General features: G+C 40.0%; 4 protein-coding genes across 9 annotated transcripts in view; 2 read left to right on the top strand and 2 right to left on the bottom strand.

The window, feature by feature from the left end:
* LOC121322465 (putative methyltransferase DDB_G0268948) overlaps positions 1-3,910 on the top strand; it is a 6,687-nt gene extending 2,777 nt beyond the window's left edge. For all 4 annotated transcript variants that reach the window (XM_041262503.1, XM_041262502.1, XM_041262500.1 and 1 more), the window contains 6 exons: positions 374-515; positions 1,106-1,266; positions 1,813-2,029; positions 2,375-2,475; positions 3,107-3,244; positions 3,564-3,910. In XM_041262503.1, the coding sequence (XP_041118437.1) occupies positions 405-515; positions 1,106-1,266; positions 1,813-2,029; positions 2,375-2,475; positions 3,107-3,244; positions 3,564-3,651 (816 nt within the window). In that variant the 5' untranslated portion in view covers positions 374-404 and the 3' untranslated portion in view covers positions 3,652-3,910. The remainder of the gene's footprint in view (positions 1-373; positions 516-1,105; positions 1,267-1,812; positions 2,030-2,374; positions 2,476-3,106; positions 3,245-3,563) is intronic.
* A 32,453-nt stretch (positions 3,911-36,363) lies between these two features.
* On the top strand, positions 36,364-87,264 carry LOC121322463 (NEDD8-conjugating enzyme UBE2F-like). Of its 3 annotated transcripts, none has more exons than XM_041262496.1 (10): positions 36,366-36,605; positions 42,136-42,286; positions 53,456-53,485; positions 56,613-56,678; positions 62,840-62,907; positions 68,008-68,078; positions 68,874-68,931; positions 76,301-76,333; positions 78,271-78,333; positions 87,178-87,262. In XM_041262496.1, the coding sequence occupies exons 2-10, from the start codon at positions 42,157-42,159 to the stop codon at positions 87,226-87,228; spliced, it is 570 nt and encodes a 189-aa protein (XP_041118430.1). In that variant the 5' UTR covers positions 36,366-36,605; positions 42,136-42,156; the 3' UTR covers positions 87,229-87,262. The 3 variants fall into 3 exon arrangements, with proteins under 3 accessions (XP_041118432.1, XP_041118430.1, XP_041118431.1); XM_041262497.1 differs by having other exon boundaries at positions 36,368-36,605; positions 42,136-42,274; positions 87,178-87,259; XM_041262498.1 differs by lacking the exon at positions 76,301-76,333 and having other exon boundaries at positions 36,364-36,605; positions 87,178-87,264.
* Positions 87,265-95,665: 8,401 nt separating this feature from the next.
* LOC121321516 (receptor activity-modifying protein 1-like) lies at positions 95,666-125,649 on the bottom strand. The gene is made up of 3 exons (XM_041260500.1): positions 125,170-125,649; positions 113,106-113,244; positions 95,666-96,202 (listed from the first exon to the last, which is right to left on the bottom strand). The coding sequence occupies exons 1-3, from the start codon at positions 125,225-125,227 to the stop codon at positions 95,947-95,949; spliced, it is 453 nt and encodes a 150-aa protein (XP_041116434.1). The 5' UTR covers positions 125,228-125,649; the 3' UTR covers positions 95,666-95,946.
* A 6,054-nt stretch (positions 125,650-131,703) lies between these two features.
* LOC121322462 (GDP-fucose protein O-fucosyltransferase 2-like) lies at positions 131,704-137,613 on the bottom strand. Its single transcript, XM_041262495.1, has 9 exons — positions 137,409-137,613; positions 136,816-137,066; positions 136,286-136,430; positions 135,830-135,940; positions 135,612-135,678; positions 135,265-135,390; positions 134,539-134,719; positions 134,105-134,228; positions 131,704-133,751 (listed from the first exon to the last, which is right to left on the bottom strand). The coding sequence occupies exons 1-9, from the start codon at positions 137,597-137,599 to the stop codon at positions 133,592-133,594; spliced, it is 1,356 nt and encodes a 451-aa protein (XP_041118429.1). The 5' UTR covers positions 137,600-137,613; the 3' UTR covers positions 131,704-133,591.
* Between the last annotated feature and the right edge of the window lie 6,566 nt (positions 137,614-144,179).

Below are 144,179 nucleotides of genomic sequence, written 5' to 3'. Positions count from 1 at the left end.
AGGCATCGTATTAAAAAGCAGTTCATACATATATTCTAACAGCCCCGCCAATTACATTGAGTCAGGGGTTCTTTATTCAATTATTACTAAGAGTGGAAGGGGTGCTACATCATGATAATAATAATAATAATAATAATAATAATAATAATAATAATAATAATAATAATAATAATAATGTTAGATTGTGTTGCAAGTCTGCAGTGTGCATGGGTATGCAACCTCTAATTTCAATTTACAGCAGTAGAACATTAACTCGCTGGTAACTTTTAGCAATATAGCTGTCTAACTAGGTAGAGTTTTGAAAGCGTTCTCGTTACAGAAGACAATGATTAACACAGAAATGTTGAAAGCAGCTTTGCTTGCTTTTTTGCAGTCACTTTATCTAACAAAGACAGCGAGGAGAGATGTCTTTCCGGCTATTCGAAGGGAAGGAGCACGCCGACATCTATCAGAAGTACCGCTTTGATCCCCCTGATGAAGTCAAGAGTGTAATCCTTAATTATCTGGATAAAAAAGTGAGGAAAAACAATGTATTGCTGTGAATTTATCAAAACTTTCAGACAAGGCAGTGTTACTGAACGGCTAGCGCGGTTCTCAAATTGGAAATTATAACGGCTGCAGTCTAAATTATGTCTTAAGTAAATTCTGGGGGGGATGCATGGGATTTTAATTATTTAGCTGTATGTAGTCAGAGTACATGTTTAGGCATGAAAAAAGATAACCTGATGGTAATTCGTTTATACAGCAGGTTTTGATTTAAAAATAAATAAATACATTTACATTATGTTTACAAATACATTTTAGCAAAAGGTGGTATGGGGGGGACTTTTGATCTCCTAGGTTAATGTTACTATGGTGTGATTCTCAACTCGGAGCCGACCGACCACATCTTATGGGGTAGATTTCTGCAACTAATGCTGTCGTTTCATTGACATATATGACGCTCTGTGGTCCTTTTGTCGTTACTCTGTTAGCTAAAACTTGACTTGGTTGTAGAGAGGTGGTTTTAAATATTACCGAATGTTTGAAACTACCCGCTAAAATTGGCTTTGATACTAGTCAGCTAGTACTGTAGCTTTTTCTTGTGTATGTCTCTGAATTTTAGAAAGGCAGGCCTCATGTCCTGGCTGTGGATCTGGGCTGTGGGACGGGTCAGAACACCCGAGTTTTAGCCCCTCATTTCCAGAAGGTGGTGGGGATTGACGTCAGCGAGGCCCAGTTAGCAGTGGCAACGAGAGTGGCCGGGTTTCCCAATATCTCTTACCGGTCAGTGGAGAGTCTGTGATAACACCTGTTACTGTGGGTATTATATCAAAGTTGTACAGAAATCCATTCAGCTTTTGCCGTCACTTAGCCCTCCTTTCACAGTTATGTTGTCTTTCCATTAGATTTAGCTTTTTCATGTAATGTGGAGATGGAAATAAGACTCCCATTGCATAGCATTTTGATCCTATTTCTGGTTTTACTGTGAGTTTAATAAGACACAACCAAGCTGGTTACCTATATATACACTGTGGCTAATCAAGCTTGTAGTAAAACCAGGAATGGGTGAAACTGCTATGCAATAGGAGTGTTATTTCCAGCCCTGAAATTCCGTCACGGGTGGTGAATCTTTAAGAGCAATTTTAAGAGTTTGTATTAAAATATTTTACTGATGAAAAACATATAACTTTATTAATAGTGGTTTTGAATGCTGGAGCTGCAGGGCTATTTGAAATACATATTTAACTGAACAATGGAGCTATTAAAGCAATCTAAGTTGACTGTAAGCAGGGCTTCAGTCCTCTCAGCCTCCCCCTCCTCTCTGTGCAGGGCCGGTCCTGCGGAGGACCTCCCGTTCGAGGACGGCTCAGTGGATCTGGTCACGGCTGCCTCGGCGGCTCACTGGTTCAATGCCGACGCCTTTCTGAAGGAGGCTGAGAGAGTCCTGAAGCCCAGGGGCTGCATTGCCCTGCTGGGCTACTCCACGACCACTTGTGAGCTCCACTGTAAGGATGGCACTGGTGACCTGACTGAAATCCTCACTGAGGTGAGCGGTGTTGTGTAGCGGGGCTGCTCTGTGAAAATGCAATGTTACATTAGATAAGTCTGTATCACCTGCAAGCATAAGACTCTTTGATCAAACTTCAGTGTATGGGCTGGCGGTTGTATAAATTGCTTATTCGTGTTACATATTCAATAAGTTTACAGTATATTTTATGTATAACATATATAAAGAAGTTGTTTAGCTTTTAATTGAATTCAAATGCAGTATAGTGCCCTGCTGGTCACTGAATGTCACCATTGAACAGGGGGAGCCCTCTGTATTTTTGGGTTGAATCCTCCTTATGGGGAGACTATTTTAAGTTTGTTCTCTTGTGTTTATGTCACACAGTTGTGGGATTGCCTGAAGCCTTATGGAACCAAGCAGTGGGACATTTCAAACTCAATGTTGCAGGAGATATTTGAGGCCATCAGATTCCCAGAGAAGGAAAGGTAAAGTGGGGACTAAATGTCACAGAGGTGATATCAGTGAAACCAATAGCTGTAAGAAGCACACTGCTGGGTTCAGCTGATGCCATGCTGGGTTCAGCTGATGAAAGCCAGTGAAACGCCCCTGCTGGATTCTTGTGATTTGGTTTCCATTAGACTATGCAAACGTGCAGTCTGTACTCAAGTAATCAAGGACATGAATAGGGGAACTTCTTCATTAAACTAGTTTGTTTGTTCAGATGTTTGGTATTGAAAATGTCAGTGCATCTGATCTAGCAGTTCTTCACAACAGGGATAGCACACACTGGCCATTCAATCTTTGGCCCCTCATTTTGAGATTGCATACAAAGGGGCCCCGTGCCAATTGTGTGGGGTGTTGTGATATGAACTGTAGACCATTGAGGACTAAGACTAAACTCATTACAGGTAAGAGGCAGGCACATGTGAATAGCTAGCTCAGACATAATGGTTCTTAGTGGTAAAAGTCCATAGCTGAGCAGGACTGCACCACCATGCAACCTCAGATTTCTTATCAAAATCATACTGCAATAAACAACTCTCTTTTTTTTTTTAAACATATTTGTACAGATCTTTTCCTACATTATAAATAACTGTATTTTGGGGTTTTCAACAGGGTTGAAAATATAGCTGTAAAGACTCCTCTATCAGTGTGTGATTTTCTTGGCTATATTCAGTCCATCTCCATGTACCAGTCCTACTCAAAGGCAGACCCGGAAGCTGCAACGACCATGATACAGAGAATCCAACGGAGGTAACTCAGAAAACAAAGCTCTTTACCAATTGAAGGAGGTTCACAGTTTGTAGTTAATACCAGTAAACAGTGTATAGCGTTTATCATAAGAGCAGGAGAACGTCAGCCACTAAAATACAAAACTTTACCATTGATCTTGAAAGGAAAAATAATACATTCAAATAGCCAATTTTTATACAGAATGAGTGCTGAATGGACAGTACAGTAAAATAGTATATTGAATCTCTTAATAATCACACTGTGCCAGGAGCTAGGGGGTCCTTCTGAAAAACAAGGTTTTAAAAGAACGGTACATCAATCAATCTCTTGTATTCTGTAGGCTTCTGGAGGAGATGGGTGTCTCTGCTGAGACAGAGCTGGAAATCTGGCATCAGTATTTCTGTGTGTTGGCATCCAAGCCTGAGTAAGATCCGGAATTACTATGACCAGAGCTGGGATCTCATGAAGAAGGGGAATATTATGTGCTTGACTTCCAGATACAAGAAATTAGTATTTCAAAATCACGTCCTAAATTAACTTGGGTATTTTAATTTGCTTGTGCTAATACATGTTGAATCACGCTACTCTTCATTTGGAGTTTGTATTTCATTTTACTCTTGTATCTGCCTCCCTGAGTGATTGTACGCACCATAGTACTCCTGTGAACAACATTAAAATGCAATGTAATAATACATTGTTTTGTGCTTTTATTTTATTAATTTTTGTGTTGTGCATTGCAGGCCTGTCACATTTGTCCATGGCTAAGACGCTAGGCTGGAAACACAAGTTTGTGCCCTTAGCTGCCACAGATTAGACTAAACGAATAGACCCCAATGATTTCAGCGTATAATAAATCTGCTCCTAGCGGTTGATCAGTTAATGACACTGACATCAGCATAAGATCCGCACTCTCCTCTCCACTATACAGCTTGCTCTCTAGTTGAGTAGTAAGACGTTCTTTGAACCGTATGGTTCGCGGTTTGGGTCCAGCCCTTGTCTCTCTTCATAAGCGCATTTTGCAGAGATGTTCTTGGGAATTACTTACTGTGACCTATGGTAGCAGGGTTCTTCTCAGGCTTTTCACTTTGCCGGGCTAAGGTACTGTCGCCGCCCAGCTGAAGAACCCCAATCTGCCCGTCTTGCAGATGCTAGTGTGCCTTTAACGATAAGGATTGATTGGGCTGCTAGCAGTCTAGATCACCTGCATGCGCAGTTAAAAACCCCCCTTGGAACCACATGACAGCTGTGTTACGTCTTAACACTAGATTTAACCAATCAGAGAGTTGAATGGTTGGGTTTTCTGTTTTAAGCACTTGAGGCTGAAATGTTAAAATGACTGCTAAAAAAAAATAGATTATTTTCTAAGCGAAAATAATGACAATGTGGAAATTACCAAACTGAAGTGGATGATGAAAAAGAACAGCCTGATTATAGTGAACAAGGAGCGACTTGAAGAAAGCGAACTGGGCCAGTGCATAATAAAAAAAAAAAAAAAAATGGTGATGGTGGGCATGATGTTGTGGGGAAAAAAATAGAAGCAAGGAGATGTGAAAAAACCTGTTTTCCAGCAAGTATACTCAAACTTTTGACTGGTACTGTGTATATATAAGGTAAGGCAGTTTTATTTTTGCGTTAAGTGTGCCCGGCTATAATGCTCTGCCACCCGGATATACAGAATTCCTGGGGAGAACCCTGGGTAGTTGCTAAGTGGAAAAATAAAGAAATAAAGGCTTTTCTTCACTTAGCTGGTTCTGTGTAACAGTGAGGGGAATGAGAATGTCACCTGCTTTAAGCAATTAAAAAAGATTCTGTGGACAAGCACATAAAAATAAGTTGCAGTATTTGTCAAAGTGTTTTTGTGTGTTTTTTTTGGTGTTTCAAGATCTCTACCTTTGTGTATTGGCTACCAGCCTACATGTCAAGCAGAACAAGTTCTCTGGTTTTGAATGTCTACATGGAGCAGGTGAATTTGTTATGCTTTTGTTTCACTCAAATACTGATCCTTTACCGAATTTTTAATAGTAATATTAAGAGTATTTTTGGTTAACAAGTGTTTGCAAAAGACTATGATGTAATCAACCCAAGCTTGTGTGTGTGTGTGTGTGTGTGTGTGTGTTTAATGTGGTTATTCACAGCCCACAAAGACTGATGTTTTTGACGCTATTCTGCGCTGTCCCCACGGCGACACTCTGTTGATATGGGGTCTGGGGGTTACCGAGTTTTTAACTCCGGTATCTTTTCAGACGGAGCTTGAGCATATGAAGTTTGCTGGGTTAAGCAACATGGCAGTAGCCCTGGCATAATTTGCAGTTTAAAAACAAACAGGAGAGTTTGCAGAAAGTTTGGTTTCATATTAAGAGTTTTAAACCACCTGCCCATCCTGTATTTCGTTAGCGTACTTTCAGAAAGCGGTGAAGGAGACTGCAAGCTACTTTAACAAGAAGAAGAAAAATATTACTATTGCTTGTGCTCCAGAGAGTTCAGGTTTGTGCGTTTCATAGCCCAACTCGCCTAGCCCGTGCTAAATTATTTACCAATGTGTTCTTTGCTAGTTTCAATACTTTTAGTTAACTTGGCTGATGGGGATAATATAAATTATTTACTTTTATAGGTTAAAGAAAATAACTGACAAAATTGCGTGCTAAATGCGTGTAAAAATCCCTTGTTTCTTTTAATGTGCTTTTTTATTCACATTGAATACTTGTGTATTCATGTATCCCTGAAATCTTAAGCAGTGAAAATCATCACACAGAATGGCAACTCACTGAGTTTAAAATGCAGTACTGTGCAACCACATGCAAGGCACACACAATGTGAAAGCGCTTCTTCCAGATCACACAACTTCAGAACATTTTTTTTTTTTTTTTTAATTTTTAATCGTCTCCAATTTTCTCCCCTTGGTTTTCAACTCCCCCCACCTCGGGGAAAGGAGGCTGGAGCATACATCCTCTGAAACGTGCTCCTGCCAATCCTTCATTTTTCGCACTGCGGATCCACAGCAAAGCCACCAGACCTATAGCGCCGAAGGACAACACAGCTCTGGCGGTTCCACTGCAGAACCTATCGGCCACTGGTTGCTGATGCTCGGTGAGCTGTGGATTCCCCTGCCGACCTAAGCCCTTCCTACCTGGGCAGCACTCGCCCAGTTGTGCGCCACCCCCTAGGACCTGCCAGTCACTGTCGGCTGTGACATAGCGTGGACTCGAACCTGCAACCCCTAGACTATAGGGCACATCCTGCACTCCACGTGGAGCGCCTTAACTGGAGCCCACGACTTCAGAACTGATTTCAAATCTCCTAGCTGTTTGCTATAACCGCTAGACCACAAACAATGATATGCATTATATAACACTGTACTGTTTGTCAATGATTAATGAGAATGAATAACAGCTTCTGAGTGAAAAAATGTATCATTGCTAAGAGAGGACACGTGAGACGGTGGCTTACTGGCTGAAGGCAAAGAGCACACATCAGGCTATAAGAAGTCTAAGGAAGTCTTAAACTTGATCCTCATTTATCTGGAGAAAAGGTCTGATGAATATAATGAGAACACTTCAGGGTAATAAAAGCTAGGGCACCTGTCTGTTTCTCCCTGTGTGTCGCTGTTGCTTCTCATAGCAAATGCACAGATCAATAGTTGTCTTTTGTATTTTTTGCTTTTATGAACATAAAAATCTCTTAATTGCAAATACATTTTATCAAGTCCTTTGCCAGGATATTCATTGTGTTCCAGTCCTATTTTTTTTCTTTTTTTTTTCTTTTTTTAAAGGAAGATTTGTGATCTTGCCAGCCTAAAGAAATCGATATTGTATCTGTCCCACTTACTGCTTGTCTTCATGGTTCCTTTCCACGTTTCTTTCAAACTCACTTTTTTCACCTAGCTGCGGCAGCCTTTTCATCAAACATGTTTTGTGAGCTGATCCGTTAATGAATATTTGCTTGTTTCCCCTCCTGGCATTTCTGGTTAAAAACGTATAGGATTAAATATCACTATTGCTGCCTGCTGTCTCTCGTTGCAGGCAGCAGGTATTCAGAATTCATCACTCCACAACTCTTTAAACTACAGCAGCAATTTCATTTTCAGCGAGGGATATAAGAGCTACTAAATGCTACTTTGTAGGTATGTATTATAGGTTAGCAAAGCTTCTCTTTTAAGAATGGCTGAACAGTGTACAGGCAATATTCAAGTGTACAGCTGAATGTTTTGCACATGAACAGTGTACGGGGGTGTAATGGTCTCCTTTATCCCAGAAGGAGAAGCCCTTTTCTCCTGGCAGTGGATGTGGGCTGTGGCTCTGGTCAGGGTATCTTTGGCTTGGCCACTCATTTTAGAAGGTGGTGAGGATTGATGTGAGGAACACTTCTAAGCGGCCAGGAGGGAGCCCAGCTTCGCCAATGTCTCGCAGGTCAATTAAAGACTACAGACTTCTGAAGTGCCCTAGGAAAGAATACTTCACTCAAAACAAAACCACTTTTTTAGGAGCAGTGTCTTGAAATCTAGTTCCAGGAGACCTAGTTTGAGGCAACTTTGCTGTATCAAACACCAAGTCTCCCCTCGGTTTGCCATTCGAGTGACCTGAAACCTAGAATTCTGGAAGCAAGTTCTAAGCCACAATGGGGCTTCGTGTTCCCTCAACTTTAGAGAAAAAAACTCCATTCAGCACAGCAAACTAACAGTTAACAAAGCCTTGTCTTGGGTATGCCATTATAACATAGTTACTTATAAGCCACGGCACCTATTGAATTAGTTATGTTTGGATTGACTGTTTGCAGAGTTACATAGTGTTGAAGGAATTAAACTATCTAGGTTCAAGGTACAGGAGTTTCTAATATGCAATGCCAGCACATTGCGGTTATTATGTGCGTTAGTGTGGGGGTGGAGGTTAAATCAATTTGTGCTAATACTGGGCTATTTCAACACAGCCTAATAAGGGAATGCTGAATTTCCAGCTCACTTGCAGGTGTTAGGCTTGCCCATTGCTTTTGCTGTTAGTTTGAAAGGATATATTAGATACACTGAGGTTACACTTTTTTACATAATTGAACGCATGTACTTAACGACAAGAGTATAACTTTGTTATTTTTGAAGTGTATCTGAAGTAAATATACTGTCTATACTGTAAAGAAAGCACTCTAAAGCTGAGGGAAAACAAAGCCAGTTTTTCAGGAGCAGTGTCTTGAAACCTTGAAAGCAACTTTGATGTATCAAACCCGAATCTCCCCTGAAACCTAGTCTCCTGAAATCAAGTTCCAAACCACAAAGTGGCCCCGTGTTCCCTCCAGTATGAATTAGCAACATTATATCTTTTTTCGTATACTGTATTTTCTTTGTGGCATTCCAAGGTACAGCAAGCATGTCTTTAAAGCTAGGAAAGGACATTCGGTATGAATGTTTGAAAGTAGGTCACTCTAAATTAATCATTGTACAAATAACAATGCCCCATTCTGTACCAACAAACCAGTTCTCTAAGCACTAGGATGTGGACCAATGTACCCATATAAGGATGGCACTTCATGATAAACTGAGTGCATACTGCATGCATGTCACTGCTACACCCCCTACCTGTCCTCTACCCCTCTCCTCTCTATGCAGTGCTGCATACACATCACTGCTACAACCCCTACCTGTCCCCTCTCCTCTCTCTGAGCATGGCTGCATAAACGTCACTGCTACACCCCCTACCTGTCCCCTCTCCTCTCTCTGAGCAGGGCTGCATACACGTCACTGCTACACCCCCTACCTGTCCCCTCTCCTCTCTCTGAGCAGGGCTGCATAAACTTCACTGCTATACTCCCTACCTGTCCACTCCCCCTCTCCTCTCTCTGTGCAGGGCTGCATACACGTCACTGCTACACCCCCTACCTGTCCCCTCTCCTCTGTGCAGGACTGCATACACGTCACTGCTATACCCCCTACCTGTCCCCTCTCTCTGTGCAGGGCTGCATACACGTCACTGCTACACCCCCTACCTGTTCCCTTTCCCTCTCCTCTCTGTGCATGGCTAGTCCCGCAGAGCTCCTTCCCTATGAAGATTGCTCTGTGGATCATGTCACCTCGATGTCCACGACCCACTGGTTTGACACAGAGAAGTTTCGGAACAAGGCTGTCAGAATCCTCAAACCTAGAGGCTGCCTGGCTCTGCGTCGCCACACTAAAAACATGGAGATCCATTACGGTGCCTGCTCTGAGCAGCTAACTGAAATCTGCAAACAGGCATTCGTTTTCCTATCCTAGAACAGCCAAACACTTCAGATTGTAACGTGTACACAGGTAGTTTTTTTTGTATCATCCCATGATTCTTACAATGTTAATTAAAGCAAAGTGTTACTCCGGATATATCCACACTCCTGCATGACCTGCCAGCATTTCCACTTTGCTTAGAAAGGTCAGGCTACTGCAAGAATGGCAAAGGGTCTCCACATTGCTAAGGGCACAACCATAAGGACAAAACAGGAAAAAAAGATATCTATAGAACATTAAGCTATTGCAGGAGGTGATCAAGCAAGGAAAAGCAGTTAGGAGTGATTCTTCTCTCTGTTTCAGCAGATGTTTGACGGTTTTCTTCCATACCGCAGTTCAACACTGGGGACTGGATCTATCCAGCTGTATAAAGACCTCTTTGAAGCCATTCTATTTGCTGACAAGGAATGGTAAGGCCTGTGCTATGGGAATAGCGACTGTTGACCTTGCATACTGTTGGACCTGAGCCCTGGTATGGATAGAAGCAAGAATCCCATATAAGTGATACCCTGTTTTAGGACAGACTAGAGCCAGCAGATGATGTGTGGATTCATATATATATATATATATATATATATATATATATATATATATATATATATATATATATATATATATATACACACACACACACATAGTGCCTATAGAAAGTCTACACCCCCTTGAACTTGTTTCACATTTTGTTGTGTCAGTGCCTCAGAGTTTCATGCATTTAAATGAGGATTTGTTTCCATTTATCTACACACCATACTCCACACTGTTAAGGGGGAAAACATTTTTTATTAAAAATACAAAACTGAAAGATCATAATTGGATAAGTCTCCACCCCCTGAATTTATACTTGGTGGAAGCACCTTTGGCAGCAATTACAGCTGGATAGATCTCTACCAATTTTGCACACCTAGTTTTGGCAATATTTGACCATTCTTCTTTACAAAACTGTTCAAGCTCTTTCAAGTTCCTTTCGGAGTGTTGATAGACAGCAATCTTCAACTCATGCCACAAATTTTTGATTGGATTTAGGTCAGGGCTCTGACTGGGCCACTCAAGGACATTTACCTTTTTGTTCCTTAGCCACTCCAGTGTAGCTTTGGCTGTGTGCTTTGGGTCGTTGTCATGCTAAAAGGTGAACTTCCGTCCCAGTTTCAGCTTTTTTGCAGAGGGCAGCAGGTTTTCCTCAAGGACTTCTCTATACTTTGCTCCATTCATTTTCCCTTCTATCCTGACAAGTGCCCTAGTCCTTGCTGATGAGAAACATCCACATAACATGAAGCTGTCACCACCATGCTTCACAGTAGGGATGGTGCTCTTTGGGTGATGCACTGTGTTGGGTTTGCGCCAAACATAACACTTTGCATTTAGTACAAAAAGTTCGATTTTAATTTTGTCATACCACAAAACTTTTTGCCACATGGCTACAGAATCTCCTGAGTGTTTTTTTGCATACTTCAAACATGATTCAAGGTGGGCTTTCTTGCCACCCTACCATACAGGCCAGATTTGTGGAGTGATTGGGATATAGCTGTCACATGCACACTTTGACCAGTCTTGGCCATAAAAGCCTGTAGCTCTTGCAAAGTTGCCATTGGCCTCTTTGTAGCCTCTCTGATCAATCTCCTTCTTGCTCAGTCATCAAGTTTGGAGGGATGGCCTGATCTAGGCAGGATCTTGGTGGTGCCATACACCTTCCACTTCTTAATAATCATGTTGATCGTGCTCCAAGGAAAATTCAAGGCCTTTGATAATTTTTTTTACCTATCCCCTGATCTGAGCCTTTCAACAACTTTGTCCCAGAGTTCTTTTGAAAGCGCCTTGGTGCTCATGGTTGAGTCGTTGTTTTGAAATGCACTACCCAGCAGTGGATTAGCACCAATTGTGGACTCCCTAGTGGCTGGCTGTAGCTCTGTGCGAATCGATTATTCGTTTACTCTGATTGAGCTCTCCACACAAATAAAATTTTGTTCATTGCAGTCATTTACCATTTGAAACGAATGAAGAAACAGCTGCTTGGGTTTGCGATAGTTGCTGTTTTTCTTAAGACTCTAGAGAACAGCAATCCTCATAAACCCAAGCAGTTAATTGTTACGCTTGGAATGGCAAGTTAGCCCAATCGACAGCAGACACGCAGATTTTAGAGAGCTTGATCCGAGTAAGTGATTAGCAAAGTCAACACCAATGACCCTCCCTGTGGATAGCTTCGTCTGAATAATTGAATAATGGTTTCATGCAGCACTATGAGATAGTCCACGATTAGTGTTAATCAGATGAAACCAGCCTCTAATGCAATTCAACCAGTCCCAAGTCGGTCAGTCTAGTGGCCTGCAGCCCATTTAATCCCTTCAGGTACACAAGGAATTGAGCACTTGTTCTTCAAACAGTTTCTTCTCAAAGTTTCTTTTGAGAGCGACTCAGGTATCACAAGGAAACTGACCATTTGGATGACCTGACCCAACCTGCCAGTACATTTGAATCCCTGTTTTGTGCACCTCATTTGTATTTGTGGGACACATATGCCCCTTGTACTTAAAGGGTTAAGCACACATAATGGATTTTGAAAGCACTGTCATGGCATTATACTGCTGGGATTTGTTATATTTTTCCCTTGGAATAAACTGGGTAGAAACAATTCTTCCACTTGTCAATGCAACTTTCACATGAATTTAACATTTGTTTTACAGTTTGCTGGAGATCATAGGGGTCACCTCTCCTGAAACTGTGTTGGATGTACTGGTGACGTATTACTGCTTACTGGCATGCAAACCTGAGTGATATCACAGCAGGGACAGAAACCCTGTGTCCGGTAGAGCTGTGCTCACAGAAGCAGCCGGGTGTAGGAGTCTGAACTGGTAACACTGTGTTTTTTTTAAACACTGTTATAGTTTTTGAATGTAAATGAATTATTTTCTTAACCCCTGTTCCTTTCCTATTATCCTGTAATCCTGTAATGATCTGTGTGACAGTCTGGTAATTAACAAACGCTGGCTGACAATCCTCTGCTGTGAGCTAGTGGTCAAATAAAGGAATTCACGGACCTCAGACTTAATGAGGGAGTTTTGTTTCAGGTCTGTTGTTGCACTGGTGTTGTTCACTTACCTGTATTTGCTAAGAGCTGGACTGAGACGATTTGAATTCGGTCTATCTGTTTCCCTGCTGAGTCTTGAACCTGGGTCCAAGCAGTGAAGTTGTGCGTTCTTTAAAGCAGCAGCACCACCTGGGCAGACAGTCGACTCAGACAAGTGTCTTGTGGAGTTCACTATTAAGCAAAGGAAGTTAATCATTAGGTTCCCAGTGGATTAAAAATTGGTGTTGAATAAGATTGAAGAATTGAAATGTGCGACAGGTCATTTGTTTTACAAGTGCCTTTGGGGAAATAATAGGTTCTCCCATTACTTTAGCATTGCTGCTTTCAAAAGTCAAATGCTGGTTCTAATATTTGTAATTCTGTTACTACAGCATTTGAACTGCGCTGGGAAACTACTGTATTTGTACAATAAAACTAGTTGATACATTTCTATAACATTTTCTGTAAGACAATGTGTTTGCCAGTTCCATCACACTGTCAATCAATAACTGCAGCTGACAATTTATTCTAAACACACAAGTGCCTGAGTTTTGACACATTTCCACTGTGTTGCAACAGATTGCTTTGCTTTGCTATGCACTGCCCCAGCTTTCAAACTTCATGCCTGCGGTGGATGTGAAGGGCAGTGCTGTCCTGCTCCTGTGTGTTATTCAGCCCAGTGGAATGAAGGCTCTGTATCCAGCTGTACCCTGCCTGCGGTGGATGTGAAGGGCAGTGCTGTCCTGCTCCTGTGTGTTATTCAGCCCAGTGGAATGAAGGCTCTGTATCCAGCTGTACCCTGCCTGCGGTGGATGTGAAGGGCAGTGCTGTCCTGCTCCTGTGTGTTATTCAGCCCAGTGGAATGAAGGCTCTGGATCCATCTGTACCCTGCCTGCGGTGCTGAAGGGAGGCAAGTTCAAAAACATCCTGCTGAACCGCTCTTCCTCCCACTCTGCTGGAAAACATTCTATTTGGTAGATCCGCTTCATTATTTTTTACAACCTCGCTCTGATTACTTGAAAATGCCTTTGCAATTAAACTCAGGTGCTTTAAGTACACATTTTCTTTCAGCCGTCCGTCCTGCCATGCTGCTCTGTTCAGATGTAGCATTTCACTTTTGTTATTTATGGTGGCAATCATCAAAAGGTTTTTAAATCGTGGGAAACGAAATGGAAAATTACACATAATCAGTTCCAAGCCATAAGAAATAAATTGCACATGAAATTGCTTTAATGCACAAGCATGTTCCCAACTACTTTGGTTTTAGCTTTATTACAGTAAAGAGTGTCCTGCTCTATTTTGTAATTTATTACCAGAGGAACAATGAGAAAAATAAGTATTGCTGCAAGTACTTTCTGCTTTATAAAAGCAAGCAAGCTGAAACAACATGGTGTTGCCAATTCTGGAGGTCCAAAAGAGTCATCCCATTAGAGAAAACATTCCCAAGCCATTGACCGCTGTACAAAAGGATTGATCCCCCTGGACTAGTGTTTTTTTTTTTTTTTCAAAATCATATCTTCCATTTCCTGATCTCTCCTGGTCAGCAGTAACCTTACCAGCAGTACCTCAGTTAGATGGGACAGCATTGTGTACATGCACTAAATTGTACTCAGTCTTGTAATTGCACATGCACAGAATTCAATATCAGAGCTCATGCTCCTCAGCTGTGTAAATGTTTCTCCAGCTGCAGATCCAGAAGTTCTTTAATCCAGCTCAAAGTTCGGAGAAGCGCGGCTGAGTGGAGGCAGCATGCATTTTGGTTTAAGATAATCCCCTTGTTATTTCTGCTGATAGACTTGTGCATGTGAAGTAACACAAACATTACTAATGATGGTGAATCACTGCAGCCACTTGTTCTCAATTGTTTTAGTAGCAATGGTATTTTTCCTGTGGCTTCACTTGGTTTTGTTTCATATGTTATTTGGCACAGGTAACAAAACTGTATCTATTTAAGGCACTTACTACTTTAAGACACTAAAGTTTATTTTTGCAGATCTGTTGTTTCAAGTGCATATTGCAGAAGGTTTTGATCCACAAAATCGCTGTAGCATTTTAATATATGTGTGTATATATGTATGTGTATCTATCTATCTCTCAGTCTATCTCTATAGCTCTAGCTATATAGCTATACACCTTGCTATAAAAAATATATTGCTGCTCTAGAAAGAGTGCAAAGAAGAGCGACCAGAATTATCCAGGGCTTAAAAGGCATGTCATATGCAGACAGGCTAAAAGAATTGAATCTGTTCAGTCTTGAACAAAGAAGACTATGTGACGACCTAATTCAAGCATTCAAAATTCTAAAAGGTATTGACAGTGTTGACCCAAGGGACTTTTTCAGCCTGAAAAAAGAAACAAGGACCAGGGGTCACAAATGGAGTTTAGACAAAGGGGCATTCAGAACAGAAAATAGGAGGCACTTTTTTACACAGAGAATTGGAATCAACTTCCCAGTAATGTTGTTGAAGCTGACACCCTGGGATCCTTCAAGAAGCTGCTTGATGAGATTTTGGGATCAATAAGCTACTAACAACCAAACGAGCAAGATGGGCCGACTGGCCTCCTCTCGTTTGTAAACTTTCTTATGTTCTTATGTTCTTATATATCTTTATCTCTATATATGCTTTATGCCCTAGTCAGTCAAACAAATATAGCAAATGAGTATACTGTATTGACTGAAGCGTGATCTTCATAACTAGTAATTATGAAACAATTCAGTTCATTTAGCGAGGAAGCAATCTACACTTGCTTGATATACCCCTCTGTCCACTCAAATCATTGATGAACGCACTTTGAGACCACGGGGCTGCCATTCACTTTGTTCGCAATCGCTTACTGTACAGGCAGAGTGGATATGATGAAATCTATTTATGTGTGGATTAAAGCAAATGAAACTCTGAAGTGTCCCGTGGTTAAGGGGCTGGACGGTACCTTGCATGACATCCCATCTGCAGTGGCATGGCATTTCATTTCATTGTGGCACGATGCTGGGAGATACAAGCTTTCCACTCTTTGAAGTTAATGGAACACATATTCAAATAACAAAACCAGGGAACACATGCAGCTTTCTTCAACAAGTTTCCTCTGAAGTATTAAAAATAAAGACAAAAACCCTGGTGCACGGCATGTTGTTTATTTCTCCTGCCTAACTCAGTGAACTGCTGCTAGCACTACATTTCAAAGACTTTTTTTTTTTTTTTTAGCAATAGTCCAATAATAATAAAAATGATCATGTATTGAAAAGTCTTGATAATAAATACTGACACACGTGCATGGTGTGTCTGTATTAAAAATGTGAATTGATGGGACTATGGTCTAGGTATCTCTAGATATCCCCCAGACTGTCCAGACTTGCACAATGTCCTTTGCTGTTTTTCCCAGCAGACACTTGAAGACTTGTCTTCTCATTGCCCCCAGTGCTCAGTAAGACTCAGAAAAACCTGGGCAGCGCACCATGATGCATCTAATCAAAATAAATAATGACACATGCTGCTCACCAGAATAATATTGAAACTGATAGAGGGTGTCAGTACCTATGGGCAAAAAAATGTGAATCTGAATTTAAAAAAACAAAAATATCCCCAATGGCAAAGCAAAGTGAAAGGCTGCTGATCTGCTCCCCTCGTCATTTCTGAATGGTCTGTCTGAAGTTAATCACAGCCTTCGCTGTAAATCAAAATCAAAATCAAAAATCAAAGCAGAGCATTCCAGTGAGCTAACCAGTCTGGCATTTCTAACTAATCAGCATACATTCAAGCTTGTTGAAAATTACAGAGAGAGACACTAAGTTTAGCTGAAAGCAGCTGTGCCAGTTTAAATAAATATCCAAAGTAATTTCATGAGCTAATCTAAAAACATTTTGGCCACGAAGAAATCGCTTTTTGAATGTATTTTGATTGGAATGAATGGACTGATGAATTACACTGTCCTTATAAAAGTTTCCTGGAGTAAAAGCAAAGCAAAGTGCAATAAATCCCAGTGAAAGCATGGTAATACCATGCGAATACTATCTTTAGGCATCTCAGTTATTTATTTCTGACAGCACACAATTTGATGCTACAGTATAATGCCTGCAGAAGAGAATACCAATATGACTTCATGAACAGAACCAACAGAGGGCAGTGTTTGATCACCAGGCTTCAATTGCAGGAAGTACAGCCTTTGCTGTGCATGCTGTGGTTTGTCTATTGGAGGAATGGTATGGAAGGAAATTAAAGGAACTCTTATAAAAGTATAGCATTACTGCAGTACAGTGGTAAAGAAAAGTGTAGTTAAGCCTTGAAGATTAAGCTCTTGGTAGATTACAGGGCAAGCAAGGCAAACCAAAGAGAAGCATGGTAAAGCATGGGAAATGCTGGTGCTTTTAGCAAAGCCAAGGACCAGGGCATGGAGCACAGTCACCTGTTCTCCTTGACTCCAAGGTTACACTTAATCCAGCACTCACTGCTGTGCTTGGATACATACGTCCAGGTTCAATTGCTATCAATTAGCCACTTTAGACTGACCACATTCTGACATGTTTTTTTTCTTATTTCCCCATCCAATAAGGTCAGGCCTCCCATTCAAACACACACATTGTCACATGTTTGGTTGGCTTGCAATTGGAAGGGAAGAAGTTTTTAATTCCAACCTTGCTAAAACCACACACAATATGTAAATCTCTCCAACCGCAGTGCCTATGTACTGCACTGTAGATGTCATAGATAAGACAAGATATACACAACCCATATAAACCTTACATGACAATGAAACCACTCAGCACCTAGCTTCAATAAGCAGGTCTATGTCAGCTGAAGTTTAAACTTACAAGCAGTGGATCATTTCAAACCAGGGGAATCCTGGGTTCAAATGTGATCCATGTATTTCAGTAATCAGGGTCACTCAGGGGAATCCTGGGTTAAAATGTGAACCATGTTAGTCGTACAACAGCAAGGAGCAAAGAAGTCTTTTTTTAAACTTTTTAAATTTTTTTTGTCATTGCAACTAGAAATAATTTCTCATTAAAATGACAAGTGTCTTGTAATTAGTCTTAAGTTGTTCCTTATTGGTTTCAATATGCTGAGCTGTGAATCTAAATCAGCAATGTTTTTAAAACTTCTGTCTATGCATCTACGTTACCGAATACAGCTCTGTGCCTCTCGTGGGAATGAACATGCTGTGACTCAGAGTAAGCTATAAAACACAATTACAGCTTAACCTCCTTCCTGTGACAGCAATAATTAAAGAAGATGTTTAATTCCAATAATGTCTGCCCTATTATTTCTATTGTGAGCACACTGAAAATCATATCTTCTGCCTGCAGGTCCCTTGGTGCTCAGGTACCTTAGACAGGACTGCGAGAGTCTGTGTTGTTATTAAATGCGTTTATCAGGTGATGATGTGGGGGTTGCAGCAGTGGCAGTGTTACCTGGTTTATCAGGTGATGGTGTGGGGGTTGCAGCAGTGGCAGTGTTACCTGGTTTATCAGGTGATGGTGTGGGGTGCAGCAGTGGCAGTGTTTGCAGGTGATGAGCAGTGGCAGTGTTACCTGGTTTATCAGGTGATGATGTGGGGGTTGCAGCAGTGGCAGTGTTACCTGGTTTATCAGGTGATGATGTGGGGGTTGCAGCAGTGGCAGTGTTACCTGGTTTATCAGGTGATGATGTGGGGGTTGCAGCAGTGGCAGTGTTACCTGGTTTATCAGGTGATGATGTGGGGGTTGCAGCAGTGGCAGTGTTACCTGGTTTATCAGGTGATGATGTGGGGTTGCAGCAGTGGCAGTGTTACCTGGTTTATCAGGTGATGATGTGGGGGTTGCAGCAGTGGCAGTGTTACCTGGTTTATCAGGTGATGATGTGGGGGTTGCAGCAGTGGCAGTGTTACCTGGTTTATCAGGTGATGATGTGGGGGTTGCAGCAGTGGCAGTGTTACCTGGTTTATCAGGTGATGATGTGGGGGTTGCAGCAGTGGCAGTGTTACCTGGTTTATCAGGTGATGATGTGGGGGTTGCAGCAGTGGCAGTGTTACCTGGTTTATCAGGTGATGATGTGGGGGTTGCAGCAGTGGCAGTGTTACCTGGTTTATCAGGTGATGATGTGGGGGTTGCAGCAGTGGCAGTGTTACCTGGTTTATCAGGTGATGATGTGGGGGTTGCAGCAGTGGCAGTGTTACCTGGTTTATCAGGTGATGATGTGGGGGTTGCAGCAGTGGCAGTGTTACCTGGTTTATCAGGTGATGATGTGGGGGTTGCAGCAGTGGCAGTGTTACCTGGTTTATCAGGTGATGGTGTGGGGGTTGCAGCAGTGGCAGTGTTACCTGGTTTATCAGGTGATGATGTGGGGGTTGCAGCAGTGGCAGTGTTACCTGGTTTATCAGGTGATGATGTGGGGGTTGCAGCAGTGGCAGTGTTACCTGGTTTATCAGGTGATGATGTGGGGGTTGCAGCAGTGGCAGTGTTACCTGGTTTATCAGGTGATGGTGTGGGGGTTGCAGCAGTGGCAGTGTTACCTGGTTTATCAGGTGATGATGTGGGGGTTGCAGCAGTGGCAGTGTTACCTGGTTTATCAGGTGATGATGTGGGGGTTGCAGCAGTGGCAGTGTTACCTGGTTTATCAGGTGATGATGTGGGGGTTGCAGCAGTGGCAGTGTTACCTGGTTTATCAGGTGATGATGTGGGGGTTGCAGCAGTGGCAGTGTTACCTGGTTTATCAGGTGATGGTGTGGGGGTTGCAGCAGTGGCAGTGTTACCTGGTTTATCAGGTGATGGTGTGGGGGTTGCAGCAGTGGCAGTGTTACCTGGTTTATCAGGTGATGATGTGGGGGTTGCAGCAGTGGCAGTGTTACCTGGTTTATCAGGTGATGATGTGGGGGTTGCAGCAGTGGCAGTGTTACCTGGTTTATCAGGTGATGATGTGGGGGTTGCAGCAGTGGCAGTGTTACCTGGTTTATCAGGTGATGATGTGGGGGTTGCAGCAGTGGCAGTGTTACCTGGTTTATCAGGTGATGATGTGGGGGTTGCAGCAGTGGCAGTGTTACCTGGTTTATCAGGTGATGATGTGGGGGTTGCAGCAGTGGCAGTGTTACCTGGTTTATCAGGTGATGATGTGGGGGTTGCAGCAGTGGCAGTGTTACCTGGTTTATCAGGTGATGGTGTGGGGGTTGCAGCAGTGGCAGTGTTACCTGGTTTATCAGGTGATGATGTGGGGGTTGCAGCAGTGGCAGTGTTACCTGGTTTATCAGGTGATGATGTGGGGGTTGCAGCAGTGGCAGTGTTACCTGGTTTATCAGGTGATGATGTGGGGGTTGCAGCAGTGGCAGTGTTACCTGGTTTATCAGGTGATGATGTGGGGGTTGCAGCAGTGGCAGTGTTACCTGGTTTATCAGGTGATGATGTGGGGGTTGCAGCAGTGGCAGTGTTACCTGGTTTATCAGGTGATGATGTGGGGGTTGCAGCAGTGGCAGTGTTACCTGGTTTATCAGGTGATGGTGTGGGGGTTGCAGCAGTGGCAGTGTTACCTGGTTTATCAGGTGATGATGTGGGGGTTGCAGCAGTGGCAGTGTTACCTGGTTTATCAGGTGATGATGTGGGGGTTGCAGCAGTGGCAGTGTTACCTGGTTTATCAGGTGATGATGTGGGGGTTGCAGCAGTGGCAGTGTTACCTGGTTTATCAGGTGATGATGTGGGGGTTGCAGCAGTGGCAGTGTTACCTGGTTTATCAGGTGATGATGTGGGGGTTGCAGCAGTGGCAGTGTTACCTGGTTTATCAGGTGATGGTGTGGGGGTTGCAGCAGTGGCAGTGTTACCTGGTTTATCAGGTGATGATGTGGGGGTTGCAGCAGTGGCAGTGTTACCTGGTTTATCAGGTGATGATGTGGGGGTTGCAGCAGTGGCAGTGTTACCTGGTTTATCAGGTGATGATGTGGGGGTTGCAGCAGTGGCAGTGTTACCTGGTTTATCAGGGTGATGGTTGTGGGGGTTGCAGCAGTGGCAGTGTTACCTGGTTTATCAGGTGATGATGTGGGGGTTGCAGCAGTGGCAGTGTTACCTGGTTTATCAGGTGATGATGTGGGGGTTGCAGCAGTGGCAGTGTTACCTGGTTTATCAGGTGATGATGTGGGGGTTGCAGCAGTGGCAGTGTTACCTGGTTTATCAGGTGATGATGTGGGGGTTGCAGCAGTGGCAGTGTTACCTGGTTTATCAGGTGATGATGTGGGGGTTGCAGCAGTGGCAGTGTTACCTGGTTTATCAGGTGATGATGTGGGGGTTGCAGCAGTGGCAGTGTTACCTGGTTTATCAGGTGATGATGTGGGGGTTGCAGTGGCAGTGTGGCAGGTGATGGTGTGTGCAGCAGTAGTGTTACCTGGTTTATCAGGTGATGATGTGGGGGTTGCAGCAGTGGCAGTGTTACCTGGTTTATCAGGTGATGATGTGGGGGTTGCAGCAGTGGCAGTGTTACCTGGTTTATCAGGTGATGATGTGGGGGTTGCAGCAGTGGCAGTGTTACCTGGTTTATCAGGTGATGATGTGGGGGTTGCAGCAGTGGCAGTGTTACCTGGTTTATCAGGTGATGATGTGGGGGTTGCAGCAGTGGCAGTGTTACCCGGTTTATCAGGTGATGATGTGGGGGTTGCAGCAGTGGTAGTTTTGCAGACAGAAAGGATTTTTTTCAAGGTGAAGGACCACGTGCTTGTGAAATGAAGTCACTGTAAGCAGAATTTCAGCTTCTGGTGCAGAGAATTACCAGTGCTATTTAGCGATAAGCAAGGCTTTACCCTCTATTACAGTATCTTCTTATTAGCATGTGCAACATTACTCCAGCCACCTTTTCTTTGTGTTAGCTATATTTCTGTTCTTTGCTGTTTCTCTAGTTTATTTAAGTATAATGCCATAGGTACTTGATCACTTCCCACACTGTTGGTAACTTGGTGTGACTATAGCTTGAGCATTAGACAGGAGTCATTGCAGTGTGGTTCAAATCCTGGTTTAGACCATTACCTTTACCATTCTTGTCTTGAGACCCACCAGGAGAGCTGGGAGAGGAGAAATGACTAGGGATAGATCTCCTCATCGCACTTCAGCACCCTTGCTGTTCCAGATGGAGGCTAGCCAGGCTTGCTTAGGCTTGGCAGGTAAAACAGAGACAGCTGGAACTGAGGTCTCCTGAAGAAATTGAACCATGCACAGCTGCTAGAATTTTCATCTGACTCATAATACAGTTCGCTTAAAGGTTATGTATTTGGTGTTTCCCATTCTTCAGTTTAAATATAGCTCTTTTCTCTTAGGCTGCATAATGCATGTAGGCTTTTCGGCATTAAAGATATTACATGAATGCATGTAACTTCCTTGGAGAAATAACCGCGTGAACTCATTATTGTAAATATTTTGAATCAGGTGGTTTTTGCTGGAGTTTGACCTCTCGTGGGTGGAGGGAGTGTGAGTTACCCTGCCTGACAGCCAATCCCAAGAGTAGAAGCACCAGAGAACAATAGAACTCATTACACATGGCATCCAGAACAGCCATCAAATGGAACTAGTCATCAATGCTGCCCCTCATCTCAACTGTTCTATAGGAAAGCAGCTGCTCATTTCATTTTAAGAAGATGAGTACAGTTAATGACATTCTCTATTGTGCTGCAGGAGATTTGTTTGTTGCAGAATTCCCTCCTTACCCGAAAGATAGAGGATTTTTCGATAACTGGCAGTGACAGAGAGTAGCAATGTCAGTTAGGGGAGAAAAAACAGGCTGGAGTAAAGAATCTGTGTGTCACCAGCAAATTCAATTAAAATGAGCAAATCGATGAGCAGGGCATAGGAGAATTATTTATAGGTGCTAATCAATACAGCCGTTCCCTTGTGTGTGTGTGTGTGTGTGTGTCTCAGTGTGTGAATGTGCGTGAGTGCAGAGAATCTCCCTACAGAGAGGATTACCCCATTGCAGTGGAGATGTTCACAAGTCTTTAAAACTAAAACTCAACTCAAGGCAGAAATGGTAGTGCATGTGATTACAAGTGGTGAGCCCTGCTCAGGAGTTGTGTGCCCAGGTAGCAATGCTGTGGGAAGCTATTGCACACAGTTTCTCTTCTCAAGTACTAATTCTTTCTGCAAAACATACCTGTATACTTTTTTTTTTTTAACAAACCACAGGATCTATTAAAAAATAATGTACACACTTACAGTAGTATAAGCTGCTAATTAATGGCAATACCTGTGAAATCTGATATGGGACACATGTTTTGATATTACACCAGGTGAGTTAACTCAGACACACTGATTAAGTTACCAGCTCTCCCCTGTGATTATGTCTGTGGCTGCTCCGCTTCGAGATTGATCATTTACCTGCCAGCAGCTGGAAACTGATCTGACGACTAGAGACTCGTGTCACAGGAATGTAGAAGACGGGTATCCATTTTAATAACATGCCTAGTATTAATAACATGCTGACCCTGAGCTTGGTACTGCTGTGCAGTTATGAAAAGCATTACAATCCATTGAGTTCAGAACAATCCAATCACTGTAAAGGGAAAAAGGAAACCATGAAACCAGAGGGCTTTGTTCCGTGCCAAAGTAAACCATCTCTGAGCTGTTACCAGCAAGGTAGTGTATGAATTACGTGTCTAGGTTACTCTATTCCCAGACCAGTATTAGAGGCTGACACCAGCGTTTTTATTCCTTAGCTGCTTTGCTAAATTTGCAATCTTTCGTGAGAGGGTAACGAAGATCCATGAATTCCTTTCTCAGGTTAGTTTAACAGCATCAGATTAAGGTGCAACCTAGATAGTTTGCACCAGTCATATTCATATGGACTGTAAGCTCATGATTTATTTACAAACTCTGTTTTCAAAGGTTTGCAGTTTTCTTACTCCCTGGTGCTTCACACAGTCTAAACATAGACCCACATTCTGACAAGTTTTGATGTATAGGCCTAATTAGGGATGCAGATCTGCTTTCTTAATTTTGATGATCTTGCTAAAATAAAAACTCTGAAAAAAAAGAATCACAATTGCCAGAAGCAGTTGATAAATGGGAGTTAAGATATAATTAAATCCTGACAAGTCCATTAATATTGGATTACAAAACAGCAAGAAGGACGAGGAAGAAACAGACTGAAGCCAAAGAACAGAATGCTCCTTCTGAGATTATCAAAGGGGTCTGAAAACATTAATAGCAGTGGCATTGGAACAATTTCTAAAGTGGGGGGAGCTGAAAGCCACTGAACAAAACTGTAACCCCTGCATATGATGGAAGCCATGCAAACACCGGGATCCAAGGTCCAGACTGCGCCTCTGAGTATATGATATATATATATATATATATATTATTATATATATAATATATATATATATCCTAATCTCTTTGTGGAGAAGCTGAAGGCACAGATTGCACTGGTGCTCACAGAATAGCAACAAAGCCCTACATAACTATTGATTTTTATTTTGTTTGTTGCAGTATTGCTATGTGTTTGACAGAACTGGGGCAATATTAGAAATGATCAGGGCTGTGTTTAGAGACGGACATTAATCAGTTACGGTTTCCCATCTGTCATAACATTATTAAATTCTGTGTTGCAAGCGTAATTAAAACCATGATTGCACAGGAAAGCCTAAAATCAGTTTGTTGTAAAAGTGATTTATTTTTACACTGGTCTGACACAGTCTTAAAAGAGCAGATCTATTCCTTTCTATTGTCATCACATTAAAGCCTGTGCCACCTAAACAATTAGCAGGTTCCATGATGTTTCAATGAAGAACCTGAGTCTTCTCAACACAGGCTACTGATTTACTGGGCACACGTTAAAAATGAACCCCAAAAAGTCCAAGCTCTACAGTACATTTACAGTACTAGTAACCACAGTCACTCAGTGGAATTTTTTGTATTTCATATGAAATCAGCCTAATCATTATCAGCTTGTTCTGAATGCCTGTATTAAGAAGTCCTTTTAATAACACAAATAATCTGCTGATCCTTTTGTCATGGGAGCCTTTAATAGTATTGAGTGATATTCTTTTTCATGATCATGATGGAACTGCACAGTGAAGGATCCAGTTCCTATTATTAGTACACCACTGTATCGCTTGGAAAGCTTTTTAAAGCCCCTTATAATTTAAAGATGACATATTTATTTAAATGTTTGGAAACATGTGTTAACTGGCACAAGGACATAATTGCATACATGAGTAATTATGCCATGTATGCAAATGTATTCACATCCTAAATGAGAGGCTTGCAAATAGTCAGTAGGATGTCATTATAAATCTTCCCTTTGCATATGCTATAGATTGTTGCTCATCCAGAGCAATGCAGTAAGGGAGATACCATAGGGTTTAAAGAGGAGAGAAGAGAGAGGTGACAATTGCTTTTGGTTCACTTCTCTTGGCTTCTTTCATATTGGATTGACAGTATTGACATTATTTTATCCTTGTCGAAAGTATATAATGCTTTTTACGTTAAGTGAAGTGAAAAATGTCAGAATATGAAGTAGAAGGCTCTCAGTTATCCACGGTTGAATCTTTTCGTATTTCTTTGTTGAATCTTTTCGTATGTCTTTCAGACAGAAGCAATGCTGCTCCGTGCCTGCTCCTACTCCTGCCTCCTTGGCAATGCTGGAGAATCCAGAAGTGCATCATGATGTACAGCATGCCTCAAGCTGGCCCCAGAGCAATCAGGGGAGGGTTCTGCTTCTTAGGTGCTGATAAAGATATTTCATTCTCCAGTCTTTGTGTTTATTTTGACTGCCTGCAAAGATATTTAATAGCATTAGATCTAATCGTATGTGTTATCATTAGGACTGAGGTTAAGGTTAGGGTAATTGTTAGGTTTAGGGTTAGAGTTACGGTTAGGGTTAGAGTTTGGTTTAAGGGTTAACTGGATAGATGTCCTGAAGTTTGCCATGAGTGCTTTATGGCTAACATTTGTTGACACACATGGCAATAGTCTCCATTAAAGGCTCGCTGAAATCTATAAAATGTATTCTGTTGTCAAAGCACCCTGAGGACATGGCAGCGTGCCTCTCCTTGGGACCTCCTTGAGGAAATGGAGAGAAGTTTCTCCATCAGAATTCTCTTGACAGCTTTGCTAATAAACGGAAATTGATTTTGCACATGGGGTACCCAATCTGCTATAAGGTCTGGCATCCCTGCTGATTAAAATGCCATTTTTATAATGGCAATTTTTGCAGTTCACAGATTGTGTGGTTATCATATGAATATTTAAACAGACTGGAAATGGAGAGCTTCTGCACTTACTGTACTGCATACTAAATATTTTTACTATATTTTTTGTTTGTGTATTAACTGTTAACAACTAGCAGTAGCACCATATAATAAGATGGCCATGTAATTACATTATAATAACTAGGTAACTACAAACAGCCCACTCACATGTTGCAATTACTGTGTAATTACATGGGGATAGCCTTGTGAAAACAATGGTACAGACCAGATAAACAGGTAAGTAGTTAACAGTTAAGAGCATTAGTCATTGCAATATACCAACAATGTAACTGCACATATGCATTGTCCTTATTTAAACTGCTAACTTTAAACAAATAGATTTTGTTGTTTGTTGGGGTTCAACTTAACAAAGTTTTCAAAGTTAGGGGCCTAAACATAAGATATAAAGCTGAAGTTTTGGTTCAAGGTATCCATCCCTTTCAAGCTGTATTGACAGTACCAAGTTACTATTTTACAATCATAGTTATAAAAGCAGTATGTATCAAGTGTGTGTATCAAGTATGGTTTGAGACAAAAAGGAGAGTATAATTATTTCTCTTCCTTTAAATTCCTCAAGGATGTTGAAGGTGATAGGATCAGGGCTGTCTCTCTGTTTGCATGATTTTTTGTGTCTGGCTTTCAAAGATGTTTAACACTGATTGCATTTGAAGTCCAAGCATATACGCTGTAATTATGGATTCATGACTTTTTGTTTTATTGTTTTAGAGCAGATCTTCCCAAACTGTAGTCTGGGCCCCCTTGTTCTTCTTGATCCTTGGTCTAGCCCTGTAATAATGCAACTGCATTCCCTCCCATCCATAACCATTCATCTGCCCTCAGCCCGGCATACAGCATCTCAACCCATCAATACCAGGGAAAAATACCAGGATTGCAATAATTGCACATTCAGATTGGTCACACAAGAGTTACACAGCATATGCAATTGCTATACACCTGTTTCTCATTTACTGCAAATTATCAGCAGGTTAAGGTTAGGGTTTGGGGCATGAGTTAAGGTAATACAGTCTAATGAAATAGTACTAAATTACCTGCTAATACCTACCACCAGTATAATGCTTTAGAAATGATCACCCAGTAAACAAAATAATGCGTTACTGCCTTATTTTCAACACTACACTTTTTTTGGGAAATGTAATTCTTGCATGGAGATTGTCAGATTTGCACATACAGGACAACCTTGTACTTGGCTTGATTCATACCAAAGCTGCCCGATTCTAGCCTTGCTGAAACACCCCCAGATCATCACCGATCCTCCACCACATTTCACAGTGGGTGCAAGACACTGTGGCTTGTAGGCCTCTCCAGGTCTCCGTCTAACCATTAGAAAACCAGGTGTTGGGCAAAGCTGAAAATTGGACTCATCTGAGGGTGCTTTAGCAAGGCTGGAATCAGGCAGATTTGTCTTTGTGAAGGACTCGTGAATCAAGTCAAGTACAAGGTTGTCCTGGAAGAAAACTTGCTTCCTTCTGCTCTGACAATGTTCCCCAACTCTGAGGATTGGTTTTTCCAGCAGGACAATGCTTCATGCCTCACAGCCAGGTCAATCAAGGTGTGGATGGAGGACCACCAGATCAAGACCCTGTCATGGCCAGCCCAATCTCCAGACCTGAACCCCATTGAAAACCTCTGCAATGTGATCAAGAGGAAGATGGATGGTCACAAGCCATCAAACAAAGCCGAGCTGCTTGAATTGTTGTGCCAGGAGTGACATAAAGTCACCCAACATCAATGTGAAAGACTGATGGAGAGCATGCCAAGACACATGAAAGCTGTACTTGAAAATTAGGGTTATTCCACCAAATATTGATTTCTGGACTCTTCCTAAGTTAAAACATTAGTATTGTGTTGTTTAAAAATGAATATGAACTTATTTTCTTTGCATTATTCGAGGTCTGACAACACTGCATCTTTTTTGTTATTTTGACCAGTTGTCATTTTCTGCAAATAAATGCTCTAAATGACAATATTTATATTTGGAATTTGAGAGAAATGTTGTCAGTAGTTTATAGAATAAAACAAAAATGTTCATTTTACCCAGACTCACACCTATAAATAGTAAAACCAGATAAACTGATAATTTTGCAGTGGTCTCTTAATCTTTTCCAGAGCTATATATATATATATATATATATATATATATATATATATATATATATATATACATACACACACACACACACACACACACACACACACACACAATATATTATATATAATATATCTATATTATATATATATATAGCACACTATGACTCTCTGAGCACACTCTTAAACTCAAAAAATATTTAAGGAGGACAGAGATGTTTTAAATTCCTGTAAGTGGTTTTGTTCATGCACTAGCCATGCTATATGTCCAGACAACTTTTTAATAATCAAGAAAATCACACATACATATTTAATTTGAAGTTTTAATGTATCAGAGCAGTATTAGTACTCCTTCAATTTATTAATGGATTGAGTGGTTGCAAGCCATTTTGGATCCCTGCTAATAGGCAGCCTGGGCATTTCCACTGCCTTTACAGGTTTAACAGCTTCCTGTCTGATAAGAACTGATACTGTAAACAACTTTTCCAATTTAAATGAGATGCTCGCTTTGGCTGCCAAGTTTTCATTAATCTTGCTCAGTATAGAAAGGCCTTGGATTCAACAGTAAATCTCACTTTGAGTGCCAACAAGAACTTTCCAGGGCTAGAACCGTTCTGCTGCAGTCAGGCACTGGTTAAGTTATTTTTCTTCTAGTAATTCTATTGTATACTACAGTTTTTAAGTACAGTTCACACTTTATTGTCTTATATTCAAACTTAACAGTTCCTCTGTTTTTTATTACAATAAAACATTTATATAAACTAAACCTTTATATTTTTTAGTTTATTGTAGATATTGTTATATCTAAAACAATTTGTTTAGTTGGAGACAGAAACTGAACTAATTCTTAAATTGATTAAATTAATTGAACATTATCGCAAATGTGTTTTAACAGTCCATCACAACATTGTCAATGTCAAGCATGTGTTATAATGAATTCTCAATATGTTCTTTCAACAGTTTAACTTTAAATGGCTTTATAAGTTGTGTTTCTCACTAATCCAATTACTTCAGTATAGCAGTCTTTGTAATTATATTTTACTCCATTGATCTGGTATAGAGTCTTTTAAGCTTTCAGTGGAAGGTCCAGTTATTTGCATCTAAATACAGGCTACCATTAATATATTAGAATGCAATAGTATTATTCCGACTGAACTAAGTTTGACCTCTTTTTCTGTTCATACAAATCCAGTTGAATCAGGTTTTAAGATGACCTACCCTCTGGCCAATTTTAGTGTTGATTAATATGAAACCCTACCATAAGCATTTTCTAATACTATTATTATTTTAACCCAATCTTTAGCTTCATTCAGTAAATCTGTTCCGTGCCTGGTGCCCCATCTCTTCTTGCCAGGTTCTAGTTAATGCCTGTGATATAAAGAAAATGTTTATTTTAATATAAACTCCTAACTTCTGTTATCCGAAAGATATTTTCTTCATTAATATTAACCAGACCGCTCATTATAGAGAGGATCTTGGCTTTTAACCATCAGAAAAAAATCCTTGCTTCATCTGCCAAAACCAATGAGTCATCCCCAGCATTGCTTTTACTACAAGCAGGTAAGAACGAGGTTACAGACTTAGTTATTTTCTTTAAATTGGTTCACTGTATATTTAAAGTATACTATTTTGTCTTATTTTTTTGCTTTTTCAAATATAACATTTCTAATAGCTGTATTATTTCAGTCTTTCTAGAATATTTGCTTATAACTCAAGGGCTCTCTTTTTCAGACCTTACACAGACTTATTCAAAAGGATACAAAATACAGAATCCTACAACATTACTATTAGCAATGTATTTCATTCTATAGCATCCAATCTAACAAGCCAGCTTGTTCCCAGCAAGATTCAAATTCTCCTCCTGGCACAGCTCGAAGTGGCTCTGTGAACATCACAATAGGCCTGTGCAGATCTGCTAATAATATTTTCTACTAGTTTTATATTCTTTAAAACACATTGCAGTCATTACAGTATTTGTTGCAGTTTCACAAATGTTCAATTTGTACCCCAAAGATCGTCCTGCTTCCAGTAGCGGTGTCTTTAATAGAATAATACCTGCAAAAACTTAAATCTTGTTAGCTGGGCTCCCATCTCTGCTTTCTCATTCCCATCATCAGTGGGAAAACACATTTAACTGAATTTGGGTCCATCAAAGAACCACACACCCTTGCAACTGAGGCCTTCCATGCAAAAGGATCTAATGACATGGCACAAAAGGGACTTGCCTGAACCATCTGTGACAAGATGTAGCATGTCACTCTGATTGGCTGTGCAGCAGCTTAAAGCAGTCAAGCGGTTGTCAAATTCTTGATCTGACTTTCCAGAGGAAATGAAAGCTTCTTATAATGTGTCTTTCATTCTGGCTTACTTCCTTATAGTGTTATTAAAAAAAGATAATGATCCATGGAATTATCATAAGGCTCCTAATAATGATATAAACAGTTCCAAACTGCAATTTCCTTGTGTGTGTGTGTCTCATCTGCCCCTCAGTGATTCACAGAAAATGAAAGATATTTAATGCTGATATCCAGTCCTGTTGCCTGGTGAGCCTGAGAAATAGAGCGCACAGAAATAGAGCTCATACAGACCGTTACATCTATTCACAGCTAGCACATCATGCAACTGCACTGTTCATATGTTAAAATGAACCATCTTACAATGTGTTAAGCAGAGTTTCATTCAGTCAGAATCCAGTACATCTGACTCAGTAGATATATAGAGATTTGCTTATTTGGGTGCTTATATAATGTTTTATTAAAAGATAAGAGACTGAAAAACTGTATAGTACATAATCTAATGTGTTTGGCTAGTAGGATGTCCATCCGAATGATTTTGACTGAAGGATTCCTATGCTTGTAAACTGAAATATTCCTTAAAAAAAAAAAAAAAAAAAAAATATATATATAAATATATAATATATATATATATATAATATAATATATTATATATATAATAGAATATATATATATATACATATATATATATTTAACTTGACACAACTGTGGGAAGCATTACAGTTAACATCTCCCTGTGGAACGCTTTCGACACCTTGTAGAGTCCATGCCCCGACGAATTGAGGCTGTTCTGAGGGCAAAAGGGGGTGCAACTCAATATTAGGAAGGTGTTACTAATGTGGTTGTACACTCAGTGTGTGTGTGTGTGTGTGTGTGTGTGTATATGTATATGTATATATAATATATATTAATATATAATATATATATATATATATATATATATATATATATAATATAATTATATATATATATTAATCCCTAAGGTATGGTATTGTACAGTATTATATTATATTGCCCTCTTTAATAAAACACAATTCCATTGTACTTTATATGTTCTTTATTCATAACATTAATAAAATTATAAAAACATTCTTATAATAACTCAATAACTCAATAACACTTTAAAAGTTTCCTGCAGGAAAAAATAGTAAGAGCACAGTAAAAGCATTGTGAGAACAGGGTGAAGCAACATCAATCCTGATGAACCACTGGGAGCTACGGTACACTTTTGTAAGGGTATATCCAAAAATCTATCTTTCTACTCTAAACAAACCCAATTCAAATCAATCGCCTCTTGAGCTGCACATGACAGCATTTGAAAGGCAGACAGGCAACGGCAACCCCCGGTTCATTGCCTGCCACGTTTCAGAGCTCTTTGGCTCACACTTTTCCCTCGGCATCTCTGAACTGCTGCAAAAATCTGTATAGTCTTTGTGTGCTTCAATGGCTAAATGGGCTGAATGACAGGAGGCCTAATACAATAAAGCAACTCAATTTTTTTCCTGAAATAAAACCCAGATTCCCCTCTATGACTATGTGGCAGTGTGGCAGGGTGTCAGGATGGCAGTGTGGCAGGGTGGCAATGTGGCAGAGTGGCAGGGTAGCAGGGTAACAGGGTGGCAGTGTGGCAGGGTGCAGTGTGGCAGTTTGGCAGTGTTGCAGTGTGGCAGGGTGGCAGTGTGGTAGGTTGATAGCCCTGACGTTGCATGTGTGTGTGTGTGTGTGGGGGGAATATTAGGTTGGCAGGGAGGGGGTTATATTTCTTCATGTTAGAACACATGGGAATGTGACTGAAGCTGAACAAGTGAATACATGATTAAATGATTAAATGATTAATCAGGCTCCGGCCACAGGTGTATAAAATAGGTCTCAAGGGTGTTAGAGAGGATTAGCAGCATTGATGTTTTGGCCCTTGGGCCTTTTATTTTGTCAAGTGTGTTTTTGTAAGTGTTTTGTCCATGTTATTTTGGTTTATTTTAATTAAAGGAGCGCATTAGTGCAATTCAACCTGCAGCTTGCAGTCTCTCTCCCTGCAAGTAACTTCTGGGCTGTGACGCTACCGCACCACAGACTACAAGACTGATACGCTGACAGGTTCCCTAAACTAATTGGCTGGTCTGTCTGCTTCAGTAGTTAAGCAGATTGCAAGCTGGCTACTCACTCCGTCTCATGTGAAAGTCATGTGTAAATGTATTGACATTTTTTTTTATGTTGTTTTGTTTGCCACAAAAACAAAACAGTTTCATCATTCTTCCCGTTTGAGCAAAAGCACATGTTTTAATACACTCTGCATTATGCAATTTCCTCTTGCTTTGAATTTCCGAGGTGGGCTTGCCTATCTGAGGGCCTGCTTTTCTGTGCAAGGTGCTTCATCAGCTGGGCACCATGAGAGAAGTAATTCCAAACGGAGATCTAATATTCATAAGGGTCACACTTGTCTTTCAAACATGCTGTGATTGATTTCTTCCACAAAGCAATAATGAATCTAGGGGTTTCTACTTACAATAAGCTTACAATAACGATCTAATTGCTGGCTGGTATTGTTATGGGATCTTGAGCGGTGGTGGTATAATGTTCCACATGACTCCAAGGTCCTATCGACACCCTCTTCATTGGGGTTTGAGATTTGTGTTTCAACCCCGTAAGTGAGTTTCCAGGCTCATACAATAGACTGCATGTGTCACGTGTGCTCACCACCAGACCATCATATTAGACTGCACGTGTCACGTGTGAACAGTAAACAGCACAAGCAGACAGGATACTGAGATAATGATGACAGATACAATGATAATGAAGATACAAAGATAATAAAGACAGATACAAAGATAATGACGACAGATACAAAGATAATGAAGGCAGATACAAAGATAATGAAGACAGACACAAAGATAATGAAGACAGATACAATGATAATGAAGACAGATACAATGATAATGAAGACAGATACAAAGATAATGTAATTAAACACTTTGTAAATATTTTCTTGGTGGTTTCTTTTTGTGCGAGACAGATATCTCTCAGCAGACAGACAAGCAGATAGAGCCCTGTTACCTCACACACATCTCTCAGCAGAAAAGCAGACAGAGCCCTGTTCCCTCACACACATCTCTCAGCAGAAAAGCAGACAGAGCCCTGTTTCCTCACACACATCTCTCAGCAGACAAGCAGACAGAGCCCTGTTCCCTCACACACATCTCTCAGCAGACAAGCAGACAGAGCCCTGTTCCCTCACACACATCTCTCAGCAGACAGACAAGCAGGCAGAGCCCTGTTCCCTCATACACACCTCTCATCAGACAAGCAGACAGAGTCCTGTTCCCTCACACACATCTCTCAGCAGACAAGCACACAGAGCCATGTTCCCTCTCACACATCTCTCAGCAGACAAGCAGATAGAGCCCTGTTCCCTCACACACATCTCTCAGCAGACAAGCAGATAGAGCCCTGTTCCCTCACACATATCTCTCAGCAGACAAGCAGATAGAGCCCTGTTCCCTCACACACATCTCTCAGCAGACAGACAAGCAGACAGAGCCCTGTTCTCTCACACACACACATCTCTCAGCAGATAGACAAGCAGATAGAGCCCTGTTCTCTCACACACATCTCTCAGCAGATAGACAAGCAGACAGAGCCCTGTTCCCTCACACACATCTCTCAGCAGAAAAGCAGACAGAGCCCTGTTCTCTCACACACATCTCTCAGCAGACAAGCAGGCAGAGCCCTGTTCCCTCACACACATCTCTCAGCAGAACAAGCAGACAGAGCCCTGTTCCCTCACACACATCTCTCAGCAGATAGACAAGCAGACAGAGCCCTGTTCCCTCACACACATCTCTCAGCAGACAGACAAGCAGACAGAGCCCTGTTCCCTCACACACATCTCTCAGCAGACAAGCAGACAGAGCCCTGTTCCCTCACACACATCTCTCAGCAGACAAGCAGACAGAGCCCTGTTCCCTCACACACATCTCTCAGCAGACAGACAAGCAGGCAGAGCCCTGTTCCCTCACACACATCTCTCAGCAGACAAGCAGGCAGAGCCCTGTTCCCTCACACACATCTCTCAGCAGACAGACAAGCAGACAGAGCCCTGTTCCCTCACACACATCTCTCAGCAGACAAGCAGGCAGAGCCCTGTTCCCTCACACACATCTCTCAGCAGACAAGCAGATAGAGCCCTGTTCCCTCACACACATCTCTCAGCAGACAAGCAGGCAGAGCCCTGTTCCCTCACACACATCTCTCAGCAGACAGACAAGCAGACAGAGCCCTGTTCCCTCACACACATCTCTCAGCAGACAAGCAGACAGAGCCCTGTTCCCTCACACACATCTCTCAGCAGACAAGCAGACAGAGCCCTGTTCCCTCACACACATCTCTCAGCAGACAAGCAGGCAGAGCCCTGTTCCCTCACACACATCTCTCAGCAGACAAGCAGATAGAGCCCTGTTCCCTCACACACATCTCTCAGCAGACAGACAAGCAGGCAGAGCCCTGTTCCCTCACACACATCTCTCAGCAGACAAGCAGACAGAGCCCTGTTCCCTCACACACATCTCTCAGCAGACAAGCAGACAGAGCCCTGTTCCCTCACACACATCTCTCAGCAGACAGACAAGCAGACAGAGCCCTGTTCCCTCACACACATCTCTCAGCAGACAGACAAGCAGACAGAGCCCTGTTCCCTCACACACATCTCTCAGCAGACAAGCAGACAGAGCCCTGTTCCCTCACACACATCTCTCAGCAGACAGACAAGCAGACAGAGCCCTGTTCCCTCACACACATCTCTCAGCAGACAGACAAGCAGACAGAGCCCTGTTCCCTCACACACATCTCTCAGCAGACAAGCAGACAGAGCCCTGTTCCCTCACACACATCTCTCAGCAGACAGACAAGCAGACAGAGCCCTGTTCCCTCACACACATCTCTCAGCAGAAAAGCAGACAGAGCCCTGTTCCCTCACACACATCTCTCAGCAGACAGACAAGCAGGCAGAGCCCTGTTCCCTCACACACATCTCTCAGCAGACAGACAAGCAGACAGAGCCCTGTTCCCTCACACACATCTCTCAGCAGACAAGCAGACAGAGCCCTGTTCCCTCACACACATCTCTCAGCAGACAGACAAGCAGACAGAGCCCTGTTCCCTCACACACATCTCTCAGCAGACAAGCAGACAGAGCCCTGTTCCCTCACACACATCTCTCAGCAGACAGACAAGCAGACAGAGCCCTGTTCCCTCACATGTCTCTCAGGTGGGTTACTAAAAGCCTTGGAAACCGAGTCTGAGCAGTGACTCACACTCCCTGGGGAACATCTGGTTGCCGAGCTGATTTTCTCACCTATACAGCTTGCAATAGCTTCTATTACCTAGGAGAAGAATTAATGAATGAAAGAAAGAAAACTAAAGTAATGATGTGGTTTATATTTCAACTCAGCATTTGATTAGCTCGACCTCATGTTTTCAATGGCAAAGGGTTGAAGCCATTATTATAGTAAGCAGCTTTCTGAAACCTCTTTTCACATGCAATCCTTGAAATAGCCCCTTTCCATCCTAATTAATTGTCAAAGCAGATAAGTTTTTAATTGAATGTGCAAAGAAATAAATAAAGAGAAAGCAATTCAGCTCAGCTCAATGGTGCCGGTCTTACTGAACTAGATTATCAGTATAGTTTGAATTAGTCTCAGGCTGGGTAAGTACATTATTTGCGATATTAACGCACTGACTTGTACAGCAGGAGAACCCAACATTTTTAGCAAGTATAAAAGTCCAGCCCAAGCCCTTTGTGCATCCACTCATGTGTAAATCTAATATCTTGCACAGGAAGTACATCTGTTGTGTTGTGGCAGCATAAATGAGCTTCACAAAAAGCAAGGTGGAAATATATGACTTGTGGGCAGGGTGCATTGCGAAAAAAAAAAAAAAAAATCAAACTATCATATTAATTTGATTTATTAAACATTATGTACAATACCGTCTACATTTTGTTTTACATGTCATGTTAACAATACTCTATCTATCTATCTATCTATCTATATTACACAATATGTAAAAAAGCATGTATACTGAACTGTATAGCTAGTATTAGAACTATTGTTATTCATGTATAATTAATTATGCTGACTACTGCTTCTAATAATATTATTAATGCTCACAACAGAACAGCACACAAACAGCCAACAAGGAGACTGGCGTAGCTAAAACGCTGCGGAACTTACTTATTCAGATTTTTTGGATTTGAAGGGAACATTATATCGGTGGGAACAGAAGCCACTTCCGTTCTCGTCGGTGGGCCGCTATAGCTCTGTTTTATAGAGTTTGAAATAGTATAATAAGATATATTGTGACGTTTAGAAATAGCTCTGCTTGTGTCGAAGGGGGTTGAAATCAATATACTGGTATTTACCTGCAGCGGAGTCTTCATGCTGTCTTCATCTGCGGGGTTTATTATGGTGTAAACAGTAGCAGTTTCTCGAGAGACAGCAGGTAAGAATTAAAACAAGCAACGCATTAGTGTTTTTGTTCCTTTTAAGTTGAATATAATCTAAAGTAAAAACATTTTTCCAGTACTGTTTCACACGCCTCGCTGTTTAATTTTTCAAAACCATTGCTCGGTTTTCCAATGCTTTGTTGTGTGTGTGTGTGTGTGTGTGTGTGTGTGTGTGTGTGTGTGTGTGTGTGTTTAAGCATAAATCTACGTTTCCTTAAATTCTTTGAGTGGTGATTTGGAACGCTGCTAAACGGGAGGATCTGAGACAGCTCAACTAGATGGTTTACACGGTATTTTGACACTTAAGAGACCTGTCTGTCAGTTGTCAGTGGCATAATCGCGTCTCCTTTGTGTAACTTATGGTAAATATTAGCCTTCCTGACGTACCTCTAGCAAAGAGAACTTAAATAACCAATAAAACAAGACTACAGTACTCAATGTGAGTTAATTATATATTTTTTCTTCATATTTGCGTATGTGATGTTATTAAAGCCGTCTGTTTGATTGTTGCTGTTGCTAGATCAGACTCGAGGTTTAAAGTACAGTAGGTTATGATTTGTTGTTGATATTGTTTATTAATTGGGTAGATTACGCCTTAAATGTGAACGTATCACGACTTAGGGTTTTTGGCTGGAAGTGTGGTGATTTCTCTATACACTACTACCTGTTGTCGGTACTTGCAAAACGTTTCAATAATGTCCAGAACAGTGGCTGGCAGTAGAGTTGCCATCTGACAGGTTTGGCTATTTAGGGGCAGGATGAAAAAGCACCTGCCATCTGTAGGACACCCTTGCCTGGACTGATTAATAAATGGGGTCAGAGCTCCTATCAGGGATGGTCAATTCCTGTGATTAGTGAATGGGCTCACACTGAGCTCCTATCAGGGATGGGTCAATTCCTGTGATTAGTGAATAGGAGCTCAGTGTGAGCCCATCAGGGATGGGTCAATTCCTGTGATTAGTGAATGGGCTCATACTGAGCTCCTATCAGGGATGGTCAATTCCTGTGATTAGTGAATGGGCTCACACTGAGCTCCTATCAGGGATGGTCAATTCCTGTGATTAATGAATGGGCTCACACTGAGCTCCTATCAGGGATGGGTCAATTCCTGTGATTAGTGAATGGGCTCACACTGAGCTCCTATCAGGGATGGGTCAATTCCTGTGATTAGTGAATGGTCTCTCTGAGCTCCTATCAGGGATGGGTCAATTCCTGTGATTAGTGAATGGGCTCACACTGAGCTCCTATCAGGGATGGTCAATTCCTGTGATTAGTGAATGGTCTCACACTGAGCTCCTATCAGGGATGGTCAATTCCTGTGATTAGTGAATGGGCTCACACTGAGCTCCTATCAGGGATGGGTCAATTCCTGTGATTCAATTCCAGTTTTTTTTTTTTTTTTAATCTGTGGCAGTGGCATTGGTATTTTAGAGACAATACTGTAATTGTGATTGTTCAGCTACTTTAATTTGAAGCCCATTTAATTGACTTCTGTAACAGTGACTTCAATTGAAGTAATTTGTTGCCCCTGTGAGAAGCTCATTGTAACAGTACTACTGCTAATTGTAATTTTGATCAATGATATGTTGGAATTGATTAGGGAATTTGAATACAAACTGGGAATTGATTTTAAAAAGGAATTTGGAATGGAATTGGAATTGAAAAACAGGAATTGACCCCAATCCTTGCTGTTGGCTGTAAAATGTATAGGCTTCTGTCCCCTGCTTGTGAGTTTAGCTCATATTGGAAACAGTGGAAGTGACAGAAGTTCTGACAGAAGGGCTGACAGGAATGCACTTGGTGGGTGCCAGAGGTTGAAGAGGTGTAGTCAAAGGTGATCAGGCCTTTCGTCATTCAAATGTGACAGAGTGGTATAATTTCCTGAGTAGTTTCATTTGAACTGCCGGTAAGCACTACGCCAGCTTTCTCACAAAGTTCTGTCAATGCACCACAGTCTTGAACTAATAGTCCATTCAGTGCTATTGAAGTTTCCTATTTTTGGAACCTGTTGTGTAGGATTTCTCATATAGTGTACTAGTGCACAGGGATGTCACTCAACACTACTTGCTGGGTAATCTCACTTTGCAACGCATAGTGCATGCCATTGTCTGTTACAGTACTTGCTTAAAATAATTTGCAAATAACTGAGCTCTCTTTGGCTTTCCTGTACAGAGGGAAAATCCACCTCCCATATGGAGAGAATAGCGATCCAGTCCAATTACTTTCTCAATGTACAGTAGCTTCTGAAACATGCATAATATGGTGTTCAGAGTCATAATAGATACTTACAGTATGTCTGTAACTCCCATTTGTTCATTGAGACACTATTTTGGACCCGTCTTTTTCGGTATCAAAAATGAAAATTACAATTTTTACATGTCAGGCATTATTGCTACATTGTTTCCATGTGTCAGTGGATTCTCTAGTCTTATAAGAAAAACAAAAAGGGAAAATGTGCTGCACAGTAAGTGTGGAACATTTAAATTAGTACTTTTTAAATCAAATGTGGAAACAAAGTCATTACGAGGAATAATTACCGTTGCGCTTTCTCTTACTGTACCTCCTTTACTTATTACGGTGTTTAAGTAATTGAGTAATTCACTCCATTATACAGTCAATTAAATGATATTCTCAGAACTGCAATCTACAGGAGCAGCAGCTTCAGAGACTGCAGATACTACAGGCAAACCTAAATGAAAGCAGAGAGCCAGGGGCTAGGTCAGGGTCAGGCAAGCAGGGTCATAACAGGAGGTCATGGGCCAGAGGTATCAGTAGGATGGGCTAGGGAGAAGAGATGTTTTTTGAGGGAGTAGTGGAAACTATGCAGTGTGGGTGACTCTTTTATGATAAGTGGGAGTCTCCAATGAAGGGGTGCAAGAAGGGAAAAGGAATGAAAATGGGATTGGGCAAAGGGGAGGGTGTGACAGAGAGGGACAATTGGGTTTGGGAGCGCAAGGGATGTGGGGGAACATAGTAGGTGACCAGTGCAGTCAGATAAGGTGGGGCAAAACCATGGAGAGATTTATACACAAGGGCAAGGAATTTGAACAAGCAACGATAATAGACAGGGAGCCAGTTTAGCTGGAGGAGGAGAGGGGAGGTGTGGGAGGTTAAATATGATACGGGCAGGGGCGTTTTGAATTTGTTGCAATGGTGTAAAAGCGTAAGAGGAAAGGCCAAGGAGGAGGGAGTCGAGACGGGTGAAAATGAGAGTGTGGAGCAGGAGTTTAGTAGCAGAAAGCGAAATGGAGGGATGGATGTGCGTGTTATGGCCGAGATATGGTCAGAAAGGGAGAGGGTGGAGTCAAAGATGACGCCGAGGTTATGAGCAGAGAGTGATGGAATGGTTGAACAGGATGGGGGTAAGGAGGGGGAGGGGGAAGAAAAGGATTTTGGTTTTTGATGGGTTAATGAGATGATATTGGTGCCATCCGAAATTGGATTTATGAAACAAATTGTTTTTTCTCTTTTTTGAGGAACTAACGCTTGGATACCTTTTACTGTGCATAAGTTATCTTGTACATTAGGGATCCAACCCCTTTCTGTGGGATTTAGACCCTCCCATTCTGTGGGATTTAGACCCTCCCATTCTGTGGGATTTAGACCCTCCCATTCCGTGGGATTTAGACCCTCCCATTCCGTGGGATTTAGACCCTCCCATTCCGTGGGATTTAGACCCTCCCATTCCGTGGGATTTAGACCCTCCCATTCCGTGGGATTTAGACCCTCCCATTCCGTCGGATTTAGACCCTCCCATTCTGTGTGATTTAGACCCCCTTCATAGATTCCTTGTTCCTCAGTCTTTTCGGTGACTGCATGTCAGCGTTGCTCTGCACTGTACTGTAGAAGACCGCTGAAGAGACTTTCTTCTTTGGCAATGACATGCCAACCCGATTTTAAAGGAGCTTTTCTTAGAGACCTCAGACAAACAGTTCAGTTTTCACGGCTTGGACTTTCTGCTAGGTTTAAACCCACCAGCAGCACAATAGGCAGACATATGCTTTTACAGTCGAATGTATTCATTTTCTAACACAATTTGATTGCTGAGACCTGCTAGTCGTGATTCTCGGGTTCCTGAGTTCACCAGCCTCGAAAGGATTCTTCTTGCAGGCCACACTTTATGATGCTCATTTGAAGGTGTTGCTGTGAGATGCTCCAGCCAAATGCATGTAAACTGTGTCATCACTGCAGTAGAGCACAGTGCTTCAAGTCATGAAAGTCCATTGCTGTGCCAGGTCTTTCTATTGTTACAATACAGTTGGTTGCTACTGCAAAGGTTTGAGAGAAGGGCATGTTTTGTGTAATTTTATTGCATTTACTTCTGGACCACTGTGTCCCTGACAAGGCCCCCTGTGTTAGCTTTACAGCAAGGGGAGCTCATTTACAGATGGATAATGTTCCACTAAGGAGAGCTAAGAAAGGCCTTCATTCTCTGTATTCACTGGGCTGTATGTGATTGGCTGGGCTTATTGAATTAAACCAATAAGTGACGTTGTTTTGACACTTCTTCTTTTTTTTTTTTTTTTTTTTTTTGTATGCATAGAGTGGTTTACTATAAATAAATGCACAAACAAGAAATAAGTAAATTAATAAGTTAATATCCTCAATAACAATGAAAAAGCCCTTGCATTATGTTACATCCTTCAACACAGATTGTTACTTGGCATGTAAAGCCTGTTTAATAACACAGTTCTACAAGCTTCTGTAGAGTGGGGTATTAATGAACGAACTGAACCAAATGAAAATCAAACTGAACTTATTTAATAACTGATGATTTTGTTGTTTACTGTTTCAAATATTCTCAAACCAGCATCACTGACTGTGATCCATGCTGCAAATCAACCGGCCAGTGTGTGCTTTCTGTATGCTTTAAGAAGGGTATCAAGGCAGGAGCACTACTTTTTTGCTTCAGAGGCATGCATTAGTTTGTAACTTTTAGGAGGCCAGGGCTTCAAGGGTTTTTTCATGGGAGAGGTGCATGATTGTTTTGGTTTGGTGTAGGAACGTTTCTGGTGATGTCCCTTAATAATGTGCCCTTATAATAATTTGTAATTATTGATATCCTTAGAATAGCTTTTAAAGCAGCACCATAATTTGAATATATTAAGAGGGTTAGCCTAAGAAAAACACACTGAGGATGTGCATTTTCCCTTACTGTTGGATTACTGTATTCAGTTGTCACCATAGCCTAGTTATTGTCAAGTGTAGCCACTGCTTGTCAGTATGGTGGTGGATCTACCACCTTATAAAAGTACATTTGCAACTTTTTGCAGTTTTACCAAGTTTTTTCCTTGTTTACACAGTACTATTCATTTACTGTGGTTTTCCCGTGAATATTGATATTCTTTACCATACCTCTCTGGAGTTCACATTAGTGATGCTTTGCCATTATTTCACGGTGCTTTACATGTTACACTTTGCTGTGCTTTTGCTCTGGTTTGTTTCATGCTACTGTTGTTTCGAATTGAGTTTTTCTGATAGGGGGTGTGCTGCATGTTACTAACGGGCTTGCTTGTGTTTTTGTAGGTGATAGAGACCCGAGCGGCAATGCTGACGCTGGCGAGCAAGCTGAAACGGGACGATGCAGTAAAGAGTGGCCGCAGCAACAGTGCCACTGCAGACTCCACGCGACGGGTGTCTATACGAGACAGGCTGCTGGTGAAAGGTAGTGCACAGAGTGCTTTCCAGTGCAAACTCCCACTCGCAGCCCACTCTGGTGTGTGTTGTGTTGGGCAGTATACAGTCCTGTCGTTTTGGATGTAAATGGACATACTTCTAGCGAAATCAGTTGAAATAAATTGCACCATTCAAATATATACATACACACATAGATTCCTCTGCGCGGTGACAACCGCAACCTTCTGTACAGAAAAATTGCTGTTTTACTGAATTGAAAAGGTTCTGGAGTTTGATTGATTGTATGTCACCTTGATTTTAAACATTTGGTAATTGGAGAAAGAAAAGCAGTGGTAGCTGAGGTACTGGAAGACGGAGAGTGATGGGAATAATTGTTTAGCTACGAATGTTAGACTTCTCTGTGCAGTGTCTCCGAGCTTAATGTGATTTTATTTTTTTCCACCATCTAAAATCCATGCCTTTCTCTTTGTATGATTAAACACAGGTCACATACAGAAATGCAGTAATCGCTATTCCCATACTGTGTGTCCAATGCTCTTGGATTTTTAAAAAGATAAAAAAAAAAAATAATAACAGTTATTTATAAGGCATCTATATTCAATTAGTGATGGAGGTTTGTAACATCTATGATTGGTTAAGACCACTTCAGGATGCAGTGCTTAGAAGCCATGCGGTCTCAATTATCAGTAGAGCATCTTGAACTAGACTTTCAGGCTTTAAAAAGGGTGTTTTCAATTAAGTAGCTTCCTGAGACATAGTAAGTAACATCTGAGGCTCCTATTGCAGGGCAGTGTCACCCATTCCAGGTTTTACTCTGAGCTTGATTAGCCACAGTGTGTAACACACTCAAGTGTGTCTTATTAAATTTGTAGTAAAACCAGGAATTGATCAAACTGCTACACAGTGGGTGTCATATTTCCATCCCTGCGTTTGAGTACAAATAAAACAGAAATTCAATAATAATGTATTGCTCTCATCTCTCCCTCTTGTGATTTTTCAGTTTCATCCACTGCATTGTCTATTCACCACCCTGAATCTGTCTGCCTTTGCTTCTCTTTCAGCTCCTGTGTTCTTTCTTTCCACATGCTATCTGATAAGAGTATACATATCAATTTCTCCCTACTTTAATAGATCGTTTCACCCTAAAGATCTAGAAAAAAAATACTGTTTAACTGGAATAGAGACACTGCAGTAGTTTCTATGTTGGATTTAAATTCCACTATTGCTGTTGTTTTCCCATGAAAAAAAATGAATGTCAGCCTTTCTCGGTGTGGCTTGGTCCTACATATTTGAAATCCCCTGAAATCAAATTTACTCTGAATGACCCTTAATGAACAAAAGTGGAAAGTAAGATTTTAAATATTATAATAAGAAATGATTGCTACAAAGAGTGGTGTTCAAAGACTACATATTTTCAAGAATTGTGCTTTTAAACTATGCAAAACTAGATCACAGTATTTTTCAGTCTTGCAATGCATCCCAGTTACTTTCAGGGTATGGGTTTAACAATCCAGAAAATCAACTAACCAGACTGCTTTTTCACATTTCTTCTTGGCAGTGGCAGCATGCTAATTCATCACCTTTTAAAGCACAGAAGGTCAATACACTAGGGTGGGAAACTATAAATTCAGCGCAGTGGTAGCATTTTGATGTTAACTGGTGACATTTGACAAAAACTGGGGGTGCCTATCTCTGCTATTTAGCAGCACATTTCAGAAGGGTGTCCGTATGCCAGGTTCTGAATTTCTTTTGACAACAGATCAGTGAAATGATTGCATTGCTACAGAGGTCAACGTTTGCATTTAAAACAGACGGGTTGTTTGGACTGACAGTCATAAATTAGTGGCCTTTCCCCCAGCGGGGACACATTTACATTTTGAATTGTTTCATGAATACCGTAACACAGCTTGATTGAACTCTTATATTTCTGAAAGATCAACTGACAATTCCCACAAGTTAGTGGGAGATTAGGTCCCCTCATGTTTAAGTTGGTTTGCTACAGTTTGAGGTGTTTTCAGTGCACATTTGCCGAAACTGCAAGCCTTTCTTTTATTTTTTTTTGTTTTTGAAATTAAAACAAACAAATGTGAAATATGAATAACACGTAACTTACAATAAAACATCTGAATAATCAAATGCTGCTTCTCTTTTTTCACAACAAACTATCCTGTGCAATTTACCAGCGCAAGTTCAAGATTGGCAACTTGCTGCAACCAGGATTTGAACCACACTCGCTTGACTCTCCCTGCACTAATGCACTAAACAGTGCTTCAGTACCCATGTTTTTGTTTACCTTGTGACTTTCAAAAGAGCTTCACCAGTACTTTTCACAATTACAACTTGGATGCCTTAAATTAGAAATTATCTAAGTGGGACGTAAAGATTGATTTCTTGAACCAAGCTGCCAGTCAGACTGAAATGGAGTAATCGGGTAAGTAGTCCGGCTTATATCTTAGGACACCATTACAGTGTTACGTGTGTGTTTCTCTGGTCACCTCTGAATTTAGTAAAGCCTCTGCAACATAAAGTGATTAGTGTTCTGCGTTATGGTGATACTTACGGTATATCATGATAACAAAATCCTACGATACCTAATATCAGGGTAAAATAAAGATATCTTAGTATCACAGTTTTTTGGTACTGTGGTTTTTTTAGGGTTTTTTTTGAGCTCTTAAAACAAAACTAATTGTGTGCCTTAGCAGAAGGGAGCAACTTCCCTGCTCGCTCTGGAAAAATGAAATTACTGCAGCAGTCATGGCGAATACCAGAGAGAAGCTTGATGTGGAACTGTTTTGGATTTCAGCCAGATGGCAGCAGCAATCTGGTTGAAGGTGGACAGTCAGAATGCAGTTTTCTAAAGAAGAGAAAGCAAACGGAGGAAATGCCACCAATTTATTAAAATGTCTTTCAGATCGCCAACCTGATCTCTTTGCTGAAGTTTACTTTGATTGTAAACTCTTCCTTTCTTTTAGTTTAAGTGAATTCCAGTGCATGTTACTTGTAAACAAGTCACGGCAAAGAACACATAAATCAGAAATGCACTAGAAGCTGATCAAAAGGGAGTTCATTAATGCTTGTTTACTTCGTCATTACAGTGCATTTGGTAGAAAGTTCAAAAATAAAATTTGCCAACGTGTCATTAAAACTCTACCGTATGTCAAATGTTATTGATATTTTTCTTATGTGACAGCTGTGAAAATCCTGTGTTTTGAATTGCATGCATGAGCGGTGCCGAAAGACCAGAATTGAATACAGACTTCACTGCCAGCATATCAGTTTCCCTAGCAATATCAATGTGACGCTTCACCTGCAGAGTCCGAGTCACACAACAAAAGTCCGCCAATGTAGGCAGTTACAGGTTCAGCATGAAAGCAATAAAAAGTACTTGCAGTTTAGGAGGCTGTGTGGTCCAGTGATTAAAGAAACAGGCTTGTAACCAGCTGACTCATTTGTGTGACCCTGAACAAGTCACTTAACCTCCTTGTGCTGCGTCTTTGATGTGAGGCGTTGTTGTAAGTGACTCTGCAGCTGATGCACAGTTCACACACCCTAGTCTCGTGTCTTGTAAAGCGCTTTGTGATGGTGGTCCACTATGAAAGGCGCTATATATAAATAAAGATTATTATTATTATTATTCTTGTTGATGATGTTGTTATAGTAAGTATAATGGTAGTCTTGACTAATTTAATTTCTTTGCAAGATTTTTAATAACCAAATGAGCATGATGGTAGTAAAATGTCTTTCGTTCTTATTTAATGTGCACTGGGGCGTTGATTTAACAGAGACATTTGGCTTGAAACAGAATTATGTTTTGATAGCATGTAATAGCAAGGCATCTACATCTGTTTTGTAAATGTAACATTTAAATATAATGCTTAACTTTTAATTTTTTCACTGTTGAATTGCGTATGTTAGCAGTGTTTCTAGTAAAGCAATTTGCCAGAAAGTGTTTTTTTTTTTATCCTGCTGAAGTAATTTTATTAAATTATTTGTAAATGGTGATTTTCAAAATATCTAACACTATAACATTGTAAAACTAACGCAATGTTTTAAATTAAAGAATACAGCGTTTGGGTGTATTCCCTAATGCTGCACATTACTGTGTGTGTTTAAAACTAAATGTTTTACAGTTTACATGAATCACTCAGGCTGGTCGAGTTTAGCATTATACTCTGTGTTTACTAGTTTTACTTTTTAAAATATTTGAACAGTATAGATTCATGGAGGTGTTATGTTTTAGTGACTTTAAGAACAGAAGAAAGGTTACAAACAAGAGGAGGTCCATTTGGCCCATCATTTGGTTGTTTATTGATCCAAGCAAGAACCTCATCAATCCATTTCTTGCAGTACCTTGTGAATCAGCATCCACAACAAGGCTTCATTTTTTCATTCCTTGCTCACATTTTAGATACCCCTATATGTAAAACATATGGCCTACTTAAGAAGTCTGCTTCACGGAAAGTATTTCTGTGTTATTTTGTTATCTATAAGAATTAAGAGATTCCTTGTAATGGAGTTCTTTTATTTTAGATGTAAGAAATAAAGAAAATGGTGTCGCTTACACTAAGTGTTCCTCTTTCTTACCATTTTTATTTGAATTTTATAGCCAGAGAAAATTACCTTTAATACACTGGAACTTGTTTTCAGACGTGTGTGTGTGTCTATACGATTATTAATTAGTATAAATTAATATATAATTTAAACAGCAAGTGCTCCACCATGATGTAGCATTACTAACTGTGTGTTAGCCTCTTATGCACTTTGCACTTACAAAAAGAGGAATTTGGCAGCCGTTTAATATGGAATGGACATAAGATCCAAAGTATCACGATAGTGTCGAATATCATGAGGTGTCGCAGATCTATTGATTTACTTTACCATGCAATATGGTGCATTATTTAAGTGCACAAACAATATTGGCTTGTGGATAGAAAATGCATTGTGAATGATTTAACAGGGCCATCAGTACTTAATAAATGAGGACAGGCTGCTGAGTATCCCCTTGGGGGTAATTTAGTATATCAGACACGGTCAGATCCAGGGGACCTTGAGCCTGAATATCAGTTCAGAATAACATAGCATAGCATTTACATTTTCATATTGCGATGTATGTCAGTGACCAAATAAGAGAATACAGGAACATTTAGCTTAAAGGAGTGCATCAGAAAAGCAGATACCCACTAAACAGATTAAATACTGAATTCCTGAAATGCTAAATTTACAGTATTTGCAGATTCGCATTATATTCAGTCTCATATAGGACAGCTGCTAATTATTTGTTCCCATCTCATTGGAATGGAGTAGGTGGATCTACATGAGTTTGCAGAGAAGGCACAGAACAATATGAATGAGTGCTGAATGAGTCACTGCTCACACAACACATTGGGTAGCAATACATGTACAGTGTTTCAGGAAGGGGGATGTGGAGGTTTTGAATATCAGAACTCTTCACAAAAAAACATTATGTTAGCTTTACGATCCCATTCACAATGATGATGCAATAAAAATACATTTTTGTATCTATAGTAGAGATGCATCATTTTAACATATATTGTAAGTCTGTGATTTGCAGGCCAGAAAAAAAAAAAAAAAAAAAAAAAACTTTTTCTTCTAGTATAATGGAATAAAAGTGTGAACTAAGAAAAGAACCCTGAGAAGTGAATGCAAAAAAAAAAAAAAAAATTAAAAAAAAACACAAAAGAAAACAAAAATACAAATCCCCCAAAAAACACATACACAATGAAGGTGCAGACAGGCCATAAAAAAAAAAAAAAAAAAAAAAACACAAAACCAAAGATATTTTCTTTCACAACAAATAGACCTCACCCTCTGTGGCAGCCTTGTTGTTTGAAGGGCTTGGATCCAGCACTGGGGCCATATGGCAGCTCCAGACCTTATTTAACACCTCTGATTGGGGGGAACTTGCACAGTATGTGATGGAAACTCTTTAGCCTTATTACATTATACAGTTTAATGGCTTAATATACTGCCCCCTCACAGCGTGACCAAGGGTTCAAGATCACTGCTGTAAGTATGTGTTTTCCCAGTAGATATTGATGATGCATTCATGTCATCATGACTCTGTTTCCCCAAGTGCTGATAAAAGTGGTTGCACTCCATTAGGAAGGACAGGAAGTAATGACCACTATTATGCCACTAGCCACACGGTTGTCTGATGTGAGAAGCCTGCAGCTTTTCCCATCTCTTAGCTCTGATTTTCATTGGACTCACTGTACTGTATTACTGAAATTGCAAAGTCTATAGACTGCTGCCTTGTTTGGGACTTTTTCTGTCTTTACTTTGACCCAGCAAAGTGGCCCAGAGCTAGCATGATAAAAGGAGCTGTTGCTTGTTATGTTCCCACCGGGAAGAACACACTTCACCTGATTACTTTCCACCATGCTGTGTTGTGACCGTTCTCCACAGCGTCAAGTCCGCCACCGGCGCACAATCATACCACAGTACGTTCCAATCTGACGCTCAAAAGTGAGATTTGATTTTGCGGTCAGCAGTCTGCAGTTGTGATAGAAACAGACAAGGCAGTAGTGCGGTCTCAGTAGTCAGCTGATTCCACATACAGGACATTCATGTTCTCTCCACTAGGGGTTGCAGTTGAGCATAACACAAAGTAGATGTATTTGCTTATTTATTTATTTACTTAGTTATATTTGTTCATTAAGCTCAATAACAAAATAATAACAGGTCATATAACTTTAAGGCAAGGCTATAATAATATACCTTTTACGTGTGCAATACCACTCTTCAGGGTCTACAGTTTTCACTTACATGACAGCACCCACCTGCAATTTTCACTGCATTGCACAGTGTGTGTTTTCTTCTTTTTTCTTTTTTTTAAGCTTCCATTAAGAACCTTTTTTGCTGCTTCTCAAAAATGAACAATAATCCTTTTTTTGTACATCTGTTCCTAATGGTTTGAAGGGTTGGCACTATATTTAGTTAACATTTCAGGAGGCAGTGGGAACCAGATTGTGTATAATCCCTTTATCTGAATCCCGCTGTTATAATGAATGCAATTAGGAGTCCCGGTTCAAAGATTAGAGTGGCATTAGCGCAAGTCAAATTAATCTTCATAACTTCAAACGAAGAGTGCCTTGACCTTTAACCCAAGGACACTCTGTGTGTAATACAGATTGACAGCTCTTAGCATTTCATTCTTTCTAGGAAGAAATAGCGAATCTCTGGCTGTGCCAGCACACATTGCTAATTAGAGGATTCCTCTTTTAATAGATTAGTTTATGTTTTCATTGTGATGGTAATTTTAGGATCCAGAATGCACTGTAAGTGTCAATTCACTGATTGATCAGAATTTCAGTTTACATTTACATAACTGCATAATGGTAGCCTTAAAAATGTAATCTTGGCTAATTTTTATAAAAAAAAAAATAAAAATGCCTTTATTTATTGGGAGTAGGAAAACTCCTGTGACTAGATGATGACATGTCATGGGAAATCTAGGGTACTGCCACAGCTCTCCCTGTTATTTCACCACATTTCAGACTCTTTTTAAGACTGCTGTAACTTTGACGTCTACATTTTTATATTTTCACACGGCTGGCCCGTTTTTGTATATATAACTTGGCCTCATTTGCAGACATAACATCTTTATATGGCTGGACCCTTTATGCTAACTTGGCTGTTTCTATACATGTGAAATGTTTTTGGACCAATGTATTATTATTATTATACCAGTCTTTATTTCATTATGGTAAGACCTGGGCAGAGCACACTGGAATGACATCAGGTGTCGAAAAGCTAAGCAGTGCCTGGACCGATTTTCAGTAAACAGTTTTATAAAAGAGTTTGAATCTTCATAAGTGAATTATTGTTTTTCTAAAGTAACCAAATACTCTACAGACATTTATAATTACTGTTGTCGGAGTACAAAGTGATGTAAGACACCCACTAGGCCAGGGTTTCGTTCCACCTGAGTTCTCAAGTACTTGATTGAACTGATTATTTTCTTAATTGGTTAACACAAATGAATGGCCAGGTCTTTAGCCATGATACCCAGAAAACCAGCAGGATTGTGGCTGTCCAGGACTGGGTTGGCCGCCCCTGCACTTGGGCATTTGCTTGGTAACCTTATCCTTGGTTCACTTCAAACCCTTGGTTGGATGCTTTGACCCTTTAAAGACCTTGCTTGTTATGTTCCCACCGGGAAGAACACACTTCACCTGATTACTTTCCACCTTGCTGTGTTGTGACTGTTTTTCATAATGTCAAGTCCACCATACATCATGTTCCAGCCTTGCTAAAAGTGAGATTTGAGACGAGACAGTAGTGTGGTCTCGGTAGTCATCCGATTCCACATTCTGGACATTATTTTTTCATTGAGCTGAATAACAAAATAATAATACTAATAACAAAAAATAGGTCATATATAACTTTAAGGCTCAGTGGAAATTCAACAACACAATTCTACAGGTTGTTACAATGTTGGAAGTTCTTTTGAATGATGTAGGATACCTCCTCATTGTCCAAGGGACTGCTTGTAGAATACTGAGGCTTTACTTCACTGTCCATTAGCCAGTAGTCGTGCAGGCAGCTTACAAAGTTGTATGTGTGGGTAGGCTTGTTTTGTGTATTAGTGTTCTTACGTTGAGGCATACAGTATATACAAATATACAAGTAAGATGACTGCACACTCTGCGGGCGGGGAGCGGGGAGCGTGTGTTATGATGGCCAGTTCTGTGTTTGCCAGGCGGTAACCCTTTTCTGAATATACAGGAACTCTTCCTCTCAAACAGCTGCATCTGGAAACGGATGCATCAAGACAACCTTGGATGTGAGGGCTGAAGCTATTGTTGTGGGTCAGTCAGAAGAGGGTTTGTGTAGGTTGAAATTTGAGGTGGTGAGTTTTGCTGTGTTGCAGAACAAGAGAACATTAGTCATGACTAAATATAGAAACTACCAATGAATAATATTAAGCAGAGGGTAATATGAATGGGAGTATTTATGGGGTCATAGGTTACTTTTGCAGTCCAGGGGTTTTGTTTACTTGAACCAAGAGTTATCTGCTCCTGCTCTACTCCCTTTCTCTCCTCCCTTCTCAACACCTCTCTCCTCTCTGGCCTCTTTCCCTCTGCCTTCAAACAAGCCTCTATCACCTCCTCAAAAAACCTAACCTCGACCCCCACCTCCCTTCAGAACTACCGTCCTGTCCCCCTCTTACCCTTCCTCTCTAAAACCCTTGAGCGGGCAGTACAGCTCCAGCTCTCTGCTTTCCTGTCTAACCACTGTCTGCTCGACCCTCTCCAATCTGGTTTCCGCTCTGCTCACTCAATTGAAACTGCTCTCCTGTCTGTCACTAACTCGCTAAACTCTGTCCATGCTGCTTCTCTCTCCTCTGTCCTAATTCTTCTCGATCTCTCTGCTGCCTTTGACACTGTTGATCACTCTATTCTCCTGTCCTGTCTCGTTGACCTGGGAATCTCTGGCACTGCTCTGGCCTGGTTTTCCTCCTACCTCTTCAACTGCACCTACCAGGTAACCTGGCATGGCTCAACCTCCACACCTTACCCTCTCTCAAAAGCAGTCCCCCAAAGATCGGTCTTGGGTGCTCTCCTGTTCTCTCTCTACACACCCACCCCCCCCCCCCCCCCCCCCCCCCCCCCCCACCCCCCCCCCCCGTATCTCTACCTGTCTGTCTGCTATCTCCTCCTGGATGCACTCGCATAACCTCAAACTCAGTCTTTCTAAATCTGACCTCCTTTTCTTCCACCTTCTCGTCATCCCCCTTCTCTGATCTCTATCTCCAGTCCTCTGGAATCTACCAAGCTCTCTCCCTCCTCCTCAGCCAAGAACCTTGGAGTAACGCTGGACCCCTGCCTCTCCTACTCCTAGCACATCTGCACTCTGAAACGCATCTGCCGATTCTTCCTGAGCAACTTACGACCCTTCCTCACCAACTACTCCACGCAACTCCTTGTCCTGGCCCTGGTACTCTCCCACCAAGACTACTGCAACTCCCTCCCGGCCGGCCTCCCTGCGTCCGCCACCCTTGCGCTCTAGCTCATCCAGAACTCCACTGCTCGCCTGGTGTTCTCTCTGCCTCTCTTCTCCCATGCTACTCCACTGCTCTGCTCACTGTACTGTCTCCCAATCTTTAGTATTTTGTATTTCACTTCCACTCGTATCTAACCCTGATGTAACTATCAACACTGTTATCTGCTCTTGAATTGCCCCGAGATCAAATTGTACTGTGTTTTGTATTTGCTCTTATTAGGACTGAAGTCATTGTATTTTGTATCTTGCTCTTAATTGTACTTTTTATATGTATTTCTTGTATACAACTGTAAGTCTCCCTAGGTAAGGGTGTCTGCTAAGAAGAAAATGATAATAATAATAATAATAATAATAATAATAATAATAATAATAATAATAATAATAATAATATAATCCGTGTTATCAGCAGAAATGTAGAAATAGGAAAGCACTGGCAGTCGGGAGGTCTTGTGTAAAAATAGATAGATGGATTATAGGGTACTGTGTGTTTATTAGATGATACTGTACTCTGCTACTTTTGAAATATTCACTGGTTTATTTGATTGTTTTTGGAGTTGCCTAGTAGAAATACATTCAAATAAACTTCTCCTCATGGTGTTGAAATCTACGTCTTCATATTTTTTATATTATGTATGCAGACATAATGTTTTGTCTAGGCATGTTGTGAAATATTCTGTGAGTACTGTATGTGAATTTATTATCATATTTTTTTATTGACAATAAACCCACACATCTGTTGCGTGGGTTATCGTTTTCATAATCTAATATTAGCAGCTCAAAGGTGTTGTTTTAATACCTAATATGTTGCTCTTTTTTCTTCTTCTTGTCACTTGCGGCCATATCTTTTGTGATATGCATATATGTGCACCAAAGGGCGTTTTAAATCTGGACACAATGTGAGGCCAGCAGAAATAAACAAGATAAAAAGGGTTGGAGACGGGATTAAAAGCGCTTTGCACAGAGCGGTGTGACCTTTGTTTCTAATTAGACCTGGGAGGTGGGCATGCATTCTGTAAGCCTCCATATGAGTGTAAATGACATGTGCATGATTAAGATGGAGATGAGGGATTATTTTCTGTTTGGAAGTAATCACATTGTATCTGCCCCCCTCCGTCACTCGGTTGCAGCTGCTTTTATAATTGCACTTCGTACTGATTGCTTTCTTTGTTTCTTTTTGTTGCAGAAGTTGCAGAACTAGAAGCAAATCTTCCAAGTAAGTGAGCTTTTGCAATTGCAGTATGTCAAGACAAAAATATCCTAAATCATTATACTGTGAAAGCATAGCAATACAAAATAAAACAGTAATGTAAAAGGAGTCCTATATGAATATAGATGCTAGGGATCCATTGTGTCTGGCTAAGATGTGTTCTAATGCTTGTGTTAATGCTTCACTTGCAAGGTTTAATATGTGCTTATTGATCTCTATATTGTTTTTAGTCAGCTCTTGTTTTGGGACGTTTTTATTGACTTTTGTTTTCTGTGATGCTTTAGCTGCAGCTGCTTCTAGTTAAGGTATTAAATATCTTCATTCACCAAATAATTATTTTAGGATGTATTCATTCCTCTGATCTAGCACAGGTTACTTAGTGTGCCTTTGTCAGGCAGTTAGAACAGAAGAGCAGCTCAGAACCCAGTCTTTGAAATCACAACCACTCAGAATGGTTAGAGTCCATCTAGAGCTAAAATATTGTTTCTATTTCTTGTGCCTGTTTTTGCATCCAGGAGCAAAGGATGCAACAGCAATTACAAGAATGAATCCTGCATTTGAAATATGAATAGCAGGCCTTTTGAAAATGAAGCTGGTATTACATTGGCAGCCTCCCAGGGAAAGCTGCCAGTTTCTTCCTCCAAAAAATACAATTCAGAGATTCTAGAACCTATTGTATATTTTTGTCTTCTTGTGGGGGAGCTTTACCCAGCTATTGCAATCCCTGGGAATAAAAAAGCTTCAGTCAGGCGTATATATTCTTAAACGTGTATTGTTTTCTTGATAAAATGATGTTCTTAAATAATAACTTTGCAAGATATGAATAAATGCTCCCCCATATCTAATTTTGCCATCAGGGACCTAGCATGCATCGTAAGGCATAGCCTTATCCCTGATTGATTGTATCTTTCGACCACCAATAGGGAGTTCTGTCTGATCTGCTGGGAGATGCAGCTTTAATATACAGTGCCTATAGAAAGTAACCCCACTTTCAAAATGTTTACCTTTTGTTGCCTTATAGCCTGGAATTAAAATAGTTTTTTTCATTTATCTACACATCCTACCCCACAACTTCCAAGTGAAAAAAATATTCTAGAAATTTTTAGAAAATTAATTCTAAATAAAAAATGAAATAGCTTGGTTGGATAAGTGCCGTCCTTCCGTCCCTCCCTTCCCCCTTGTAATAGCAATCCTAAATTAAATTAGCTGAGGTGTAACCAGTCGCCTTCAAAATCACACACCAAGTTAAGTGGCCTCCACCTATGTTAAATTGTAGTGATTCACATGATTTCAGGATAAATTCAGCAGTTCCTGTAGGTTTCCTCTGCTGGGTAGTGCATTTCAAAGCAAAGACTCAACCATGAGCACCAAGGCTCTTTCAAAAGAACTCTGGGACAAAGTTGTTGAAAGGCACAGATCAGTGGATGGGTATAAAAAAATATCAAAGGTCTTGAATATCCCTTGGAGCACGGTCAAGATGATTATTAAGAAGTGGGTGGTGCCATACACCTTCAAGACCCTGCCTAGATCAGGCCTTCCCTCCAAACTTGATGACTGAGCAAGAAGGAGACTGATCAGAGAGGCTACCAAGAGGCTGATGGCAACTTTGCAAGAGCTACAGGCTTTTATGGCCAAGACTGGTCAAAGTGTGCATGTGACAACAATATCCCAAGCATTCCACAAATCTGGCATGTATGGTAGGGTGGCAAGAAGGAAGCCATTACTCACAAAAGCCCACCTTGAATCACATTTGAAGTATACAAAAAAAACTCAGTAGATTCTGTAGCCATCTGGCAAAAGTTTTGTGGTCTGATGAAACTTTTTGGCCTAAAGGCAATGCGTTATGTTTGGCACAAACCCAGCATAGCACATCATCCAAAGAACACCATCCCTACTGTGAAGCATGGTGGTGACAGCTTCATGTTATGGGGATGTTTCTCATCGGCAGGGATTAGGGCACTTGTCAGGATAGAAGGGAAAATGAATGGCGCAAAGTACAGAGAAGTCCTTGAGTAAAACCTGCTGCCCTCTGCAAGAAAGCTGAAACTGGGACGGAAGTTCACCTTTCAGCATGACAGCGACCCAAAGCACACAGCCAAAGCTACACTGGAGTGGCTAAGGAACAAAAAGGTAAATGTCCTTGAGTGGCCCAGTCAGAGCCCCGACCTAAACCCAATCGAAAATTTGTGGCATGACTTGCTGTCAATCAACGCTCCCCAAGGAACTTGACAGAGCCTGAACAGTTTTGTAAAGAAGAATGGTCAAATATTGCCAAATGTAGGTGTGCAAAGTTGGTAGTGACCTATCCCAACAGACTCACAGCTGTAATTGCTGCCAAAGGTGCTTCCACCAAGTATTAACTCGGGGGGGTGGAGACTTATCCAATTATAATCTTTCAGTTTTGTATTTTTAATATATTTTTTTTTTCTCAATAAAAACTTTTTTCCCCTTAACAGTGTGGAGTATGGTGTGTAGATAAGTGGAGAAAAAAATCCTCATTTAAATGCATGAAACTCTGAGGCACTGACACAACAAAATGTGAAAAAAGTGAAAGGGGGTGTAGACTTTCTATATATATATATATATATATATATATATATATATATATATATATATATATATATATATATAAAATTAAGCTTGCAATCCCTCATACAGTGCATTTAATGCAACCTTATATTTAGACAGCTCCCACAGAAAACGCTAAGTTTGGTTAACCCATTCAGTCCTGAATTCCAATGCGATTTCCGGTGGTATATATGGTAACATACTGTGCTAAACTGGGGTTTTTTGGTGGACCTTAACTCTTTTAAAGTGGCCTTTTATCTCTCTTTAGTAGATACTGAAAATGTTATTGACATGTACCTATGGTGTACTACATATGAAATCCTCCTTTCTGGCTTAAAACAAGCAAGCTGCCCTTTGTCTGTATATCTTTAGTAAAGCCCCTTGCATTACACCCATTGGGACTCCACAAGATTGCATGTTAAATCCAGTGTAAAATAGTTTATGTTTTTATTATTAGGTGCAACAGTCGCCTTGTCTGCTAATACACTGTAAGCTGTTGATTGTGTGAGTTCTGTTGAGGCTCCACACTTGCGACTGAAGCTGCTGTTGCTCTTTCTTCTTCCAGGTACGTGTAAAGTGAATTTCCCTGATGTAAACAAGCTCCACCACTTTCAGCTAGATGTCACTCCAGGTAACTCCTCTGTCAAACAGCTTATTGGCAATGAGTCCTGATGCAAAGGACCTTCCTGCAGCATTAATAAGAGTGTTGTCCCATTTTGTTCATTTTGGAGTTTAATGCATTTGCAGAGTTTTACTGGAAGGCATATTGGACTTCAGTACATACATGCATACATACAAGTTCACAAGAAACGCATGATGTTACCTTTGCTGTGTCCTGTGTTGTATACATAACATATTGCCAACTCTCTTATATATAATTAAAAAAAAAAAAAAAAAAAAAGCTATTGGGATGTTGCAAAAATGTTTGCCATATGAACCACACAGGGTACAGCAGTGGTAATGTGTTTTACCACAGGGCACAGCAGAGGTAATGTGTTTTACCACAGGGCACAGCAGTGGTAATGTGTTTTACCACAGGGCACAGCAGTGGTAATGTGTTTTACCACAGGGCACAGCAGTGGTAATGTGTTTTACCACAGGGTACAGCAGTGGTAATGTGTTTTACCACAGGGCACAGCAAAGGTAATGTGTTTTACCACAGGGCACAGCAAAGGTAATGTGCTTCAACACACTGGAGCACTTCAATGAATATTAAAGTTACTCGTCACATGCATTAGCAGCTGTGTGCAGAAATCTATTCCCATCTCCCTCTGTATGATTGCATCTCAATATCTTAAGGAGCATTACCTTTCACTCATAAACATTTCAATTCACTAAAAAGAGCAAATTGTAAATTGCGCTTTCATGTTCTCAAGCAATCAGGCCAACAGCTCTCAAAAGGGTTACTTTTCTCATTGCTGATTTCATTTCTGGCTCATTAGAATTCTGCTGGATATTTTATTAAAATGTTGTTGACAGTGAATTCAGTATGCCCTATGCATTGATTTTCGGTAAAAATGTCATGATATTCATGCTTGAAACTCTAGTTTTACTGTTTGTTGTTTGTTGCTAGAGATAATGCTGTCTAACTTTTGCATTTCTTCAAATATAATAATACATGTAAAGGAGTCACAGTATATACTAATGTTGCTGAGAAGGCTCTGTGGATAGTTGATCACAGGTGACAGTGAGGAAGGAATCATTTGATTGTGTCCTGTTTTTTTTCATCCTTACTCACACGCTCACAACCTTGGTATATAGCATATGCAGTTTGGAATCAAGAGGTCTGTACGAGGCATCTATAAATTTTGGAAACAAAGGCATGGAGCACCAAATCTAAGGTTACGCGCTTCCTCTATGGAATGGATACCAAAAAGATCTCCCTGCTTCATTTTGAATAGAGGCTGCAATCAGAGTTTAACCCTGTACGATTATGGGGGACAGTAGGTACAGTCCTGTATGTCTGAACTCTGATATCTGCTGAATCCCTATTGATGTAGCTGTCTGCATTCCGCATTAACTACTATGCATGGAATCCTAACCTCCTTATTAAACCATAATGTACATAAATGACACAGCTGTTTTCTTATAATGTGTGCCTTATTGAAGTTGTGTTTTTGTATGTTTTAAATCGTGTCTGTTTAATTTAAATGTTATTTACCAGCTTAATGTGTCTTCCTGGTGTGTAAAGTAATGACTTTTCAGAAAGTCAAGGGTCAGAGTCTAAGTCACTCTTTTAAATACAATTCTCATCCAAATGCTGAAAAATTGGCAGCAGTAAAGATTGCCATTCTGTATTGGTATATCTGACTTTTGACAGGAAATGGTCTGTGAAATTGATATTGCATTAGAAAAAAGCATTTTTAAAGTTTCCACTATTTTAAGTCCAATTTGACAGGATTGTTTTATGCAAAAAAGGAAGAATGTCATTCTTTGATTGAAGACAAATTGCAAGAATTGTAATGATACAATTCCAAGTTTGTATCCCTGGTGATCTGTATTCTCAGAATGATAGTCTATATCCCTGGTGATCAGTATTACTCAGAATGATAGTCTGTCTCCTTGGTGATCTGTATTACTCAGAATGATAGTCTGTCTCCTTGGTGATCTATATACTCAGAATGATAGTCTGTCTCCTTGGTGATCTGTATTACTCAGAATGATAGCCTGTATCCATGGTGACTGTCCTGTGTGACAATCATGCATTTGATTTCATGTCTTGGCCGCTAGTTGTTCTGATTTAACATTTGAAGGGTCACTGTAGGGTTGTTGAAAGGTAAGTGAACCATCAGTCACTCCCTTGTATGCTTAGCACAGAGGCGATTACTTTTTCAAAGTTAATGCTTCTGGAAGGCAGTCAGCCTTTAAAAAACACAAGCCACGCAGGTCAGAGAAGAGAAATAACCCAAAGCCTTGTTTACCTTTGCTACTGAGCAACCTGCATCCTGCATCCTCACACCAGGATACGTGCTGGCTTTCCAAGAATTGTCATCATCCAAGAAATCATCTAAGCCTCCAAAGATGTTTCCCGGATGCGCACATCGGTTTCCAGGGTTTCTTGAGGTTTATGCAATGAGCCGACATCCTGTTCTGGAAATTGTGTCTGTTTGCTTGCTGATCTTTTAATGGGTGATATCGGTCTACATTATAGAAGTCAGTGTTGTCATATTTACTAAGCATAACTGGGTTTGTGTTTTTTTCGTCATGGAAACAAGCAACAAACACCGCTCCTGGCTTACTTTCTGCTGGTTCGATAATGTCACGCCTGGAAGGAGACGGCAAGGGTTCTTTGTAGAGAGTTTCTCTGAACAGATCAATAGTAATCTGGGGTCATTGATCTTTGCAAATGATCATGATGCCGTCAGGCAGGCTCATCTAAACTCTTCTAATTGCTGCTCATAAACTGTGTCCGTCTGTCCTTTAGCAAATGTTCATGCTGTTTATATTGTACCCTCCAGTGTAAAATCTATTACTGAGTGTTTTTTTTTTTTTTTTCGACCAACCACACAAGTATTAGCAAATGTAGATTGTGGTTTTTGACGCATTGAAGAATACTAATTGACGACCCAGATCTGTCAATTTTCTTTTCTTTTTTTATGATTTCAAGGCGAATAAACTTGGCTTCTTTTATGCAGTTGTCATGTTCAAACCTTCTGTAGATATTATTTCTGTCAGCACAGTGATTGCCCAAACGTTCGCAAAGTACCCGCTAACTTGGGAAAATGTGGCTTCAACCTGCACAGATTCTGCTTGATTACACATGCAGGGGACATTATTAATCAGAAACCAGAACTGCTACGCATGATAGTCCACATGTAAAGTGTGTATACTGAGCTTCAATTAAAAACAATTTTTACCTATCGATTTTATCCCTATTTTAATATATGTAAAATAAACTATTTTTTAAAAGATAAAAACGGAAAACACGGAACACTAGCATATATTGTACTTTTTTTTTTTACTGTATTTCATGTAGTATGCATTTTTCACTGTACTGTATTATGCATTTTTTTTTTTTACTGTATATCATGTATTTATTTCTCTGTATATAAAGTATTATGGATTTTTTTTGTCACTACATCTTGTAAAGCGCTTTGTGATGGTGTTCCACTGTGAAGGCACTATATAAAATAATTGATTGATTGACATAGCAAACTCTGCTAATATCCAGCCTCTACTAATGAACACAAAATGGACCACACTGAACATCAGCAGCCCGCAGTCTCCATTGCACATATCATCACCAGCATTCCCCCTTAAGCTTTAATCACAATTATGGTCACTCGCCTGACATTTCCAGCATTCTGCACTGATGAGAATCAATGTGCCATCACCAATTACAATTGAAACTTAACATGTTTAATCTAATAACACTAGGAAGGTTTTTATCACAAATACTGTGAAACAGCTCAGAAGTCTTTTTTTTCAGACTGTTCTCCCCCCTCAGTTTAAGTGCCACAGTGTTGGTTCAGAACTGCTATCAAACCACATTGTCTTATTGCATGAAGTGTCAGAATCTGATTGGTTCAGAACTGCTATCAAACCACTAGTTTCAATGAGTTTCAATGGGTTGCACGTTCCGATCCCGTGGGATATTTTGTAGTGCTGGTGGATGTGCTTTAGTAGAAGTCATTTTGTTTAAATGTTGTCCCGAAGGAAACTAATTGTATTTGTCATTAATTACTTTCTGTATTTACAATCCATGAGCATTTCTATTGCTATGCGTTTTGCATACATTTAAATATATTATTTGCATTCTCTTGTGTCCATATAAATTAATCTGTACTCTCACTTGAGTGCTGCCTCTCTGTGTCTTTTAATCTGTTTTCATTTGCTTGTTTGTTTTTTTTCCTCATCTCTGCATCCCTGCTTGTTTTCCTTTCAATGTGCAGCTCCCTTCCTCTAGATAGGCCTGTTCCCTTCATATGATTTACATTTAAAGTGCTGACACTGATGATATATCTAGGTAACATTTACTGCATTTAATAGCTTAATTTATCAATCCTGCCATCCAGCTGTAATGGAAAACTAATTGCACCTTTTTAACTGGAGCCATATCTGATGTTGCATTAATCTTTGGACAGATTTAATACCAGCTGTTCATGTGTCTGAATGTGTCTTCATTAAGCGGGCGATGAAATGTTATTATTGAACAACAAAAGGTTTGTGGTTACAATGCAGGCGTAAATATTAGTTATGCTTAGAAATACAGTGTTATGGTTATGGACAGAGCTAATTCTGGGCAATGCCAGATGTTTGTTATGGGCTGTCTGGGGAACTTTGTGGGGGGGGAAAAAAATGTGTCGGTTTGCATCCTGTACCTCGACTGGCTCAAATAGAAATGCTCACATTGCTTCTCTCCAGGCACGTTGTTCAAGTGGAATCAGCTGCATATTGCCCAGTGTTGAAGGGGTCTGTGATTTTTCACGCTGGATCACACCCATTGCTTATCACAATACGCTGCATCTGTCTGTGAGCTTGATCCTTCAGTGCTGGGTTGCCTTTCCAGGTACACTTGAATTACTTTAGTTGGTGCAGCCACTGTGTTGAGGGAAGAGCCAATCGCATTACACCCACTACTAGTCCCCTTGTGAAGGGGACCTTCAAATTTGACTTAGATTCTTTAATTTGTTTATGTCCTTGTAAGACATAGGAAATGTCCTTCCTCCCAAACCGGAAAATCTTCTAAACTAACCCATCCTGTAAAGCGAATCCCATCCTCCACTTTTTGCTCACCAACCAATCATCAACAACATTACATCTCCTGATTGCATTTAGTAAAGTCGACAATTGTTGTTCTGCTCTTGTGTTACTGATAATGTTTTCTTCATTGGGGTTCTGTCTTTGAAAGCCTTTTTATTATTCAGAAAGCGTCTTCGAGGCTTAAGTCAAGAGCTGCTGTGATAAAGACTTGAGGTAAATTGAGTCTGAAATAGGAAACCTTACAAGCCCTCTCAAATGTCATAGACATGTTTTGGTTTGCACTGAAAATCGATTTTTTAATGTATTTATTTCTTTATGTCGTTGTTGCAGTTTTAGAGAAAACGGTATGATAGGAGTTTTTTGTTTGTTTCTGAAGTGGGGTGAGGGAGTGGAAGATGTTTCACGGTGTCTTCGCACCCATCGCTATGAGAACATCAATCAATAAAACAACCCATGGAGCTGGTGTGCTGCTTCTGAAAGTGGTGTGGAACACTAATTTGATTCCCTGAAGTGGAGATGAGAGAATTAATGGGACCACACTGTTTATTTTACTGGAGGCATGAAATAAAAAGTTGCCTAGCTATTACATAACTGGGAATGCAAACTGCACTTGTGTTGCTTTGCAGGGGAAATTCACTGAAGCTCAGCAACAGGACTTTGCTAAGCGTTATTCAGGATATTATTGATGTAATCTTAAAGATTATTGGATTGTTTAATTATTACAACTGAATCTTTAGAAGGGAGCCAGGAAGAAACAACTAGCAATAATTCAACTGCATGATCCTGCAAAGTTTTTTCTTAGTTTTCCCCTCTCCAGTGTAGTATATAGGTTCTACTCCTTATAGCTTGAGCATCTCTGCACAAAGCTTTCTTTGTACACCGTACCTGTAAGAAAAAAAGTAATGATATCCAGATGAATTTTGACCTTCCCGTTCACCAGAGCTCCCAACATTGAATGACATTAAGCTTCCTAGTAAATTACCCTGAGTTTTGAGTTTTTACATTATAAATGTATCTGTATAGTAGTGCCATTTGAAGGGGGAAAAACATTAACCGGCCTATTGTACTTGTGTGTCTGTCTCCTTACAGATGAGGGCTATTATCAGAGTGGCAAGTTCCAATTTGAAGTAGAAGTCCCTGAAGCTTATAATATGGTGGTAAGAACTACTGTCTTTTTACTTCAGTAATAAATGTTTACATAGAAATACAAATAAAGTGATACAGTTTATTATGAGAGGTGGTATTATTTTTTATATAATTCATTTTGAAAGTGCTGTGCTGTTTCTCCGAAAGGGTTTTTTTCTCTCAATAATTGTAATTTTAAAGTTAAAACCTTGATTTGTGGCCCCAATACAGACCCGTAGAGAACTGTGTTTTTGTGTCCCTTTTAAGATCCGCTGGAAACCCCTTGCCTCCTCCACTGTTCAGTTTTCTCATGAACATTAGAAACAGAAACAAAACCCTTAAATATGTGCAGTTATATCAAAGCCTTCCGTCAAAGCAATCCCTTTCCTAGTTTTTGCTTTCAGTACTGTGGATCAGGGATGGCTGATTTAAATCAAATCAATTTTAAATCACTAATTTTTAAATCACTTGATTTAAAAAATAAATAAAAAATCATTTATTTAAATAGTTTTTTCATTTGTTACCTATTTTTCTGTTTGTTACCTCTAGTTTCTCAAGGAAAAAACATGAAAAGTATGTTTTTAAAAACCTTTTATTAACACAAACATCTTAATCTTTTACTGTCTATAAACTAAAACTCTTAAGACTCTGTTCTGATCACAGTGCAAATGCGAACGCAAACACGAACAACGCTTGCCCCTGATTCTGTGGTGCATAAATGGAGCGAAGACATAAAAAAAATAAAAAAATTCCTGCGCTGAAATGATGTCTTGCCCTGTTATAGAGCGCCTGCCCCATCATTAACATATTCGCCGCAGCGATTCTGTGGGGTCCCAAATAGACAATTGAGAACTGTGTTAACACCCGGTGAAACCAGGTTTATTTTATGGTGCAGTCATGAATTTTAACAACTGAACACACTATAAAAAGCAAAGTAGTCCTGTAGCAACTGCGTGTGTTTGGACTGACACAGCAAGAGGAAATCAAAAAAAGAAAAGTAAAAGAAAAGAATGACTGGCATGAGTGAGGGGGATTTTTCTCTGGCGTACTCCATCACTCAATTCTTGTAGTTCACATTTAGAGGAAGCCACAGTGATAAATAATTAGGTTTATTTATGTATTCATTTAAGATTGAGTAATTTAGTTTGGTATGTAACTGTTCACAAACCACCATTTCTAAAATCTTTAAATTTACAATTTGGAGGTACTGTAGAGCTACAATTACTATATCCATAATTTAAAAAAAATAAATAATTGATTAAAATTTTTTTTAAAAATCAGATTTAAATCGAATCAGATTTTTTAATTCAAAAGAATCGCCAACCCTGCTATGGATAGTCTATATAGCAGTGATAGAGCTTGTACACTTGTGCCTACAGGGCATATTGACAGCAAGAACACTGAGGGAGTAGATTATTGCATCTCTAAAGATAAGCATCCGTTTTACAGTTGAAGAGCCATTCATTCAAATTAACAACCTGTCACTGCAGGACCTTGTTGTACAGCTTGAATACTTTTTTAGCAGCTTTCTGCCGTTTTTTGTAATTTTGTTTAATATTAAAGCTTTTGCAATAGGAAATTGGAAGGAATCACTGTGAATTGCTACTTCCAGCTTGCACTCTCAGCAGACCAAATCATTTCAGCTATGGTCTTTTGACTCTGAGCTTGGATACAGTAACAGAAGCACTGAGCAGATACTGTATACAGCATTCAAATAAATAGAGTAGCACTAAACCACATCTGTGCTATAGCATCTTCTGTAGCTAACCCAATCTGGTCTTGAGATGACCTTCCTGCAAGTATCAAAAGTCCTGCTGTGAAATCTGGCCTGGCTTTGTCTACAGTTACTGTGCCTCCCTCTGATCTCGTAAAAAGCAGATGGATTTGAGGGCTTGGGTTATAAAATCACGCTGCAGTACAGATGTCCAGCAAGCATTCCCCTACCACAGGGATAAATTACTGAAGACTCAGCCTGGCTCACCACCAAATACTGCAACAGCGTAAACCGAATCACTTATCTCTTTTAATACAACACATGCAGCTTTAAAGGATTTAAATAAAGATCTATTTGGGCCATAAAAGTAAGAAGTTACAAAAGTAAAAAGTCATAAAAGTAGGAATTGTTTTAATCATTCTGTTTTATTGTTCCTCCCTTTCACTTTTATGATCAAAACCTGCAGTGAATAGTATATTTCTTTTGGACATCAAATAGCTTACCAGTTACACACACAAAATGCAAAGTAAAGGCACAGCAGCAATAGCGGTATTGCCTTGTCTCATGATGTCTGAAAAGGCTACTGGGAGACTGAGTTCTCACTAAGAAAGAAGGGCGAGCGTAGCGGATGAAGATTTCTAAAATCGGGGGTAACTACTGTCTCCACACAGAAAGACCTGTGTAGAGGTTGAGTGAAAATACATGTAAAGGGGTAGAAAGGCACTGTCACCTTTTAAAAAGCAGCTCAGTGATTAGACCTGAGTATCATCTGGAAATTGGTAGGATAAAATCCTGAAATGCTGTTCATTTTATGCAAAATGGGCATGGAAGTGCTGGGTCTGAAGAACGTTAGCAAAATCGATGTTTTCTGCTTACATTTACATTTTAATGGCTACCGAATGGCGCCCAGTGTTCATGGAGAAGCTGTGCAGCCTCATTTAATTTAAAGGTTCAGGACTAAGCTTTGGTGCACCCATAGGTAACCTGAAAGCTCTGTTTTTTTAAAACAATAACACATTTTTCATTTGAATGGTCCTCCATAATGACTTTAAGTGTATGTGTCGGCACATGAAGCTTGAACAGAAATTTGCGACGGTCTTGATGAAACCAGGCAGACTGGGACTGAGAACGGATTTGCTGGTTTCAGCCGGGATTCCCAAGCCGTACTGCTTTTCATTTGGAAAGATGGTAACCCAGCCGAAGGGGGTGTCAGATTGTCTAGTAAAGTCTTATGTCTCCCTGTCACTGGTACTCTTGTGTCGGTTGGTATGTAGGTCAGTAATGCGACAGACAGTAACAATGTCAAAGACTTTTAAGACTTCTCCTCGATATTAACCCTTTTTGTCTGGTACGCAACAACAGTGGGCAGAGTCACATCAAGCAGCATTATGATTTTACAGAACAATGCAATGTTAGTTCAGTGTTTTTCTGTGTATGATTTCTAAATTGCCTCCAGTATTCCAGACCTGAAGGGAGATACGACAGGTCTCAGGCGGCAGAGAAGGGTGCAGATTTCAAGAATGCAATCTTTATCAGCTCTAGAGTACATGCAGTAGAATTGCTGATTGCTTCATTCTATGCATCATTCTGCATTCTTTTCAGGGGATGTAGTGTATGGGATGGTTGTTATTAGTCAATAAAGAATTTGCAAATCTTTTAAGATGAAAGCTTGTTTTTTTTAATTAAGAAGTCCATTAACTGAATTAGATTAATGTTGCTTATCTGTGCAGTACTGTGTGGAAACATACGTCCTGTGCAAACAGGTTAACACAGAAACACACTGCCAGGTTTCTTGCGTGAGGCCTCGCTTCAGTATTCTTCAGTAGGGAAACTGACAGTGCCTCCAGACTTGTCCTGCGAAAGGAATCCCTCTGATCTGTCTCGACAGGAAACCTTTTTTATTTAGCAGAGTTTTTCCTTGTTTGATTGTTTGATGCTTGATGTTACAATGAGCCTGAAGGAGAACAGATGTGACACACTAGTTATCTGTCTATGAATGAGTCTCTTCAGCACAGGAATCTCTTAAAATAAAATGAATCCCTAGCAACAAACGACTAGTAAAAGAGTACCTAAGGGGTACTTTCGTCCAACTTTACAAACATAGAATGTACTGAAAATAGAGGAAAAAACAACATAAGTTTGCATCAGAAACTGAGCAGATGCAGAGTATAGTGAAATCAGTTTTCATTGGACAACGATGATTAAAGTATAATTGGGGTCTACTCCTGCCAGAATAGATTGTTGGGTCTGTGTCTCGGCTTTAGAAGTTTATGCAGATTGGAGAAACTACTGGCTGAAATTAATGAAGTTTTTACTGTGTATACCTTTGGTCTGCATAACATAATGGTAGAGACTGCAAGACTGATTCTAGAACACTATCCACTTAAAAAAATCTATCTGTCTATCTATCTATCTATCTATCTATGTAGTCTAAAAAATGTGTATATATATATATATATATATATATATATATATATATATATATATATATATATATATAAACACATTTTTTTAGACTTGCACATATTGAAAAGGCTTGAACAAATTAGTCTCCCCTAACCCCCTGAATTAAAATCAAATGGCTACTCTGCCTTCTATTCACAGCAGTTAACGGTAAATGAAGGTAGGGATGAATAACTGGTAATTAGTGAACACAACAGATCCTGTTTGACCCTCGAAGGTGATTATAGCAGCAATGATGTACAGTACCAATTAACTCACAGAAAAGAGATGGAGGTCAGTTTTCTGCTGTCAATAGAGAGAGTGGTTTTAGCAGCTTTTTCAAAAGCATGACTTCCTCTTGTGAATTGTATTATTTATTTTTTAAATAGAATGATCTTGAGCTCAAAGCAAGGCAGCTGTTAAAAAAAATTGCTCACTAGTTGTATATAATTTGCTCAACTGCTTTTTGAATTGAGTTATAACTAGGGATCAACTTTTTAAATTATTTTTGTAAAACCTTTAATACATTTGCATTTCGAGCTACAGGCTCTGGCAACAGGCAGCGCTGATATAAAATGCACCCTTTTCCCATTGGTTAGTGATGATCAAGGTGGAAAGAGAGTGTGTGCTGATTATTAGGGTTATGTCTCATAAATGTTTGACACACCCTGCAGTCTTTCTGCTCGTTTATTACACTGTAGCTAAAGTTAGGTTTTTTTTTCTGAAAATGTTTTTATTTTATAATTATTATTTCATCGAAAGAGGCGCCAATAATAATAACACAACAAAGCTGGCATATGATTTAAGAAATAAGTCACAAAATCCTTCTTTTTGTCTGTCAAATAAAATTTACTGGGTTAAAAAAAAAAAAAAAAAAGGTGAAAACTAAAAAAGGTACAGTAGATGTATTGCTGTTTCTGACTCGCTTCCTTTTTCAAATGTTTACCTTCAACGCTGCTTATTTGATTTCTTTCAGCCTCCCAAGGTGAAGTGTTTGACTAGAATATGGCACCCAAACATCACAGAGACAGGCGAAATCTGTTTAAGGTAAATTATCATCCTCAATTTTATCAGCAGTACGTGCTGACCGAGGCCTCGGTTATTAACCATCCCAATCTGTTATCTGAGAACGGAAGCTGTAATGAGTTATGCAGACAGAACCCATTGCATTTGTCAAAACTAGCCCAGCAGTGCTATTAGAAAATGGATGTGACAGTTGTAATAACTTCTCTCTCACTGTGAAACAAGTTATGAAAGCTGGCTGTGGGTAAGGGGGCTGGTAAAATGAGTTCAGCGTTGAAAGACATATCGCCGTTTCAGGGCTGTGTGTTGTTAATAAGCAGAGGAAGGGAAGGGGGAAGAGATAAGACAAAGTCTACTGCCAGAAATTCACCCAGTAGCTGTCTTCCTGTCTTCATAATTTCTAATATTTATCAAACGCTTCCAAAGATGTTAATAAGGGCAGCAGTCAGAGAAGCGGCTTTAGAGTTCACCCCCAGGATATTGCAGAAAGATAAGGAAATTAAAATGAGGAAACTCAGGATTATTTATTTGTTTGTGTATTTGTATGTGGTTATATAGGAAAGCCTCTATACAGTTTCAGATTCAGCACAGAACTAGGTACCCACGTTTCTAACTGTAGAAAGCGGTTTGTTTCCTTTTTTTCTAATTTTGTTCAACATAACTATTTGCATAACCATTAACACAATTTCACAATTAACTATCAAAGTTGTCCTACAGACATATGTTCTTTATAACAGGTAATGGGACAGTCATCATGACGGGTATCAGAGTATTTTCAGATTACCAGATTTTATGATATGTTTTTTTTTTCCCCTACAGTTTACTCAGACAACATTCAATTGACGGTACAGGCTGGGCTCCAACAAGAACACTAAAGGTAATTATTTTTCTGAGCGTCAACAAATTATGAATCACTGGATTCCAATGTAGAAGGAACTAGCCTCCAATTTAAATGCAACAGTCTTATCCTCCAGTTTTCTGTTCTGGTTGTGCGCTACCGTGTCAGGTTTCCTTGGGTTCAGTTATTTATATGACCTTCCTTGTGATCTTTCCATTTGGTTTCAGTTTTGTTGGTTATTTGTTTTTTGTTTTTTTATTAATGGTGGGTGACATTTATCCTATACTGCTGTGGAAGCATTTTATCATAATGGCTTGCTCAGAGTCCTGCTAAGAATGTATTTTCTATATAAACCTGTTAGTGGACCAATAGGAATAGAGCTATAGTACTCGGCCCAAGGGAAAACTCACTTTTCATTGTCATGTAGATGGAAAGCAAAGATTCATTACTGGGGACAGTATTACAGGCTGGTTATCATATTTTTTCAGTCCTGATGACCATTTTTAATAATAATAAAAAAAATAAAAAATAAATTATATAGCACCATCACAAAGCGCTTTACAAGATACGAGACTAGGGTGTGTGAACTAAGCGCAGTGAGCCAGTGGCTGAGCTGGGATTTGAACTGGGGACCTCCTGGTTATAAGCCCGTTCTTTAACCAGTGGACCACACAGCCTTCATACTGTAGGTCAATGTGTCCTTTTTATAGACAGTAAATGCTGCTTATTAACAACCTCTGTTCCCAGCAAAAAGTTATAATGAACCTAAAGTTGCCAATAAGCGAAAAGCCTCTGTTTTCAAGTGAATTTATATGGAACAACTATATGTACTGTAGTTGTAGAAGTATAGCACTGAAACCCATGTGTTTTAAAATATTAGTGTTAAAAAATGATCATGAGAAACACAAAATACCCAAACATCACGCGTGTAAAACAAAAAAAACAAAGGGAGCCGGCTTAAATAGTACTACACAACGATGTATTACAATTGTATTTACAAGGAGTAAAGCAAACATAAAAAATATGTGTTGTACTTACAATCAATTCTAAAGAACACACTTTTAAAATAAGACATTGTCCAACGTTGTCTGCGTTTTACAATGTACCACCTCCTGCTGTAAATCTCTCTGAATTTTGCATGCAGCTTCACAGCCAGTTTCAAAGCCGCAAATACGCAGTTGCGTCAGTGTGTTATAAAAGCTGCATGAAGCATGTGCATAAACCATGCAAGTGCGCTCTGTAGCCCTGGCAGCTAGTAACAAAGCTGTCAATAAGCGGCGTGCAGTTGCTAATATCAGTATTGCATTAACATTAAAGTCTATGGGATGGGATTGGTTCCTGGGAAAATGTTGTTAATAACCGAAAGTTGTCTTTATTAGGGTTGCTAATAACTGGCATCTACTGTATACTGTAAAAAAAAAAAAAAAAAAGCTTGCTGTTGAAAGAAGCTTAAATGCTTTTTAGAGTTCCTGTTTTGTGTGTCTTTATCCTCCCAAATTTAATCTAAGAAAGAATGTTTCCATGTATATATTTGTGCACGCAGATCTGTAGAATATTTATTTTGCTGTCATTTATGAGCCAGTTAATAAGCTAGCCTTCATAGAAGTGTAAATGATAACACACCCTGGTAGAAAACAATTACCCTTTTTATCTTTCATATGAGATATAGTTTCACATAGGGGCAAGGGACTGTGAATTCTACAATGAAACTACTGCTGTGTCCAGTAGTCCAGGGCTTGTTAATGACACATGCTCATCAGACACGTTTCCTTCGACACTAAATTACAAATTCTGCAGGAAGACAACATAACATAAGAACATAAGAACATAAGAAAGTTTACAAACGAGAGGAGGCCATTCGGCCCATCTTGCTCGTTTGGTTGTTAGTAGCTTATTGATCCCAAAATCTCATCAAGCAGCTTCTTGAAGGATCCCAGGGTGTCAGCTTCAACAACATTACTGGGGAGTTGATTCCAGACCCTCACAATTCTCTGTGTAAAAAAGTGTCTCCTATTTTCTGTTCTGAATGCCCCTTTTTCTAAACTCCATTTGTGACCCCTGGTCCTTGTTTCTTTTTTCAGGCTGAAAAAGTCCCTTGGGTCGACACTGTCAATACCTTTTAGAATTTTGAATGCTTGAATTAGGTCGCCACGTAGTCTTCTTTGTTCAAGACTGAACAGATTCAATTCTTTTAGCCTGTCTGCATATGACATGCCTTTTAAGCCCGGAATAATTCTGGTCGCTCTTCTTTGCACTCTTTCTAGAGCAGCAATATCTTTTTTATAGCGAGGTGACCAGAACTGCACACAATATTCAAGATGAGGTCTTACAAGTGCATTGTACAGTTTTAACATTACTTCCCTTGATTTAAATTCAACACTTTTCACAATGTATCCGAGCATCTTGTTAGCCTTTTTTATAGCTTCCCCACATTGCCTAGATGAAGACATTTCTGAGTCAACAAAAACTCCTAGGTCTTTTTCATAGATTCCTTCTCCAATTTCAATATCTCCCATATGATATTTATAATGTACATTTTTATTTCCTGCGTGCAGTACCTTACACTTTTCTCTATTAAATGTCATTTGCCATGTGTCTGCCCAGTTCTGAATCTTGTCTAGATCATTTTGAATGACCTTTGCTGCTGCAACAGTGTTTGCCACTCCTCCTACTTTTGTGTCGTCTGCAAATTTAACAAGTTTGCTTACTATACCAGAATCTAAATCATTAATGTAGATTAGGAATAGCAGAGGACCTAATACTGATCCCTGTGGTACACCGCTGGTTACCACACTCCATTCTGAGGTTTTTCCTCTAATCAGTACTTTCTGTTTTCTACATGTTAACCACTCCCTAATCCATGTACATGTGTTTCCTTGAATTCCAACTGCATTCAGTTTGAGAATTAATCTTTTGTGCGGGACTTTGTCAAAAGCTTTCTGGAAATCTAAATAAACCATGTCATATGCTTTGCAATTATCCATTATCGATGTTGCATCCTCAAAAAAATCAAGCAAGTTAGTTAGGCACGATCTCCCTTTCCTAAAACCATGTTGACTGTCTCCCAGTACCCTGTTACCATATAGGTAATTTTCCATTTTGGATCTTATTATAGTTTCCATAAGTTTGCATATAATAGAAGTCAGGCTTACTGGTCTGTAGTTACCTGGTTCAGTTTTGTTTCCCTTTTTGTGGATCGGTATTACGTTTGCAATTTTCCAGTCTGTCGGTACCACCCCTGTGTCAAGAGACTGCTGCATGATCTTGGTTAGCGGTTTGTAAATTACTTCTTTCATTTCTTTGAGTACTACTGGGAGGATCTCATCCGGCCCAGGGGATTTGTTTATTTTAAGAGCTCCTAGTCCCTTTAACACTTCTGCCTCAGTTATGCTAAAGTTATTTAAAACTGGATAGGAACTGGATGACATGTGGGGCATGTTGTCAGTATCTTCCTTTGTAAAAACTTGTGAAAAGTAATCATTTAACATATTTGCTATTTTTTTTTCTTCCTCTACGATTTTGCCATTTGTATCTCTTAAACATTTAATCTCCTCTTTGAATGTTCTCTTGCTGTTGTAATATTGGAAAAACATTTTGGAATTGGTTTTAGCTCCCTTAGCAATGTTCATTTCTATTTCTCTCTTGGCCTTTCTAACTTCCTTTTTGACTTGCGTTTGCAGTTCCGTGTACTCTTTCTGCGTACTTTCTTTTTGGTCCTTTTTTAATGCTCTGTAAAGTGCCTTTTTTCGCTGAATATTTTTTTTAATTGATCTATTAAACCATTTTGGCAATTTAGTTTTACATTTAGATTTGTCTACTTTAGGGATGTAATTGTTTTGCGCCTCTAGTACTACATTTTTGAAGAATAACCATCCTTCTTCTGTGGGTGTTTTCTCTATTTTACTCCAATCTACTTCTGTTAGTCTCTGTTTCATACCTTCATAGTTTGCTTTTCTAAAATTGTAAACCTTAGCTTTAGTCTTTACTTTTGGGGATTTAAAAAACACTTCAAATGAGACCATGTTGTGGTCTGAGTTTGCCAGTGGTTCTCTGACCTCTGTTTTAGTTATTCTATCTTCGTTATTTGAAAAGACTAAATCAAGGCATGCCTCCCCTCTAGTGGGTGCCTTCACAAATTGTGTTAGGAAGCAGTCATTTGTCATTTCCACCATTTCTATTTCATCCTTCGCGCTACCCACCGGGTTTTCCCATTTTATTTGGGGGAAGTTGAAATCCCCCATTAGTATGGCTTCTCCTTTGCTACACACATTTCTAATGTCATTGTATAACAGATTATTGTGCTCACCGTCTGAATCTGGCGGTCTATAGCATGCTCCTATTATTATGCCTTTTGAATTTTTGTCTGTTATTCTGACCCATATTGATTCGGTTTTATTTTCTTTGTCCAGGTTTAACACCTGGGCTTCAAGACTGTTTCTTATGTATAGCGCTACCCCTCCTCCTCTTCTGTCCTGCCTGTCTTTCCTATACAGTGTATACCCACAAATATTATATTCGTCCCCATCACTCTCAGATAACCACGTTTCTGTAACACCTATCACATCATAGTTACCTGTTAGTGCAGTAGCTTCAAGTTCTAGAATTTTGTTTCTGATACTTCTAGCATTTAGATAAATACATTTAATGGTTGTCTTACCTGAGTTGTTGTTCTTGTTTTGATGCGGTCTCCCTTCTGTTTTTTTGTTGATTTCTCCCCCCTTCCTTTCTAGTTTAAATGCTTCCGAACCTGCTCGAGGATCTTTTCTCCGAGTAGACTAGTTCCCTTGTTATTTAAATGCAGTCCATCCCGTCTATACAGATAGTCCTCGTTGTAGAATGTGGTCCAATGATCAAGATAGGTGAAGCCTTCCCGTGTGCACCACGTCTTCAGCCATTCGTTTTGATTAATTATTTCCAGCTGTCCATATGGTCCTTTGCAAGGTGCGGGTAGTATACCAGAAAATACCACAGTTTTGGTTTTCTCTTTTAATTTCCTTCCTAGCTCTCTGAATTTATTTTGCAGGGATTTTGGTCTGTCTCTTCCAAGACAGACCACATGCCATTCAGCTGAAATTGAACAACTAAATTCCAGTCGCCAGGCGCAGAACTCTGCTAATGTCAGGAAACTGCATTACCAGACTGCAAAAAGTCAAATGTGTTTGTTGTCAGCAGAAGTGGAACTCAGTTAGGTGATTTGGAGAGCAGTCTGTGTAGGAAGCCCTGATAAACAGTAATAAAGCAGTATCACCGTACTCTTTTTTGTTCCCTTTACACAAAGGTCAAGTAGTGTTCTTGTACTGTAGCAACAACCTTAAACTATTTCAGCTGTTGTCTGATTGTGCGGTTAATACAATGAATAGTGAGTTAGTGCTTTGGTTTGTTTTTATCTCCATTGCATTGCCCTACAATGCAAATAACAGAATGGTGAAGTCATGTGGTTATGCTTGATTTGTGTTTTAACCTGTAAATGCTTAAAATAAAGTCCAAAAAATGTGCTGACTCTGCCGTCCACATTTTCTAACTTAATATGTTACTGAACAGTCTCTAGGGTTTACAGCAACATGCATTGCTTACCATTAGTGCCTGCTTAGTTATACACATTCCTACAATATTTTCTTCCACATGTCACACAATTGTTTTGATATTTTATTGGATGAATCAGTCTTGAACAGCTATTTCACTTTAACACCATGGGCCTTGATGCATCACAGCAGAAGTCAAACCCTTTGAGTAAATGGCAACTTTTTAAAAAATATGTTTTTTTCAGCATTCTGAATCATTTCAAACAAACCGCTGCCCCACTTCAACTGATAAGATGCTAATGCTCCACTGAGATAAGATTAAGATAGATAACCTCTCTCATTTCAGCCTCTACAGAAAACTACAGAAAACCCCCCCCCCCCCCCCCCCCCCCCTTTTGTAGACCCTGTGAACCATTAGAATCGGCTTGTAGGTTTTCACCTGGTCTGCTTTCTTCGATTCGATTCCATTAAGCCTTGTTTGACGTATGATGACTGACTCTGCACTGCCACTATTTGTGTCAGCGCCGCTCTGTCCGGCAGGGAAATCATTCCCCATGTGGGTCACGTCACAGCGGAAGCATTCTTATTTAAATCAGATCTGAGAGACAAGGCTAGGCTGGACAGTTGCCATGCCCTGATAGGATTACTCCCAGCAATGTGTTTTCTGTGCTGTGCTTTATTATACTCTTGTGCATTCCCTGTGTACTGCGCTGTACACATACATTCATTATACCCACACACTTTTGCATGGGTTAGCGGGTTGCAGAGCATTGAAGACAGAGGCAGCTTACAAGCAGACAAGTAAATCAAAGCTAACAAAATGCATGAAGCTTCTTTATAAAGGAACATCCACAGCCAAAGGTATTAGTTGAAACGTTAGTGCTGAAGACAGCACTAGCTGAAAGATTTGTCTATTTGACTTAGTTTCATAATAGTTGTACCACTAAAATATGTGCAATAAATGAGCTTGTAGCTGGTTTAAGGGTAATAAATGCATAGATGCGAGTAAACTCATACCAAGAAGTCAGTATTTATTTTATTTTTTTACAGCTCTGCATTTGAAATATTAATGAAATATTAATAATAAACTGTTTTTCTGTCTATTTATTTATTTATTTTTTATAGAAACCCATACTGGCTGGTCTGATACTGCAGGCTCTTTTGTGCCCACTCAAAATCAGCCCACATTTACTCCTGTTTGTTCTGTTATCTGAGCAGATCAGCCCTTTACCTGTGCTTTGAGTGACCTTCCCTCCTGCCCTGCAGAATATTAGCCCCAGATCTGGTCTTTACTCCCTTAAGCTGCTTCAGCGTTCACATCGTTTTTAGTAGGACTAAGATATTCGGCTGAACTGAAAGGATTAACCTTTTTAGAATGGAGTTTAATTCCCAAGGCTTATACATGGGTTCTGTTGGTAATGTGAGGCATGCTTTTGAGTGTAGTTTTTTTTTTTTTTTTTTTAACTTTTTTTTTTTTTAGATTGTTTACTTTAAATATTGTTACTAAAAAAGCGCCCTGTCATGCCTGACTGGCCTGTCAAACTGCCTAGGGAGTTATGCTACTGTAAACATATAATGCAGGCTACTACAGTACCTCTGATGGTTTAGGATTGCCCTAATTTAGAATTGCAATAAAGAATCTAGCTCAAGGAGTATTTTAGTGCTGTCCGCAAAATAATGGTTCTGCTTGTGCTTGTTTTCCACACATTAAAGTTGTGTCTTCCGCACCTTCTGATTATTGTCTCCTCATTCAACCTAGGATACAGGTTTCTGTCAATGCCAACAGAGTTTAACATTAACATTGTTTATTGTATTATTCTCTGTCATTATTTATTCAATTCCTATTTTCCTTTTTTTTTTTTTTTTTTTTGGTTTTTGTTTTACAGGACGTTGTTTGGGGACTGAATTCGTTATTTACTGTAAGTAAGAGAATAAAAGCTATTGCAATAGTACTTCAAACTATATGATTTGGAGCAAATAACTGTGAGAATCAAGCCCATAGTATGCAAACAGCAAAGTGTTCCTGAACTGTGCGTTCACCAAGAGAGCATTAGGGGTGTAATGATTCATCCCACTGTGAACCCTAACGACTCAAACTGTGGGCTACATTCTCAAAGCTGTCGGCTCCAAATCATCATTAGTGCAATTACAATTCTAAAACGAATAAGAAACTACTCAGTGTCAGCATGCCATTGTACAGCTTTACTGTGGATATTCATCTTTATTCCTACACAGTGGTTTATTGCTGTCCCCTGCCGTGCAAAGCAGCAGCTGTCTCTCAAGTGATGTAACAGCAGCTAGCCGTAGCTGATGCTGGGGCAGTCGCTAAGTATGCTAGTGCTTTTACATGCGTGTTTTGGGATTGTAAGTGTTGGTCGTATCTCTCTAAAGAGGGTTGTTGGAGCTTTTTTAAATCGCCCACTCCACAGGATAAAACCTTCTTCTTGTCTGTGGATCACTGTTCTCTTCTTATCTGTCTTATTCCCTCCTGTTGAATAAACAACAACCAGTGCCATTAGTTTATGTGTGTGTGTGTGTATATATATATATATATATATATATATATATATATATATATATATATATATATATATATATATATATATATATATGAATATAGTAATCTCCCACATAAAACACTACTAAAGTTTCCTAAAACAACATGTCGTAAACCATAGTCAAGCATTGTAAACAAACAAAGAAGTGTGACAAACCATGATAAATCACAGTAAATATACACTATAAACAAGTGTACCATGCCAAACTTTTAGGTAGGTACACCACTTTACCAAATACTGCTCAGCTCAAACACGATCTGTATCATCTGATCATCTGTCTTCGTCCATCCATTTTACCTAAAATTAAAAGGCATGTTATATATATATAAAAAATATATATATATTGTGTCGACTGGGAGATTTCTCGCAGACACCCTGCATTGCTGTACTCTATAGGTAAGACAGCATCTTTATATACGTACTGCCCTTGCTCTGGCCTCTACACTGACTGAAGCAGAAGGATGCTGCACTCTAGGGTATGACAGATAACTATTTTCAGCTGCATCCCATGGCAGGATGCTGCTGCAGAAATTCACATCTGACAGCAGCCAGTCAGCCTGACATCCTCATTTGAATCATTTTTGCCATCAACCGAGGAGAGTGGCACAAACTAGCATTTTAGCAAAGTACATTCAGCACACCGTGTCTGTCATTATTGCTGTCTGTAAACTAAATCTGTAAACTATCAGTGTTGGCTTCCAGCTGTAGTGTGCAAAGTGATGTGCAGCTGCAGAGGCATTGCTGTGAATGATAAGACCTTGTTTCTACGTATTGTAAATTATGGGTTTGCCAGTTTCAGCACCTTTGTAAGCAGAGATACAGACTGTCCTTTTGCAGGCTTACAGCGTACAGTGTGTACATCTTCTGTAACAGTGCACAGTATGTATATGCAACTCCAATACTGTACCACCTGAGGCTCTTCCGTCTGTCTGCACTAGCACATATGTAGTCACATAATTGTTTATTTTTCAGGTATTTATTTATTTTAAATTAATTTCCAACTATAAGAAAGAGAGATCTTAACTGAGTAATCAGTTCTGAGAACTCTTTTTAGTACTAGATTATAAACCTCATGGGTTGTGTCAACCAATTAGTTTCCAAATAGAGCCTAATAGTATCCTCTGGTACGTTTCCTGTATATAATTGACCTCTGCGGCTCGGGACACCTGCCTGTCGCTGCGGTCAGTTTTAAAGCAGGTAAGGACCTCTGCATTGGAAATGATTGCTCAAAAAAAATCATCACAAAAAACCTGCCTGTCCTGTTGAAAATTCTGACTGGTGGTTTGTGTTTCTTGAAGGATTTGTTGAATTTTGATGACCCCCTCAATATTGAAGCAGCAGAGCACCACCTCCGTGACAAGGTGAGTTTCAGCTTCACACGAAGAGCACAGCAGCCATTACTGAGAAGAGTCACAGAGAACATGCACAGGGGTCAGTGGCTCATGAGGCAGAATGACTCGGTACTCATTTCTGGACCAGACTGAGGCCATGTTTGAATCCTGAATGGCTGCTACTGTAGGTACAGGCTTTTGTTATCTCAAAGTGTGGGTTAGTTCTATAAAATAATAATAACTGTTGTGATTTACATTAACCCGCTTATTACCCTGTGAGCAGCACTGTCACTGGTGCCTGTTACTGTATGTGGAGCCCTTGTGTGTCTTGAACACCTTGAAATCCAGACATGCGGTGTGTGCTTTTACACTGCATAAACAGTAATAGCACAGAGCTGCCTTATCAGAATTACAACCCTCACCTCCCATAAAGTTATACCAGGAGGGTTTCCAGTGTTTTGTTACAAGAATGATGCAGAGGATTATGAGCCTTCTGAGTCATTTAAAATAATACCGTTTTAAGTGCTGCTTTAGAAATGAAATGGAAAATCCTATTAAAATTAATTAATCAAGAAGACCTATGGGTACAGGCCAATATCAAACACATCAGGATAAAAGCCCATGTCCTAAATAGACCAGCAGTCCCAGTACATCAGAAAGAACCTTTTAGAGACGGTCATTTTGAGGTTTAGCAGTAGCGATCCCTTTGAATCACAAGTTAGTTTTCATATTGACATGTCCCTTTCATTTTCATAGCGTCAGGTAGTAACTGAGCATCATTGTGACAACCTAAAAACTAAGCTGAAGCTTCGGTGACCTGCTCCCAAAGGCAGCTCCTTGGGGCTGCATACCGTGGTTATTCCCGTACATAAGTGACCTATTTATGGTTGCAGCATTGTCTTGGATTTTAAGTGCACCCCCTGGCTTTAAATCCAGCGTGTTGGTGGATTAGTTGAAAGCAGTGTTGCCTTACATTAGAAAAACACAATCCAAGGGTTTGAAGAAGCTCAACTGTTCAACAAGGCTGCTGGAGAGCTTTCAGACCATAACAACAAAGACAATATCTCCAGGACAACAAGTAGCTGAATTGAAAGCATGTTGCAGATAGGAAAATAAAGGTTTTTTTTTTTTTTTTTTTTTAACTTGTTTGTGATCTTCAGAAACATCAGGGCAAATTAGAATGTAGACAGATTATTTAAAGAAAGTCGAAGCAAACATGCATGTGTTATTTTATAGTTTTAAGTAGATGTAGCTTGCTAAACGATGTGTTTCAGCACAGGCTGATTGCAGCCTCTGTAGCTGTTTTAAAATGACTCCCCTGGGAGCAGAGTGCTTGTGTGGATTGTCTGTGTTTCCAAGCCTCCTGCTACTGATGAATGAATTGCTTGTACCCCAGACACTGTTTGTTTGTCATATTGGATGAAAATCTGTAGGTATTGCAAACACTCTAGAGAGATATGTTGAGTGACCTTGGCCTTGACATTAACTCCTGTCCAATAATACAGATGACAGAACAGCAGGTTTCTTTTTTTGTGTGTTTGTTTACCTTCCCTAATGTTAACCAAGTCATGTTACCCTGATTTCTCCTAAACTGTTACATTGATTTTTAGATAGACAAACAACCTTTGTTTTTTAATTGACAGCGCTACAGATTTTACGCATTGGTATGCTCTTGTGTGTCAGTACATTGAAGTCCAGTTAATTAATTAATCAATAATGGAATACTGAGATGAAACTTTACAGAGGTGCATAGGAGGATATCTGCTTAGGCTCTGTGTGGTTTTTGGGTTCTTTTTTTTTTCTCCTATAAAATGTTTCTTCTAAACCGGTTCTTAAATTCTATCATAACATAGTTGGTCTACTGTAGCAGTTTTGCCTTTTTGTAAGGAATAAAAAAAAAAAAATGCAGTCCAGAACTACTGTCATAAATCTGCTTTGCAAATCAAAACTCTTTTGTATTTTAAAAATGAATATTGTAAAATGGTAACGTATTATGTAACAGACATACAGATGCGACAAACAGTGAATTTGTAAGATGTATTGTTTTCGTTCTTTTAGGGTGCACTTGAATCCATTTTTTGAAGTGCTGGTTTCCAGGCATCTAGCAACAAACCCTCCTACAGACTAATTGAAAAGGTCTGAGTCTTGGAGCGACGTGAATTCTGTGGTCATGTCACATCTGTGTGTACAATACCGGCCTGTGTCTAACAGGAACAGAAGGGCTGGGCTCTGCCCAGTGTTAGACCTCCTGTGTTGTATCTATCAGGGTGAGACACTGGGACAAATCATTACCCGAGATAACCTTTAGGTGGGCGCTTGGTACAAAAAAAGTCCTTCACAAGCAGCGTGCCAGGAAAGCACATGTCAGTGGTATCCTGCTGCCTGTATGTGATGATCCGTATATACGTACAAAGGGTTTGCAGAATAGTTATCTCAATATGTCCATCTCATTCAGTTAAATAAGAAAATAAAAACAGGGTTTCACTGTGGCTTATCTACACAACAGACTAATAAAAGATAAGGGAAGCGGAAACCAGCTGGAGTAAATGCAGTTTACACAGGCTATTCTGACTTGTAACCATGATGTCGATGAGCGAGATAGGAGACAGGCAATGTCCATTTTAATTTTGCATTGCCATATGATGGATGGATTGACGTGAAGAAAGTGGAATACAGGAGCAGCATGCTATTCTCTTTTGAGTCCTTTAGATAAGCATTTAATTTGTTTTTGTGTCTCAGCTGAAGTACTGTAGGGCATCTGTGTGTTCATCTAGGTTACAATACAGCTCACTGAAAGACTTCAGAATGGGTAGAACTCACACGGCTACTTCCTGTTGAATTCTATTGAATTTCATAAACTCATTCTTCTAATGAAAGACCTGCTTTTCAGCTGATTTGTTTCTGTTTTTTAATATGTGATTCAACCCACCTTCCAGCTGCTGCCCATTGAAATGTGTGCGAGTGTGTGCAGTGATGGAAGTAGACCCATTGCATAGCAGTTTGATCTGTTCCGGTTTATCTAAGAGTTTAACAACATCCCCCTGAGCTTGTTTTACCTGTACACACTATGGCTAATTAAGCTTGTAGTAAAACATAGCAATAGGAGCGATATTTCCATCTCTGGTTGTGTTTGGGAGTTTATTAGCATTAGGAAATGAAGAGACTTTGTTTAATTTCTAAGTATTAGTTTAAGTGTGTGTGGCAAAAACAAATTACTTTGGGCTCAGCTAAAATCTAGAGAAGCAGCTGGACTGAGGCACTAGTTGTGCATCTTTCATGCTAATCTGTTCAGTCAACCGCAATCGATGGTATACATTTACAAAACATCTGAAGCCTATGCCAGTACAGATTTGATTTTTGACTTGCATTGTAAGAAGAGCCAGCCGACCTTGGGTCCTGTCAAAAGGAGTTCTGCTGTTGAGGCATGTTTTGTTCAGATTTGTTTATGTGGGAAACTATTATTTTTTGGGAGCTTAAGGAATACGCTATCATAACGTACACCAACATTTATAGTACAGGTTACTTACTGTACAGTATGTGTGTGAAGGACTGACTTTTGAAAATGCATGCCTCCTGGTACAGTACTGATCAGGTGTCCGGGAAGAGCCAGACCCATAGAGCTGCTCCGCTCACAAGTCAGTTTTCAGATGTGTGTAAATCTGCACAAAGTTTTCCAGTGTTGGATAAAACTTTATGGCTTGAGATAGCTGGCCTTAAATTTCAGGATTCGTACAACTGTGCCGTTGTGGGTCTGCTCTTAATTCTTTTTAAACCATTTAAGCATATTTTTATTTTTAATGTTGTACTTGTAGACCTCACGGCAACAGAAAATGTGTACCTAAATAAACTGCACTGTAATAAATGTACCTATACTCGGAGGTGAACTCTGACTGACATTGACCAACTGGGTGAGGTAAGGGTTTTATAGGGCAACTTATTTAGTCCGAATGAATTTAAAGAGGCTTTAAAGGTCTCTGAAATAGTGTTGCGTGAAGTGTTGTCTGGTCAATTTGCAGCCTTCACTGTGCAGACCTGCGATGCTCCCTGTGGAATGTTTCATTTCCAGATTTAGGAAGTGGCAGCGCTACTATGTAGCCCTCAATCAGGTAAATAACTGGAGAGCCAGCGTATTACAACTTGTGCTGTACTGAGACCACAGAGCTCAGAGCCAGTCTTCATCTATCTGCATGTCACAGGGTCTGACCTCAGCGGCATGGATTTTAGACCAAGAGCCCTTTGCCAGTCAGTTTACAAAGGCTTTGCCTCTTTTTTTTTTTTTTTTTTTTTTCCCTGTAACAGCAGTTTTCTGGTAGCCATAAAAAGACTCCTCTAACATCTGATTCAGTCTTGTCCTTGGTGGGTGAGCAAAGCGCTTGTGTTTTCAGTGCTGTCCATGTGTGTTTGTGTGGGTGGCTGGCTGGGGAGGAACTTCACCTAATGGGATTTAAATGAGCTTCTGTTGTTAAAAATAAATAATTCAATAAGAATAAGGAACCGCTGTGTTAGAAGATGACTTGCCTGTATGCTAGGGAGCAATGCAAATGAAGAACAGGTTTGTGAGAATCACGTTGCCTAAAGGAGTAGAACACCGAAGATAGAAGCCCTGAATTACAAGGTAAACGGACATAGGCTGTCAAGTGTGTGATGTGGTCTCTTATCCATCTGCTGTGTTGTGCAGTAATGGATGTCTTGTCCCACAGCTGAAATTTGCGGTCTCTGTTATCTAATGCTGATGGTGACAATCATGCTTTCCTCATGGAAGCACCGCACACTCTCTTTTTCTATTTGTACCGCGTGTTTGATAGGTTTGTAGTTTTGAATCATTGACAAAAACAAGGCAGTTGAAAACTGTACATTTGTCTGCACCATGACAGGTAGGTTCAGAGCACACAAGCATGGAATCTGCACAGGACCAGGAGACCCAGCACACTTAAAATTTACATGTGTGATGAAAAGGTATTTTATATAGTAGGAGAATATGTATACAGTGTAGCCCTTCAATTCGAAGGGGAACCCTGTGTCCATAATGGGCTGGGGTATATGCAAAACTAGTACATATTGTATATAAAATTGCACTGTAATTAACTAATACATTCCAAAAGAATAGGGGCATCACAACAGATACATCGGGTAGCATCAGTCATATTAGGAACTACATCCTTGCCAACTACACAGGCACACAGGATACATAGAGCCTTTTAAAATGAAACCATACAAAGCCTCAAGCAATGTCAACTTGACGAGCCGCAACATTTATCAGAGGAATGAGATGTTACGATATTGCTGCCAAAACAGCCTACAGGAAGAGCTTCATTTTGCCTCGTTTGGTTTATTGTTAATTTATTATTAATTTATTTTTTTCCATAGCAGAAACTGAAAAAAAAGTTTTAATACAGAGCTGTCTGAACATGTTAAAGTGCTATGTGGCAAACACTCCGAAGGATTTCAGCAATTCATACACTTTGTTCTTTGGAGGTAGTTGCTCCAGGGTGCAGAAGTGTGGAAAGATATTAGGAAATTACAGGCTGTGGCAGGGAGCACAGTTATCATTCTTCTTTAAGGTAATTATTGTATAGTGATATGAATTTTCCAATTTCACAACGATGGCCTTGCAGCAACAGTTAGCATAGTTAGGACAGCAAAGTGTTCATCCTGCCATTGCTTACAATGGGTTAATAAAGAATTTACTGATCTCCTGACTCTGCATATCATTCCAGCACAGGTCCTCGCGCCAATCATGTGCATCATTATTAGACTGAATCAATCTGACCAGCTATGGTAAACTATTGTAATCAGTCATTCAGTCATATCTGCATTTCTTTAGTGGAGTGACCCTCTGAGCCTGGAGAGAGTTGCCTGCCTCAGTGCAATGTAACCCAAAATATTGTAGACCACACAGAGAGGCATTTTGCTCTTGAAGGACCTGCCTGTGCAGGCTGTGCATGTCTAAATGAATTCAGCCACTGTTGCAGGGTGCGTGTAGGCACAGATGTGTCAGCCGGTTGACTCTTCTTTGACTCATGGTTTGTATTTGCATCAAGGTTTTTCCTCGACTTGAGCCGTGTTGTTGGTAACAGTTTCATTACAGATGGGCATGAGTTGTTTTGAACCCAGAGCTGTGCAGTTTCTGCAGCCAGATCAACAGCGATGTCATTTTGACAAAAGCTCTAGTTTGATTTAACATCATTGCCTGTGTGCAGAGAAGAAAACCAAGATCAGTTATTTATTTTATTGCAGATTATAAATCCCTCGTCTGCCTTTGTTCATGGTTCGGTTGTGTTTCTGTACCAGTAAAAGATATTGAAGTTCCACAGAAGCAGGTGTTCAATAACTTTTAAAGAGAAGTTTTACCACATGGACACTAATGGCACTTTTCAAACCAGTTAGGGAAGTGACCTTAGCAATAAGTGATGAATGTGTGGAAGAAGAAATCACATCTGTATTTGATAGCGGACGTATTTTAGACAAAAGTGTAACTTGCTGTTTTATAAGGCGTAGCTGGTTTGAAATCATATAGTGCTTCCTCAGCAGATACTGTACAGAACATGTTATCCACCAATAAACACAGCAATGCATCACTTGCTTGAAATCCTCACACACCACTTGGACCACTTTATCTCTGCAAGAGATACATATGGAGATACCTTAAAGTCACCCTGTACACTGTTAATCAAAACTTTACCCTCCCGTGAAGGTGTGCAGTAAGATGGAGCGTTGGTCATATCCATTTCAAAGCACTGAGGTAAGAGACAGATGTGTGATGTTTTTAACTGTTACAGCAAGATTGCCAGTCGAGCCTTGAAAATACTATTAGTCAGTGTATAAATACAGACCCAAAATATATGTAGTGAATGCTACAATAGGTGGTTATTTTAAAACTGCACATTTGAGAACCATGTAGGGAATGAAGTGCACATGTAAGATTTATGAAACTGTTTTCTTAGATGCAAGTGCTTTAAGGTGCAAGCAACATACTTGAGGTATACATTGGAACCCCCTGTCTGTAGATACGGTAAATACCCTTTATCAGCAAGTAAGAGAGGACAGCCATGTGTTTACAGAGAGCTCCGGGACAACAAGTAAGAGAGGACAGCCATGTGTTTACAGAGAGCTCCGGGACAACAAGTAAGAGAGGACAGCCATGTGTTTACAGAGAGCTCCGGGACAACAAGTAAGAGAGGACAGCCACGTGTTTACAGAGAACTCCGGGACAGAAAGTAAGAGGACAGCCATCTGTTTATAGAGAGCTCCGGGACAACAAGTAAGAGAGGACAGCCATGTGTTTACAGAGAGCTCCATGATAGCAAGTTCAAGTCACTTATATTATAGCTAACTTGAAATATGCAACTGTTCAAGAGCTGAAAAGAAGTAAAAATGTCTAATTAAGCTAATTGTTCAATTATGAGTCTAGTTAAGTAATTAAAACCTCTGTTGGAATGAAAGCCACAGGGGGTCCCCAGGATCAAGTTTGAGAAGCCCTGCTTTTGATCGTGTCACATATTGAGTTCACAGTAGTAAGAATCAGGTGTGTCTCTCTCACTTACTCATGATAAGAAGTAAGGGAGACCCAAAGGCCTCTATTTGCGTTTTCCATAACCTCCTGTGAGTAATTCTTAGGTCTTTCTTTGCAAGGTGATAGAGGGAGATGTTCTCTCCCTGTTTGTGTCTTCCAGCCTCATTTGTCCAGATACACTGTTGGTTAATGTTGGTAATGAGCTGTGTGCTGAATTCAGCTTTATCCTTACATAATTTGCTTGCAGTGCTAGTTAAGGGCTGAGGGCCTTTTCTGCTGTACCTCTCCCAGCTGGGATCTATCTTTTGTATGTCTCCCTGACTCCAATGTGAAGCTGCCTTGTCAGGGAGCTCATTAGAAACACAGCTAATTTGATTTATTTTTCTGTTGATATCAGAGGAACCAGCTTGGTGTCCTTACTAAAGTTCAGTGATTTTTGCCTTGCAGAAATTGTACTGAAGCCATTATGACAGAAGTAAATAGTAAAGCAGAAATAAATTCTCATGATGGTGGCGCCCAGATAGCATTAAAACCACTCGGCTCACTCCGGGAGTATCAAGATGTGTGTGCCTTTTCTTGAATGATATTGTCGTGAATTCCTGCTATTAGTTAAATTGATTTCCGGATGTTTCTACTACAGCCTGGCCTATTCTATCAGATTCTGTACTCTGTAATCTCATTTTTGCAACAGCCACAGCCTCCATGTCATATTTCTCCCACAAACAAGCTCTACCTATATATGGCAAGTGCCTAAAAAACAGATAAAGAAACCAATACAATGTAGTTTTTTTTGTTTTGTTTTGTTTTTTTAATATATATAATTCTCATGTAAAGGTCACAAGATTTTGCAATTAGAAGCTCGCTGTTTTACTTAGTAAGAAGTTAATACAGCAATATTCTTCCAAAGCCCTTTAGAGCCCAGTATAATCCATTATGATTAGCCGCACACAATTTCAAAACCAACTGTGATTAATATAAAGGGATATGGCTTAGACCTTTGTGTTGCATTATGCTAGGCTGCTCAAAGGGCGAGACCAAAATTTGCATGAAATATGTAGTGAGGGATCTTTCATTTAGCATCATTAAGTCGATACAAATTGCAGTGTACTTCACAGAGTGCTCGAAGCCCTGTTGCTGTGTAATGTGGAGATGCTTTCTGGCAATGCATAGTGAGTTTCTTCTTGCTGCAATTCATCCAAATTGACGTAGTCTTTAGAAGATGACAAACATTGGAGTCGAATCCCTAACGTTCTACGGGGGTTTTGTGTAAAGTTGGGAGGACACTTTAACTTAATTAATTAATTTTATTTCTGTTATTAATTAATTATTTTAACATGTCTTTTTTAATTTTTTTCTTTCAGGATGATTTCCGGAGTAAAGTTCAAGATTTTTATCAAGCAATATCCAGATGATGAACGAGACTGTGGAAGTTACACTCTGTGCTGCTGAGTCTCCTATCTCTGACCTTGTGTCAATATATAAAGGAATTAAAAAAAATATATATATATATATATATATATATTTATATATATATATATATATATATATATATATATATATATATATATATATATATACACAGCAATGGTTTTAAATATTATGAATTTCCAACTGGATTTAAATAAATAAAAGAACTCCACTGGATTGTACTAATAGTCCTGTATCGGTATTCAACTGATAATATGAAGTGAAAAGAAAACGTTCTCTGCCTATATCATGGGAGGGGGGGAAGCATTAATACAGAGATGGTAACTGTGTGCAGATTTGCTTCATTTAAAAGAAGGATAAACCCACCACACTCTTCTCTTCTAATACCTAGTCAGCAATACCAGTGCCAGACACCTTCGTTTAACAACCCCACCCCGGAGAAATATAACAGTGCTGCTAGAGAACAATCTCCTCATCACTTTATTTTTTAAACCGTTTACACATGTGCAACAGCACAACTCGAAAGCAAATCTCGTAGCTGCTTTCTGAAGTATTATCATAGTGCTGATGATAACGGGGGGGGGGGGGGGGGATCTTTTTGTTTTGTTTTAGTATTATCTGTTACACATTAAATCTTTGTTTTAAAGCACTTTCATTTTATCTCGTATTTTGTCTTTGAATTGTTTTTATCGAGTTATTACCTTCTATGAAAATACTCTGAACTTTAAAAAAACAATGCTATTAAATATTGTACTGTGCGTGGTGGGTGGATTTGTGGGTGGGCAAGGCAAGGTACCCTTTTAAGAAACTGTCAAATGGTAAATGTATAAGATCAAAAGATCAAAGACAGTTCCCAGTGGCGATCCAAAGGCAGCCCAGATCCCTGCAGTGTCAGCCCCAAAGAATCTGGTGTTGGTCTACCCCTTTATTTAAAATCTGTTTGGTTTAGAGAATTGTATGCGTGTGTGTGTGTGTCATATATATATATATATATATATATATATATATATATATATATATAATGTGTATGATAGGTGAAGTTCAGTGAGCTCAAAAGGCTTTGCTTCTTAAACCCTGATAAATGAAACATTCTCTTCTGTTCTCCTCCCTCTTCATTCCAGTCCACTGTCTGTTTTCTTTGCAATTTGCATAACAGGAAACTTGAAGTTCTGTTCTATTGTAGTCTTTCAACACATGCCATACAGAGCCGTAGCATGCACGTTTAGTAGAACACCCCATTGCTTCTGTTTTGATTTGTTGTGCATATGAAATAAAATCACTGTAACTGAAAATCTTGGAAAAATTGTCAAAATAGGCACATTTGTGATTGTCTAATTTAATTGATGACTTTAATAGGCCATGTGCAATTAATTTAAAATAGTAAGATAAAAGGAACAAATAGCCATAAGAAATGGTAAAATGCATGAAACTTTTTAGAAGTTGTTTAAGGTGCCTAATTAAAGCACAAAGTGGTTTAACATTTTTGCCCATGAATGCCTATTATTTCTATATTACTGAGCAAAAATTTAAAGTCTCCCACCCAGAGTTTTTCATGCAGTTGTATATAAATGATACCAATGACAAAGCTGGAGGTGTTCTCATACACATGCATGCTACTGCATGTTGCTTGTTTTTTGCTGTTCCAGTGCAGCCTGCAGTTGTAGGCGGAACGCCGGGCACCAACAGGGAATGCAGGCAATCTATTGATGTGATCTCCGACTTCATTGATTTTTTTATTATTTATTTTTTTTATATATATGAATATGTCATGAAAGGTGGGAAAGACAGACGTTTACCCTTGAGAAGATGGTTGTCTTCTTAAAAGTTCAGTGACACAAGAATAAACAAAGACAGAAATCAATTCTCAGGTACAAGGGTTTAAATTTTCTTTTTTAATGCCTAAAAGGTTAAGGTAATGGAGAAGTGCATTAAAGAAACTGAGAGCCTGTTTGTGTTCGATGACACTGTTCCTCCTCCCCCTGGTCTCCCCCTGGTGTCTGAGCCTCTGGAATAAAATTGATCTGCACTGCCTGCAAACCCCCAGGTACCAAATTATCCACAGTAACAGTGAGCATTGTAACGCTTAAACTATCAGTCCTGTGATTCTGTTTGTGTGTGTGTCCCCTCTATGCCTTTGGAGCGTTGTTAGTCTTGGTTAATATGATGAAGCACCTTGAGAACTGGGAGTGAATACAACACAGTGCCAAATGAGCCAAGATCTTGATTAGTGATGGGCCAAGCTGGAAAGGGTAAGCTTCCCAGTAGTCTGCTGTGAGTAGTGGCTTCCTCGTAGTCATCAATTCCAGGCAAGAGGACAGCTAATGAGAAAGGCATACCAGGCTGTTTTAATTTACAGTGACATTTTTTGAAGTTAGAAAGCTAGGAGGGGAAGCAATCTTGTTTAAAAAATGTTGCAAGGAAATACAAACTGCAGAATGATTTTTCTGTTGCAACAACATGCTGCTGCTAGGAAAGTTTTAGGATGGACGAGACCATGCCTGTTGATATGAAACTGCGGTACAGGTGGACAGGGCGTTCCTATTGCAAGGAATCTCAAGCATGCTGTATCCAGAGGACAGGGCGTTCCTATTGCAAGGAATCTCAAGCATGCTGTATCCGGAGGACAGGGCGTTCCTATTGCAAGGAATCTCAAACATGCGGTATCCGGAGGACAGGGCGTTCCTATTACAAGGAATCTCAAGCATGCGGTATCCAGAGGACAGGGCGATCCTATTACAAGGAATCTCAAGCATGCGGTATCCGGAGGACAGGGCGTTCCTATTACAAGGAATCTCAAGCATGCGGTATCCAGAGGACAGGGTGATCCTATTACAAGGAATCTCAAGCATGCGGCATCCGGAGGACAGGGTGATCCTATTACAAGGAATCTCAAGCATGCGGTATCCGGAGGACAGGGCGTTCCTATTGCAAGGAATCTCAAGCATGCGGTATCCAGAGGACAGGGTGATCCTATTACAAGGAATCTCAAGCATGCGGTATCCGGAGGACAGGGCGTTCCTATTACAAGGAATCTCAAGCATGCGGTATCCGGAGGACAGGGCGTTCCTATTACAAGGAATCTCAAGCATGCGGTATCCAGAGGACAGGGCGTTCCTATTACAAGGAATCTCAAGCATGCGGTATCCAGAGGACAGGGCGATCCTATTACAAGGAATCTCAAGCATGCGGCATCCGGAGGACAGGGTGATCCTATTGCAAGGAATCTCAAGCATGCGGTATCCGGAGGACAGGGCGTTCCTATTACAAGGAATCTCAAGCATGCGGTATCCGGAGGACAGGGTGATCCTATTGCAAGGAATCTCAAGCATGCGGTATCCGGAGGACAGGGCGTTCCTATTGCAAGGAATCTCAAGCATGCGGTATCCGGAGGACAGGGCGTTCCTATTACAAGGAGTCTCAAGCATGCTGTATCCGGAGGACAGGGCGTTCCTATTGCAAGGAATCTCAAGCATGCGGTATCCGGAGGACAGGGTGATCCTATTACAAGGAATCTCAAGCATGCGGTATCCGTAGGACAGGGCGTTCCTATTACAAGGAATCTCAAGCATGCGGTATCCGGAGGACAGGGTGATCCTATTACAAGGAATCTCAAGCATGCGGTATCCAGAGGACAGGGTGATCCTATTACAAGGAATCTCAAGCATGCGGTATCCGGAGGACAGGGTGATCCTATTACAAGAAATCTCAAGCATGTTGTTTTGAAGTTTTGGTTTGTTTCTTTACAAAATGTGGAACTGGCTGATTTACTGTCGTTAAACCACAGGTAACTGATGCAGACATAGTATGGGAAATGTACACATTTTTACACAATTATATTTTATGGTGACTTTTCATAAATTTTACAATAAGTGTGTTTTACCTGTTAAACTATGGTTAAAAGTTTCTGAATACCCAGTGTATCCACCATGGAAAGGACAGATTCAGCATGTAAAAATAATTCCATAATCCCTGACTATGGGAAACATCAAAGTAAAGTTCACCACCAGCAGTATGTGTTCCTGCCCAAAACCCTCCCAGGGGGAAATATGTCGAGTATTGTGAGCAACTGATGTGTTTGTGTTAGCTGGGCAGCACATGCCACTGTAATGTAAGCTTGCTTTACCAAAACTTACCATTTATTGTGGCATCTAAACCTAAACCTTCCAATTAAAAGACCAAAAAAAAAAAGAAAACTGACTGGCAAACAGTATAGAGAAACTAAAACACATGCTACACAAATTCACAAAGCGTTGGAATCCTGACAGTGAACACAGGGTTAACCAGGAGACGTGCCAGGATATGGCGACACTTGTCAGATGCAAGCAGTCGTGTTTAAAACACTTGTGAAAGTGTTCACATACCACAGATGTGTATTAAAAAGAGAAAGTCGATAGCCAGTGAGTGTTCCTTATACAATAAGCTGATACAATATGTTCCCTGAAACCGTATGGAGCAGCTGAGACTTCCACATTCGTATATGCCTTACGGATAGAAAAAACAGTTCACAATTTCCCAAGTAGATTTCAGTGTGATGACAGGAGCTGGACTAAAACCGTTCCCTGATTTATTTGATTGTCAAGCTTGAGGCATAGAAAAGTATAGTATATCAGATTAAATGCATTCTCATTCGCAACATGTGCCTTTGTACAGTCCTTCTGCTTAACTTTGGTTTTTCCATCGAGAATCATTGTATAGGCATTCAGTGCAATGTGCAGCCTTATACTGATCTGTTCAGGGGAGGCTTTTTTTAAGGCGCCAGTAACTGTTCATTTTCTACATGGCTAAACGCCATAGAGCCATAGTCTTTTCACATGGCAGCCTTGTAGTTTTCTATGAAGCAGGTTAGTTGTTTCAGTTTTGTTTACAATAAAGCATGCATTTTCAATAGCCTTATCCATTTAAAAAAAAAAAAGTTCAAGGGTTATCCACCTACAACGTTTATTTTATATTCATAAGAAGACAAACCGCACTGCTTGAGCCTGTGGACATATTCAGAGCAACAGTCCCAGGGCACCTTTGCATCTACTCTAGGACTATCAGGACATAGTCCTCAGGAGTATTATATATATATATATATATATATATATATATATATATATATATATATATATATACTAAGGTATATATAGATATATATATATATATAATATATATATATTCTGCTTCTGTTCAATTTAATTTGTCTATTTAAGGAGCATATTATATAGATTTTTTTTCCATCAATCCTAAATGAATTCTGCAGTCTTTTTCAATTGCTCTTAATCTAAAGATGGCACCATGTGGTTACATAACGCAAATCCACATTAAACCCTCCCAGCTCCCAGGGCCCCTGGGAGAAGTTCAGCAGGTCAGCACTGAGGTTAATAGTCTTTGATGAGAAGGATGGATTCTGCTCTTGTAATGCTACGATGGCTTAGCTTGCTCTGTGCAATGCAGGGCTGTGTATTGGTTACGATCAGATTTACAAAGCTGCCCCTGTGCTATGGATTGATACAGTTACCTAAAAAAAAAAAGATTGAACAATTTATGTTTGAAGTGATTGAGCGATGGAGGATTGCTTATGTTTTGCGTTAAGTCCACTTTGTGATTAACATATTAATACTCCAGCTTCTCATTTTTGCCCAATATGTTTACCATAGTGAAGATTCAGATAGATTTATACCAAATGACTTGTTATTGAAATGTTATTTAAATACAGAACGATTACTTGAATATATAGCTGATACATGTGAATTTTATTTTTTTGAAGACACAGAGAATTATTTAGATAAAGCTCTTTAATAATAGAAACCATTACAATTGTTACTTATTAATAGAGAGTCATTACAAGAGCATGAAATCTTAACCTCCTGAACAACAAGAGGCAGTGATGCAGGCTCCAGCCAGGTGTGATGCTGGGAGCTTCACCAGCGAGCCTCAATAACCCTGACTTAATGCCAGCCCTGCCAATGGAAAACTGTTCCCTTGGGTCGATGTGGCTAATTTCACTGCATTGTAAAAGGCAATGCCATTAACCCATTGTGCCACATTCATTAAAGTAGCCCCACACAACATGTTTCATATAAACATTTAAAAGGGCCCAAACAGCTTTAGTTCCAGTGACACTTGTATTCTTAGTGTTATTTTGCAAGCTATTGTAAAGTATATTGGTAAACACGTGAACCATGGTAAACTGTGATAAGTGCATAGTATACCTATGGGAAAAGCATAGGAAGCTGGGGCAGCGTGGTATTTTGACCTGCTTGACAGTTCACTTAACGTGCCAGTGGCAGATGTGTTTGTTTTCCTCATTCATATTCACAAGCTCTAAGCACCCATGCGCTCTCCTTTATATCCATCTGTCTGCTGTCAGAGATTTACAGCCCCTGCCAGTCCCTCCAAGTTATTTATACATGAGCTGTCTGGGTAATAATTCAGGCCATGCGGGTTGAAATGTGACCTTTCTGTGTGTGCGCCCTTGAACTCAATGAAAGTAATTTCCACAAATAACCATTCAGTTTATTTGTTCTTGTTTTTAAAAGCAGCTGCAAAATTAATTCATTATGGGGGGAGGGGGGGGGGTTACAACCAGAAGACTGAGATTCTCACCTGCTTTTCAGTCTGATTTTCAACCAATAAAGCCTGCCACATCCGACCAACATAAAGATGTTCCTCTCTGAGGAATTAAACAATTTAATTAAATTAAATTCTACTTTTCTGAGTCCACTCCATCTATCACTTTCTTCAAACCATGTACCCAGGTAGCACTATGAAGGCAGCAGTTCACACCATGTCCCCAGGTAGCACTATGAAGGCAGCGGTTCACCATGTCCCCAGGTAGCACTATGAATGCAGCGGTTCACCATGTCCCCAGGTAGCACTATGAAGGCAGCGGTTCACCATGTCCCCAGGTAGCACTATGAATGCAGCGGTTCACCATGTCCCCAGGTAGCACTATGAAGGCAGCGGTTCACCATGTCCCCAGGTAGCACTATGAAGGCAGTGGTTGACCATGTCCCAAGGTAGCACTATGAAGGCAGCGGTTCACACCATGTCCCAGGTAGCACTAGGAAGGCAGCGGTTCACCGTGTCCCCAGGTAGCACTACGAACGCAGCGGTTCACACCATGTCCCCAGGTAGCACTATGAACGCAGCGGTTCACACTATGTCCCCAGGTAGCACTATGAAGGCAGCGGTTCACCATGTCCCCAGGTAGCACTACGAACGCAGCGGTTCACACCATGTCCCCAGGTAGCACTATGAAAGCAGCAGTTCACCATGTCCCCAGGTAGCACTATGAACGCAGCGGTTCACACCATGTCCCCAGGTAGCACTATGAAAGCAGCGGTTCACCATGTCCCCAGGTAGCGTTATGAACACAGCCGTTCAGTTAAAAACCTGACTGCTCAGTTCAATCTGCAAACTACTGTGAAGACAATACATACACACACACACGCACACACACAAAGAAAGAAACCCCAACACAAATTAACAGGCTCTGGTATTTTAATGTTTCTATAAGCTGTAGTCAAAAGTTATTATTATTATTATTATTCACTATGTAACACAATTTTTGTTCCTGGGTAGTAAGTGTTATTTCCTAATTGCTTATGCCTCAAAAGTATAAAAAATTGCTATTATTCCCCACAAACTTTGCTTTTGTGACCAGGACAGTGATATTTAGAAATGTACCTATTTCCAATGAGAAAACGGGCGAATTTGTGTCTTTTCGTTCACATAAAGTCAGAAAAAAACAACATATGAATCCAAATTAACATGCATTTATACTAAAGTAATACAAAAATGACTACAAAAGATTTAGAAGTGAGTAGTTTTTCGAGATTTACGATTATACTTTTTCTATACTTTTGAGGCATAAGCAATTAAGAAATAACACTTACTACCCAGGAACAAAAACAAAAAAAATAAAAATAAATTGTTACACAGTGTTGTTATTATTATTATTATTATTATTATTATTATTATTATTATTATTATTATTATTATTATTATTATTATTATTATTATTATTTTAATAATTATATTCAAGCAATGGCACAACAGAAATAACTAAATTTTCAAATATATTAAATTAGAAATTCTAATTACAGTTAAGTTTTTTGTTGTATTTATCCAGTGTTAGTGCAGCACCTCACTGCAGCTTGTCCTTTAAAACAGAACCCGACCAGGTAGTCCGCTGTTTGCTGTGTTCATCAGCTGCAGTTGCTAGGACCCTGAATATTGTCCTCGTTAGTCACTCATTCAAACACCCAGCTGCTGAGTTTATTATCTACATAACAATACGGGCCACCACCTCCTGGTACAGAAAGGCTTGCCCTCTTAATTAAAAAGTCCTCATGGGCTTCTGCTGAGCTCTGGTGTTCCTATATCATCTTTCAAGTTTATATTAAAAAAAAAAAAAAAAAAAAAACAACACATCAATCAATATATATATATTTTTTAATCTTTGCAACCTTTGCACCCAAATTTAGGATGGCACTGTCGATGAGTCTGCTGCTGCTGCTGGTAGGGTAGGGTAGGGTGGGTGCCATTTGGTTAAGAAATGGTTGCCCCCGCTTCTCTCCTCCCTAGCTGGAGGTGTCTTCTGTGGGTCACGGTCTTGTCAAGCCATTCAATCTGGTGTCTGTACTGGTAGTTGTGAAGTTGGTGGGTTGGCGGGTCATTGGGTAGGTGGATGGGCGGGGCGGGGCGGGGCAGGCTGCTTATATGATCCCTTCGCTGTGTTTGCTGCGCCACACCACCAGAGCCGTCACGAGCAGCGTGACCAGGATGGGCACCACAATGAAAGGACCCAGGACGCTGTTGGGGGGATCGCTGAGGGAGCGGCCGGACAGTGAGCAGTTTCTGAAGTAGAGCTTGTGGATGCCGATGAAGAACTCATCCACCAGCCGGTTGGGCCAGTAGCACTCCAGCTTCTCAGCTATCAGAAACGTGCAGTTGGTGAGCTCACCGTAGGACCTGCGGAAGGAGAAAAGAAAAGCAGCTGTGAAGACAGATTACTTTGGAAACGTCCATCCACTGCCCATTCTAGTGATGCCATCCACCACTTCAAGCACTCGTAAACTATATATGTTCTGCAGAATACCCTCATTGGTGTTACAGCACATGTCAGACACCCACATTATAAGTGATTGTGGGTTTCTTTTGCAACCAAGGATATTTTCTTTGCTTCTGAATAGCTTCAGTCATATCTATCTGCCCACTATCAATTCTTATTGCCTTTCCTGCAGCGCTCATCTGACAAGAGGAGAAATCTTTCTGTATCTCCATTAAGCTTTATGATGCCCCCCAAAGCTGAGTGACACTTTGCAGATGGCAGTAATATAAAGCTCCAGTGAGTTCTCTATGAACCTGCTTCGCTAGGGACTGTTCTCTAAAATCCCCACTTCAATCAGCTGGCAGTAAGACGAGCGCTGTTTTTCAATATGGAGCCGACAGACTGCAATTGGTCTGGGAGTTGCCAGGCTCTAAAGTGTCTATAGACGCCCATGTGAAGCTAAACTATTGTGTTCACAGGGCAGTGCTTAAACTCTGCTGAACTCCGTGTCAGGGACAGGTTCTAGAACGTAGGTTGTGTTCTAATTAGAAGTGAAAGCAACTGAGTTGTTTGCAAAACATTTCTGATACAGTTGCAAGTTCCATTCTGCTTTTGAAACTTTATATATATATATAGTAAAGTAGCAGTTACCCACTGGGGCTATAAGAGCTTGGACATGCTCGGACATGCAGGCTAGAGAATGTTTATTATGTCGCTTTCCAGGACTTCAAGCAGAATTTTTTAGGTTGTGGGTTGGGGTGTTGGGCAAGTTCATCCCATTGGTTTTGTATTTAAACTGAAGTCTGGGGATTGGTACTGACGTTTGGTGGCCATCATTCCGCATTCTTGGTACATTGTTTCCTTCATGTTGGGTAGGAGTGCTGACAAGTCAACAGCCATGACCTTGTCCACTAATCTCTCAGGGGTCAGGCTTCACTGGTCTCATGAGCACAGGGTTATCGACATCAGGATTAGTTCATGGTAGCTGTGGCTCAATGTATACATCCTCCTTCGTTACAAAAGGCAAGTATTGTGCAATGTAGCATTCGTAGTAGTAGCAGTGACAGTGGTGATTTAGCATCATGAGTGACAGTCCCCAGGGGCAGATAAAAATAATGATTGCCTAAGAGGAGCAACACAACAGTAAAACTATGAGCTGTCTGTGTCCGAGCATTCTAGAATAGTATTATTATTTGAAACTTGCTGTGTTCAAATTTTGGGGGTGTTTTTCAATGCTTTTAACTACATTGTGTAACTGTGTGCCAAATTTTCTGAAAGGACAAACACCAACTATCACGTTCGCTGTCAGTTTTCCACTTAACAACTGCTGTAACAAAATATACCTTTGGATGTATAAAAGAGGCCAGATCACAGCTGTACGCTGGACAGACAGAACACTCACGGCAGGATTCTTCACAGATTTGCAGTTTTTAACCCTGAGCTGCCTTGACTGGACACAGAGTCAAACTATATTTAGTGTCACACTACTGTATAATCTATTGTGTAAATCCTCATGTGACCACACAGTGCCAAGGGGATCACACACATCTAGGAACCGATAAATAAATGTTCCTCCTTTAATTAGAGGCAGTAACAACTGAGGAATGGTTATCATTTCAGAACCATTTAATACTTTACAGCCGCCAGGTCAGCCCTGCCTGGCCGCATTGACCCTACACTCATCTTGATGGTGTTATGGCTGCTATCGATGCTGTGCAGAGGGCTAGTTAATTTCGTTTCAGTATCGGAGATCAGCCCACAGTATGCATCTTGAATTTCAGAGCCTCTCCTCTGTGTGAGGATGTCTTCACTCCAGGAAGAGCTCTGCAGTCTGTCCAGCAGGGAGCACATGTCCTCCAGGACAGAACGGAGAACCAAACACAATGCAGTAAAATGTGTTACCAGACCAGGCCACCCCAGCGACAGCGTATTGGATTTCCTGACAGGTGAGACACTCATTCAGGATTAATGGGGTTTCTCAACACGGGGAGTCTGCTTACAGCTTTTCTTCTTAAATTCCGAGATGGCTGAGCCGTGCTCCAGTGTGTTGCTGAGAGTTTCTCTTCATAAACGTACTATATTCCTAGCCTCCGCCCTTCAGTGTGTACTCTGTTTACTTAGACACGATTCTGTTGTTGCTTCTCTGCTTTACCAATCGGATTTATTCACACAGAAAAAAGTAAGGAATGGCAGAAACATCATACACAAAAATTCAAGCTAACCACAACATATTTCATAGGCTAAATCCACATACAGTAAAGGGCTTGTTAAATTTCAGTATCATGAGAATAATTACAGTAATACTGGGAACTTTGTCTCATGTATAACATGATTTTATCTGGTAATTTGGATAGGGAAGAGACATATCGTAAACATGGGTGTAATGACACACTGTGATTGAGTTTAGGTTTGACTAGTAATACTGTTCTGAAATGTCTCATACTGCGACACGTGGAACTTCAGTTTTCAGTCTACAGTTTAAGCCATTTAAGCATCTCTGGTTATCTGCCAGGTTCTCAGTTACGAGGGACCAAGCCTCTCGGCACTCTCCATAGTGCTGTTCCATAGTAACAAGTGGGTGGTATAAAACTTGTATAAGGAAAGATCAGCTTTGTGGGAATAATTTTAAACATGCACTACCAATCTCCCTCAGAGGGTTTCTCTTTGTTCCTGCAGCTCTGGGAATCTAATTTTCCAGTGCATGTTTGCTGCTATAATTAGCTGTAGGTTTTATCTGGGAGCAGGAATGTGTCTCAGAGGTATTGAAATCTCTATGCAGACAGAGCCACTTCTCTGCTAAATATAGCTGTGAAAACCCAGCCATGCACTCGCACACACAGTGTCATAGAAAAGTTCATTTCGCTGTGTTCTGAAGAGATGCTTTCTGTACGTCAGTCCGTGTGCGGTCTACCCAGCGCTGCAGGAACTGAATACCCCTCGTCCTTTATATCACTAAAAAAGAACAACTTGATATTATCAGAGGTGGATTAGTTGAACAGAACCAGGTGATGGAGGCCAGTGTCACACAAGCAAACAAAACTCATACTTTACTCATAAATTACCTTTAGTTCAAAGTCACAGAATACAAGGTTGATTTTCAGGTTTTTTTACACGATTAGAAGTAGAACTTGTGATCCGATTTGGATCCAAATCAAGAGTTAAACCTTTAGGAACCAATATATGTTGAGAAAAAAACAAGAACAAACATATTGGGCTGGTTTCCAGACTACATACTGTTACTTTAGGTACGGTAGTCCAAGACTAATAATGGTATGTGATCATTTTCAATTACCTGATTTGGATGAAATTGAGTACAAAAGAACAAGCTATATATTTTGAAATAGATCCTTTAAACATAATTAAGTCATATTCTTTCACAGGACACGAAGCAGATGCTGTCTGGGTAAGGAACCCACTGTAGATACCCAAATACATCAGTTTTTGTGTGTCAATAAAAGATTATTTAAACTTCATTCAGTTTTTAGATTTTGAGATGAAATTGAGACTTGAAAAGTGGATAATTCTGTTCCCTTTGTGGCACAGTCCTCAAGCAGGAAGCTGATCCATTTGTTAGTCTAGTTTCTTAAGGGGGAACAGAACCTTGAACAAGTGATGTGACTGGATGATGCAGACGAATGTGCCATCTGTCAGCAGTGAACAAGCCCACAGGAGAGACTGTGGCTTTGCAGTCATCTCCCTGAACATTAGAAAAAGAACCGTGTTCGACAAGCAAGACTAAAGCATATCCATAGCCAGGAGGTACAATCAATTAGGCACTGAAAAGTCCTGTCAAAGTACTCACCCACTTACAATTCCTGGTGAGTTGCAATGGGACGACCCACACTGCATTGCTACAACATGGATTCAATTATACGAAAGTTGTATGTAACACACAATTATAATTCCCCAGTCAAAGCGTAATAAAAATAGGCAATTTCCCTTAAATAATAAATACTGACTTTAATTAATAATACAGCCATACTGTATGTAAGAGAAAACACTGCAGGTATAGGACATAATGAACCTAACAAAGCTGCTGTCAGGTTTAGTGGAACAATGGGATCTCCTGCACATGCACTCGCTTGAAATCCTTCAGTAGCTTATTTTAAGTCAACATGCACTTGCATTTTGAGGGTTTTAAATTTTATTGCAATTTATTTTATATTATAATTATTCCTTGCTTGGTGTCCATGTGATGCGGAAAGAGAGTCTTTAGTGAGTGTGCTTATCCGGTCAGGAGACTCACCGAGCAAACGTGATGAACGAGTTCTGCTGCTGTCAACAGATATGCATGTTAACAGTCTGGTACCACAGTAGGAGCATTCAGATAAAGCAGGAATAAGACTGGAGCCTTAGGAGGGTTTCTTCACTGTGCCTGAGGGCTGTTTGAACACAGTTTATAGAAAAAATTTTGTCATTTTGTTTTTCCATTTTGTTTTTTCAAGAAAAGGGTTTTTCATCTCTGCTGCTTTGCTAAGCTGTCAACCCACACATTGTACAACAAAAGCTGAAAATGTGGCTCCCTTAATGAGGGCGATTTAAAATATAGTCAGGCCACTGTTCAGTCTGAATTTATTAGAGCGCTAGCTTGCTGTGAAAATGCATTAGGTTGCTGTTAGTTTGCAAGTCCCGGGCTAACTTCAGGTTCAATCTCTCACACTGACAGGGAGATTGGGACATCACATAATCTTTCATATACAGGAGGAACATGTGAGATCTACCAAGTGAAAGGAATGCATATTAGGAAACTGGCATCATTTTGTTATTTCTATGTACTTTCAATTGGAAACAAATGCATTATTAATGGGCACTGTGCAGAACACAGATATAATTGCATAACTAGCTCTCAAGTAAGTTTCCAGTTGGTTTGCTTTATCTGTTTTTAAGAGCAAGCATAAACTGTATGCCACTTGTGACCTCTAATGCTCTTACTGTCCATCAACACGTGGTGCTACTTCCACTGGTCACCCAACAGCCCCCTCACACAAAAGTAAAGGGATCAGCAATAGAGATCCAGAATGACTGAGACAAGACTCGCAAACCATTCACAAAGGGTGTTTCCCTCCCCCCCCGGGTGGGGGTCAGGCTTTGGGAGGGGGGACACACTGAATCAGTTCTCAATAATAGCCCTGAAACATGGTCCTGGTGTTGACCTCAAACTCTTTTAACAAGTAACTCGCAAGATGAAATAACTTGTTACAGTGTCTCATAAAACAAGTACAAATGCACATAGACATTGCATTTATAGTGGTGTGGATCTTTCCTAGACCTGCGAACACACCTGCAGTGTTGACAGAGTTAAACAAACAAACAATGAATTCAGATCCTCATAAATATGAAAACTAAACAACAACTCTAAAAAGCCTCAAGCACACCTCAGCTACAGTCTCTGAAGCTGGCACAGTTTGTTTTTTTCACTTTGTACTTGAAGCTTGAATGTATAATGACCTTGGTAATGAAGCTGAAACTACACTGCTGTACTCTGTCATATTGACCTTTGTGTTAGAATGACATGCAGAGGTCAATATGACCTCTGGTGTGGATAAAGAATTTAACACCCAACTAACAGCACCAACAGTGTCACCAGCAAAGCTATCAGTGCAGAGCTGGCTTATCACTGTGAGTCTTTAACCCATCAAGGAACCAGATTGCATCTTTTTAAAAGAAAATATACGTTTGCAATAGTGTATGCTTCTTTCAAAGCTATGCGCATAGAGAATGGATATGCACAACATGAATGATGTATGAATTATTTCAGCTGATATTAACTCTTCAAATAGTTTCCTCGATATCAAAGATATATACGGTGGATCATTTTTATTCTTTCATTTTAATTTCATCACAAGTCCATTGTTTCGGTGCAGGCAGTCCTTTGAATCAGTCCTTGTTTAACCCATTAGTCTTTTATCTTTTGTCTGTTGTGAACTACTCACTTTAACAACTTTAAAAATCTATCTCAATCCCCTGTCACCCTGCCACTTCCCTCCTTTTTCCATGCCAATAACTTATGAGACAGACTGTCATTAAATATTCATGATGCCTAGCCTGTCTGACCCTGCATCACCTGCTCTTGCTGTATATCTGAAACTTTGATCTCGCCTCTATGTGGCCAGTTTAATTTGTGAGGCACTGACAAAAAAACAAATAAACAAAAAAAGAAACGACGGTATTGATACAGCTCATTAATACACCTGGTGCATCGATACAGCTCATTAATGCACCTGGTGCATCGATACAGCTCATTAATACACCTGGTGCACTGATACAGCTCATTAATACACCTGGTGCATCGATACAGCTCATTAATACACCTGGTGCACTGATACAGCTCATTAATACACCTGGTGCACTGATACAGCTCATTAATACACCTGGTGCACTGATACAGCTCATTAATACACCTGGTGCACTGATACAGCTCATTAATACACCTGGTGCACTGATACAGCTCATTAATACACCTGGTGCACTGATACAGCTCATTAATACACCTGGTGCACTGATACAGCTCATTAATGCATCTGGTGCATCGATACAGCTCATTAATACACCTGGTGCACCGATACAGCTCATTAATGCATCTGGTGCACTGATACAGCTCATTAATGCATCTGGTGCACTGATACAGCTCATTAATGCATCTGGTGCACTGATACAGCTCATTAATACATCTGGTGCACTGATACAGCTCATTAATACATCTGGTGCACTGATACAGCTCATTAATACATCTGGTGCACTGATACAGCTCATTAATACATCTGGTGCACTGATACAGCTCATTAATACATCTGGTGCACTGATACAGCTCATTAATACACCTGGTGCACTGATACAGCTCATTAATACACCTGGTGCATCGATACAGCTCATTAATACATCTGGTGCACTGATACAGCTCATTAATACATCTGGTGCACTGATACAGCTCATTAATACATCTGGTGCACTGATACAGCTCATTAATACATCTGGTGCACTGATACAGCTCATTAATACACCTGGTGCACTGATACAGCTCATTAATACATCTGGTGCACTGATACAGCTCATTAATACATCTGGTGCACTGATACAGCTCATTAATACATCTGGTGCACTGATACAGCTCATTAATACATCTGGTGCACTGATACAGCTCATTAATACACCTGGTGCACTGATACAGCTCATTAATACACCTGGTGCACTGATACAGCTCATTAATGCATCTGGTGCACTGATACAGCTCATTAATACATCTGGTGCACTGATACAGCTCATTAATGCATCTGGTGCACTGATACAGCTCATTAATACATCTGGTGCACTGATACAGCTCATTAATGCACCTGGTGCACTGATACAGCTCATTAATACACCTGGTGCACTGATACAGCTCATTAATACATCTGGTGCACTGATACAGCTCATTAATACATCTGGTGCACTGATACAGCTCATTAATACATCTGGTGCACTGATACAGCTCATTAATACATCTGGTGCACTGATACAGCTCATTAATACATCTGGTGCACTGATACAGCTCATTAATACATCTGGTGCACTGATACAGCTCATTAATACACCTGGTGCACTGATACAGCTCATTAATACATCTGGTGCACTGATACAGCTCATTAATACACCTGGTGCACTGATACAGCTCATTAATACATCTGGTGCACTGATACAGCTCATTAATACATCTGGTGCACTGATACAGCTCATTAATACATCTGGTGCACTGATACAGCTCATTAATACATCTGGTGCACTGATACAGCTCATTAATACACCTGGTGCACTGATACAGCTCATTAATACATCTGGTGCACTGATACAGCTCATTAATACACCTGGTGCACTGATACAGCTCATTAATACATCTGGTGCACTGATACAGCTCATTAATACATCTGGTGCACTGATACAGCTCATTAATACACCTGGTGCACTGATACAGCTCATTAATACATCTGGTGCACTGATACAGCTCATTAATACATCTGGTGCACTGATACAGCTCATTAATACACCTGGTGCACTGATACAGCTCATTAATACATCTGGTGCACTGATACAGCTCATTAATACACCTGGTGCACTGATACAGCTCATTAATACACCTGGTGCACTGATACAGCTCATTAATACACCTGGTGCACTGATACAGCTCATTAATACATCTGGTGCACTGATACAGCTCATTAATACATCTGGTGCACTGATACAGCTCATTAATACATCTGGTGCACTGATACAGCTCATTAATACATCTGGTGCACTGATACAGCTCATTAATACACCTGGTGCACTGATACAGCTCATTAATACATCTGGTGCACTGATACAGCTCATTAATACATCTGGTGCACTGATACAGCTCATTAATACATCTGGTGCACTGATACAGCTCATTAATACACCTGGTGCACTGATACAGCTCATTAATACATCTGGTGCACTGATACAGCTCATTAATACATCTGGTGCACTGATACAGCTCATTAATACATCTGGTGCACTGATACAGCTCATTAATACATCTGGTGCACTGATACAGCTCATTAATACACCTGGTGCACTGATACAGCTCATTAATACACCTGGTGCACTGATACAGCTCATTAATACACCTGGTGCACTGATACAGCTCATTAATACACCTGGTGCACTGATACAGCTCATTAATACATCTGGTGCACTGATACAGCTCATTAATACATCTGGTGCACTGATACAGCTCATTAATACACCTGGTGCACTGATACAGCTCATTAATACACCTGGTGCACTGATACAGCTCATTAATACATCTGGTGCACTGATACAGCTCATTAATACACCTGGTGCACTGATACAGCTCATTAATACATCTGGTGCACTGATACAGCTCATTAATACATCTGGTGCACTGATACAGCTCATTAATACACCTGGTGCACTGATACAGCTCATTAATACATCTGGTGCACTGATACAGCTCATTAATACACCTGGTGCACTGATACAGCTCATTAATACATCTGGTGCACTGATACAGCTCATTAATACACCTGGTGCACTGATACAGCTCATTAATACATCTGGTGCACTGATACAGCTCATTAATACATCTGGTGCACTGATACAGCTCATTAATACATCTGGTGCACTGATACAGCTCATTAATACATCTGGTGCACTGATACAGCTCATTAATACATCTGGTGCACTGATACAGCTCATTAATACATCTGGTGCACTGATACAGCTCATTAATACATCTGGTGCACTGATACAGCTCATTAATACACCTGGTGCACTGATACAGCTCATTAATACACCTGGTGCACTGATACAGCTCATTAATACATCTGGTGCACTGATACAGCTCATTAATACATCTGGTGCACTGATACAGCTCATTAATACATCTGGTGCACTGATACAGCTCATTAATACATCTGGTGCACTGATACAGCTCATTAATACATCTGGTGCACTGATACAGCTCATTAATACATCTGGTGCACTGATACAGCTCATTAATACATCTGGTGCACTGATACAGCTCATTAATACATCTGGTGCACTGATACAGCTCATTAATACATCTGGTGCACTGATACAGCTCATTAATACATCTGGTGCACTGATACAGCTCATTAATACATCTGGTGCACTGATACAGCTCATTAATACACCTGGTGCATTGATACAGCTCATTAATACATCTGGTGCACTGATACAGCTCATTAATACATCTGGTGCACTGATACAGCTCATTAATACACCTGGTGCACTGATACAGCTCATTAATACATCTGGTGCACTGATACAGCTCATTAATACATCTGGTGCACTGATACAGCTCATTAATACATCTGGTGCACTGATACAGCTCATTAATACATCTGGTGCACTGATACAGCTCATTAATACATCTGGTGCACTGATACAGCTCATTAATACATCTGTTGCATTGTGAATTCATCTGAGACAGCTCCAACATTGCACTATATCTATGGTGACTTAAGGTTTCACATATTTGTTAGAAATGTTATGCATTAAATTCTGCATGCACAGCTCTGTCTTTACCTGAACACCCCCTGTCATTCAGAGACTTGCAGTTGTGCTGAACTCTCCAAATTAAAACTTCCAGATCACTAAGACTCACTAAGTTTGCTTTTCCTAATTGTTTTATTACAAATATGGGGGATGCTACAGGACCATGCTGAAAACCGTACACTGCTGAAGTACAGTAAACAGACTGGTTCACTTTGCAAGCGACATAATCGGATGTTTCAAATGAACACAGGAAAATGAGACATGGCAGTACCAGTGTAGAGCTGGCGAGGTGCCTGGGCTATAGGAAGATAAAGAGGGCCCTTTCCATGTCAGAACCTATTGCACCAGAACAATCATCATATTGACACATGGGACGTCCTCTGCTCCTGAAGCTCTGCTATGCGCTCCAGAGGGACGCTCCAGGACCGGTTTGCACATACTTCTCTCCGCGCTCTTCAAGCAGAGCAGCTCATGTTTTATTAACAGCCTCTCAAAGAGCAGGCTGTCAGCTGTCCACAGAGATTTCATTGAAGGAAGGAATGTTCCTTGGCCATCCCAAAAGAGTACTATGCATCAACTAAAAACACAGACAACTTTTCTTTTTCTGGACCATTTACATGGTTTTCGCATCAATTTTTATCTCCTGGTCCCCGTCCGCAAATGGTTTGTGACAGAATGATGTTACACACTGAACATTTCCCCCCGTGTCAATTAGACTGTGCAGGAGACAAGCTCTCGTAACGTGCTGAGAATGTTAAATGTGCTTTCAGCACACTCTTCCGGTTTAAAAAAAATAAATGAACAAACTTTATGTTCCCTGACTTTTTTGTATATATATTTTACCTTCTTCCAGGTAATATAGTCCTAAGTTTGTTTTTGATCACAAAATTAGAAAAAGTAAAACAGACTTGCATAGCAATGTGCTCATATCATGAAAACAATGATACATGATCCGATACTGGAGAATAATGATATGGTTGACGGGGTGAGGGGGTGAGTTGATGGTAGATAATAGCGACTAATAACCCTCCCTTCTAAATACAGCACTACACCCCTGTACCTGACACACTCAGGCACAACGTTCCAGCAGGACTCTATGTTACTTTGAAAATTAGCAGCAGCAGCAATGCAGCACTTTAGGTTCAGAAAGACACTGTGAAGCCAACATGAGGTATTTTAGGAGAGCTGATCTTTCTTCCTGCCTGTGATAACTCTATGAATCACTCTGTGAATCAATATTCATTTTATTATCATCAAACCATTTCCAGATAGACAGAATAACCTTGAGCTGAAAGGACAGGCCTTGGTTTTCATTTGAGTAATCAACAGGTTTAATTTTTTTTTTGTTTGTTTTGTTTTTTGAAGGTGATGAAACCATACAATACATGACTGTTCAGAAGAGAAACGCGATCATCATTCAGGATTTCACCTTCAGCAATTCTGAAGACAAAGAAAAGTGCGACGGGTGAGTAGCCATTTGTATATCTAAATTGTTATTCTTCAATTTTAAATGATTGAGTGGGAGTCTGCAGGGCTGCGGGCACAGCAGGATCAAGGCTGCGAGTCCACTGGTGTCAGTGGAGTTTGTCAGCTGTGTAGGGAACACAAACATAGCGATACGCAAACAAAAAAAACAAGACAGAGAATAGGGGCATGACTTGGGTTTAAAGTGGCAGATTGGCAGATGTGATTGGTGGGTCAGAATATGGGAGGAGCCACCTGAACCACGCAGAAGGTTACAAAAATGAACACAGCACCAAAATTACTACGCAAATGTATTATAGGCAAGGACTTCTGCTAAACTTCTGAAATTACAACAATTGAGCTCCCTCACTACACAATGGAGCTGAGGTTCAGCTAGAATCTTGACACCCTGTCAAGATGAAGCTGAACTTGAACCCTTGTTCAACAAATTCCTGAAGACGCGGGCTGTGCCATGCTGTCTCCGAGCTGCTGGATTCGATAAGCTTTGCTAAGAGCCCCACAACATGCGAGTCACGCGGCTTTAAGGGACCAGCAGAATGCTTTTTGGGTTGTGCCACGGTCCCCCAAACTGATGTCTTTGTTGGCACGCATTTAACGGGGTGTTCCTTTAAGGGTAGCAATATCTTGCTATGGTAGGCCTTGGGGGATTGACAGCAGGGATTCACAATGCCAACGCCATCACAGGACCTGGGATAGACAGTACACAAACAACACGTCTCCGTGTCTCTGTCTCTCTATCGCTCTGTGTCTCTGTCTCTCTATCTCACTGTGTCTCTGTCTCACTGTGTTTCGTCTCTGCCTCCCTGTCGCTCGTCTCTCTGTTTCTGTCTCCCTATCGCTCGTCTCTCTGTCTCTGTCTCTTTGTCACTCATCTCTCTGTCTCTCTGTCTCCCTGTTGCTTGTCTGTGTGTCTTTCTGTCTCACTGTGTCTCTGTCTCTTTATCTCTCTGTGTCTCGGTATCTCTCTGTGTCTCTGTCTCTCATCAAGGCAATAAAAAATTGCTTGCTGTTGGTTGTTATTTTATAAAAACTGCACGAGGTTCATAAATATATAAAAACTGTACAGGGTACGCATGCAAAAACCATATCTTGCTCTATTTTTTGTATTTGTTCATTTGAGCATCATTTGTTGCTTTTTAATTTGTCATACGTGCTTAAAAAGATATTCTCTCACATATAGTAACATACTAAGGAATCATCTGATTTATTATCACAACCATTATTTTGTTATACCAGTAAGCGTACTTTAAACAGTGCATAAAAATCCCTTGGCTTAATATGTATATTTACTAAGGCAGTAATAAAATAGAACTAGGTGTAGTTAATCATGGTGTACTGCTGTCTAGAGACTAACAGGAGAGCACTTTCCAGCAATTACAGTCGCTCCTCAGGGGAAAGCCCAGGACAGGTCTGTTAGAAATGTTAAAACCACATTTTCCAAGCCAGCAAGCAAGAGAATGAAACAGCTGGGGGAAAAAAAAGTGCTTCTTCCTTCCCAGGCTATCACGCTACTCCCTGTGAAATGCTGATCGCTCCGGAGGGTCCAGAGCGCATGATCTGGGAGACATACAGCACAGTGCTTTCTAACTGCAGGAATTAATGTGAGATCTGACCTAAACTAAGCTGTGTGACCAGGTGCACGTACAATATTCCCACAAGAAGAAAAGCTTCTCTTAACTGTTTAGCACGTTATAGTAAATCATAAAACACGGTCCAGCCAGAGCCTCTGCAGAAATATTTTAAAGGAGCATTTTTCCACTTGCATGAGTTGTATTTAAACCACTAGAACCCCTCTGTGAAAAATGAAGGTAACTGGTAGCTTTGTGTATGAAAGCATGCCACAATCAGTGCTTTTCATTAAATTGCAAAGGATTAGTAATGCAGAGGGTCCCGACAAGACTGTGCAGCAACACACGTGACAGCATCGAGCTCCACTCTAGATGCATGGGAATTGAATTCACTCCATATCATTCAAGTTTTAAAGCAGTTTCTAAAGCTGCAGTAACAGTAACAGACATGCAGAGTATTTACTATCCTAAGAGATGTTTGACAGGGCAGCATTGCGCATTATTTAAACTGACCCTGGTCCTACTGCTGGAGTGGTGGTTTGTTTTGCAATAGCTATGTAACTTGTTTGGGCTATTTCATTCTTTTGTTGCCCAAAGTGCCTTTGTACTGCATGTAAGCATGCAATGACAGCTCTGTGCAGGGTTCTTCAGTATATGTGTCACATGTGGCATGCTGGTCTATAAAAGGTGTTTCCTTCCAGGCTGGGGTTATGTCAGGCCCTGCTGTTAAGATCCTGGATCTCACTGCACACAGGCTGAAATGTGATCCGCACCAGAATAGCAGTTCAAGGCTATGCAGCCTTCACATATTAAATGTTAAAGACAGTCCAGAACAATGCAGGCCAAGCTCTCATCTCCACACAAAAGAGGACTGAGGACAGAGCTTTCACCTTGCCAGCCAAGGATCATGAGAGACTTTTAATGAGCTGATCCACCACCAGACACCTAGAAGTCTTATACACAATATTCTACACCAGCTTCCCACCAACCGCAAAACGAAGACCTCATAACCTAAACATGCCTTCAGGTATTCATTATACAGTGATATAGTTTTTGGGGTCCTATAATATATCCGTGGGCTCAGAGAGGCACCTTCATGAAATCAATTCCCCCTGTCTTAGTTCATGGTTTTCAGATGTTCAAAATAAAGATTGTGGTATTGAGAGGCACCCAGGGGTGACACACCCCTTCTCTTTGCATGCTCCTGTGTTCCTATGCTGTGTACACAACACAGAGAATTCTGCGATAAGCACAGGTAACAGATGAGGGCCTTCATGGAATTTTTCAACTGACCTCATGCACGAGTTTAGGACTACATTGGAAAACATCCTGCAGGGGAGGTCGTTATCATTATGCAATCATTTCACTTCATAATCAGCTAGCTTGCTGATAAATACTGTTAGAGAGCCCCCCACACACGCAAGCCCCGCAGTGGCAGTTGTCTTACTGCCCCTGTCTGCAGGGCCTCGCTGTAATGGCATGGCATCAGTGGTATGGCATGGGATGGGGTGTATTAATAGGAGAACCACGACCTCCTTGGTGTATACTGATGGCTGGGCTCCAAGGAAAACCCCATAGGGCAGTTTGTGTGAGCATTTAGATCCAGTTTGGGCTTGTTTAAAAATCAAAGCCATTGCCTTACAGTCAGGAAACCAAACTCTTAACTGCCGCTGTGAAATGAAGGTGCCCTCAGAGTGTAGCTGGAGACTTTGGAAGACATGTAATGAACTTCCCGGTTGAAATATTGTACGCAGTTTTAGATTGATACATTAATACAAATTATATTATAATTATCTTCATAAAAGTTTACCATAGTAAAAGCATAGTAAAGTGCAATAAAACATAGGTAAGCATTGTAAATAATTGTGAGGTATAGTAAAGCATATTAACAAACTTGACAAGCCAGGGTAAATGCACAGTATAATCATGGGGAAGCATGGTCAAATTGCAAAAAATACAATGATAAACTTTTGTTAGGGTATTTAAGAAATAATAATACAGTACCTTTACCTTCGTTCTTGATTATGAGGGCTTACCCATTACTCGTTTGCATCTTAAAGGATTGTATACTGATGTATTTTCTTATTTGCTATTACATGACTATGCTTTAAACTTTTGTTTTCCAACAAGCTTACATTTCTTTCTTTAAAAAAAACAAGTCCACAGTGTAATAAAACGGTGTGCAGACACATTACTGATTCGTCAACAATGGATTTGTATAATACTGCAGTGTAAAAAAGACAGCTCTACCACTGAATCTGGAAAACGAAGGGCTCCAATTTGAGCAATACAATGTGAGCTGTGCGCCAGAGAAACTCATTGTTTTAACACAGTTTAGTAGCAGTGCTGCAGTGAATTAAGCCCTTCAGTGAAAGATCACAAGGAGAACCTTTTAACGTAATTTATGCTCAAATCAGCCGTGATGTGCAGAAAAGCAGAAATACGACATTGTCTTAAAGTGAAACTTTGATGAGTTTAAGTGCAAAATGTAATTGCTAACCTTAGAGGGGTATGAATTTGCCCAATGATTCATTTTGTTAGAAGATTTCAATGTTCTCACTTGAAAAGCTTTGAACTTGTTCTTGCTGTCACAGTGCTGAAAACTCAGTAATGAATTCCTACTTCAGATGTTTTCCAGAGTGTTTATTCCACATAGTTAAGTTGATTCCCAGCACAGCCTTTAATAATGAATTATTAGCTTCACTTGGAATAAATGCTGTTTATGCCAAAGCAAAATTGTACATCTTAAAACAAAAAAAATAAAATCATATTAACTCTATATCCTGTATTCATGCTAAAGCCATAGGCAATGTAATGATTTTCTTAAGACTGTTATGTTGTGTGTGGAGAGCTTAATGGGACCACAGGACATTCAGGTTACTCATTTGCAGTTGAAATTAAATGTAAATGAAGTTTACCAGTTTAAATATTCAAAACCACGGGGACTATTCAAATTTTATTGGGCAGCCATCACTGTTGATTTAATTATTGAAATAAGACCACTCCTGGAGTTCAGCACATGGAAATACACTAGACATGCATGCACTGTAAGGACTGTGAAAGCTCTGGTACAACAGGTTACCCCAAGGTTAGATCAGACACAGATCAGTTGAACACACCACAACATATATTTTTAAATGGCTCGCTTTATTTATTTATTTCTTTTACACAATAATGTGTATTGGGTTAGGATCTGGGGCTGGGGTTAGGACATCCAAGATTGGAGTAACTTAGTTTAAAGAAAAAGAAAACAGATCAGATCAGAATATGTTTTGTCTTTTTGTTGGCACAGTTGGTATTCTTCATTAGTATGTATCCGTAATGTTTTACCAAAGCAAATCAATGTGAGCCAATGATTATATGAGTGCACTCCAGGGGAATTTACTGAGCACTTTGCATCATTTTATGTTTAAAAAAAGAAAGTGCAACCTACACAAAAATAAGTGAGGTGGAGTACTGTTTTGATCTCGTTGGGAAGTTGATTTGATGTCATAGTCAAGCAGATTTAACAGAGGCGAGCTACAAAAGACATGCACGGCTCATCTGATACTGTATATAGGGTACATAAGACATAAACACACCTGGGAAATACTCCTTATAAATAACGTAGGGTACATTTGGTGAATAGTTTGTTAAATACATATGTGTACGCGATCAGGATTTGACAATGTCTTAGATGTAAATATTTACTACTGCTGAAGATAGCTTATACCTACAAGGGAAGGGATGCACTTACCCAACTGTGTCCTTCCATTCACACCAGTAGCGCTGCCCAAGAGCGTCCATATCAAATTTAAACTTGCTCAGACAGTACTCCTCTATGGCGTGGCTGTAGAAGGCTTCGTCACAAGCAGTGACAGAAATGAAATGATGAGCTGCAAAAACAACAACAAGCACAACAAGTAGAGCACACGTGGTAATGCTTTACAGCCAGTTCAAGAGACATTATCGTTAACTAACATTCGAATCGTTTATTTAGACTAATAAGAAGCAAGCACATATCACATCCTAACCCTTAAACATTAGCTCAGTCTGAATGAGCGCTTATTTTAAACCTGATAGATTGCCTCGACCAATCAGGATTCAAGCAGAGCAGCTCATATCTAAACCTTTACACACCCTTTAAACAGGGACTTCAAATGAAACATTCCTCCCTCCAGGAAAACTATTTCCCTGTCTGCATTAGACTGAATATCCTCTGCATAGGTCATACATGTAGATAACTGACTGCGGGCTGTGTTTACTCCAAATTCTCATCAGGGTAAAAAATACATAATTAATTAAAAAAATAAACTAAAACAATGTCAAACTACTCACAAGCACCCAGGCTGTTTGTTTGTGGTTTGCTAACTTTGTTGGGTGTGCTTTTACTATCTGGAAAAATAGTGTTAATCTAGCAGGTAACTGATGCGTAAGTGTTACTGTTATGATAAAGAGCAACGTTACCATGAAATTATGTTTATTGAATAGGGGATTGTCACAGAGATGGCCGAAGTGGGCGGCGTCAGAACCAGGAAAAGGAATGAAATACACAAAACACAGGACGGGTGAAATGAAATGATGATGGCGCTGGCTGGCGCCGGTTTATTGTAAAATAAAAGGGTTTAACAAATGAAAGACAGGACACGGCACTTCGCGCCAAAATAAACAGACAAACAAAACGAATAGACACGGACAAAACACAGAGTGGACGAACGCTACACAAACAATTGAAATCTATATTTACACCTCCCTCTCCCCTCTCCCCTCTCCCCTCTCCCCTCTCCCCTCTCCCCCCGTTCTCCACTCGCGAACACCCAACCCTGAGTATGTGACAATGTGCATCTAAATATTTACTGTTGTGCTGGGATTCAATTACCGATTAATTATTCACTTGAATCCCAGCACGTGAATTAATAAAGTGCAATTCCCCGTGCTCACATATTACTACATTTTACCTGCACGTGAAGTGCTGTGCAATCCTCGTGCCTAAATACACATATACATTTTAAACACTTGTGTTACACAGACCCCTTTATATCCCGTGTACCAATGACTATACACCAACATTAACACAAAACACGCAACACATAACAGATTGTAATTTATTGTAACTTGGGCCCCAGGACCTAGTTAGAACTGAGATGATATAACAATGAATTATTTCTTTATTTTTGGTTACATCTTTTATTTGAATAAACAAATCACTTAACAATTTAAAACAGCATCAGCCATTGATCTAGGGCCTGCTTCCAATAGCTTGTGTCTCTGAGAATAAACAATTCCATACATCGGCAGACCACTTTTGTAGCAGTAAACCATGTGTCGTGAATCAGTGTATTTAAAATGACAACTCCAAACAGTTTGGTACCTTTGAAGGTTCAGGTTCCGACATCATGCAGATCCCCCCCCCCCCTTTATGTTTGGTGCCTGCCTGTCACACAAGTGGTTATAAACCACTGATGAGCAATACAAGGATCATTGAATTATGACACATAAGCAACCACAGACCAGATAACCTTGAGCTAAACCTGGGGGGCAGGTTTTTAATTTGAGTGGAAAAACCAATAATGAAAGCTGCGAGTGAATCAACACGTAAAGCAGTGGGGGTGTAGACAGAGACAGAGATTATCAGAAATGTGCACATCAAAATATTACAGTTCAGGACACCATCCACACATGCTTGCTAAAAATAAAATACAATAATATCTTTAAAGCAGAGTTGTCCAATGGGTTGTTTGCAGTTTAAGACTTTTCAAATCCTGAGTACAACAGGCTTTTCTGCAATTGTGACAGCTTCAGTGTGTCCAAAACAATAGGCCAAGTGCTGCCAAAATAGTGATTTATATACTGTCCCTGGGCTCTCATCCTGGGTTGGGGAGGTCATTTAGAAATGTGTGGGGTGTTTATGTGCAAGTGAATTTGTAATTCTGAGGAGTTTTTTTTTTTTTTACATTGTTAATAATTGTGTTACTGAACTCGCAAGCCCCTTTCTAAGTGTTGTGCTTGAAATGTGTAGTACTGTAATAAACAAACTGTTGAAATCTGCTCCCCACCCCTTCTCTTCAAAGCCACACTGCCACGCTTAGTTAGAAGATTTGTTGGACTAATCAATGAAAATATCAAAGCGTGATGTCATAGAAATGTTTTAAATGTCTTGTTAAACAACTCTAATGTCCGAAAATCATCTGTAGTTAATTGAAAAGCAGCAGGCACCAAGAGCCAGGAGGCTGTAGTGCAGTCATTCACAAAACACACAGACAGCACAGTCCTGAGAGGTGTGGGCCTGGAGGAAGACGAAGGGTTAACCCAGGGAACCAAAGCGCTTCTATTTTTACTGCCGCCAATCATGTGAGTTTGTTTTTTCACCTTCCATCATTAAACATTCAGTGCTGACATTTGCAATCCAGAGACAGCATAGTGTGCCTTTGCAATGCATGTGTGCAGCATGCGAGGGCAATGTACTGCACGAGACCAGACAGCAGGGTTATTTACAGCCTCATACTAAATACTCAGAGCAAATGAAGCCTCAAAGTAAATAAGTAAACACTACATGGCAGGTTTCTAAAAGGGTTATTTTTGTATGCTTTTGCGAAAAAGAAAAGAATCTCCCCTCAAGACATTTGAGTGCTCTGTGGCATGCTGTTATCAAATGCTCTATTCATTACTGCAGGATATGTCTGTTCAGCTCACATAACTCAACATCAAAATGAATTGGCCATTTTCGCTGGTAACTCAAACAAATCTGTGTGATACAGGTGTATTATTCATTCACATTTGCTATTGTGACAGCATCATTAGATTGAGTTAACTGGAAAAAGTCAATACTTAGCTCAGCTTATATACTGTTCTATATATACTGTGCTAAAGAGTTAGAAAGCAGTGCAACACAATGTAAGTATGCATTTTTGTTTACACAGCTTTCAGATTTTAACCGTTTACTCCTTGCTAATTTCAAAGCTGTATCATAAGGAATGTCTGTTGTAATTTGAATGCGTGTTTCTGGTAACTTGGGCCCCAGGGCCCAGATAGAATTGTATGGTGGCTCATTGAGGCCATCAAAAAAACAAATCTTCGTTATGTCAAGATCACAAGATCACTTATCTCAGGATTTTGACAGCACATTATAATAGCCACTTGCGCTGTGAATTGACAAACAACAACACGACCGAGGCAGAGCTAGATATTTATATACATAAACAAATCACATGACATCAGTATCAGCCATTGGTTCATTTACACGTGTTTTACATGAGCGTAAACAGCTCCAATACATCAAGCGACAGGCCATTGCAAACATGCAAAACGTGTTTCATGAAGTGATGTTCATTCAATAGGAAATGGCACTTGAAACAATGTGTCACGAAGATTCTGTTGTAATTATTTGTGATGTTGACCAGAGCTCGGGACAAGCTTATCTGAGAAGAAAGCAGTCCTATACATATACTGTACAGCAACAGATCTGTTTAATAACAACAGCAAAAACAGAGGAGACCCAATCAGAACTCAGGGGAGGACCGTGAATACATTCACTGGAGGAAGGAACTATTTTCCTGAAGCATTTTTCCCTGATGTAATCTATTTAATACCTGACATTTGAACTCTTCAATATCCCTAATTAGTCAGGAAGACCAGCCATTCGTCAAGCTCACTGAGTTAGAACTACAGCATCCTCTGAGCCGGACAGCTATTGAATTATAGAGTCAGATATGATTGATTAGAAAACATCCCTTAACATCATGAACATGCTAAAAATAGAGGACCACACATTTTTTTACTTGACTAGCCTTTATTTATCCAGCTAGACTTGCATTCAGAAACAAATCTTTCTGTGAAGACTAACGCGATCAAGCGGCGACGTTACAAACCACAACCCACACTGTACCACCCAATACTGCAGACATGGCACCATGGCATCGCATTCTGCAGATGAAGGGCAACCCTCTGCCTCAACAAGACCTACAGTACGAAATAAATCAGTAAAAAACACCTTACAGAACAAAGGTGTTATTTCTTATATCCACTAGGGGCAGTGTGTTGCAGGGGGCAGGTTGCACCAAGTGTACCTGGAGGTTTGATATGATTCTGTGAGCTTGGTTGAGGGTTAGGGTTAGGGTTAGGGTTAGGTTTAGGGTTAGGGTTAGGGTTAGAGGTTAGGGTCAGATGTACCTGGAGGTTTGATATGATTATGTGAGTTGATTGAGGCCACAGGGGTCAGGGTTAGAGGTTAGTGTTAGGGTTGGTGCTGTAAACTAATTACTACCTAACTACCTCCAGCAAGCAATAGTCTTTTAAATGAATATATTGAAGCACATTTAAAGAATGAGTCACCTGGCCCCTGTAGGTTCCCATCACTCTTTTAATTTGTAAAGTCCTAGCCCACATGAGATATCCCTGTTGAGTTGAAGGGCCAATATCGGATTTCTTTCAGTGAAGAGTCATGGATAAAGCCAAAACTCAAAACCTTTCATCAGTAAAGCATGATTGTTTGTGACAGTATGATACTGCCTCAATGAAACAAGGACAGTGTGCCAGACAGTTAAGAATGGATTACACTAGAAATCAATACTCTACTCCTGGAACCAACGCACATACTGCTCATAAAGGGGACTTCAACTGAAACACTTAGAGATTCTGTTTGCTTTAATCAATGGGAAAAGCAAGCTGTAAACATTACAGTATTATATGCAATATCTATCTATCTATCTATCTATCTATCTATCTATCTATCTATCTATCTATCTATCTATCTATCTATCTATCTCTATCTCTATATCTATATCTATAATATCTAGATATAGATTATATCTATAGATATATATATATATATATATATAGACTGTCATTAAGAATAAGCGCCATGCGCCAGCATGAAATCCTAGTCTCCACAGTGCATGTCTTTCAAAGCCCCTCTTCATGTGCTGAGATGCTGAGGCAGCAGTGATAGACAGCTGGTGTTGATGCATACTAACATGCACTGACAGTTAATACATAAGCATGCCCTGTTTTCTCTCACCTGCTTTGGTAATGAACAGTAAAATGGAAAATACATAATCCCAAAATGAAAAGAAACCGATTCAGATTTCAGCATTGGATCATATCCCGCAATATCAAGTGAGCACAGACAGGAGTAACACTTAATGCCAGTCAATAAAAGCTATCTGGGTGGACTGATTGATTCTGACATGCCTTGTTCAAGCGTGGAAACACTTACCCATGTGTCTGTGTGTGCGTGTGTGTTCCTGTTGTATACTGTTAACATGTCCTCCTGGAGGAAGGTTCATTTGGTGATAGTTAACACTATAGAGAGAAGCAGGACAATCTGAGGTAGGATTTATCATGGACAGCTACCTATTGTATATGGGAGCCTCCAGCAACCAGAAGAGACCCCAACTCTGGATACAATTGCAGCTCATTTGGAGGAGAGTTACATGGGGGGGGGGGGAGATAAAGGATAAGCTTCTCCTCCACAAATCCTTCAGTTAGATCTATGTGCTTTTAATCCCTGAATGTTTACCACATGTAATACTGAGCTGAGGGAGAAAGAAACCCCGACATGCTGCAGCCTATCAGAGTGAAAGGAAGCAGCGCATTTGTCATCCACTGACAACACCTTGTAAGTGGTGCCATTGTGTGCAGAGGGCAATGAGCAGTGATGGGCTGTGTGCTCTCAGTGCTGGCAGGGAAGCTTGGCTCGTCATGCCAACTGGGTCATGCATGACTAATACGTGTTCACACTCCACTGTGGGGTAATGAAAGTGACTGGGGGAGGTGAATTATGAGCAAGCACAACACAGGAGGAGGGAGCATGGTACGTGCAACAGAGTGAGCTCTCCTCCCCACTCAGTGCATTTACAAACTGAATGAGAAACCATGTCTTTCCCTGCAACTGCCCTGCACAACAACATCCTGGAAAACAGCTTTTTATTCTACTGCATCGCCGAGCAGCTGCCAGGAAAACACCGGTCAAGGGAGCATGAACTTAGAGGGTCACCAGCCAAGGATTTCAAACCTATATATGAGCAGCATCCTCACAGCACGTGTATACCTGCTGCACTGGAAATGGATTTATAGTGTGGTGGCAGTGAAAATATAGTCTAGCACTCTACACCACTAGAGCAAAAAGATCAATGGGGCTTGGTATTAATAAGATGTGAGAAATACAAGATTTTGAAAGGACTAAAAGTTAACCCACATTGTTAAACTACCTATCTTTCTACTCTGGAATGTAACTGTGGGCTTACAAATCATTTTAACAAAGGTCCCTTCCATTAAAGTTATGTCCCATTATTCATGCCCATTTGAGCAACCTAGCCCATATAGTAAACACATTCAACCTGGCCTATCCCTGATCCAGATGCCAGATCAGTACGTCTGCCCACTTTATAGAATAAAACCATCCGAGTAAGACATGATACAGAGATCAATACAATGAAAAAGCTCATTATCCATAGCAATAATATACAGAAACAAAGGTTTTCAATGAGAAACAAAACCTGTCAGCCAGAAAGAGGAAGTACCGCAATCCAGGAGCTTGGTAGGAAAAGGCTTTTTCCAAATGATCTTGTTTCGAACAAAGGAAACATAGAAACAGTTCTAGAGCTGAACAAGGTCGCCCAGAGGGCATGTGTGGAATCAACAGGTCATGCAGATTACAAAGGTAAAACTCAGGCTGAGAAGAACCTGCATTACCTTAACAAAGCCTGACTGTTGCTCTAATGTTTCTGTAATCGTTTCATAATACGTCTTTAGTGGTTTAACACACCTTGGCAGTCCTATCTGATAACTCTTAATATCATAGTATTGAATAAGCATCTCAGTTCTGTAGGGGTTCATTAAAAGCTCACTCATGGTTGGTGACTGAATGAAGCTTTTTCCTTGTGCTCATGACCCTGTCGAAAAGAAGCGTGTTCCTCCATTCACTGCCTTGCTGATAAAACACAAGAACCTTATTCGCCAGCACCCCAGAAAGCGTACGGATTCGAATGATATTGGACAGTCACTGATAAACTACAACTGAGGCAAAAGTATTAAAACAGGACGACAGGGAATTTATAAAATCCTCCTTTTATGTAGCTATAGCTTTTTTAATTTAGTTCCCCTCTTGTTGTTATGCAGATGGACTTGCTTAGTGTATTCTCTCAGAAGCTGTAAATACCGTCTCTAAAAGCCCTTTTTGTCCTCTGCTTGTAGTCATCAAATTGCCCCACCAGAAGTGTTTGTTCCTTCAGACACATTCCCTTGGTGGAGGTTAGAGAGAGAGAGAGAGAGAGAGAGAGAGAGAGAGAGAGAGAGAGAGAGAGAGAGAGAGAGAGAGAGAGAGAGAGAGAGAGAGAGAGAGAGAGAGAGAGAGAGAGAGAGAGAGAGAGAGAGAGAGATCTAGAAATCCAGTTCCTTGCACACTAGACTTTGAAGGGCCTGGAGCCCTGGTTGTTATTTGTGACATGCTGTCCTGAGACACCCCTGGTCTCTCCCCGAGGTCACCATCACAGGGGCCTCTTCATGCAGTTCAGCTCACTCTCTGAGCAACAGGAGGAATGGGACTCCCTGTCGAAATTCATCAGAGAGCTTGACTCCCTCAGGAGCTCTTCAAATCTCAAAAGCTACCACACTAGTGTGACCTTGCCTGCTCATGATTGCCGTTTCATTTCTGTGTGGTGCCTTGAGACACTGCAGAGAGCTGTAAATACTGAGCATTGCACTGAGACCTGAGTTCAGGCCTGCTGAAGTAAGGTGGCTGTCACTAGCTTGCATTGAAAACACAGATCATGCTTGAGTGAACTATTTCAATGTGCACTGGGTACAGACTTGAAGGGATCGTAGTTTACAAAATAATTGCATATCTCTTACCTGTTGTGCATGTCTGTTCGCTATATACGTCTCAAATGTGCGGTTTTGAAAGAAACCCATATTTTATTTTAAAGAATTAATATCTGGTACCATGCTAGGGTAGAAAACCTCTTGCTCATTTCACCTGGAATAGTTTCTGTTCTGTCATTAACCAACCAACTTGTAATGAGCTGGCATGTCAGCCCATTGAATTGAACAGAAAGGCAAGGACTAGAATAGATGAATGACTTACTCTGTCTTACTGTACTGTATGCTGATGTCAGTACTATTAACTCATCAGCCACTAGGTGGAGATTAACGATCGACATGCTTTCAGTCACATTTTAAAACGCATTTGAGATCTACAGTATGTACCTGATTGAAGTGCGAAACAGGCAAGACTACAGAATGATTTAGTTAACTGCACTCACTTTAAACAGCAGTAGTAAGATTGTGAGATTTGGAACTACAGACACTTCAGCAGCCACTTGCAGCAAGTTGTATTTACAGAAGGCCCGAGGAGAGCAGGCTGTTGACGGGGAAAGTGACCATTCACTGTTTTGACAGCAGAACAATGAGTTATTGTGACTTTGTGATGTCAGAAGAGTATACAATGGCTTTTTTGTTTGTTTTTGTTTTGCATGAGACAGGTTGCCATTATAGGTACATTCCATGGTTTGTTTGCTTTTTGTTGTGACATGAGGAAAACGACCCCAAGCCAGACTTTCACTATAGCTGCCTGGGAGCATGAAGACCAACATGCTCATGGGCTTGAGTAGGACTGAAACCTCATGAAGACTCATCCTGCGCTCCAAAGAGCCGAGTCTCCACAAGGTGACCCACTGGGGATCTCTGCTTGTGCTTTGAAGCTTTGATCTATTCAACACACAACTCCCATACCTCTCACTGTTGTGACATTGAGCATGTGAAAGGATTTTCATTTTTCTGTTTTCAGGACTATATTAATTTGGCAGGGATGCAGAGTTTCATGTGCTTATGGGTTGGACACAAAAGAGCTAGCTGAACAAACACAGGCAAGCAACAAACCTCAACAGCAAGAGCTAGGTAACAATCACACGAGGAAACACAATGGAATCTGAATTTCATTCACTTAATTAAACAGAACACTTTACCATTCACTCCTTACAGTATAACACTGAAGAATGCATAGCCCTTTCATTAAGTTAAACAGGAGATAAGGATCTATTTCTGAAAATGAAAAAAAAAAACTGCATTCCACAATTATTGAGTGTGGAGTCATTGCATCATGATGTCTCATGAAGGCTGTTATAAGATGGGTGAGGAACTTTGCAAATGTCTTTGCATCAGCTAGTTTATATCAGACAGACACGGCTTCACAATGTGATTTGCTATCCTGTTTAATTATTCATATTTAGCTATACATTATAATAATAGAATAGCGTGGTGTAAGATACCAGCTCACTCAATCTCTTTAGTCATTCTGATCTCAGATGGGATAGCTATCACATTGCACTGTACAGCGCCCTATACTATATTATTCTACTGAGGTAAAGGGCGCTTGGACATCACACCAGCACCAACGCATAGGGATTCTATTGGCATTTCATCCTACCCCAGCTCTGCCCGTTCAACTCCGCAAAGGCAACCACTGTGTACGATGTGTACAGACCTCAGTAATGTAGCACCTGCTTCGGTATCAGTGCTGTAGGCTGGCATTGATTTAATCTTCGGAGACACGGAGAAGCTTTTATTTCACGGTTTCTGTTTCACGCAAAATCCCCGTAGTTAATAACCATTTACGGACAAGCATTTCCAATACAGTACATCGACAAAACCGCCAACCAGGTGTCAGCAAATGAACGCAACATTATTGAGTGCAAATAGTAAGTGCACCAAACATGACTGAATCGTTCTTTCTGACGTCAGCTGTGTGGGTAGGGTATATGACTGCATCGATCCGTCACTCAATTATAACCATTGCGACATACCAAAAACATGTACACAGTCTATAGGGGAAAAAAACACCTTATGATAGCATATCTTAAATAAAACAATCAGACATATTTTAAACCAGTCCAAAATATGGCTGTGTGCATTGCAACACCAGAAGCAAACCCATCTGAACTCTTTTTGTATCAAATGAATGTTGGAGTTCTAAGGGAATCAATAGAACAGCAAATTTAATAACAACAAGAAATCTTCTTCGCTACACAATTTAAAAGATGAATACAACATTGATGCCACTGAAATCAACACATATCTACTGGTGACAAAGGCTGTAACACGTGCTCGGCTCTGGAAATATTAACCTTACACCCACTAATATTGAAATATTTTAATTTAACCCAATTAATCAAAATACATTGGTAACTAAACATCATGCCATAATTAGAGACTCCCGTAGTACTATACATCACAATGAATAATAAGCTAAGGAAATAATGGGAGTTGGATAATAAAGAAACACTTTCGGATGAGAACTGGTATAGGGTTTGGAGTATATGCACGGTGAAGGTCAACTCCGGTTAAATTATTACAGCGAGTATATTATGCTATATCCTATATCTATATCCTAAAGAATGTGTGCCTGTGGCTTCAGTGATGTGGCACTGAGAAATTAAAATCTTAGTGGGAAAACATTTTATCCCATATTTCTAAAATAATTGATTCTGATATTTAATTTTCAGCTAGACACCTCACTGCTTTCACAAACTAAACCACTTCCAAATAAATCCGTTTCTCTCTTTCAGTTATAAAGAAAACTGTATTACTGTCCTGGAAAGACTCCAAGCCACCTGCTCTACAACCAAGGAAGAAGTTATTATTAGATAATATAAACTTAGAAAGAATCCCCTATTCTTTAAATAACCAACTTGAACATTTTCAAAACTGGTATAAGGCATCAACTTATCTCACTAATGCTGACATGCATGAATAACCCATGTTACTTATGACTGTAGACTGAGTGATAAAATATGACGTCTAAATATCATTGATACTTAATCTTGTATATGGTAGATAATATACAAGCGCATTTCCCAACTGATTATACTTACCTTTTCCCCAATATATATGTTGTACAATATAAACATAATATTTTACTGCGTTTGATTATATATATATATATAATATAGATATATATATATATAATATATATAGATATTATATATATAATATATATATATATGCGATGGATATTTATTGTACTGCTTTTGAAATTGATCATAAAAACATACAAAAGCAGTTCTTGAATTTGTAGTTCATTGTAGCCACTGAAAGAAGATGTAACTGTAAGTAAACTAAAAGTAATGTTGCAATGGAGAGTGTAATACAGTATTAAATAGTCTGTGTCTGAAGATACATTCGGGATCATGTAGTATACGCTATGTGCGATCTTCTGTATTGTTCCACTTCGTTTGTTCACTTGCGGGGTTGAAAATTCAAATGCGCTTCATACTTTATCAAAATAGAACGTGGAGCAGCTGCTTGCGCCATTCGTAAATGCGTCCGAGTGTTTCTACCTTAACTGTACATGCAATTGAAATACGGTAGGTTCTTACTCCTCGTGTATAGTACAGATACTGTGGAATACATTAGTTTCTCTCCATAAAGCCTCTAAGTGGCAGCCAATGCATAAGACTACAATATTGACAAGTCGGACTGCATGAGTACGACATCCTCTGTCACGGCAAAGACTAAATCACCAACAGGGTACACAGTTAAAATAAATAAATCAAATAAAAGATATTAAGAGACTAAATGCAGCAATGGAAACTTTTAGAAGTCACACCGCCAAAAAAACAAAAAACATAAAAACAAACAAACAAAAAAATCATACTAAAAGAATCATAAAGTATCCCAGCACAAAAACTATAATTTCTGAACTCTGAAAATGTATTATTATAAATAATAATAATAATAATAATAATAATATAATAATAATAATAATAATAATAATAATAACAACATTAGAGTATCGTATTTTTATAGTCTATGATAAAGTAACTTACCTATCACAACCCAAACAAGCACCTGCCGGGTTATGACCGGCGCACTGTCCAATGCCATGATCGCGTTTATTGGGTTTTGATTTGAGTATTGGATTAATTTTAAAAGTTGCAGGTCAAATACCGAATCCAAAGCAAGAGTGGGCTGTCAATTTCGTGAGCTCTGGAAACCCAAAGAAATGAAAAGCCGGCATAATGTCACTTTGCAGAAAACTTAATTTTAAATAAATAAATATACGGTATATATATATTTTCCCATGAAACCGGAGCTGTGAAGAAGAACGTGAACAATAAAAGCTTCCTCCTGTTGTCTGAGAAATGCTTCTCCTTTGATGAAGTGCCGCAGCTGCTGCGCTGTTGAAAGTGCCCCTGTACCCTTTCATAGAGGCTACAGTCCTGTTGCTTTGGACAGAGAGCAGTGCAGCTCAGTTTAGCGCTCTCTGCGAACACCAGTGAAGCGTGAAGCTTGTGGGTGGGTGGGTGGTTAGCTTTGTTTTTGTTCAGTTTTAATAGGAGGAGGCATCTGAGATCAGAGAATTAAGGGTTTGAAAATGCATTGATGGACAACAACCCATTAACAGCGCTTTGTGTGTGTGTGTGTGTGTGTGTGTGTGTGTGTGTGTGTGTGTGTGTGTGTTTATGTAATCCTAAGGTTTCAACTGAAGTACAACACTGAATTGACCTACTGTTGACAAAACAGCTTCACAAATCCTATTGCTTAGTAACTTATATTTGCCTTAATTAAGCTTGGGTTGTGCCCTAATCTTTCAATGGAAACTAAAGAAACTACATATAGAAGATCGTCGCTTCTGACAACAGCAGGAATTATTCCCTGAGCAACAAAAACTCGGATTTATACAAATAATAGCTTTCTAATGCTTGGAAAAAAAATACACCGGAGGTGATTGAAATGAAACCTAAAATCATGTAAAATACATAACCAATAATTGTGTACACTCACATGTATAACGATTATAAACTGCTGAATTCATGTCTAATCAATATAATGTGTTTTAAAACAATAGCTGGGAATGTTTTATTTGTTGTGGAGACTAAAAATATGGAATGTGGGATGTCAAATTCCGAATAACCAAAATTCCAAATGATTTTCCTCATTCATCTTCATTTTTGTTTATTTAGTTTTTTTTCTCCCTATGAGGTTACCTTTTTATGTAAATTATTAAAATTTGACCCAATTGTTTATACATTTTACATAAGATGAAACCGCATATAACAAGCGCATCCGTTCTTAACAGTTAGCTATGTATTCCAAAGTTGTAAGCAAATTAAACAATTCTGTTCAGTATCGCATGCGATTCTACATAAGCCATGTGCCCTTTCTGCTATGCCGCATAAAATATATATAAAGAACCGAACACATCCACAGGTCTCAAGGATAACATCAGTATTTGATCTAAAGCACTGTTCGGCTGATGCCCTAGTCTACAGACATATAAAAGGCAAGTTTGACATTGCTAGAATGTTGTCTTTCAGAATAATGAAAGTTTCCAGAGCTGAGGCTGCAGAAATCCTTCCAATTACAGGGCGACAGTGGCACAATGATGCTAACAGGTACATTTTTTAAACATAATACAAGCAGCTATTCATTTTGCAAGCAGTAATACATTCTGCAATCCGTTATAATTCTGACAAATTAGGATGCCTAATGTACTTTTATATGAATCATCTGAATTACAGATCCGCATTTTTACAATGCAATCCGTTCCACCTTTTATCCAATGAAGAATCATTCTGGAGCCCTCTAGTGGGTTAGTCCCATTAGCTGACCTAGAGAACCAATATCACAGTCCGAAACATTTTCTTATCTTGTAGTTTGTTCTTAAGTAAAACAATATGTGACTCTACTGAAATATTGCTGTGGTTGAGGACTCCAACATCAAAATCTAAACATGTCAGGCAGCCAAAATTATGTCTTCAGGAATCTAGACTGGGAATCTGGCCCTATTCTCCTGCACATTGCTTCAGAGATTTCTTGGATGTGGAAGCACCTGTCAGCCGATCTTCTACCATCAAACGTCTTTCAGGTCTTCTGTCTTACCTGTCACAACTGAAACTGACTTTAAAAAAAAAAAAAGATTTGAGATGAAGCTTTTACATATTCCAGAATGCACATCAGAGATTTACAATTGCATCACAGATGAATAAATCCGGAAAGGGCGAGCCAGTGTGTACACCAGTGCATGCAACAGAATCACTTTGACCACACATCCTTATCTTGCAAGAGGAACTAAACCCCTCGATCACATCTTCTAACAACAAACTGGCGGTGCTAAGACTCGTTTCTGAAAGCATGCGATTTTTCACGCGACCGCCCAGAAGGGTATTCATTTTGGATGCTTGGCTAATCCAAATCCAGTTCTTCTTTCCCTGTCCTCCTAGCAAACATGAGAACTGCTGTGGATTGTCTCCAGACCTTTACCATTCACTCCGTACCATTGCATATGTTTACAAGGACTCATATGTCTGTACACCGGTTATTACATGCATGGTCCAAGTCACACAATTTGAGGACAAGCAGTTTTGAGGACAGCTGAAAGAAAATACACCAGCCTAATATACAAAGCCAAATAAATAAATACATTTACGAACTAGAGACTAGATTAACTGATAGAGTCTCCATAGCAGCACCTTTCACTTACGCTGACAGTGAAGGACTATTTCAACAAATCAACTTATCATTTCTGACAGCTTTGAAAACTGACGTGCAAAAAGGTATTTTTATGGTGCCCTATGGTTTCCAGTTGGAAACCGCTGTTCTTTTCAAAGGGAGCAGAAGTTCAATGAAATGAGTTTACTTGTCAGCTACAAACCACCTTTACACAAAACTTGGAATGTGCCACAGGCAGCAACATGCTGGGTGTTGATTGTTTCGATTTGTCTACACTTCAAAACCACTTTCTTCCAATGCGTGTTTTAATAAGACCCAAAACCAAGTAACAATACTGTACATTAGAAGGGTTATTAGTTACCGGGTCCCCCCCCCCCCCCCCACTAACGTTTTGTTGATGGAAAATGAACGTGCCGTCTATATTAGACACTTCTCTTCCCCAGTCAAAAGGGAGCCGCACCTTTATTAAACAGTAAGGAAGTCTTAAAGCTTTTCTATGCAAAAGGCAACACCTAGTGGTGTTAACAAGTATTTCAATAGGACACCCAGCTTGACTTTTTCCATTTCCCACTGAAATTCTGTGCATTTAGTGCACAAACCCTGGGAAGGTATTAGTTACACATCTCTATGAATTGTTCTACGCAGTTTGGTAGAAAAACAATAGTTCTGAACTGATCTTATGCCCTCCTCTCCCTGAAAAAAAAGGAAACTACCTCAACAAATGAATCCAAGTCAACCACAGAGAAGCCAGCTTATGAATGGAGAACATGTTGTGTATAAAAATGTAAAGATTATTAGGCTCTTTTTTACTGTTCAATCAATATTTTTGTTAAATTGTAAATACACAGCATTTAGAAATAAACAAAAAAAAAAACTTTTTTTTATTCTATTTATTCTGGATATAAATATTAGTAATTAAGTGTTTTGGGATCTCGTAAGTGTTGTCAAAACTGGACTGAAATATTCAACCTCAAAGCTACCCCGCAACTATCAAAACACAAAATACTGTGTAGTATCCAATAATTATTTAAAGCAAGTTAAACCTCAAAACCCATTTTCACAAAGTTACAGTAATGGGGAGTGTCCGATTTGACATATTGCTGGTGTTTCATTGTATCTGTGTGAGTGATACAGTCATGACACTACCATGTTTCATAGAGAAGTCTGTTTGGCAGTATTCACAGTATACGTGAGATTGAAACACTCCACTACTTTTAATGTATGACCAGTCTGGTAAATTCACCTTGATATTTCTGACAAGCCAACCTCGATCTTTTAGCTGGAGGAGAGTGACATTTGTTTGATTTGTGATTCCTATTTTAATAACTGATAACAAGCAACCAAGTAAATGTGCAAATGATATGTACAACAAGGCGACATTTGCGCAGCAGTTTCTGAAGGACCCCTAAACCAGTTACTAAGCAACCTGGCTCAGAGCTTTTAGTATGTCAGTTAACATGCCACAATAAACTGTCAGTGAAAAACAGTATTAAGAACAGTTCATTTAAAAAAAAATATAACAGTAAAACACACACATGGTATTGAAATAATGTTTCACAAACGTTCAGGGACTACCCATCATTTATTTATGTAATAAAAATTGTAGTATTATACCCCTTCAACACAGTGCCCTAACAGAACCTCCAAAATAGTAGCTGCTGTGACCAAATCGCAGCTGCTGGCATCTCTGCAACCGTATACAAGCAAGAACTGTGCAGCAAAGACCATTCTGTATTGACGGCAGCACCCGTGTGGAGTACCTCTGTGCTGGTAGATTTGCTTGCCACAAGCACACTGGCTTCAGAGGCCCTAGCTGAGGTGAAACTTACCCTGAAATCAGCAATAGCGTCAATTATTTGGTTTACTCTGATCGTACAGCCACTTGCAAAATAAATAAAAACAAAATGCACAAACAGTTGTTTACTGACTGTTCACATAATACACAACACAAAACAAAGCAACACAAAATTATATGTACAGCTGTAACACCTGAACAGAGCTGCAGATAGGAGAATGCTAATTCTTAAAGTACATTTTACTTTAGTGCAACTGTTAACGATAACTTATGATAACTTAGGAAAACAAGTGTATCAGTTAAACTTCCACTGGTTCTTAACTTCTTTGCAGAATCTCTTTACTAAGAGCCACCAGATCTTGTAACCCATAAACAGTGGCATAGTTAAAACTCTGAAAATCTCAAAATGCTATGACACAGGAGTCTTGTTTCCATTCTTGGAATGAAAGGACAATCCTTAAACAGTAAAACACTCAGCAAAAAAAAGGAGCAGCAGTTACTTACCGTTTGCGTCACTACACCAGATTCTTCTTCAGCACAGCAGATGTCATCTCCACAATGGTGTTCAAGGGGAGACCACTGAGAAACCCTTTCTTCTCGGCATTCAGCTCTAAAAACGTTTCCACAATTTCCTGTCTGCCAGCTTCAGGGTGAAGCTCCATCAGCCTATCCATGAGCTTGTCGAAGCTGCTTAGCCCTGCATAGTGCTGCGTGAGAAATGTACCAGAGGCCGTCGACATGACCTGGACACACTGCAGCTTCTCGTAATTCCTTCTAAACACCTGAGCACAAACAGAAACGCATTGAGAGGGTCAGGGAGGGTTTCACTACCAACTTCATTATCCCCAGTGTATAGGAAACAAGCTCAGGTGTGTCTTAAACTCAGTGAAACCAGGAATGGATCAAACTGCTCTGCAATGGCTCTTATTTCTATCCTTGGCATGTGCATCTGCAATCTGGCATCCAGCGTGGATGTCAGTAAACAATTACATTTCTTTTTTTTTGTTTTCTTTGAAAGCAGTGCAACTACTACAGAATCACAGCAACACTGATAAGTAAATTTACACTGACATTGTAAATTATATAAGGAACCAGGTATAATATTCATAATAAATAAATAGCAATATACGTCTGATGCACACACATGACTTTGTCGTTTGACTAACGGTTCCACAATTCTGGACTATTTCTATTTAATAGGTGGTTGGTGCAATCTAATGATTACCCAGTGCTGTAACAAGCTCTTAAATCCGGCTGGACTATCCCAGTGGGGTTGATAAAATCAACCCTAACTCAAGACACACGTTTCAATTACCTTGATGAAGAAAAAGGTTTATAATAATAATAATAATCATCACATTTCTTGCTTTGTCAGTGATGGCTGGACCTGCTGATTCTGCGGAATCCAGTGCCTGGTGGTTTTTGTTCAGCTAACAGGTTTAAGGGCCAACAAGAACAAATCCAGTTCACATACTTTGCTTTTTACAAACTGCAACCTCATTGGCTAGGGGTGTTGATTGGCATGACTGCAACCAATTACAATTCTGAATTAAAAGCCGGTGGAATCCACCCCACAATGTGCCTTGAAGACAGTGTTTCCACGTGGTTATATTTTCACTTTCTAGACTTCACTACTGAAAATAGAATGTATGCACGTATGGAGATATTCAACATAAGAAAACGTAGCAAGTGACTTCTTTATTGCAGATTTGTTGATCGATGTACAGTATAGTGTATTTGACTTTTTTTGTGTGTGCATTTGTCAACGAGCATTCAGCAGTTTTGTTTGAATTTGTTGCACAATCAACTGAACCATCAAAGGGGACTCATACACGTTTAAATCACGCTAAATAGGTCACTCCGTCGTGAAAAAATTGGTGCTGTACTCGGGCCTGGGATGTAAACTGGCTGCATGTTGTAGTAATTAACATTGACATTGAGAGGTTGAAGTTGTAATTAAATTAAATCCTGGTCTGGATTCAATCAAAACAGCGGCACTCCCTCAAACCGTATGGCATCGCCATAAAATTGGATTTAATTCAGACTCCTATTAGGCTTAACCCCCACCCAATAAGAGTGGCAGCATTTCAAAAGAAACAATTAAGGAACAAAATACATTACAAACATGTTAGACTTTATTTTTAAATCTACAACATTACAAACAAGTTTATGAGAATTGTACAATTGCATTTTGTTTGAGGCTCTAATTGGCTGCTAGCAGTAACCGCGTCAATCTTGCACTGAACAACAACAAAACTTGCATCAGATTAAAATATATATATATTCTCCATGTCAAGGCCACTGGTTAAAACAACATGGCAGTGAAACAGCTGAAAATGAAATTTAATTGAGAAAAATCATAAAATGTGTCCAAGTACTGGCCAATTACCAAAAGTGTAAGCTATCTGAGATCCCAGGTCAGTGTTTCCAGACCACTGACAACAATGAAGCTGCCGTGTCGGATTCTTGCAGATGGGTTTGAGCAACAGTGCAAGATGTACAATTGTATTTGTAAAGGACAAACAAAAACAAAAATCAAGATTAGAAAGTTTCAGTCAGTGGGGATAGGGGTGGTCGATCTACACACTTGTAACACAGAAAACGATTGTCCCGTATATTCAACAATACTCAAGAACTTTAATATACCATCCTTTTATTTAAAAGAAAAATATGTAAGTAATCTTTGGTTTCTCCACATTGTAATACTGCATTGCACATTGGCACAGATTACACCTTTAAATCAACATGAAACTCGCACCATTATGTGACTGTCAATGTTACAAAACTAGAAAAAATAAACTTCTTGGTAGCTCCTTACCAGTTTGACGCTTGAATTAAAAACCTTTGTAAAAGGGCTGAATGACTATTCCCTTTGTAAAAGGGCTGAATGACTATTCCCTTGGTCGTCTGTGATAATATTCTTAATTTGAAAATGGAGCTGAGATTTCCTTTATCCTGACTGGTCAATACGAGGTCCTAACTCTCTGGTAATGTACCTTGAATGTTATCTTTCAAACTATGTTTTATCACTCTTCCAAATAAATCCATTGGAAAATATGGAAATACAATATTAATTTTTGTATTTTTTCTGCTTGATAAAAATTTATATTCTAGTACACACCCTCTGAATGTTATCTGTCAAGGCAGACTGCTTCCTCGCTGTCCTATATGTTCAATCTATCTATTTATGTTAACATACTGAATAACATACCACTCTGTAGTTTACCATATACCTACCAAAAAACTGACTAAATTGAAAAATGTGACATTTCAAAATCTAACATGAAATACTGTGCTGCTATGGCTCCCAGTAGACTTCTGTGATATAAATTATGTTCATATCGTGTTTTTTTGTATTATGTCTCAATACAAAAAAAACTGTGTGTGTCTGGATGACAAGACCTCAACAACATTTCACATATCAGCAAACTAAAAGTTAAAACAGTAAGTGTTGCAAGAACTAGGTGGTCCCTTATTTCAACCAGACTAAAAATAACACAACACATGTGTTTGGCTTGTGGAATGCAACCTGCAAAAAATGTTGGATTTGACCAAAAATAAAACAGTTGAGGTATATTAAAAGTGGGCAGGGTCTTGTATACTGCAGTCTATGCAGATTTTGAATACTAGTCGAGAGGAAAGAGATTCCACTTGACAGACAGCATTCTCAACAGAAAGTTTTATAAGCTGCTACGATAAGCTGGTAACTCAGTGGTTAGTGTTTCGTGTTAAAAAGTGTTTTCCCTGCAGTCATTGAACTGGATGGCTAACTGGTCAGGGGACTTTGATTCAGTCTGGTGCACAGGGTAAAGACAGACCCTGCTGACACTGCTTCCGAGATGAGAAAATACAACTGGCATTCCACCCAACAGTAATGGAGAATGTTTTTCACTGTTTTTACAGGATTCCCATGTGCCTACATGGTACAGTCCTGTTCTCCTGTAACATGTCATACCCCAACCTTTTAAAAGCACCACTTAGTAAAGGTCCGAGTTGTTGAATCAGTACTCAATCTTCCAGTGAGTCGGCTGCTCGCAGTCTGTTTCCTTTTCCTTTTCACCACAGAACCTGTTGTAGGTAGTTTTGGGATCGAATCCCAGTATCTCGCGCTCCTCATAAATTCTAAAGGAGAATGTTGACACAGAGGTCCCTATAAAGTATCTGGAAGGATGGAAGGAGAAAAAAAACATCTGGGAGTAACTTTGCCCACATACAGTAGCTATTAAATACATAGCATTCCAAGAACTATGCAGTGTTCACACTATAATGCATGTGCTCTCACACACAGTTTGTCAGATGAATGTTTGTGTGTGTTACTAATGGCTTCTTGGCAGTGTGGGGTTATATATGTACTTCTGTGTTTTACTCATACCAGGGAAGTATGTTGCAGTTGTGTATGACATGGAGCATGCTGTCCAATACCTTGTTCAGTGAAGCTACAGACCCCTCCAACAGTGTGTGTGAGCAGCCTGTACTGGCTCACAGGCGACAAATGAGTTTATTATGCTTGGTACCTGGCATGGGCACAGATCCACTGGTCGATAATAGCAACTCCTCCATCTTTGTACAGTTCCAGTTCTTCCCATGTCGGCTCAAACCTCCTCATCTCTGGAAGCAGCTTCTTCAGCTCCTCCAGCTCTGCAAGAGACAGGTCACCTTAACAGCTTGTTTCCGGGAAAACGAAACATAGGAAGAATATATGTCTATATTTGTTTTCATATTGCATGGGATACATAACCTAAATGGATTTTAAACTTAATAAAAGAAGTGAAAACCCAAGACCCAGCTTCTATAGCTCACCACTCTGGAGAGAGATTTATTGTGCAAGTCAGTCAGTCAGGCGGACATGGCTTCTAAACAGAAGCGTCAACAGTGTCAGTTTAAAGCTTGATCTTACTTTAGCAGTAATTCCAGTCTCACTACAAGACAGCTCGTTAATCGTTTTTACCTTCCTCAGCCGCATCAGTGGCTACAAACACCTTGTCCAGTTTGTGTTTCTTCATAATACTGCGCATTTTGTTGACAGCTCCCTTTAGGCTGGGCACATCTTTCCTGTGACCCCATATAAAGTCTTTCCGACGAAGGTGGACCCCAAGGTAGGGCCCCCCCTTCGCACTGCCGAGCTTCGACTGCCATGGGAAATAAGGAAATACATTACAAATGTTTTTTTTTGGTGAACAAGAAAAACAAGTATACCGGGTGGAGGTGCACTAAATACGCAGGATGACATCTCTGACGGGACAGTTGTAAGCATGGATCTGCACAGGACTGTCAAGAGAGGGAACCAATGACAGACTGCAGACTGCGAAGATCTTTCTTTTTGTATGCACGGTATTTTTACTGAAAGGTGGTCTTGGTTACATTCCTTCCCATTCTTTATTTTGCTATGTAGGCACATTCGATGCTCAAGGGCTTTCATTTCAAAACAGTGACCATGTCATTCTTTTTTTGTTCCTAAATTGTACTTTTATTTTGTCTTCAAAAAGAGAAAAAACAAACAAAACAAAACTCTGCCTTAAAACTCACCTCTCCACTGGGAACTTTACTACAGAGTAAAGGAGTTGACAACAATATCATTATTATTTGAACAAACTGTGTATAAGAGAAAACAAACCATAGGGTTTCTATGTATACACACAAACACATGAACATACATAAGAGATGCTCATCTTACTTTCATTTGTGTCCAGTCCTCATTGTAATGAGTCTTATCGCTCTCATCAGTGGAGTTGAGGGATCTGGCTCTGAACTCATCCCCAACCAGTCGCAGGTGCTTTGCGAACACCATGCTGCGGCGAGCCTGTGGGCAAACAAAACTCTACCTATTTACAGGAGCAGACGCTTTCAATATATACCCCTATTTAATCCTTTCTTTTCATTTCTTGTTTTGCGACTGCTACCACTTTCTGTTTCCTTAACACAATTTTACATCTCATTGGGGGGGGGGGTTCATTCTTAAACAATTTTTCTTAACGATTCAGTAAATAAGTGCATTGATTTATTCAGCGGAATTCCACTTACATCCCAATAATCCTTTCCCGCATAATGGTCATGGAGGACTGTTTCCGCTCGGTCCAGCATCACTGACCTAACAAGAAAATACCACTGGAAACATTCATTCTGCGTAATGCATTTAAATACAACGTATGCGATTACCCTACTGAAAGGTCACTGTTAATATGTAGCCATCACCAGCTTTATAATTTGAATAATAATAGCCTTGTCTCATTACATCTTACCGTGCTGAGGTGTTTCCCAACAGGACAGGAGCCAGGATAGAGGCATGTCCTTGTACAGACAGACAGGTGACATTCAAGCCCCTTGTCTCCTCGTAACCCCAGAACCAGCCCCTGAAACAAAGGTGGGGAAAAACGGGGGGTTAATCTATGTGTTTATTTGTGTGACAATTCAACTGAACTAGCAGATAACCTACGTTGTCAATCCGAAAAAGATTAACCAAGTTCATATAAATAGTGCAATATACTACAAAGCACTCTTCTAGATAGAAAATATGTTTACTTCATTTTAATAAAACAGCTGACATCTTTCGGTCATAAATCTTTATCAGACAGTTTGTGCTGACAATGGGTGCAATAAGAAAAGACGATGAAGGGCTTTGCTATGGTCAACAGCATACAAGGTCACTATGAAAAACACAGCAAATTCATACACTGTGCATAATGGGTTAGACACACCTGAAATATCCTTGCTTGTCATGAGAGTACATTAGACGCTCCAGACAGGGCCTCTCATCAACTTTCTCTTCCCACTGTCCGTCTGTCCATCCTTCTTCATAGCTCTGCAGGACATACACTTGCTCAATGAAGGGGCCGCCTGACTCTGAGGTTAAAAAAACAAATCATTGCTTGGACTTTCAAATAAAAATGCTGCTGATATCACTAAAAAAAAAATAAAATAAAATAAAACCAAAACAGCATATACCCAAATAATATGAATTAATACCTGGAATGGAAATAAGACTCCTAGTGCGTTTCAGTTTCACCCATTCCAGGTTTTACTACGAGCTTGATCCGCCCCAGTGTACAGGTAACTGGCGAGCCTTATAGCAAAACCAGGAGTGTATTAAACTGCTATGCAATGGGAGTCATATATATATATATACATATATATAAAATCAGTAATCAGATGAAGGGAAATGTCTGTATTATAAATGCCAGCTGTGTAAGTTGCCGGGGTTAAAAAGGGTTAAGGGTGCAATCTTCACCTGCAAGGAACTGCTCATACTCTATGACAGGGATGTTCCTGTTGATGCTGGGAACGTCAAAGAATTCTGCCCAGGGGATCCGTATCTGGTGGATATCGGGGCTCTGCCAGTGATACAGGCGGCCCCAAGGAGGGAGCACCAGGACCCAGTCGCCGGTCTTCAGTAAGGTCTTCATAAGGGAAGTCATGCGGATAAACACATCTCTCCTCAGGTTAAAGCCCTCTGGTGGGTTAACATCGTATAACATATATCTATGGGGAGGAAAAGACGACATATTCTAGAACTCAGCTGGCCAAAGTTGGTTCTTCCAGTCCTGCTTTTTTGATCCAGCCCTGTTGTAAATTGCATAACTGAACCAATTAAACCCTCATCCAGGCCCTGCAATAGTTAATTATCTAATAGTACCTAAAGCCTGGTGTGGAACAGCCCGCAAGACCGTAACTGTAACCCCTGCTCTAACAAGCATCTGCGTTTTTCACTTCTACTGAAAATCGCACTGTAGGAACATCTCGTTAGTATTTTTTTGAAAGCTAGTACCTCTATCTAATGTGAATGCATCAAGAAGTACAAAGTTACTAGTTTGCATTCCGTACCTTATATTCCTAGCAACTGCGGCAGACACGGGTTTGAAAGCTGTCTGCCCGGCGCCGAACGCATCATCTGAGGGGGAGATCTCTGTAGCTCCTGCCGTTACAAAGACAACAAGCAGAATAAGCTGCATGAAAAGTTTTTTCGGAGAAAGCCACAACATAACGGAATGCACCTTCCCCCCGACCGCCGCCATGGCCGCTCTCTGAGCCACGCACTTCCGGGAACAAGCAGCCTTTCCCACACGCTTCGCTCCGGTTTCCAAGCAACGGATAGTTTCGTGTGAGAGACACTTTCTTTATGCTCAGCTCGGCTACGAAGATTCATGAGCCACTGTGGTTTTTCTGTTTTTGTTTTTCAAGTTGTTACAGTCCTCAAAGCATATGATTACACCAGAACACATTATTATTATTATTATTAAAATATAACATGATAGCAGAGTAGAAATACACACCAAACGATTCCTCCAGGGGCTAAAAACAAATCATCGTAAAAATACAAAAAAAAAAAAAAAAAAAAAAAGAAAACCTTTATTTACCAATGACATATTAAACCGTACTTATAGGAGCAAGACAAGACACAACTATTTCCAGTGTCCACTAGCAGGTAGAAAACCATTAGCGGCCCCCCGGTCTCTCTATGTGATGCAGTTGCTCCCAGCCTATTTCACACCTGTACCAGTTTCAACAGTTCATTCGTATCAAATATAGAACAGTCAGCCTGAGAAATCTTACAGATCAAGAACACTGGTAATATGAACCCCAGTTGCATTTCCCAAAGTCACCAGAAGGTGGCAGTGCATAATTACGTTTCATCCATCCATTCTCATTAACCGCTTAATCCTACAGGGTCGCGGTGAGCCGGAGCCTAACCCGGCATCCTAGACGGGACGCCAGTCCCTCGCAAGGCACCACACAGAGGGCAATTTAGAATGACCAATGAACCTGAACAGCATGTCTCTGGACTGTGGGAGCAAACCACAGTACCCGGAGAAAACCCACGCAGACACAGGGAGAAAATGCAAACTCCACACAGACAGACCCCTAGCAAATTGATAATTTGCTTAATTAGACATTTTTACTTGTTTTCAGCTCTTGAACAGTTGCACATTTCAAGTTGGCTATAACATTTGATAAGTAGCTTGAAATATGCAACTGTTTAAGAGCTGAAAACTAGTAAAAATGTCTAATTATGCAAATTATCAATTCAATGAAGGGTTTAGTTCAGTAATTGAGAGCTCGGTTGGAATGAAAACCAGCAGCCACAGGGGGTCCCCAGGACCGAGTCTGAGAAGCCCTGGTATAGATATGTACAAAATATATAGACTTTCTCCATGGAGAAATACCCCATATTAATTGTTTCTATAGAATTCTACAGAATCCTGTAGTGCCTTCTGCAGAATACTATAGAACTATACAGCACTAATGTAGTACATGCTGCAATGCAGTACTCACTATAGTATGCTGTAGTATGTTCTGTAGTACACATAGAATAATGCAGTACCTTGTTAAAATACTGCAGTATTCCATAGGACGGATGTGGTACCATGTTGTTCTTACTGTAGTATTTTGCAGAATGTTCTCTAGTACTTAGGCTTTGTAAGGTAACAAAAACACAAATGACACTGAGCAGCTGTGAACACAATGAACGGGTAAACAACACCCTGTCTGAATCATGCACGCCAGACTGGCTGTAATAACACTTAGGAGGATACGTGGTATGCTGATAGTTGCACCTCTGTAAGTAAAGGGCATGCTGTATCCCCAGTGGGCTGCACCTGGTTCTCTTAATGACTGTAATAAAGGGATTTCATCAGTAGTGGTGTGATCATGTATTCCCAGTGTGAAGCATGTTCTCTTACAGGCCATTCATTGGCATACACATACAAAATGCTCTGATTATCCTTCGTATCGCAACTGTTGCTACCGTTCACAATCCACAAGAGGGCGCCATATCGCTTCCAAAGATTTTGCAAACCATGAAAGTTTCTTTCTGTCTCTTAATCTGTAAGCACACATCATAAAAACAGAAATCGCTGCTACAATGGACACTAGAATTCAGCTGCCAAACAAAGGAACTACAAATCCCAACATCCTTTGGTTCGGGGGCCCCATAGTGACAAGTGTTAAGTCCATCATACACACATTCACACAAACACACACACGAGATTCCCCGGAGTTTAAGGGGGGGGAAAAAAAAGAAAACAGTCTGGGAACATTCTCTACAGGAGAGCGGAATGGAGGCGTAACTTTCCCATGCATTTAACCCCCCAGCTCTTAGCCGCTGGCGCTACACAGCTGCCTCTCTGCTATATGTAGAGCAGCTCGTTCCTCTCGCTGGTGATTTGACCAGGAATGCATATACATGTTGTCAGAGACTACATAGACGATAATGGGCTTGGTATAGGCTCAGTGGTGGAAGTGTCTTATTTATTGTATGTGATATAGTTCTAAATCTATAACAAGTAAACAATGTACACTTTAGAACCATGTTTTTCATTCCCACATCTGTCCAGCAAAAAAAGCCTTGGGTTCATTCAGCTGTTTTTATTTATCTTTTCAATAAATGGTGCCATGAGTTAATTTTTGTTTTTTTTATCAACCTTTGTATCGCCTAGGCTATTTATTTTTTTTGGTCACAATTTGCTGCAGTTTTGAAGTCGGAGAGGTCATAGTCTATAATGAAAATTAGATTCAGTGTAGTATTATTGGAATATGTAATAGCTAGATCTGAAGTTTAGATTACAAACACTGTATTCTGGACTTCTGGAAATCTATAGAAAATAGTAATCAATAATCGTAAAACAATACAAAAAAAAAAAAAAAAAAAATCTACAGGAAAAGCAACTGTACCATGCCTTGCCCCTGCAGGGACTTTATCAACACAAAGTCGGTGCCTGGGGTCTGCCCCAGGATCACTGTTTCTTCCCTTTCCCAGCCTGTCGAACGGTGGGAACTCCAGTCAGACCCAGGGACGAATGGGAACTGTTTAAATTCCAGCGTACAATCTGTCATAGGCTGTGTCTCGGGAGACAGCCTTATAGCAGCTCCACAAAGAGAAGGAATTTAACTCCGAACGGCTCTCCAGATGTGATAGAAAACAGCTGTGCAGCTGCAGATGCACAGATAATACAGCTCGGCCACTGGGGTTCCAGTGGGCTGGATTCTGTGAGCAGCAGGATCTGCAAACAGAAGATAATCCACTGCAATCTGGCAGCTCTGCATCACTGGAGTTCCAGTGAGCTGGATTCTGTGAGCAGCAGGATCTGCAAACAGCAGATAATCCACTGTGACTGGGCATCTTTGCATAATGCTAATCCACGATTGGCTGCAGACTGGGTTCACATTTCAATGGAGCTCTCAGAGAGCCAGCATTGCGGTTATTGTATGTGGAAGTGTCTGGTACTCATGCATATTGCGGAGAAAGACATTTTTATGCTTCAGGTGTTTTTGAGCGAGTGAGTGAGTGGCGACTGTAAAATAATTGGGTACACAAATCCCCATTTAGACAAAACAAAGTACAGATTTAAAACAGTAATCAAAACTTTTTTTTTTTAATTTGCAAAGAAGATCAAGTGCAATTATACAGTGAATTCTATCAAAGCACTTTTTTTTGTCTGTTCTGCAGTGCAGGTTCTATCAGGCACGAAACAGGAATGCTAAACTGGAATTCTTAAATGTGTGCACATGCGCATACACACAAGTGAGCTAGGTATCAATACAGCATTTCAAACCATACAAAACTGTCATACAAAAAAACACTTCAGTTAAACAGAACTTTATATATGTGCTGTACATCAAACAAAGAAATAGTAGCTTGTCTCAAGTGCAGCACTCTTCAAAACGCAGAACAAGCATAGCTGGCAATGGCATACATGTTTGCTTTATGTTGTACTGTCCCTTTGTACAAGATTGGAAATGATATGCCTCATAATGTAGGAGCAGTATCTCCTTTAAAATTCAGATGCATGTCACTTATAAATCATCAATATATAGGCTGAAGAGAACCCCCCTCCCAGAACAGGGTTCAGTTGAAATTACAGAAAGGAGTTTTACTGGAGATCTGTATAGATTTCATTTGACATATTCCAAGGTGTGTGTGGATATATATATATAATATATAGTGCCACACCCACATATATATATTATATATATATATATCATATATAATAAATATAACTATATACCCTATTAAAAACCCTACTTTGGGAATGTACAACCAGGTCATCAGGTTACAACTTCAGCCATCTGTAACCTTTGGTGTCGTGTTCTTTGAGGACGGTGGATGTTTGTGATTAGCGCCTGGATTCAATCAAAACTGTGGCACGGCCATTAACATTATTATGAAAGCTATTGCAATTTCTGGAAAGCTATGTAGATAAATGGCTTGGCAAATTCTTGATTCAGCAGCATTAGCCAAAGAGCTGGACTTCTTGATCTGGTAGTTCTTATAGCTGGACACCAGTTTGAAATTAGACTATTTGCTTGCTGGTCTGTCCCTTGTATTAAATGTTAATTATGGCACCACTATGTTTATAGCAGCTTTTAAAAAGTACCAAATGAGAAGTACTAATTATATAAAAAGTTGCGATAAAGATAGCAGATTGTTTTTTGACATTTTATGCAGCATAAGCATTACATACCTACTGTCACCCAAGGTAGGTAGCTTTTAAAAGCCATTGTAAGGACAACACAATTAAAATGTAATTCTAGGGTGTTTCTCTAGTTTAGTTTTGCATGTTATATAAACATGGCATGAACTCAAAATACATTCCTTTGTTCATTGCATTTAACTGCTACTTTCAAAAACAAAACAAAGCAAAACAGGACCATTTCCAGATTTAGAGATAATGCCTTTATTACAAGGAAAACATTTGCACTGGCTGAGAATGTTAATTGAATCTCTAATAACCAAATCTAACTTTGAATAGTGCTGAAATGGCAGGTTTACTACAATGCTGTGGGGAAGATTGTTGTAATGCAAATATTGATATAACAATGTTCACCCAGACCCGCAGAGAAGTTTAAAAAAAAAAAAAAAAAAAAAAAAAAAGGTGCGACACTTAAGAACCATCTGTAAAATAAACTAATCTTTATGATCTCTCCAAGGACCTTAGTATCTACCTCGTGTATCAGATATTACAGAAATGACATCCTCAACTTAACTCTTTGTCCAAGACACAAAGGGGCAGCTTTCATCAAGACTTTCAATTTGCTCCAAATCTAGTTCTAGTTAATATTTGGCACATATTACGTAATGTGTTTGTGTTACTAGTCTTGCTTGCCTTTACACTACACCTGGCATACTGTGTTGCTTGGGAAAAATGCTTTACTGCGGAATTTGTTCCCATGACAACAAAACAGTGTCGGTATGGGGTGGATGCTGCCTATTCCTTGACCAGGAGAGATACTATGGGGCTTAGATCTATATATATTTTTTTATGTGCAGAAAATCCATGCTAGTGCTTTCAGTCTCTCAAGCTGGTACAGCCACTAGAAACACCGCACTAGCGTGCTCGTGTGCCTGTTGCTTTGTCTCGTCACCACTCCAGTTAAAAGGCAGCATTCAGTGGAAGAGTCTTCACGCTTGTATCGCTCTACTGAATGTGTGAACAGCACAGCCAGTAAGTTTTGAAAGCAGTTTAGCCAGCACACTGAAGTCAGTACTTGCTGGCTTCTGAATGTCTGCAAGTCATTGCGAAGGTCATTCTGATGCCCACGGACTGCGACCATGTATAAATCCCTTCAGCAGACTCAATCAGCCCAACAGTAGGGTTCGAACCCAGGGGCTCTTCATTGAAAGACAATGCAGATTGAGCATGGCTGTACTGGGTTATTAATGGAAGGTACAGGGTGCATGCTGTTATCACGTTTGTGTGGTATAAAACTAATAGAAAATAGAACAATTCTTTAAATTAGACTAGAGGGTCAGTAGTGGAATAGCCAAATTCTTTCATTTCACAAAACAAACAAACAAAAAAAAGTCACTGATTTTTGTAAATAAGCTAAAAAGTCCTGTAAATCAGGCATGTGTGAGAGCCGAGTCCCTATTCGTGCATCCAGTAATTTTAACTATGTAATGAATTACTATTCAGAAGAGCACTTAATCAGGTCCCCTTACATATATTGATTTCATTGTGTGTTCCTGGGTGTTCTTTGGTTTTGCAGTTGAGCGTCGGTACTCACGCTGCAGAGACGGGTTCAACACAGTTATCAAAACGAAGCTCAGCCTCCATTAACCATGGCAAGAGTCAAAGAGACCCCCGATCACTCCACAAGCAGGCACTGCAGAGCCTTTATTATTCAATATGCATCTTCATAAACTAAAGATACACATTTAACATTCTGAATTATACCACACCCAAAGAAAAAAAAAATTAACATTGTATTACACATTCTTTCTTTCATTGTTGCAAAATTATTACTGTTATTTTTAATTAGAGTTATTACATTGTATGCATATTTCAATACAGATGCAGTATAAGACATTTGGTAGACTGCTTTAGGTTTCAGGATGTTTGGCACAGATTATTATCAGCTGCTTTGTGCAGTGTGTGTATATGTAATATATATATAATAGCAGGACCAGTTTTTATGGTGGAACCCACTTAGCACTACTTTATCTTTCTTGTTCTCGTCACTCTTTGGCTGGCAGATGACCAGCACTTTATAATGGTCCATTAAACTGTGCTTTGGTTTTCACTGCACTGAGAAAAAGTTGGTTCTCATCCACATGGCATCTCTTACATTGAACCTCTTCAGCTTGCATCTGCTTAC

Source organism: Polyodon spathula, chromosome 10, assembly GCF_017654505.1.
Source record: "Polyodon spathula isolate WHYD16114869_AA chromosome 10, ASM1765450v1, whole genome shotgun sequence".
NCBI lineage: Eukaryota > Metazoa > Chordata > Actinopteri > Acipenseriformes > Polyodontidae > Polyodon > Polyodon spathula.
The sequence above is the reverse complement of the archived record's forward strand: the minus strand, read 5'-3'. Positions and strand labels throughout refer to the sequence as shown.

Coding starts and splice junctions, on each gene's coding strand:
- LOC121322463 (XM_041262496.1), top strand. CDS start 42,157: ATGCTGACGCTGGCGAGCAAGCTGAAACGGGACGATGCAGTAAAGAGT. Junction 42,287..53,455: donor GGTGAAAGGTAGTGCACAGA/GTGCTTTCCAGT, acceptor TTTTTGTTGCAG/AAGTTGCAGAACTAGAAGCA. Junction 78,334..87,177: donor AGCACCACCTCCGTGACAAG/GTGAGTTTCAGC, acceptor TTTTTCTTTCAG/GATGATTTCCGGAGTAAAGT.
- LOC121321516 (XM_041260500.1), bottom strand. CDS start 125,227: ATGGCATTGGACAGTGCGCCGGTCATAACCCGGCAGGTGCTTGTTTGG. Junction 113,245..125,169: donor GCTTGTTTGGGTTGTGATAG/GTAAGTTACTTT, acceptor TTGTTTTTGCAG/CTCATCATTTCATTTCTGTC. Junction 96,203..113,105: donor GAATGGAAGGACACAGTTGG/GTAAGTGCATCC, acceptor CTCCTTCCGCAG/GTCCTACGGTGAGCTCACCA.
- LOC121322462 (XM_041262495.1), bottom strand. CDS start 137,599: ATGGCGGCGGTCGGGGGGAAGGTGCATTCCGTTATGTTGTGGCTTTCT. Junction 136,431..136,815: donor GTATGAGCAGTTCCTTGCAG/GTGAAGATTGCA, acceptor TTTTAACCTCAG/AGTCAGGCGGCCCCTTCATT. Junction 134,229..134,538: donor CACTGATGCGGCTGAGGAAG/GTAAAAACGATT, acceptor TGTCTCTTGCAG/AGCTGGAGGAGCTGAAGAAG.